The 121,896-nt window shown below is 36.8% G+C and overlaps 5 protein-coding genes across 7 annotated transcripts; all 5 read left to right on the top strand.

Annotated features, from left to right (window-relative positions):
- The first annotated feature begins 1,456 nt into the window (after window positions 1-1,456).
- LOC145715594 (NKG2-A/NKG2-B type II integral membrane protein-like) lies at window positions 1,457-10,872 on the top strand. The gene is made up of 6 exons (XM_081796025.1): window positions 1,457-1,680; window positions 1,953-2,084; window positions 2,537-2,590; window positions 3,101-3,225; window positions 10,392-10,495; window positions 10,752-10,872. Exons 1-6 carry the CDS (start codon window positions 1,494-1,496, stop codon window positions 10,870-10,872), a joined length of 723 nt encoding a protein of 240 aa, XP_081652151.1. The 5' UTR covers window positions 1,457-1,493.
- Window positions 10,873-12,071: 1,199 nt separating this feature from the next.
- LOC145715632 (NKG2-A/NKG2-B type II integral membrane protein-like) lies at window positions 12,072-40,458 on the top strand. The gene is made up of 9 exons (XM_081796292.1): window positions 12,072-12,144; window positions 17,387-17,534; window positions 17,991-18,073; window positions 22,987-23,181; window positions 23,571-23,648; window positions 24,138-24,191; window positions 24,713-24,864; window positions 39,611-39,714; window positions 39,971-40,458. The coding sequence occupies exons 1-9, from the start codon at window positions 12,072-12,074 to the stop codon at window positions 40,089-40,091; spliced, it is 1,008 nt and encodes a 335-aa protein (XP_081652418.1). The 3' UTR covers window positions 40,092-40,458.
- Window positions 40,459-49,431: 8,973 nt separating this feature from the next.
- Window positions 49,432-66,114, top strand: LOC145715593 (NKG2-A/NKG2-B type II integral membrane protein-like). Its single transcript, XM_081796024.1, has 7 exons — window positions 49,432-49,654; window positions 49,983-50,060; window positions 50,521-50,573; window position 50,972; window positions 51,078-51,229; window positions 65,608-65,711; window positions 65,968-66,114. The coding sequence occupies exons 1-7, from the start codon at window positions 49,468-49,470 to the stop codon at window positions 66,086-66,088; spliced, it is 696 nt and encodes a 231-aa protein (XP_081652150.1). The 5' UTR covers window positions 49,432-49,467; the 3' UTR covers window positions 66,089-66,114.
- Window positions 66,115-75,151: 9,037 nt separating this feature from the next.
- LOC144616995 (NKG2-F type II integral membrane protein-like) lies at window positions 75,152-93,157 on the top strand. The gene is given in 7 exon segments (XM_078450533.2): window positions 75,152-75,242; window positions 75,577-75,771; window positions 76,161-76,238; window positions 76,727-76,780; window positions 77,336-77,487; window positions 92,379-92,482; window positions 92,739-93,157. Coding segments are annotated over 7 exon segments (795 nt in total). The 3' UTR covers window positions 92,860-93,157.
- A 10,737-nt stretch (window positions 93,158-103,894) lies between these two features.
- LOC132674911 (NKG2-A/NKG2-B type II integral membrane protein-like) lies at window positions 103,895-114,243 on the top strand. Of its 3 annotated transcripts, XM_081796023.1 has the most exons (6): window positions 103,895-104,079; window positions 104,345-104,478; window positions 104,941-104,994; window positions 105,469-105,593; window positions 113,485-113,588; window positions 113,835-114,243. In XM_081796023.1, the coding sequence occupies exons 1-6, from the start codon at window positions 103,895-103,897 to the stop codon at window positions 113,953-113,955; spliced, it is 723 nt and encodes a 240-aa protein (XP_081652149.1). In that variant the 3' UTR covers window positions 113,956-114,243. The 3 variants fall into 3 exon arrangements, 1 of the variants encoding a protein (XP_081652149.1); XR_014137877.1 differs by lacking the exons at window positions 103,895-104,079; window positions 113,485-113,588; window positions 113,835-114,243 and having other exon boundaries at window positions 104,420-104,478; window positions 105,442-106,270; XR_014137878.1 differs by lacking the exons at window positions 103,895-104,079; window positions 104,345-104,478; window positions 104,941-104,994; window positions 105,469-105,593; window positions 113,835-114,243 and adding exons at window positions 111,482-111,954; window positions 112,043-112,139 and having other exon boundaries at window positions 113,485-113,570.
- The last annotated feature ends 7,653 nt before the right edge of the window (window positions 114,244-121,896 follow it).

Raw genomic sequence — 121,896 nt, 5'->3', positions numbered from 1 at the left:
TGACAGCAGAGAGCCTGGAGCCTGCTTCAGATTGTGTGTCTTACTCTCTCTAACCCTCCCCACTCACGGTCTGTCTTACTCTCTGTCTCTCTCTCTCAAAAGGAAACAAAACAATTTTTTAATAAAAATAATTAAATCACTAACACATTACTGAGAACTTAGACCACTCAGATTGAGTTTAAGTGCTTTATATGCGTTATAGTGTACGTCTTTTAATTCCTATTTTAGATTACTAAACCAGATAGCTAGACATGAAATAAAACTTTTTAATTTTAATTTTTTTTAAATTTTTCATGTTTATTTATTTTTGAGAGACAGAGAGAGACACAGAATGAGCAGGAGAGGGACAGAGAGAGGGAGACACAGAATCTGAAGAATGCTCCAGACTATGAGCAGTCAGCACAAGCCCCGCATGGGGTTCGAACCCACGAACCATGAGATCATGACCTGAGCGAAAGTTGGTCGCTCGAGCAACCGCTCAGTTGACTGAGCCACCCAGGTGCCCGACGAAATAATTTCTGAAGGTGATACTTTGTACTTGGAGACACAGGAATAATTCCAGAGATCACTGACTGCATCGCTCCTTGACTGAAGTCTGAAATTACATTTATGTGAGTTTTAGTATAACTATACAACTAGAGTTACCCTAACTGCCTTTGAAATCATAGACCTTTCTAGAAGTTTGTAACAACTGTGTTCTTCCATAAATGATCTACTCTATTATTTATCATTTTATGGTTTCATATCTTTGCCATTAAATCAGTTGTCACTCTGATTTTAAGTCCTCTTGTAAAAAATGCTTTGTTTCTTTTTGTTTTCGCTATTGTTCCTGCTCTGGGCAATTTTAGTGTGTCATGTAACATTTTGCAACATATGAATTATTTCTTCTTAAATTTAACAATTCTCAGAAATCCCCAGATGTTCAAAATAAAATATCACTTTGATAGCACTGCAGTCCTTTTTAGAAACACAATTTCAAACCACAAATAAAAGTCATTTGCAACAGGAAATTCCTATATGCGCTAAAAATTATATTCTCCCATCTTAGGGGACTTAATTTTTAACCAGTAATGGGTTTTAACATTGTCAAAATTGATACAACACTTTTTTCAAATACAGTATTTTAATTACTCTGGTTATTCTAATAGTGTTGAAATACGTCTGTGGAATCTGACCTTACTTTAATGAGGACACTATTATTCATGAATTCCTTTCTTCTTCACTAATTTAGTGCTTTACATGTTTTCCAATCAGTATTATGCTATTATTGTAAATAAAAAACATTTATTCTATCATGAAACACTTATTTCAATCTCTACACAAGTTAGTACCAGACTTTATATTGTTCAACTGCAAATGAGGAGTATCCCTCACCCTGCACGCCACCCGGTGTCACTGGACTAGCAATGTCGTCAGCACATGTCACACACTCTTGATCAAGACCTTCAGGGCAGTTTCATCCACATTGTAGCTGACACTACTCAGCTGCAGACATGAACAACCAAGGCGTGACTTATGCGGAACTCCATCATGCTAAGGGCTCACAAAGACAGCAAGTGCAACCTAAGGGCACGAAAAGTTCCATTTCAGTAACTGAGGAGGAGATAGCCTATGCAGAATTAAATCTTCAAAATGTTTCTCGGGACCTTCAAGGGAATGGCAAGAACTCTCCCTGCAAAGGTAAAACATTTAATACAAGCAGGTATGTCTGTTTTAGGATTTGAAGTTGGGGTGTAGGGGTGTAGGGAAAGAGTAGGAAGTGATCTCACATAGTTTTCATTTGTGAGGACCAGAGCTGGAGGTTGGAATATGGTATTGTAATTGAACGCATTGGTATATTCTGAGAGAAGATTCCAATGATAGTGATGGGTTTGAGGTGCAGGTTATTGTATGTGATTCCCTGTTCATTGTCGGTTCTCTAGCTTGTATATCTCCTAAATGACTGTTTCCAGGCATCCCTTCTCAGAGTTTGCATTTCTCTTCCTACTACTCACCTTCATGTCCAGAGAAGCTCATTGCCGGTATCTTGGGAATCCTCTGCCTAGTCTTGATGTCCACTGTGGTAACAATAGCTGTTATTCCCTGTAAGTACGTGTTTGAATGACTAAAAGGGAATTTTTCACCTTACTGATCATTAGTTCCTCAACATAGTGTGTAACACTTTGAATTTATTGTCTCATTTTTATGCATGTGTGCTCTAAGTGTGGAATGATTATTTAGAGGTTATCTAAAGTAGACATAAGAGAATAAATTTAGGGAGAATTAAACATATATTTGGATTTAATAACTCAAAGGCAAGTCATAGAAGAGACTTTATGGTGAAATACGCATTAATTCTTGAGATTGCTTAATCCAAATATTGTAAGAGACGGTGAGGTTTGGTTTTTTACTTTTGAATTATTTTCTCTCTCATGTTCCTTGCTGTATTAAATTTTTCTGGTAAAATAGCACACACAATTTTAAGCTAAGAAACTCAACTTATTATGATTCATTTCATTTAATATTATGTTTTTTGAGAATTGCTTTAATGTTATAGCTACTGAAGGACCAGAGCAGAACAAAACATCCGTGGAAACGACAATCCAGAAAGGTACAACATCCCTTGCAAAATTCTGTTATTAGTTTAGTGTCTATTTTAGCTCTATCTTCAAGTAGGCAAAGATGATAACAGATTCTTTGGGAAAAAGTGAATTCAAAAATCGCTTAATGAACTTTCAGAACTGATGGGGAAATACTCATTCAAAATCATCGTACATGCTGTTAAAATTGCCTCACATTTCCTCCTTTTATAACATGGTAAAAGGTAAATCATTTCATAAAGATGGTTTTCTTCACTGACTCTCGGGACATGTAGATGTGGACATTTTTGTGGTCACTTTATTTGGACACATAAATTAGGCGATGAAAGGCTAACTCTTCTCTGAGTGTGTGTGTGTTTTGTTATAACTTTATCAGCTTGTGAGGGTATTTGAATATGGTAGGTACACATACGTGTATCCATATACAGTATGTAAATTTTCATTTTGTAATATTCAAAGCTTTTTGGATAATATCTCGTATTATCTCTCTCCAGCATGTCTCTGTTGTCATTGTCTGAAAGAGTGGTTTACGTATTCCAACAATTGCTATTACATTAGCACTGAGAGAAAATCATGGAAGGAGAGTTTGACGTCCTGTACTTCTAAGAAATCTAACCTGCTCTACTATGATGATGAAGAGGACAAGGTAAGTTTTCAAATGTTTCCAGATTCTATTAAAAGCTTGTCATTAAATGGGGTTCCTGAGTGGCTCAGTGGATTAAGCCTCCAACTTCGGCTCAGGTCATGATCTCAAGGTTCCTGTGTTTGAGCCCCACATGGGGCTCTGGGCTGATAGCTCAGAGCCTGGAGTCTGCTTCAGGTTCTGTGTCTCCCTCTCTCTCTAATTCTCCCCTGCTCGTGCTCTCTCTCTGTGTCTCAAAAATAAATAAATGTTAAAAAAATTGAAAAGGAAAAGCTTGCAATTAATATTATGCTTGTAGAATTCATCCATAGTTTTATATGTATTTGTAGTTTATTTCTTTTAAAGTCTTTAATATTCCATGGTTTGACTCTATGACACATTATTTATATTTTTATACCTTGAATGTACATTTGATAATTTCCAGTTCTTGCTTTTCATAGGACCCTGTGCTTCTAGAAATGCTCTTTTGTCTGAAATTAACTTTACTATTTCATTTTACAACACATCAAGGAAACTAGGCATATGATTGTGCACACTGATTACAATGTACTTTGAATCACACAATTCTAAATTACATCATGAGACTGAAGTTTAGAGCCTTTATCAGGCCTGCCCATTTTCCTTTTATGAAATATCTTTGCTTATTTTGGGGCTGTATATCAATGGAATCATTCAGGGTACATTTTTTTGTGTGTCTCCCTTCTCTCCCAGGTGCTACTTGTAATCCATCTATATTAACACACTTGTCTACAGTTTGTGAATATTCACTGTTCTCATATGAATATGACATTTTAAAAACCATTCTCAGAAATTTAGTTCCTTTTTGTAAGTGGGTATTATGAATAATTATGTTAGGAAAAGTCTTTTCTATGTCTTCCTCCACATATCATATTGATAATCATTTATTACACATAGCGACATATTATATAATATATTTATGTAAAATAAATGTATGGTTTTCATAATAAAATAATAATGTATAATGTAACATAATTGTATTCATGTATAATCATGCTACATTTTTCTGTAAGCATTAGTATGGAATTGCACAGTCATAGATATGTGTATATTTCACTATACTAAATTATCCCTACATTTTTCTATTTTATGGTGCAAAATACATTGTACCAAATAGGCCTTTGATCCAAAACTCAGCAGTCTCAGGAAAATTAATTAAAGGCTCTGATGGGTAGAAACAGTACCATTTTCCTGGGTTGCAAATCTCAAGGCTATTCTCTTTTGTGAGAATGAGAAGTGCTGGGTTGTGTCTCTTGCCCATTTCTCCAGGACGGTGTTTTCTTTTCACTTCTCAGAAGTCTTTGTCATTTTTTAGACCTGAGCTCTTTTTTGAGCTTTTAAGATGCAAATACCTGCATCTGCATTTTTACTCTCCTATTGGAGTCTTTTAATGATCAGAATTTTAATGTTACCATGGTCGTACTTAGCGTTTTGTATGTTACAGTGAGTATTATTAGACCTATTTCAGAAGTTAGCCAAAGTTCATGAATAGAATTTCCTATATTATTTTCCTGTATTTACCTTTTTCTTTATTTCATTATATTTTAACTTTCCATTATGATTTATGATCCAATTAGAATTTATTTTTTGTGATGCTATATGTCTGAGGCTGTGAGATAAGAGTGAAAGTTGTATATTTCTACATCATTACCTCATTGACGGAGCATCATTTATAGTAAAGTAGGTCTTTTCTTCATCTGTAACTTTATATACATAAAGTTGTATATATATATATACACATGTGCTCTAATCTCCTTGATATAAGTAATATAGATATTATATATCTTTATATAGATGATTGTATATTCATAGATCACAGTCTACACAGTCTATCACAACCCACAGCAGGTCGAGTAAAATGTAGAGACTTACTTGCCTTTATGGTCCATTACCATTTATGGTAATGTATGTCCCATTTATATTATAAGTGTCCTAAATATTTCTCTGCTTACATGGAGAATCACATGCATGTTATAACTTTGCTTCAACTGACACTTGTGCTTCAAATATCAAACAATTTCGAAAACACAGGAGGTGAAGGAAAGTCCATTAGACCTGGTAAGAATTTTGTTCTTACGTTTGTCCTCTGTTTCTTCCGTATGATCCAAAATGCCTTCTTTTACCATGTATTCTCCATAGCAATCCTCTCATTGTGTTCAGGGCTAGTTTAATGTTAGAGAAGCAGCTCATAGCCCGAGGAGCAAGACTGTTCCTGTCAAGTTCATTTCTCAAAAAACAATCCACTCTGTATATCAGTATCAGGCGTAGGTTTGAACTGTATTTTTGAGTGTCTGTGCTTCATCTCAATTTATTTTCTGTACCTCTCCATTCACAAGGCATGTCTTGATGTATCAGAAAAGCCTAAGGGACGTTATTTTTTGTGTTTTGTGTTTTGAGGGTGGTGGTGAATTTTTGGAACAGGGATGCTCAGCAATTTTTTCATGTAAATTAATGCTATTTGCCTCCTCAATTTACACTATTTCAGCTTAGGCAAGTTTTCATAGGAACAACCTACTGTCAGAGAGAGTGGAAATCTGTACTTCTCACATTGCTGTACTGAAGCCAGCTCACACTGGTTTCTGAACACAAACTATGCATCTCTTTACCTTCTCTGCTTTCATGCTTTCACATTGGAAACCTGAAGGGAAACGTTCATGGAGACTTTGTACCACACACATTAACAAATACTAAAAATATAAGGTTTATAGTATAGATCCCTCCATGCAGTGTTATAATTATGGCTGCAAATTATCTTATCTTTTCAAGAAATTCAGAGGGGAAAATACACACGCAGATCTAAACATTTACCGACCTATTTATCATTTCTGGTGATCTCTAATTCTTCTTGCGAATATGCGTTACCATCTAGTGTCATTTTAATTGTAGCTTGAAGAACATAGTTGAAAAGCAGGTGTAGTAAGAATAAATTCTGTTCGTTTTTGTGTCTTATGTGGGGTCTTTATGCATCTTGTTTTCTAAAAAACTATTTTCTGAATGTATAATTCCTGTTTGACAGGTATTTTTGCTTTGTTTTGGTTGTTTGTTTATTTGATTTGTGTGTGTGTGTGTGTGTGTGTGTGTGTGTGGGTTTCTTTCTTTCTTTTTTTTTTTTTCACTATTTTTCCAGTGAGAGCTCATCTTTTAATCATATTGTTATTTACGTAAATATAATGAGTTGCTTTTCTCCTGCCCTTGTCAAGATCACCTTTTTTGTGGGTTTGACTTTGATTTTATTTTTTAAGCTGTTGCAGAAAATACCATGACCCCATAACATAGAATTTGACACATTACCCATGTTAAAAAAATAGCTTAGTGTCTTAGAGCAGTTTTAGGTTCATAACAAAACTCAGACATAACACCGGTATGTGCTGTATTCCCCTACTGTCTATGTGTCAATGCAGGAGCAGTTCATAGACTGTCTCATTTTCAAAAGCCCTCAGTGGGGTGGTTCACTTGCTACAACTGATACACCTGCAGTGACACATCATTATCAGCCAAAGACCATAGTTTACTTCAAAGCTTACTCTTGAGGTTGGGCATTTTATGCGTTTGGAAAAGTATATAGTGACATGTATCAAACATTATGGAGTTCTACAGAATAGTTTCCCGTCCTTCAAAATCCTCTGTGTGCACCCTATCCATCCTCCTACCCCCTAAACCCTGTTAACAACTGATCAGTTTACTGTCTCCATAATTTTGTTTTTTCCAGAGTGTCATATAGCGGGAATCCTATACTCTCGCACATCTTACATTGCATTTAACTAGATCATCCATCGTAACCAGTTGAAGCACCCAGTTTAAGTTAGGAGTGCTAACTATCACATTGTTGCAAAGGATATCTAGAGCTCTCCCCTTGTAAAACTGGAACTCAACTGCACCATAATTCTCCTGCAACACTTTCCCTTCAACCTGAGCAACCACTATTCTACTTGTTTCTATCACTTTTACTACTTTGGATACTTTCTATAAGTGGAATCAAAGAGTTTTGTGTTTTTTTTTTTCATGTGTATGAGTGGCTTATTCACTTAGCATAATGTCATGGAATTTCATGCATATTGTAGCAGGTGATAGGATTTCCTTCCATTTACAATTGAATAATATTACACTGGTAGGTGTATGCCACACTTTCTTTCTCCATTCATCCATCAGTGGACATTTGGGTGGCTTCTGCCCTGTGGCTCTAATGAATAATGCTGCAGTGAGCATGGGTGTATATATATCTTTGAGATCTTGCTTTCAATTCTTTTAGATAGTTTCCTACATGTGGGATGGCTGATTCATGTGATAATTGTATTTTCAATTTCTTGAAGAAGCTCCATTCCCTTCTTCATAACGGTGACCGATTTACATGCCCAACAACAGTGTGTAGTCTCCTCCTGGTCGACCTCCTCACTGACCCTTTTTTTAAAAATGTTATTTATTTGTTTTGAGAGAGAGAGAAAGAGAGAGAGCAAGCAGGGGAGGTGGAGAGGGAGGGAAAGGGAGAGCATCTGAAGCTGGCTCTGCATTGTCAACACAGAGCCTGATGCGGGGCTCAAACCCACAAATGTGAGATCATGACCTGAGTCCAAACCAAGAGTTGGAAACTTAACCAACTAAGCCACCCAGGCACCTCGAGATTTTTTTTATACCATCCATCCTAATGAGTATGAGGTGATAATTCATTGTGATTTTGATTTGCATTTCTCTGATCATTAGCATCTTTCCATATGATTTTTCACAATTTATATTGTCTTTGGAAATATGCTTTTTTAATTTCTTTGCCCATTTTTTAAATTGTGTTTTGGTGTTTGCTGTTGTTGGTACTAACTTGTAGATTAATTTTATATTTTAGATGTGATTCCTTGTTTGATGTATGATTTGCAAGTGTTTTTTCCACTCTGTCTTTTCATCGTTGATCATGGCCTGTGTTGCACAGAAATGTTTAGGTTGATATCACACATTTATCTACAATGGACTTTTCCTTTGTGGTCTGGTTTTGGTGGCAGAGCCAAGAAATCATTGCCACATACAGTGTTGTTTATTTTGCCCCCAATTTTTCTTTGAGGAACTTCTACACCTTACATTTATGTCTTTAGTCCACTTTGAGTTAATTTTAGTATACGGTGTAAATGGAAACATCCAGCTTCAATCTTCTGCATGTGGGAGGGAAGTCAGTTTCCCAACACCCTTTGTGAAAGATTCTGTCTTTCCCTACTGAATGGTCCTGGCACCTTTATCAAAGCTGGCTAGACCGATTATACCTCGGTTTGTGTCTGGATATTTTTAAGGGATTGTTTCCATGGGGGATTTAGAGTCTGTGTCTTTCTGTTCCTTCATCTTGCTGCTTGTATCCCATTCCATTCGGAACTAGTGTGCAGGGCAGGGATATGGATTCTGTCTAGATAATGTGGCGTAAGGCTGATGGAGGTGGAAGACGTATCACCCATCCCTGATTTTCACACTAAGTCACTTCACAATCCACTCTGTTCCCTCAAGAGTATTTCTTTGTCTGTATTTGCCAGTGTTCTTTGGTCATTTCATTATGATGTCATGAGACGTGGATTTGTACGTGCTCATTCTGTTAGCAATTTGCTAAGTCTCTGGTGTCTATAAATATTATAAATGATATTAGTAAGTTGTTCATTTGTTGTGCCTTAAGATTGTTGTCCTGTTTTGTTTTTTTTTTTTTTTTTTTTTCTGCCTCTGTTGTTCTTCTCATATTCTACTTAGAACTAAGCCGGCTTTCCTGATACTGTTTTGAAAGTCTCTGAATTCTGTAAATTGTTCTCTTTCTTCTCTCTCATCCTAAGGTATAAATAAATTTGTTACTCCTTCAAATTCATCAGTTTTTTTCTACTTGATTGGATTTTACATTTCCGGTATGGATTTATGCACTGAGATTCTCTGTGGTTTCTTCATATAGTTTTATTTCTCTATTGATATTTCCTACTTGCTAAATTGCTGCCATCACATGTTCATGCAATTATTTCAACTAAGGTTTCTTTATAGTTTTCATATATTTATAAATATGACTTCTAAATACTTTTGTTCTAATATGTGCAACAACTTATCCCTGCACATGTTTCTATTGACCTATGCTTTCCTTTCGTCGGAAGACATTTTTAAATTTCTCTTCATATTTTTTTACTTTTTAGGTAGACACTTTTTAAAAATATAATTCAGAAACATGCATTGTATGTCATTTTTCCTAGATTTACTATTTTTTTTGCCAAACATTTATGGCAGAATCTTCTCCACTAAATCTGTCTGCTGATAGTTTTGTTCAATTGTTTCCAAATTCTTATTGCTTATTTTTATGACCTTGTGACTTTTACCTTTGATGTTAATTACTATTTTTTTTAGAAAGAATATGTTCAAATATTGCAAGTCAGTATGGACTCACCTTCCGCAGTGTGACATCTGTGCCTGTGTCTGTGATTGTGACAGGGACTGTTCATAATGTTGCTAAGAGTTCTCAGGTCTCCTGTATTCTTACTTTCTCCTGGCTTCCTCTTGGTCTCCTCTCCATGTGTGTCTATTTTTTCCATAAGCTAAGAGTGTTGAGAGCTAATGTCAACTCTTCCGTTATATTCTCACATCCAGTATGTTTCCATTATATTTATGGGGGTCACAGTGCTTGACACAAACACCACAACCTCTGACCAGATCAGGTTTGGGTTTTCTTCATCATTACGGAGTAAAATCAGCACTTGGAGCTGAAACATCAATGGGTACCCATCCCCATCCCCAGTGCTGATCAGGTCTCCCCCTGTGGCACCAACACCGTTGCTCTTTGCAGCTTCTCCCAACTGTAAAAGCTACAATCTTCTGGATCACTGAGCCAGTGGTGGGCAGGTGGGGAGGCTCGGGAACATCCTAGGTGAGAAGATTACACGTGTGTTTTTGACTTGAATTTCCACAGACCATATTTCATAAGTTATTAAGCTTGGATCCATTTTCTAAACTCTGAAATTGTTTTTGCAGTCAGTTTGTCCTTTTCACTTAGTCCTACTAAGATAATTTTATACTTAGTGTCCAGTGTGTAACATTATATTATAATTTGAAAGTTTCTATAAAGTTAGAAGGAAAGAACTTTTATTTGTTACTACAGAATTCGAAAGAGTGTAAGAGCTAGTATTTGACTTCCAATAAAATTTATTTTCTCACAGTTTTTGTTGAATTTACTCTCTGCTACTACATGGATTAGAGGCTCCCAGAGAAGAAATCATAGTTCATCTGTGCAGCCAAAAGCCTTAACATTTTCTTCCGAAGTGTAAGTTTCCTGACAACTTTTTATTTTATGCCTCACAAGAATTGTTCTTAGAAACAAAAAGAGCAATGTGTGAACAATCGGATAAACACAGTAGTTGAAGTTTTTCCAGAGAAAAATGGTATGAGAAATATTGAGATTGAGATATTTAAGTATGAGTCAAAATGGATGGTTCATTCCTCAAAATACTATGGTCCCTAGTAAGAGATATAAGCAATCTTATGGCAAGATTAATGAGGTATAATTCTCTGTATTTCAGGTTGTCAGCATCTTCAGAGAGTGACAAGAAGTGTCCATATTTCAATTTTCCAGTAAAAAAAATGTATTATGCACCCTGCTCAGTAATAAGACCATATATTTGTAAGCACCAGGCATTCTAGTTATTTCACTTTGGTATAATGTTATTTCACCATTTATAAAGAATACATCTCTCATTATTTCAAAACCCATGTGATTATTTATTCTGCATATTTTTAAAATAATGTTTTTAGTGTAATTTTAGGCTCACAACAAAATTAAGAAGAAGCTTCTGAGATTTCCCGTATTGTCCCTGTCTGCACATGCGCATGGCCTCTCCCATTATCTACATCACTCACTAGAATGTTTCATTTCTAACCAAGGATGAATCCGCATCAATGCATATATATCACCCAAAGTCCAAAGAGTATTTGAGGTTTCATCTTGGTCTAATGGAACTGTTCTCAAATTTAATTATATTAGTGTAAAAAATATACTCTGTATATAGTATTTATTTCTTATGTTTTGCTATTTAGTAAAATAATTATATATAAATTTCAAATCATAATATTAGTGTAATATTCTCAATACAGTGAATAATTCCATTTCGTTTCCAAATTAGCTGATTTGTTCTAGTCCTTTAAGGGCCTCAGATGAGGATTGAACACCCCAGGGTGACAAGGGTATGAGTCAGAATTGAGTCAGGAGACAGAAACAAGGAAGGAAGTTGAGGTAAACAGTTATTATATACTTGTAAGGGAAAGCTTACTAAGAGGAAGGCTACTAAGTTCAATAAAATTACAAAGAATATCTTAGAATTAAAGGAGGGATCACTGGGAAGCCAGGTCTGCTCTCTGAAGATGGGATTTAGATGTCATTGAGGACAATGTGGGTGCACACAGCTTCATGGCAGACATGCTCACTGGATTGTTCTGGGGCAGGGCACCTCCACACTCCACGAGCTGAACTTGGTGAGGAAGGATCTCAGACTGTGACTAGCACACCGGAGCTACTCTCTGTCAGAGCATCAGGAGGAAAGACCAGATGACAGGAAACTGACAGATTGCCTACAAGAACCTGCTGGAGGACGAATACCCGTGACTTCCTGCAAGACTGCAACTGGCAACCAAGCCATGGCGGCCAAAGGAGACAACACCATGACGCCAGGAAGAAGAGCCCTTTCTGCTGCACTGTGTCTCCATTGTCTTTTACTGACAAAAGTCAACTTCATGTGAGATGACCAGAGAGAAAATGGATAGGATCTTCCACCTTATCTGAGAACAAGGCACTGAGGGTGGATTTGGAGCTGAGAGTACTAAATGAACGGCCCCTTGGGGTTATCATGGAACAACAACAGGGTCGATGTATAAAGCCATTCAGATCGGCCCCACTTCCTCCGAAAATGGAACCAAAGTGTACTCTTTCAATCTGTCTTAGTGCAGCACTATCAAAGATTAGATTTATTTCAAGGTAGAGATTGGTTTCTAATCGCTAATAACCAGTGTCCTTTGATACCTTTTCTTATATGTTGTTTTCCTCAACTGGGTTCATATATTTTGGATGAAATTTAATTTTTTCCATTTTTATGTACCCACTTCTGTCAGTCTTTACAGCCATGCTAAAAAACACTGTGTTGTCTTTCTCTGTGTGACTTATTTCACCTAGCTTCCAATTTGACAATAAATTTCATTTAAAAAAATAAAAATAAATTAAAAAATAAAAAAGCTCTTTGATGCAAAACATAAAATGTTACATAAGAAAACCAAAAATTAAAATGTACAGATATTTGTGGAGGTCAAATGGCTACTTCTTGCCAGAATTCAAGACAAATGTGAGTAATCAGATAATGATTCACAGATATTCCTACCCTAATTCAATTATAACAGGGAAAGAAATGAAACTCGGTTATTACTTGCAAAATAAATTCATATTTCATATGCATTTATATTTGTGAAGATAGACATATTCTTTGTATTGTCTCTACCTGTTCCCTACACTCTTGTAGAAAAATTATGTGAATATTCAAAAGGAATTGAATATAATTGTTTATGGTAGCTGTAAGTAATCGCTAAAGTTGTGTTTCATACAACCCAAGGTTGCAATGACGTTGAAAATTAAGCATCTAATTTTCATTCACCTGTTTGTGGTTTGGCTCTGTTAGGGTTGATCAAGTCTGGGCATTTATGGACTTGACTCCAGACTACATACAGATGCAGCTCAGATCCTGGTATATGATCTTGCATAACAGAGATAGCAACTAGCAGAAATGTGTTTCTTAGTGCCTGGTCTCTGAACTCATAACCTATCACATTCCAACACACATTATAGTGTGAAAACAAGTCACGTGGGCAAACTTATCATTTGTTATCTGTAGACTACACTCTTTTCACAGTGGTCAGAGGGAAGAAATGTAGATTCACTGAAAGTAACCTAATCTACCATTATAGCCATAGGATTTTTTTTTTTAATAATACTTCATGAGAGAATAATTTTGTAAAGGATATTGTTTGGAAATAAATTAAAAATTTATACTCTCTTAACTTCCCATTTGGTTTTTTTGTCTTCTGTGCCAAATATCCTTGTAAATCAGTTTTATATAGTGATAGACATGATACTATAGATATTTTCACGGTGGTCTTTGATCAAATAAGTTATAAGCAGAAAATTATAAAGTGAAAGGACATTGGCATTGAAACCGGTCACTTCATGGAATTTCTAAGTGCACACTCCTAGCCCTGGGACTCAGTTATATAACTGCTCTGGCTGTTTTCTCTGCGGAATATATGATGGAAATAGTATCTTATTCATATTTACTTGAAGAGTATTTGAACAGTACCTCTTGACACAAGTATTCACAAGATTTCAGTGGTTTTGGCTTAAGAAATTGATGCTTTTGTGTCATCATCTGTGACATGATGGTCTTAATTGTAGCAACTTCATAGGGCTGTTCTGAGGAATAAATAATAATAAATAATATAATGCCTATGGATCCTTAAAATAAAGCCCAAGCACATGAAGTAGTTGCTGTGATCTCTTCATATTTTGCTTTTCCCAATGTCCAATAAAGGCCATTTTTCATAAAACCAAAGCCCTATAACTGTATTCTTCCTTTCACCCAGTGAAACAGCCAGGCATCAGAAATGCTATCTGGCAACCATTTTGATCATATATCAAAGAAATTTGCATTTTAAAAAGTGGAGAAATTCAATGCGCATCATGTGTGGACACTAGAGTAATTTTTTCGGTGTCTGTGTTTCGTGTTTTTTTGAAATCAAGTTGCAATTACTGTCCTTTCCCTTATTGCTCAAGAACCCCAGTCTCCTCACAAAGTGTGTTATTTGGGCATCCGTATAGGCTGTGTCTTTTGGAATTGAAGAATACAAAGGGGATTGTCAATCTGTGACATAATAGCCTGTTTGAATCCTAGATTTGGGGATCCTACAGTGTGCAGGGAGAAGAAGGGACTGAAATGCCCTATCTTCCAATGTTGGAATATCCCATCTACACATATGCATCTGTTACCATAAAGAATGGAGAAAAGTGAGAGATGCCGCTAAATACATTCTGATGTAGAACACCTCCCATTTTCTCCCCAAGTATATTTTACATTTCTAAATACATACAAAAAGCAGTGTGAAAAAATACTATTATTACCTATACCCATAAGAAGGCATGTGTCACCACTGTCCTGTCTCTCTAGTGAGTGGAATGTTACAAATGCTGGTGGGATGCACCTGAGGCACAACTAATCAGCAATACCATGACAGAGAAATTGGTATCTTTAGTCCAACACCTCAGGGTAACAGAGCAGAATGAATATGCAATATATTAGAGATCTACAATATTCAAATTGTGGCCTGTGGAGGAGTAACTCAGAGCATATGCATATACATAATTGGGTTTGTACCATTTTTATTGACATCACATGGCATCATGACGAGGAATATTTCGTATGGATTTGTAATCAATTTAGAGTATATGTTATTTAATTTGCCCTGGCTTTAAAAATAGATGCTTAAAATAAATCCATTTTGTGTCATAAAGTCCAAACATAATTCCTCAAAAATTTACTTTGATAAATGAAAGCAGTTTGATTTTTCATAAAAGATAAGATGAGATGCCTTCTGTAAAATGCTAAATTAAGCTTATCTATAAATAATAAAAGACGTTTTATTAAATTGAACAAAACTTGTCCAAGAAAGATATTCAATACTGAAAAACACTCCTGGTTCGTGAATTATGTACCATGTCCTAAAGGACATGAGTCAGTAACGATAAATGGTTATTGTGTTAAAAAATAATTAAAATAACTACATGTTATTGAGACCTTGGAACAGTCATATTGAGTTTAAGTGTTTTATATGCATTATATTTTACCTATTTTAATTCCCATTTTAGATTAGCAACCAGATAGCTAGACAGGAATCAACTGTTTATAGTTTTAATATTTTATTTTAGTGTTTATTGCTTCCAGTAATTATTTATTTTATTTTATTTTATTTTATTTTATTTTATTTTATTTTATTTTATTTATTTTATTGTTTATAATCATTTTTTAAATTTAAATCCAAGTTAGTTAACATATAGTTAATAATGATTTCAGGAATAGAATTGAGGGATTCAACATTTATATATAGCACAAGTGGTCATCCCAACAAGTGCCCTCCTTAATGCCCATTGCCCATCCCCACACCCAACACCCCTGCAAAAACCATCAATTTGTGCTCTGCATTTAAGAGTCTCTTATGGTTTATGTCCCACCTGTTTTTTAGATTATTTTTGCTTCCCTTCCCTCTATGTTCATTTGTTTTCTTCCTTAAACTTCACATATGAGTGAAAGCCTGTGATATTTGTCTTTCTGTGACGGACTTATTTTGCTAAGCATAAGACACTCTACTTCCATCTACATTGTTGCCAATGGCAAGGTTTTATTCTTTGTGATCACCGAATAATATGAATATTCTACTGCATATATATATATATATATATATATATATATGTGTGTGTGTGTGTGTGTGTGTATACACATATATATATGGCACATCTTCATTCATCAGTCGATGGTCATTTGGGCTCTTTTCCATACTTTGGCTATTGAGGATTAACATTACGGCACGAGAGCCCCTAGGAATCAGCACTTCTGTATCCTTTGAATAAATACCTAGTAGTGCAATTGCTGGGTTATAGGGTAGTTCTATTTTTTTATTTTTTGGGTTACCTCCATATTGTTTTCCAGAGTGGCTGCACCAGTTTGCATTCCCACGAGCAGTGCAGAAGAGTTCCTGTTTCTCCACATCCTTGCCAACATCTTTTTTTGACTGTGGTGTGAATTTTAACCATTCTGATAGGTGTGAGGTGCTATCTCATTGTGGTTTTCATTAGTATTTCCCTGATGATGTGTGATGAGCATCATTGCACGTATCTGTTAGCCATCTGGATGTCTTCTTCAGAAAGGTGTCTCTTCATGTCTTTTGCCCATTTCTTCACTGGATTATTTGGGTTTTGGGTGTTGAGTTTGAGAAGTTCTTTATAGATTTTGGACACTAACCCTTTAAGCAATATGTCCTTTGCAAATATCCTCTCCCATTGTGTCAGTTGCCTTTCAGTTTTTCTGATTATGTCCTTTGCTGTACACAAGCTTTTTCTCTTGAGGAAGTCCCAGTGGTTCATTTGTGTTTTGTTTCCCTTGCTTCCCCAGACATGTCAAGTTAGAAGTTGCTGAGGCTCAGATCAAAGAGGATGTTGCCTGTTTTCTCCTCTAGGACTTTGGTTTTCTGTCTCACATTCACATCTTTCATTCATTTTGCGTTTATTTTTGTGTATGCTGTAAGAAAGTGGTCCACGTTCATTCTTATGCATATTTCTGCCCAATTTCCCAACACCATTTGCTAAAGAGACTGTCTTTTTTCCATTGGATAGTCTTTCCTGCTTTGTCAAAGATTAGTTGGCCATATATTTGTAGGTCCATTTCTGCGTGATCTAGTCTGTTCCATTGATATATATGTCTGTTTTGGTGCCAGTGCCATACTGTCTTGATGATTACAGCTTTGTAATACAGCTTGAAGTCTGGGATTGTGATGCCTCCTGCTTTGGTTTTCTTCTTCAGGATTGCTTTGCCTATTTGGGTCTTTTCTGATTCCATGCAAATTTTAGATTGCTTGTTCTACCTCTGTGAAGACTGCTGATGTTACTTTGCTAGGGGTTGCATCATATTTGGAGATTGCTTTGGCTACTATCAACATTTTAACAATATTTGTTTTTCCAATCCATGAGCATGGAATGTCTTTCCTTTTTGTGTGTGTTTTCTTCAATTTTTTTCATAAGCTTTCTATAGTTTTCCCTATATAGATTTTTCACCTCTTTTGTTAGGCTTATTGCTAGGTATGGTATGGTTTGAGGTGCAATTGTAAATGGGATCGACTCCTTTATTTCTCCTTCTGCTGCTTCATTATTGCTATATGGAAATGCAACTGATTTCTGTACATTGATTTTATATCCTGCCACTTTGCTGAATTCATGGATCAGTTCTAGCAGTTTGTTGGTGGGATTTTTTGAATTCTCACATAAAGGATCATTTCATCTGAGAAGAGTGAAAGTTTATCTTCCTCTTTGCCTATTTGGGTGATTTTTTCTCCTTTTGCTGTCTGATTGCTGAAGCTAGGACTTCCAACACTATAGTGAATGACAGTGGTGACCGTGGACATCGTTGTCGTGTTCCTGACCGTAGGGGGAAAGGTCTCAGTTTGTCCCCATTGACGACGATATTAGCTGTGGGTCTTTCACATATGCCCGTTATGATTTTCAGGTATGTCCCTTCTATCCCTATATTTTGAGGGCTTTTATCAAGAATGGGAGCTGCATTTTGTCAAAGGGTTTTTTCTGCATCTATTGGGAGAATCATGCAGTTCTTATCATTTCTTTTCTTAATGTGATGTAAAATATTGATTGACTTGCAGGTATTGAACTAGACCTGCACCCAGGAACCAATCCCAGTTGATCAGGGTAAATAATTCTTTTAATGTATTGTTGGATCCAATTTGCTAGTATTTCATTGAGAGTTTTTGCATCCATGTTCACTAGGGAAATTGGTGGGAATTCTTCATTTTGGAGGGGTCTTTGGTTTTGGCATCAAGGTAATGTTGTAGATGTGCGAGCATCCTAATAGAAGCTTGTAGAATGAGTTTGGAAGTTTCCCTTCCATTTCTATTTTTTGGAACAGATTCAAAAGAATAAGGGTTAACTCCTCTTTAATGTTTTGCAGAATTCCCCGGACAACAGCCAGTCCTGGAATCTTATTTGTTGGGAGATTTTTGATTACTGAATCAATTTCCTTCCTGCTTATGGGTGTGTTCAAATTTTTCCTTTCTTCCTGTTTCAGTTTTAGTAGTTTAAATATTTCTAGGCATTTGCCCATTTTTCTAGATTGTCCGAATTGTTTGCATATAATTGCTTATAATATTCTTTTATTATTGTTTGTATTTCTGTGGTGTTGGTGGTAATATCTCCTCTTCCATTTGTGAATTTATTTGGGTTCTTTCCGTGTTTCTTTTTGACAACTGTGGCTATGGGTTTATCAATTTTGTTAATTCTGTTCTTTTTATTTACTTCAATATCATGGATTTCTGCTCTAATCTTTTTATTTCCCCTCTTCCGATGCCTTTGGACTTTATTTGCTGTTCCTTATCCAGCCTTTTTAGGTGTAAGTTTAGGTTGTATATTTAAGACCTTTCTTCTTCCTTCAGGAAGGCCTGGATTGTTATGTACTTCCTTCTTATAACCATTGCGGCATCACAGAAGTTTTGGAATATCTTGTTTTCATTTTCATTGTCTTCCATGTACTTTCTAGTTTCCTCTTCAATTTCGTGGATTAAAATTAATCCATATTTTAGTAGGATGTTATTTAATCTCCAAGTATTTATGGTCTTTTCAAAAGTTTTCTTGTGATTAATTTCAAGTTTCATAGAGTTGTGGTCAGAAAATATGCACAGTATGGTCTCAATGCTTTTGTACTTGTTGAGGGCTGATTTGTGACCCGGTATGTGATCTATTCTGGAGAATATTCCATGTGCACTCGAGAAGAATGTGTGTTCTGCTACTTTAGGATGATGTGTTCTGAATGTATCTGTTAAGTCCATCTGGTCCAGCGTGTCATTCAAAGCCAGTGTTTCCTTGTTGATTTTCTGCTTACATGATTTGTTTATTACTGTAAGATGTGGGTGTTGAAGTCTTCTACTCTTATGGTATTATCGCCAATGAAATTTATGTTTGTAATTAATTGATATATATATTAGGATGCTCGCACATTGTAGGAATATGCATTTACAATTGTTAGATCTTCTTGGTGGATAGACCCCTTAATAATGGTTTAATGCCCTTCAACTCTTGTTACAGTCTTTATTTTTAAATCTAGTTTGTCTGATATAAGTCAGCTACTCCAGGCTTCTTTTGATGACCATTAGCATGATAGATGGTTCTCCATCCCCTTATTTTAATCTGTAGATGACTTTAGGTCTAAAATGAGTCTCTTGTAAGAAGCATATACCTTGTTTTCTTATCCATTCTGATACCCTATGTCTTGTCATTGGAGCATTTAGTCCTATTCCACTTAGAGTGAGTACTGAAAGATATGAATTTAGTCCCATTATGTTCCTTCTAGAGTTGATGTTGCTGGTGGTGTTCTCTGGTCCTTTCTAGTCTTTGCTGCTTTTGGTCTTTTTTGTTTTGTTTTGTCTTTTCTCCACTGAAAGAGTCCCGCTTAAAATTTCATGCAGGGTTCGTTTACTTGTCATGAATTCTTTTATTTTTTGTGTCTCTGGGAAACTCTTTATCACTCCTTCTATTCTGAATGACATTCTTGCTGGATAAAGAAGTCTTGACTGCATATTTTTCTGATTCAGCACGTTGAATATATCCTTCCAGGTCTGCAACGTTTATGTGGATATGTCAGCTGCAAACTTGATGTGTCTTCTCTTATAGAGTAAGGACTTTTTTCTCTTGCTGCTTTCACAATTCTTTCCTTGTCGGTGTTTTTGGTGAATTTTACTAAGATATGCCTTGGTGATGGTCAGTTTTTGTAGTATCTAATGGGAGGTCTCTGTGCTTCCTGGATTTTGACATCTGTGTCCTTCCCAGAGTAGGAAGTGTTCTGGTATTTTGCTCAACTAAACTTTCTGCCCTTTTCTCTATTTCTTCATCTTTTGGAACTCCTCTGTTTTGGATGTTATTCTTTTCTACTAAGTCACTGAGCTCTCCAAGTCTTGTATCCTGCTCATTGCCTTTGTTCTCTATTTTTTCTGCTTCATTATCCTCCATAATTTTATCTTCTATGTCACTGATTCACTTCACTGCCTTACGCAGCCTTGCCATCGTGGCATGCATTCATTTTGAATCGCGGTTGTAGCATTTTTACTAACAGCCTGACTAGGTTTTATTTCTATCTCTGCAGAAAGGATTCTCAGATGTCTTCTACGCTTTTACAACCCCAGCTAGTATTCATATTATCGTGGTTCTTAATTCTAGTTCAGACATCTTACTTTTGTGTGTGTTGACTAAGTCTGTGACTGTCATATCTTCCTGTTCTCGCTTTGGGGGTTAAGTTCTTTGTTTTGCCATTTTGAAGGAAGAAAAAAATTAAGAAAATAAAAAAGTAAAATTAAAAACTGAAAATAAAACAAAAAATCAAATAAAGGAAGCTAGATCCTAGAAGTGTTTTGATCCGCATGTTGAAAAAAATCTCGGTACAATAGAGAGGAAAAGGAAAGGAAAGCAGAAAAAGTAAGAAAAAAATTTAGAAATTAAAAATATATCTAATAAAGTAGAATAAAATAAAATACAAAAATGATCTAAAATAGGAACTTAAAAAATAAAAAAACAAGTTAAAAATAAAACTATTTATTTTCTGTATCCAATAAAAAGAAAGAAAATTAAGGGGGGGTGGGAATTTAAGATATAACAGAAGCAACGAAAATGAGCAAATAAGTGAACCAGCAAACAGAATGAAACCCGAATGAAGTGGCATCCAGTTTCCCCTAGAACTGAAATGATGAAGCCTCCTCTATTTCATGCACTAAGCAGGTGGAGTGACTTGTGCTGGTCTTCTGAGGGGTGTGCTTGGAGGGCACAGTTGGGCTGGGCTTGATGTAATGGCTCCATTCTCCACTAGGTGGCAGTGCTTAGGTTACTGGGGTGGATCAGTGTGGCACCCATGTGCATGTGTGGGAGTGGTGGAAATGGCTTCACCCAGTGTCCTAGTCTTTGGCACAGGGACTTGTGCTCTCACTGCCCCACTAGCAAGCACCCCTCCTTGGCTGCAGACCTCCGCCCACTCTACACCTCTACCCTGTCCATGTCTAAGCTGTCCACCTTCCAGGTGAAATCTCTCTCCAGAGTTTTATTTCAGACAGGGTTGTGTTTCAGAACCCCACGTTTCAGAGACCCCTTGCTTCAATCTTCACTGACTCTCGGTGTGTGTGTGGGGGGGGGTGTTGCTAAACAATGGCCAGGTGCCAGCTTGCCTCAGAAAATGTTCATGTGATTGCACAGCGGCAGAGGTTCAAAGATTATGGGAACTCACAACACACAGCTAGCTCCAGGTTTTTGTTGCACTCGGGCATCTTTGTCCCAGTACTAGCAAATGTAGCTGCTCTCATGGTCCGCTGGGACCTGTGCCCTCTGTGAAGCTATATAGCCAATACCAACTGCACTCCAAGCAGGGGAACAGCTTCTCTCTGTAGAGCACATAGACCGTTCAGACAGCACTGCCTGCTTCTGGGGATTCGCCCCACTTCCTCATCAGAGCACCACCAGGCTCTGAGCTCTGAAACGACAGACTCTGCTCTACTGTTTATAGAAACTTGGCAGTACTACCTCTCCTTTCCCCCTGTCAATGGTTTTGGGGGACAGATTTCTTGTTTAGTCCCCTACGAGTATTTTCACTCTTTCTGTCTCTTTTTTCCAGCTACTTTCGGGGGGAGTGCTTTTCTTGCAGGATCCCAATGCACCACATTCTCCCCCTTTCTTTCTCTCTGTCTTCCCTCCATGAAATGGCTCCTTACTCTCTTCATCTTTTCTCCCCTCAGTTCACCTCTCTGACCTGCATAACCGCCGACTTCTGTGCCTCAGGTTATGCAGGTTGTTGCTACACTCCTCAGATCAACTTCCTAGGTGTTCCAAATGGTCTGGTGCTTCTCTAGCTGCATTTCAGGGATGAGACAAAATTAGCGTCTCCATGCCATTCCAACACCTTAACTCCTCCCACCCATGAAGTAACTTTTAAAAGGTGATACTTGTCAATTTGAGAGCCAGGAGTAATTACAGAGTTGATGGACTGCAGACCTCATTGACTGAAGTATGAAATTTCATTTATGTGATTCATTACCATTCCTCTAGAACTAAAGCTACTCTCACTGCCTTTGAAATCATAGATCTTTCTAGAAATTTGCTCCAAGTGTGTTCTTCCATAAATGATTTACACTTTTATTTATCATTTTATACTTTCATATTTTGCCATGAAATCAATTGCCATTTTCAGATGTTAAATAACTGCTTTTTAAAATTATGGGTTTTGTTGTTGTTGTTGTTTGTTTGTTTTCACCATTGTTCATGCTTTGGATAAGTTTAGTGTGTCACATAATGTTTTGCAACATATAAATTAGTCCTTTTAAAATTCAACAAACCTCAGAATTCCACAATTTTCAAGATAAAATATCACTTGATAGCATTGTATTACCTTTTAGTAAAGAAATCTAAATCCCCAAAGAAGAGTCACTTATTACAGGAAATTCCTATATGTGCTAAAACTAGTATTTCCTAGTCTTACAGCACTCTATTTTTAACCAATAATGAATTTTCAATCGTCACAAAAAATGGTGCAACAGTATTTCTCTAATACAGCCTTTAATTTAATCTGGCTATTCTAATAGTGTTGCAAGGTGTCCCTGGAATCTGACTTTACAGTAATGAGGTCAGTATTATTCTTGAATTTTTTTCTTCTTCACTTATGTATTGTTTACACTTTCCCAACCATCACTACAGTGTCAAACATTGTGTCATTGTAAAACCCTGTTATTCTGTCACGAAATACTTATTTAAGCTCTAAGGGAAGTGGAGCGAGATTTTACATTGTTCCACTTCAAATGAGCAGTATCCCTCACCCTGCACCCCACCCGGTGTCACTGTACTAGCAATGCACATGACACACACTCTTGATCAAGACCTTCAGGGCAGGTCCATTCAGCACTGTGCCTGACACTACTCAGCTGCAGAGACGAATAACCCAAGACTAACCTGGGCAGAACTCAGTCAGGTTAAGGAGTCACAAAGACGGCGAGTGAAACCTGAGAACATTAATACATCTATTTCAATAACTGAGCAGGAAATGGCCCATGCGGAATTCAATCTTCAAGTTGCTTCTCAGGAGCTTCAAGGGATTGACAAGAACTGTCTCTGCAAAGGTAAAACATTTAATGCAGACAGGTATATCTGTTCCGGGATGTGAAGTTGGGGTGCAGGGTTGTAGGGAAAGAGTAGGAAATGATCTCACATAGTTTTCATTTGTGAGGATCAGAACTGGAAGTTGGAATATGGTAGTGTCCTTGAAGTCTGGGGACTCACTTTGTTCCGGTGTTACAATCCACACTGTTTGCCAACCTGTCATGGAGTAGTATGTTGACTGCCAATGCAATGGTATATTCTAAGTGAAGATTACAATGGTAGATATAGGTTTGGTGTCCAAGTTTGTACATTTGATTCCCTGAAGGTTGTTGCTTCTCTTGTTTGTAAATTTCCTAAATGATTATTTCCATGCATCTTTTGTCAGTGTTTTCATTTCTCTTGTGTCCAGGGAGGTACATCGCTGAGGTTCTGGGAATCATCTGCCTTGTCTTGATGTCCACTGTGGTAAAAATAAACGTTATTCCCTGTAAGTCACTGTTTGAATGACTAATAGGGAGTTTTTAACGTTAATATCATCAGTCCTTGAAATATTATATAACATATGGAATTTTATTATCTCATTTTAATGGACGCATGCTCTAAATGTGGAATAGTTATTCTAAATTTATCTAAAGTAAAACTACCACATGATGTTTAAGGGAGTATTAAACACTTTTCAGAATTTTTATAACTTCAAGGCAAGTTATTTGAGAGACTTTATTGATAGATACAAATGAATTCTTGAGATTGGTTAAACCAAATACTGTAAGAGATGGTGAAGTTTGGTTCATTAAGCTTTTGAATTATGTTCCTCCCTATTGTTCATTATTTTATTTAATTTTTACTGGTAAAATCAATTTTATTGCAGCATTTTCTAATTCTAAATAATATACCAAATTTCAAACTAAGAAACTCAAATTATTCTGATGCACTTAATTTAATGTTATGTTTCTTGAAGATTATTTTAATGTTCAAGCTACTGAAGGACCAGAGCACAACCAAACCTCCCTGGAAACAAAGATCCAGAAAGGTACAACATCCCTTGCAAAATTCTGTTATTAGTTTAGTGTCTATCTAGCTCTATCTCCAAGTAGGCAAAGATGATAACAGATTCTTTTGGAAAAAGTGAATTGGAAAATCGCTTAATGAACTTTCAGAATTAAGGATTCTAGGAGAGTATAACTTCTTAGGCAACAATATGAAGAAATACTCATTTAAAATCAGCTCACCCGTTGTTAACAATTGCCTCACATGTTCTCCTCCTATAACATGATAAAAGATAAATCATTCCATAAAGATGGTTGTGTTCAGTGATTCTCAGGACATGTAGAGTTGGACATTTTTGTGGTTCCTTTATATGGGCATATAAATTAGGCGATGAAAGCCTGACTCTTCTCTGAGAGTGTGTGTGTGTGTTTTGCTTTAATTTTACCAGCTCGTGAGGGTATATGAATATGTTATGTACACATATGTGTATCCATATACAGTCTGCAAATTTTCATTTTGTAATTCTCTAAGCTTTTTGGATAATATCTCATAATCTCTCTCCAGCGTGTCTCTGTTGTCATTGTCTGAAAGAGTGGTTTACGTATTCCAACAATTGCTATTACATTAGCACTGAGGGAAAATCATGGAAGGAGAGTTTGACGTCCTGTGCTTCTAAGAACTCTAACCTGCTCTACTATGATGATGAAGAGGACAAGGTAAGTTTTCAGATGTTTGCAGATCTATTAAAAGCTTGTGAGTGACTATTATGCTTGTAGAGTTCATCCATAGTGACATATGTATTTGTAGTTTATTTTAAAGTCTTTAGTACTCCACATGTTGACTCTATGACACATTATTTATATTCTTATACCTTGAATGTACATTTGATAATTTCCAATTCTTACTTTTCATAGACACCTGTGTCTCTAGAAATGCTCTTTTTCCTGAAACAAACTTTACATTTAATTTGACAACATATCAAGGAAATTAGGCATTTGTGCAAATTGATTACAAATGTGTATTTGTGTAGAATTACACAAATACCAATCACATCATGGGACAGAAGTTTAGAGCCTTTACCAGTCCTGCCCATTTTAATTTTATGAGATATTTCTGCCTATTTGGGGGCTTTATATCAATGGAATCATTCAGTTTGCATTTTTATGTGTGTCTGCTTTCTCTGTCAGATGCTATCTGTAATGCATCTATATTAACACATTTGTCTATAGTTTGAAATTTCACTACTCTCTTATATGGATATGACAGTTTCAAAACCATTCTCAGTAATTTAGTTCCTTTTTATTATGTGGGTATTATGAATAATTGTGTTATGAAAAGTCTTTCTTATATCCTCCTCCACGTATCATATTTATAATCCTTTATTATATATAACTACATCTTATAGAGCATATTTATGTAATATAAGTGTTATGGTTTTCATATTAAAATAGTAACCTATAAATACAACATAATTATATTTATGTTTAATTGTAATACACTTCCCTGTAAGAGTTAGTATGAAATTGCACAGTCATTGACATGTGGAAATTTCAATATATTAAATTTTCCCTACATTTTTTATTGTATTGTGTAAATATCCATTGTACCAACTAGTCTTTTGATCCAAATCTCAGTAGTCTCAGTAAAAGTAATTAATAAATTCTGATGGTTATACACAGTACCATTTTTCTGTGTTGTAAATCTTAAGGGCATTCTCTTTTGTGAGAAAGAGAAGTACTGGGCTGTGTCTCTTGCCCGTTTCTCCAGGATGGTGCCTTTTTTTCACATCTTAGAAGCCTTTGTCATATTGTAGATACGAGCACTTTCTCGAGTTTTTAAGATGAAAATATTTGTGACATGCATTTTTACTCTCATAATGGAGTCTTTTAATGACCAGAATTGTATTTATTTACTTTTTAATATAATTTATTGTCAAGTTGGCTAACATATATTGTATAGAGTTTGCCCTTGGTTTTGGGGGTAGATTCCCGCGATTGATTGCTTACATACAACCCCCCAGTGCTCATCCTCAATGTCCATCACCCATTTTCCTCTCTCCCCCACCCCGCTACCCACCCCTAGTTTGTTCTCTGGATTTAAGAGTCTCTTGTGGGGTGCCTCCCTCCCTCTCTGTTTGTAACTATTTTTCCCCCTTCCCTTCCACCTTGGTCTTCTCTTAAGTTTCTCAACATCCAAGTATGAGTGGAAACCTATGATATCTGTCCTTCTCTGACTATTTCACTCAGCATAATACCTTAAGCTGCATAGTTTCTTTGTCTGGTCAATCTTCTTTTCTTTTCTTTTTCCCTACCTCCTTCTTTATTTCCCTTTCTCTCCCTCTGGAATGATCAGAATTTTAATGTTACCATAGTCCTACTTAGCACTTGGTGTGTTACAATCATTACTATGGACCTATTTCAGAAGTTAGTGACAGTTCACGAGTATTATTTCCTATATTATTTTCCTGGACTCACCTTTTTCTTTATTTCTTTGTCTTTTAACTTTTCATTATGTTTATGATCCAGTTAGAATTTATTTTTTGTGATGCTATATTTCTGATGCTGTGAGATAAAAGTGAAGGTTATAGTTTTCTACATCATTACCTCTGTGATGGAGCATCATTTAGAGCAAAGTAGGTCTCATCTTCATAAATAACTTTATATACATGAAGTTCTATATGTACACATATGCTCTAATCTCCTTTATATACAAAATATGGATATTACATATCTTCATATAGATAATTACATATTCGCAGGTCACTGTCTATACAGTCTGTCACAACCCACAGCAGTTGGAGTAAAATGTAGAGACTTACTTGCCTTTATGGCCCCTTACCGTGTCCCAATTATACTGTGTCCTAATATTTCTCTACTTACTTTGAGAATCACATGGAATTTATAATTTTGCTCCAACTGATAGTTTTGCTTCAAATATCAAACAATTTAGAGAACACAGTGAAGGAAAGTCCATTTTACCTATGAGAGTTTTATTCTTTCTTTTTTTCTTTCTTCCTGATGATTCAAGATGCCTTCTTTTGCCATTTCTTCTCTTTAAGAGTTCTTTCAGAGTGGGTCTGGTGGTGATACATTTTCTCAATTTTCTTCATCGAAGAATGTCTTGATTTCCCCTGCATGCCTGTTGATTTTTTTTGGTGGATAGTCAATGGGTTTTATTATTTTTTATCAAAAAACAATGTTTTGTTTTTGTTTTTGTGTTTGTTTTGTTTTGTTTTGTTTTGTTTTTAGAATCAAGCAGTTAGTATCTACAACTTTTCTGTTTTCCTAGCAGCCATTTTTGTGTTATTTTGACTGGAGAGAAAAAACATTGTGGAGACTTGGGTGTGTACCTGTTGGTGTCTGTGGTTTGCTAGGCTCTCTGACACCAGTCTATGTGAGGTAGAGGGAAATTCCGTGGAGCTCATCACCATGTCATTCCTCGGTTCTCCAGGGCTCGGACATGTCAGCTTTCTCATTACCTTTCTGAATCTTGTGTCATCTTATGTATAATGCCCAGGGACTGTAGCTGCATTGGTGGGAGGAATAGGGAAAAGTCTAACCACTCTTTCTTTCCAGAACAGGAATCTTGTCTGTGGTGGTTTTATTTTGAATGCTCCTAAATTTAGTAGTGTTCAGCATCGTTTCCTGTACTCGCGTGCTATCTATACAGGGTGTTTGGTGAAGTATCTACTGAAAATTTTTGCTAATAATTTTACTTTTTTTCATTGTATTTTGAGCATCCTTTATGTACCCTGGCAGCAAGTCTTTTATTAGATGTTTGTTTTGTAAATGTTTCTTCACAAGTTTATGACTTTCTTATCTCTTCAAAGAGCAGATATTATCTTGATGAACTACATTTCATCAATTCTTCTTTTATGGATTATGCTTTTGACATTCTGTCTAAAAACTCTCTCACCAACTGTAGGTCATGCGTTTTTTATAAAACATTTGAACATTTTTATGTGTGATCAATTTTGAGCACTTTAATGTAGTATAAAGTATATAATCATTAATCATATTTGATAGCCCATTGTTTCCAGAACATTTGTTGAAGACACTCTACTTTCTCCACTGAATGACTTTGCATTTTTGTGGAATTGTGCATTTTGTATTGTGTGGGTACAAATGTTGCCTTTCTCATCTGTTTAATTAATGTCCTTACGTATTTTTATGTCTGTTTTGTACTTGAAAGATCATCTTTTTTACTTTAAATGTTTATTAATTTATTTTGAGAGAGTGAGAATGCAGGCAGAGGTGGGGCAGAGAGAGAAAGAGAGAGGCAGAGAATCCCAAGTAGGGTCCATGGTGTCAGCACAGAGCCTGACTTAGGGCTCCATCTCAGGAACCATGAGCAGTAATCAAGACTCAGAGGCATAAATGACTGATCTACCCAGGTGCCCGCAAAATTGTCCTTTTTAAACGGTGAATTTATTCAAGTTCATTTTCAGAGTTATGCTACCTATTCAGGATCGTTGCATGGATGTTTCCTTTTCATGTCTATCTTTCTAGACGTTTTATTTAATGTTTATTTATTTATTTATTTATTTTGTGTGAGAGAAAATGTGCATGGGAGAGGGTCAGAGAGAGAGAGAGAGAGATGGAGACAGAATAACTTCCCAGCAGGTTCTGCTCTGTCAGTGCAGAACCCAATGTGGAGCTCAAACTCACAAACCCTGACATCATGACCTGAGCCTGAATCAAGAGTTGGACACTCAACCAATGAACTGCCCAGGCACCCCGTTAGATAGGTTTTTGAAAAATAAAAATAAATATTAGTTTTATCATTTACCTTCTGTATCATGGAAATCACATGAATTGATCCTCTTTGCTAATGTGATAAATGAAGATTATTTATGGCATTTCAAATGTAAATACAAATGGCACTACTTCAATAAATCTACTTATCATTGTCCTGATATGTAATTTCCTTCTCTTTTTAGTATTCCCGTCAAAATGTATATGACACATATTTTATTAGCCTCCTTTTCTGACCTTACAATGATTTCTTTTTGCTTTTTAAACTGGCATTACATTCTTCTTTATTCATAAACATCTAAATACTTTCTAAATGAGTGTGAAAAGTTTTCTGAATTACAGACAAAATTGTATTAGAAATTTTATTAAAAAAATTTTTTTTAACATTTATTTATTTTTGAGACAGAGAGAGACAGAGCATGAACAGGGGAGGGGCAGAGAGAGAGGGAGACACAGAATTGGAAGCAGGTTCCAGGCTCTGAGCTGTCACACATCTCTTTGCTGTTCTGTTGTCCGATTGTCCTACGTTGTATTCGCCCGTTCTATTGCGGATGCTCTTGGATATTTGGGTGTTGGTCGTTTGGGGCTGCTTTGAGTTATTCTACTATACATCCTTCACAATCAGCTTTTAGCTAAATGTATGTGTGTCATTTCTTCCTTCTATAACCTTACCTGGCTCCTCTCTTATTGCTGCTTGAGAGGGAAGCAATTAGATCGTGCATTGATAACATTCTTCCTTTGTGTGTGATTGACAAAGGTACCCATTGTCTGTAAACACTACTTTAGCTTCATCCTAAAAGCTTTGATGTATTCTCAGTTTATTATCATCCAGTACAAGGTAATTTCTCTCATCCAGTACAAGATACTTTCCCAGATTTCATCTTTGAACTGTACATGTTTCAGAAGTCTTTCACTTTCCACATGTTAGGAAATTTCCCAGATTTGTTTCCATTGTTTCTTCTCATTTGTTTCCTTGTCTTCAGAGGAAATACTTTGAATATTTCCATGCTTCCGTCCTTAAACTTTTTGATCCCTATGGATGACCTAGAACACTTTCTATATATGTCAGTTATGTGAAGCTGGTTCCACTATTTTGACAGTCTTCCATAGTCTTCCTGCTTTTGTGACAAGCTGATCTTACTTACTGAAGGAAGAGATTTCAGTCTTCATCTATACTCATTGAATTGTTTATTTACCCTTCTAATTCTGTCAGTTTCTATTTCCTGTGTTTAAGGGTTCTGTTCTTAGGTAAATAATGTATGTTTATAATTGTTTGATCTTCCTCTTTTATTGACAGCCTTAACATTTGGAAATGTTTCTTGTACTTTCTATTACTATTTCTTGTTTTAACAGCTGCTTTGATATTAGAACAGCCATTTCTGCTCACATCTTTGCTTACTGTTAGTAGGGTCTACTTTTTGTTATCCCTTTATTTTCACCTATTTGTGTCTTTGAATCTACAGTGTGTCTGTTACAGACAGCGTATAGGTGGGTATTAGTCTTTTATACAGGATGACACTTTCTATCTTATAATTGGAGTATTTATTTAATTCACATGAGTATAATTACTGGGATATTTGAATTTGGGTATCCCATTTGCTCTTTATTCTATACTTATGTCTTATTTGCCTCTTCCACATTACCTCCCATCTTTTGTATTAAACACATGCTACATTAGTGTTGCATTTTACTTCCTCTATTGTTGTCTTTAGTACATTCTTAAGTTATTTCCGTAGCAATCGTTGTAGGTATTACAAATCTATCTTTTGTTTGTTTTTATGGAGATGGTATTGGCATCTCACATTGCATACATTTAATGTTGACAATATGTTCATTTGATAAATTTATGTTTTGCCATGTGATTACTATGGCCATGTTAGATAACACCTTTTCATGTCACATATTTATCATTTTTTGTATGTGTTGAGAGAAGCTAAGAATTCGTCTTAGCAACTTTGAAGTTTATAATACAACAATGATGTCTGAAATCACTATGTTATACATTACACCTCGAAAAATTATCTACTAGCTGTAAATAAGTATTCTTTTTTTTTTTAATTTCAATGTTTATTTTTTGAGAAAGGGGGAGAGAGACAGACATGATCGGTGGAGGAGCAGAGAGAGAGGGAGACACAGGACCTGAAGCAGGCTCTAGGCTCTAAGCTGTCAGCAGGGAACCTGACGTGGGGCTCAAACTCAGAAACCATGAGATCATGACCTGAACTGAAGTCGGACGCTTAACCGACTAAACCACCCAGGAATCCCATAAATTTGTGGTCTTAAACATCTTCACAAACCCCCAACCCACAGTCCCTGATAAACACATTCTAATCTTTGTTTTTACCAGTTCAGTCTATTAGATTTCATGCGAAAGACAATGCAATATTTATCTATTTCTGTGTGATTTTCGTCCCTTATCATAATGCCTTCAAGGTCCATCCATTTGTTATAAATGGCAAGATTTCTTTCTTTCTCCTGGTTAAATAATATTTCAGTGTGAGTATATGTGTGTGTCTGTGTGTTTGTATGTGTATATATATATCACACTTTCTACAACTTATGCTGGTTGCCAGATACTCAGGCTCCTTCCATTTCTTGGCTATTGCACATAATGTTGCAATGAGCATGGGTGTGTAGCTATACCTTTGAGATGCTGATCACTTACTTTGTTTATTTTGAAAAAAAATTTAATGTTCATTATTTTTGAGGTCGGGAGGGGTAGAGAGAGAGGGAGACACAGAATCTACAGGAAGCTATAGGCTCTGAGCTTTCAGCACGGAGCCTGATGTAGGGCTCATTCATATGAACAAGGAGATCATGACCTGAGCTGAAGATGAACACTCAACCGAAAGAGCCACCCAGGTGCCCCATTGATCACTCTCTGAAACACATATGTAAGAGTGACATGCTATTTTCCATTGTGGCAGGCCAATTTACATTTCCTCCAAAGGACTAGAGGAATTGCAATCGCAAAGGATTGCATTTCCATGATTCTTGATATTGAACACCTTTCATGTACTTATTGGCCATTTGTATGTCTTCAGAAAAATGTATACTGAGGCACTTAGCCCATTTTTTACATTGGATTTCTCTCTTTGTTTTTATTCTGTTGTATGACTTCTTTATATATATTGGATATTAGTCCCTTATCTGATATTGCTTTACAGATATTTTCTTCTCTTCTCTCCATGATCTCTCAACTATTTGATTCTTTCCTTTGCTGGGCAAAAGGTCTCTAGTTTAATGCAGTCCCTCTTTTCTTTTTTAGTTTCTTTTGCAGTGATTTTTATATCTTATCCCTGAAGTCATTGCCTACACCAAAGTGAAGGGTCTTTTTCCTTTGGTCTATATCAGTGATTTTATATTTGTTATATATTTTAATGTCACCAATTTTTGTCTTTTTGTTTCAATTTAATGAATTCCAATTAGCATTTCTGTAGGGCATGTCTAATGTCTTCTGACACATGGCTTTAACAACCACCACTGGAGTCATGCTGCTGCTTTACCCAGACTGCCATCTGTGGCAAGAGTTGAAGCTTTGATGCACCATCTTCTCGGATGCCGGGAAAGTCTATCTCTTCTTCATTTCTGAATGACAGCTTTGCTGAGTAAGGGATTCTTGGTTGATTTTTTTTCCCTTTGACCACTTTCAGAATGTCATCCCATTGTCTCCTGCTTTCTACAGGAAGAAGATCTTGTGAGATGATCCTTTTTGGGGTCTGGTATGGCAAGCTGACCTCAGAGCCTTCATAGCAGTATTGGATCTGTTGCCCAAGATCAGGCACAGATGGAACTACCAAAGCAACCGGCTTTTGGTGCATAGGTTCATTTGCTGTGGCTGTGGCACTGGGATCTTGGTTGGAGACATGTGTAGATATTCCATGCAAACTGTATCTGTGTCTCAGTGGCTCACCATTGCAACTCTGGCTAGCAGAAGATTGTAGAAAGTACAGAGGCCCTGGATGACAAAATTCATTGGTGACTGGGGCCATGGGCAGTGTGTGGTAGTAGCATATGCTGGGGATGGGGAGTCCAAGTTTCCACTCTGTCCCAAGTGGCAGTTCCAAGATAGCAGCAGCATGATCCAGTGGTGGCTCGTGAAAGCCATGTGTCAGGACCCAGGGATCTGGACACAGACCTCTAGATTCTTGGTCTCTAATGACAACTAAGGTTTTAGTGTGGAAGCTGAAAGTGTGTCTGGGAATGTAGCGGTATAGCAGCAGCAATGGGGATTCAGAGCCCTACAGTTGGACCGGAGAGAAGAGACTCAAGGCAGTGGTGACTTGGCCTACCAATGAAGGGTCAGAGCCTTGAGCTACCATAGGTGGAGAAAAGTCTTCAGGTGTTAGCCATGGCAGTTCAGAGTCTAAACCTGGGAGGTTTTGGGTTTCCAAATAGCAAGAGCACCCTTGGCAATGAAGACACAGGGTATTAAATGGAACATGGTGAGTGGGGCTCAAGGAAGCAAATATCTGCACCCGTAGTGGCAGTTAAGGCACACCTTAGGATCTGGGGTCAGGTCTCAGGAAACTGCCCCAGTAATGTGACACAATGCCCTAACCTGGGACCAAGAGTGGGCAAAATCAGACGTAGTTCTAGTCTTGTATACACGACGTGCTATGGCCACCAATCCCTAAGAGCAGAATTGGAGCCCTTGAAGGCAAGTCTCATCATAGCAACACCTCCAGCCTCTGGGAGGCGGTGTAGAGGGCACACTCTGGGCTGTTCCAACAACTGGGATTAGAACTGATGGGCCCCTTCTGTTGCAAAAGCCGCAGACATCCCCATAGTTGAAGCTTAGTGGGTTCTCCTGCTCCCCTTCTTTCCATGAGGTGACTCTCCATGAGGGGATTCCTCCAGGTGCCAAGTGGCTCTCAGCTGCAGGGTTGGTCATGCAGGCCAAATGCTTCCTTTTCTTTCCATGGGACCATCCTGGATTTTTGATCGGCACCAGATTTTTGGTGTTTCTTTCTTGTCTAGAGCTTTCCCTGAGCCGTTTTTAGTTTGAAGGTGTTTAGTTACTGTTCTGACTGATTTTGTGGGCAGATGAGCATTATGACCTCCTAGTCTCCATCTTGCTCATGGCACTCTTTACACGTATACAAGTAACTGATTGTCATCTACGCCCCATGAATCCTGACTACTTTCCACTAAAGTATATTAAATTAGCACTAACAAGCTCCTTTCCACCACCTATTATAGGTATGCCTCAACTTTCCAAAAATTTGGATTATCTCACTTTGCTTCTCTGAAAGCCCTACACCAATACCAGTTTTTGCTGAACAACAGAAATCTGAAGGAGATTTTTGTGTTTAGGACAAAAGGCGAAAAGTGAAAATTGTGTTCAGGGCTAGTTTTACTGTTTAGTGTCAGCTCACACCCCAAGCAGCAAGATTCGTCCTGTCAAGTTCATTTCTCAGAAACTATATACTCTGTGTATCAGTATCAAGCATAGGTTTGAACTGTATTTTTGAGTGTCTGTGCTTCATCTCAATTTATCTTTTGTATCCACTCACAAGGCGTGTCTTGAGGTGTCAGAGAGTCTAAGGAGGTTATATGTGTTATGGGTTTTGGGGGGGTGGTTGCTTTTTATATCAGGAAATGCTCAATCATTTTTCCATGTAAATCAATGTTGTTTGCTTTTTCACTTTACACCATTTCAGCTTCGGAATGTTTTCATAGGAACAATCTGCTTTCAGAGAGAACGGGAAATCTGTTCTTCTACCCACGTTGTAATGAGACCAGCTAGCACTGGTTACTGAACACCGTTATTCATCAACGTACCTTCTCTGCTTTCATGATTTCACATTAGAGACCTGAAATGAGGCATTCGTGGTGACTGCAACACAAATATTAGTAACTGCTAAAATATATAAGGCATATGGTATACATCCGACAATACAGTGTTATAATAATGGCCTTGATAATCTTCTTTCTCAACATAATTCAGAGAGAAAAATACACAGGTTTTGAAATTTACTGACACATCTATCGTTTCTGCTGATCTCTATTCCTCCTCGTGGGTATGCATTACCATCTACATCAGTTACTACTAGCTTGAAGATCATTTCTGAAAGGCAGGTGTACTAAGAAAAATTGTTAAGTTTTGTGTTTGATGTGGGGTCTTTATGCATCTTTTCTTTCTGAAAGACAGCTTTGCTGAATTATAATTCTCGTTTGACAGGTCTTTTTGCTTTGTTTTCTTTTGTTTTGGGTTTTTATGTGTGTGTGCGGGGAGTTGGGTTTTTTTTTGTTGTTGTTGTTTTGTTTTTTTTAAGTATTTTCCTGGTGAAACTTATCTATTAATCATATTGTTATTTTCCTAAATATACTGAGTTGTTTTTCTCTTTCTCTTGCTATGATCACCTATTTTTGTTGGTTTGCCTTTCACTTTATTCTTAAGCTGTTGCAAACAAAACAAAACACAACAAAACAACATTTACCACATTAGCCATGTTAAAAAAATAGAGTACTTTGTTAGAGAAGTTTTAGTCTTATAGCAAAACTCAGACATAGCACAGAGGTTTTCTGCATTCCCCTACTGTCTGTGTCAATGCAGAAGCAGTTCGTAGACTCCTCATTTTCAAAATCCCTCCGTGGGTGGTTCACTTGCTACAACTGATAAACCTGTACTGACACCTCTTTATCACCCAAAGTCCATAGTTGACTTTCAGGTACTCTTGATGTTGTGCATTTTAAAAGTTTGCAAAAATATATAAGGACACGTGTGGAGTTATACACAATAGTTTCCTGTCCTTCAAAATGCTCTGTGCTCCACTTATCCATCCTTCTTTCTCCCTAAACCCTGTCAACCACTGATCTCTTTACTGTATCCATAATTTTGTTTTTTTCCAGATGGTCATATAGTGGGAATCATACAGTCTCACATCTTACATTGCATTTCACTAGATCATGCATCTTAACCAACGTAAGCACACATGTTAGGAGTGTTAACTATCACATTGTTGCCCAAAAGATATCTAGAAATTTCACCTTGTAAAACTGGAACTGAACTCACTGAACAATAATTCCCCTTCTCCTCTTTCCCCTCAACCCTGAGCAATCACTCTTCTACTTGCTCTGTCTATCACTTTTACTACTTTGGATACTTCATATAAGTGGAAGCATACAGTTTTATTTTTTACTTCGTATGTATGACTGGCTTATTTCACTTAGCGTAATGTCCTGGAGTTTCATCCATATTGTAGTAGGTGGTAGGATTTCCTTCATTTTACAGCTGAATAATACTACAGTGTTATGTATATATGTATACTACGCTTTCTTTCTCCATTCATCCCTTAGTGGACATTTGGGTGGCTTCTACCCCATGGCTCTAATGAATAATGCTGCAGTGAGCATGGGTGTATATATATCTTTGAGATCTTGCTTTCAATTCTTTTAGATAGTTTCCTGCATGTGGGATTGCTGATTCATGTGGTAATTGTATTTTTAATTTCTTGAAGAAGCTCCATACACGTCTTCATAAGGGCTGACCAATTTACATTCTCAACAACCGTGTGTGTCTCCTCCTTTTCGACCTCCTCACTGACACACTTTTAAGAAATGTTTATTTATTTATTTTGAGAGAGAGATAGAGAGAGAGAGAGCAAGCAGGGGAGGTGCCGAAGGAGGGAGACAGAGAGCATCTGAAAGCAGATCCACGCCATCAACAAAAGCCCGATGCAGGGCTAAACCCACAAACTGTGAGATCATGACCTCAACCAAAACCAAGATTCGGACTTTACCAACTGAGCCACCCAGGTGCCCCGACACATTTGTGTGTGTGTGTGTGTGTGTGTATGTGTGTGTGTGTGTGTTGCATCCATCATAATGAGTATAAGGTGATAACTCATCGTGAATTTGATTTGCATTTCTCTGCTCATTAGCGATATTGAGCATCTTTTCATATGATTTTTCACCATTGGTATATATTCTTTAGAACTTTGTGTATTTCATTTCTTTGCCCATTTTTTCATTGTCTCTTTTGGTGTTTGCTGTAGTCATTACCGACTTGTAGATTCCTTATGTATTTTTGATATGATTCCCTTATTTGATATATGATTTACAAGTGTTTTTTTTTCCACTCTGTATTTTCATTGCTGATCATGCCGTTTAATGCACAGAAATGTTTCAGGTTGATATTGCCCACTTATCTACAATGGACTTTTCCTCTGTGATCTGTGGTTTTGGTGGCATAGCCAAGAAATCATTGCCAAATACAATGCTGTTTAATATCCCCCCTTCTTTCTTTGAGGAACTTTATAGTTTTATATCTTACATTTATGTCTTTAGTTCATTTGGAGTTAATTTTAGTATACAGTGTAAATGTAAACATCCAACTTCATTCTTCTGCATATGGGTAGTCAGTTTCCAAACACCCTTTGTAAAAGATCCATTGTTTCCCTATTGAATCGTTCTGGCATCCTTATCAAACCTGATTAGACTGATTATACCTGCGTTTGTGTCTGGATATTTTTAAGGGATTGTTTCCATGGGGCGTTTAGGGTATGTGTCTTTCTTTTCCTTCATCTTGCTGCTTGTATCCCGTTCCAGTCGAACCTAGTGTACAGGGCAGGGGTATGGATTCTGTGGTAGATAATGTGGCATAAGGCTGATGGAGGTGAAGACGTGTCACCCATTCCTGATTTTCACACTGACTTAAGTCACTTCACAATCCACTCTGTTCCCACAAGACTGTTTCTTGGTCTGTATTTGCCAGTGTTCTTTGGTCATTTCATTATGATGTCATGAGATGTGGATTTGTATGTGCTCATTCTCTTTTTTTTTTTTTTTTAATTTTTTTTTTTTTTTTTTTTTTTGGGACAGAGAGAGACAGAGCATGAACGAGACAGAGCATGAACGGGGGAGGGGCAGAGAGAGAGGGAGACACAGAATCGGAAACAGGCTCCAGGCTCCGAGCCATCAGCCCAGAGCCCGACGCGGGGCTCGAACTCACGGACCGCGAGATCGCGACCTGGCTGAAGTCGGACGCTTAACCGACTGCGCCACCCAGGCGCCCCCGTGCTCATTCTCTTAGCAGTTGCTACCTCTCTGGTGTCTATAAATATTTTAAATGATATTAGTAAGGTGTTCATTCGTCTTGCCTTAAGATTATGTCCTGTTTTTTCTTTTCTGCCTCTGTTCTTCTCATATTCTACTTAGGCCAAAACTGGCTTTCCTGGCACTGTTTTGAAAGTCTCTGAATTCTGTAAATTTTTCTCTTTTTTCTGTCTCATCCTAAGATACAAATAAATTTGGTTACTCCTCCAATTTCATCAGTTCTTTTCTATCGCATCCCAGATTTTCTGTAGAGAAAATTTTGTGAATTTTCCATTTCAGGTATATATTTGTTCACTCAGATTCTCTGTGATTTCTTCATATACTTTTATTTCTCTATTGATATTTCCTACTTGCTAAATTGCTGCCATCACATGCTCCTGTAATTATTTCAACTAAGTTTTCAGTATAGTTTACATATCATTATAAGTAGGACTTTCCAATGTTTTTTTCTAATATGTGCAACAATTACCCCATCAGAAGTTTCTATTGACATATGCTTTCCCTTCATTGGAAGACATTATCCAATTTCTCTCACATTTTTTAACTTTCTATTTAGACACTTTTTAAAAATAGTTTAGTAAATATGCATTCTGTTTCATTTTTCCTAGATTTACTATGTTTTTTTTGTTGTAAAAACTTTATGGCAGCATCTTCTCCACTGAAGTCTGTTTGCTGATAGTTTTCTTCAAATTTTCATTGTTCTTATTGCTTACTGTTATGACCTTGTGACTTTGAAGCCTTCATGTTAATTACTAGTGTTTTTTTGTTTTTTTTTTTTAAGAAAGGATGTGTTCAAACACTGCAGGTCACTACGGCTTCCGCGTTCTGCAGTGTGACCTCAGTGCCTGCGTGTGAATGCGGGAGGAGACTATTCAGACCTTTACTCTCAATTCCCAAGTCTCCTTGTGCTCTTACTTTCTCCTGGGTTCCTCTTGGTCTCCTCTCCATGTGTGTCTATTTTTTCCATAAGCTAAGAGTGTTGGAGAGCTAATGTCAACTCCTCCGTTATATTCTCACTTCCAGTGTCTTTCCATTATATTTATGGGGTTCACAGTGCTTGAAACAAACACTGCAAACTCCGACCAGGACAAGTATGGGTTTTCTTCATCATTTCCGAGCGAAATCAGCACATGGAGCTGAAACATGGATGTGAGCCCGTCCCCATCCCCAGTGCTGATCAGGTCTCCCCCTGTGGTGCCAGCACCCTTGCTCTTTGCAGTTTCTCCCAGTTGTAACAGCTTCAGTCTTCTTATCACTGAGCCAGGGGTGGGCAGGTGGGGAGACACGAGAGCATCCTAGGCAAGAAGATGACAAATGTGCTTCTGACTTGAATCTCCAGGATTTTTTCTAATGTACATATTTCATAAGTTATTAATCTGTGATCCATTTAGTAAACTCTGAAATTGTTTTCACGGTCAGTTTGTCCTCTTCACTTAGTCCTACTAAGATAATTTTATACTTTCGTGTCTACTGTGTAACATTATATAATTATAATGAATTGAATTATAATGAATTGAAATTATATATTTCAAATTATAATTTGAAAGTGTGTACAAAGGAAGAAAGGATGAACTTTTTGTGTTATTACAGAATTCAAATGAGTATAAGAGCTTGTATTTGACTCCCAATAAATTTTATTTTCTCATAGTTTTTGTTGAATTTACTCTCTATTACTACATGGATTAGAGGCTCCCAGAGAAGCCATCATAGTTCATCTGTGCAGCCAAAAGCCTTAACATTTTCTCCCGAAGTGTAAGTCCCATGACAACTTTTTATTTTATGCCTCACAAGAATTGTTCTTAGAAACAAAAACAACAATGTATGAACAATCGGATAAACACAGTAGTTGAAGGTTTTCCAGAGAAAAATGGTATGGGAAATCTTGAGATGGAGATATATAAGTATGAGACAAAATGGATGGTTAATTCATCAAAATACTGTGGTACATTGTAAGAGATATAAGTAAACTTATGGGAAGATTAATGAGATTTAATTCTCTGTATTTCAGGTTGTCAGTATCTTCAGAGATCCACAAGAATTGTCCATATATCAATTTTCGTACAAAAAAAATTTATTTTGCACCGTGCTCATTTAGAAGACGATATGTTTGTAAGCACCAGGCATTGTAGTTACCTCATTTTGGTAGAATGCAGTTTCACCATTGATAAGGAATCCATCACTCATTACTTCAACAGCCATACAATTGTTTTCGTTGCACATTTTGAAGATAATGTTTTTTAGTGTAATTTTCGATTCACAACAACTAAGAGGAACTTCCAGAGAACCCTCTATTGCCCCTGTCTGCACACGTGCATGGGGTCTTCCATTATCACCATCATTCACTAAAACGTTTCATTTTTTATCAAGGATGAATCCGTATCAATGCATATATATCACCCAAAGTCCAACGTGTACCTGAGGCTTCATTCTTTGTGGTATAGAACTGTTTCTCAAATTTAATTATATTAATGTAAAAAATATATACTGAGGTATATATTATTTGTTTCTTAAGCTTTTGCTATTTAGTAACATTAATTATATGTATATGTCTGTATATATATATATATATATATATATATATATATATATTACAAATCATGATATTATCATGAGCTATCACATTCCCACTCACATTACATTGTGAAAACAAGTGATCACATCCTTACATTATATTGTGAAAACAAGTCACATGGGCCAACTTCTCATGGTTGTCTGTCGAGTATACTCTTTTCAACGTTGTCAGAGGGAAGAAATGTAGATTCACTGAAAATAACCTAATCTACCACTATAGCCATAGGAATGTTTTTTTATTATATTGCTTAATTTAGATAAGTTTGTAAAAGAAAATATGGATAGTTTCTAAAAGGTATGTTTGCAAAAGTAAATGATTGGGAAATGGATTAAAAATTTAGTACTTTCTTAACTTCCCAACTGGGTCTTTTTCTTCTGTGCTGAAAATCCTCATAAAGCAGTTTTCTATAGTGACAGACATAATGGTATAGGAGTTTCACCACGGTCCTTGATCAACTGACAAATAAGGTATAAGCATAAAGGTGTAAAGTAAGGACATTGGCAGTGAACGCGGTCACTTCATGAAATTTCTAAGTGCACACTTGTAGTCCTGGGGCTCAGTTTTGTAACTGCTCTGGCTCAGTTTCCTCTGCTAGAAATTATGGAAGAGATAGTATCTTATTCATAGTTACTTGAAGAGTATTTGAACAGTACCTCTTGGCCCATGAGCGTTCACTAGATCTGAGTCGTTTTGGCTTAAGATCTTGATGCTTTTGTGCCATCACCTGTGACATGATGACCTTAATTGTAACAACTTATGTAGGAATAAATAAAAATAAACAATATGATGCCTATAGATCCTTGAAGTAAAGCCTAAGTCCATTCAGTTCTTCCTGTCTGTGATCTCTTCGTACTGTGCTTTTCCCAATGTTCAATAAAGGCCATTTTCCAATAAAACTGATGCTCTGTCTTCTTCCTTCCCCCCAGTGAAATAGCAGGATATCAGAAATGTAATCTGACAACCATTTTGACCATATACACCACAGAAATCTGCATCAAAAAACGTGAGAAATTCAAGACACATCATGTATGGACAGTAGAGTAATTTCTTCCATATCATATGTGTGTTTCATATTTTGAAATCAAGTCGCAATTACTGTTCTTTCCCTTATCGGCCAAGAACCCCAGTCTCCTCACAGAGTCTGTTATTTGGACATATTTAAAGACTGTCTCTTTTGGATTTGAAGAATTTGAAAGGGATTTTCAAGCTGTGACACGATAGCCTGTTTGATTAGTAGATTTGGGGATCCTACAGGGTCCAAGGTGAAGAAGGGATTGAAATGTCCTTTCCCTTCCAATGTTGGAGTATCCCATCCACACCTATGCATCTGTTACCATAAAGAATGGAGAAAAATAAGGGATGCTGCTAAATACATTCTGATGTAGAACCCCTCCCAGTTTTCTCCCAAAGCATTTTTTAGATTTCTACATACATGCCTAAAACAGTGCAAAAATTATTACTTATACCCATAAGAAGCCATGGAAATTATTTATGAGCTTGGGTTAGGGGGATCCACCAACACCACTGGAGATATATAAATATGGAACATTATTAGGGAGATGATCATTAAGAATAAATTGAGAATAGAAAGAATCACACAGAAGTCAGGGATATCAAGATCAAATTAGTAATTTTCTCTGTGTCTACCTTGTGAGATTATGCATAGGTATTGTACATATTGGGCTCATTACTTTGGCTCCCATAATGCAGAAAGGACTGAGCTGTGTATCCAGATTCTCTTGTCCCAAATTTACTAATATTAAAATTTTGTGTTCTGGTAATTAATGGGTGTAAATTTGGAGATAAATCTTTAGGGGCACCTGGGTGGCTCAGTCGGTTTAGTGTCTGACTCCTGCTTTTGGCTCAGTTCATTATCTCCTGGTTCATGACACTGAGCCTCACATCACATCAGGCTCCGCACTGACAGCATGGAGCCTGCTTGGGATTCTGTCTCTCCCTCTCTCTGCCTCTCCCTCTTTTCTCTCTCTCCCCCTCTCGCCCTCAAAATAAATGAAGTTATTTTAAAAAGAGTCCTTGAAAACTAATTCACCTTGCCATCATATTCCAGAGATATTTTCGTATCTAGTTCATCTGTCGTACCTAGGTCACTTGGTTTGCCATTATTAGAAATAGTTAGATACCTGATATCATAAAAAGTAAACTCTAATTACTCATATTATTTTGAGTCATTTTGCATGTGGTGTTTTTTATACTGCTAGGCATAGATTTCATTAAAGTTAAACACCAAAAATGGGAACCCATGTTTAAACGTGTAACAAAGGACAATATAAATTGTTTACTTTAAAACTTAAATGTGTATAAGTACAGGAATAATAGATGTAAGTACCTCCGACTTCAGAAGACATTAGTGAATTTTACATGATTTGGCATCATTGATGAATGCTTTGGATTAATCCTACCTATATATAGAAAGAAGCAGTCAAACAAAACGAGGAGATAGAGAAATATGTTCCAAATGAAAAAAAAAAAAAGATAAAATCCCAGAAAAAGATGGACATAACACGGAGATAAGCCTGATATTCAGTTCAAAGTAATGATCATCCACATGCTCACCAAACCCGAGAAGGGTAGATGAACACAGTGAGAACTTCAACAAAGAAATGGAAAATTTAACCAAAGAAACAATCAGACCTGAAGAGTACAATGATGGAAATTAAAGACTACATTAGAATGAATCAATAAGAGATTAGGTGATGCAGAAGGATCATCTACCTGGAGGACAATGTAGTAGAAATCATGCAAGCGGAACAACAGCAAGAAAACATTAGTTTTATTTTATTTTAATGTTATTTATTTTTATCTTGGGGAGAGAGAGAGAGCATTTGAAAAGGGAGAGGGACAGGAGAGATTGAGAAAGAGGATCTCAAGCTGGTTCCACACTCAGTGCAGAGCCGGACATGGGGCTCCTACCCTTGATCCTGGGATCATGACCTGAGGTGAAATCACGAGTTAGAGTCTCAACTGACTGAGCTACCCAGGTGTCTGAATTCTAAAAAATTTTTCAAGGGAGTTGACACCTCTGCATCTTAAATTAATCTCAAAACTGAAGACAATGGAAAGTTTCCAAATTCATTCCATATGGACAGCGTTACCCCGAAGCCAAAACCAAACAAGGAAATCAAACACACCCAGACACACACACACACACACACACACACACCCCACAGTATACGCCAATATCCCTGATCACATGCAACAATCCTCACTCAAGTATTAGCAAACTGAATTCCACAATACAAGGAAAGGTTCAAACACCATGATTGCATGGGTTTATTCCACTTATGCAAGGATGCTTCAAGACCTGCAAATCCATCTACCTGTCACGCCACATTAACTGACTGAAACATCAAAATCATGTGGTCGTCTCAATAGATGCACAGAAAACACTTGACAGAATTAAAAATCCATTTATGGTAAAAACTTCCCAGAGTGTGTAGAGAAGGAATTTCCCTTCATATAATAAAGTTCATATATTGCAAGCCCACAACTAACGTCATTCTCAACAGGGAAAAGCCAAAAGCTTTTCCTTTCAGATCAGGATCAAGACCAGGAAGTCCACACTTACCACTTTATTCAACACAGTACTGGAGGTCCTAGACACAGAGATCTGAAAAGAAAAATCAATCAAAGACATCCATGCTGGTAAAGAAATAGCAAAACAGTCACTATTGGCAGATGACTTAATTTTCTAGAAAAAAAAAATGAGACACTACACCAAAGTAACCTATTAGAATTAATAGGTGAAATCAGTCAAGTTGCAGGAAACAAAATTAATATATAGAAATCTTTTGGACTTTATACAGTAGTAATAATCTGTGAGAAAGAGAAATCACAACAATCCCATTTGTAATTGCAATTATAAAAATCAATTATTAAAGAATATTTTAACCAAGGAGATGAAATTCTTACACGCTTAAAATTTAAGCTAATGTTAGAAGAAATGTGAGGATGAAACAAATAAATAAATAGGAAGATATATACTGTGCTTATGGAATGGAAGATATAATATTGTGAAATTTCCCAGTTATGCAAAATGACCTATAGATTCAATGTAATCCTTAAGAAATACCAATAGCATTTTCACAGAACTAGAATAAATTACCTAAAAATTTGTACGGAACCACAAGAAACTCTGAATACCCAAAGCAATCATTAGAAAGAGGAACAAAACTGGAAGAAACATGCTCTTACATTTCAAAGTCTACTACAAAGCTTTAGCAATCCAAGCAGTATAGAACAAGAGACACATAGATCAAAGGAATGGAGTAAAAAGCCCAGGAATAAATGTGTGTCTATGTGATCAATTAAATGTGACAAGAAGGCAAGAAGGGACACAAGGGAAAAGAGAGTCTTCAGTAAATCGTGTTTGTAAAACTGGAAAAATATGTGTTAAAGAATCAAACTGGACTACTTGTTTATACCAAACCCAAAAGAAACCTAAAATGAATTAAAGCGATAGGGGTAAGGCCAGCAACAATAACTCCTAAAGAAAGCATAGGCAATAAACTCATGGAGATCGTCTCATCGGTATTCTTTTGGATCTGTTTTCATAGAGAATGGCAGCAAAATGAAAAATAAACAATATGACAAACCACAAGGCATTTCCCCAGCCAAGGAAACGGTCAATAAAAGAAAAAGGCTACCTACTGAATGGGAGATGATATTTGCAAATGATATATATCTGACAAGGGGTTAATATCCAAAATATGTGAAGAATTCCTCCATCTTAACACAAAAGGAATGCAAACACGTGATTCAAAAATGGAGCAAGGACCTGAATAGATATTTCCTGAAAGAAGATATGCAGATCGCCAACAGACCTGTAAAGGATGCTCAGTATCACTAATCATCAGGAAAACATAAATCAAAACCACAATGAGATATCACCTCCCACATGTCTGAATCCAAAAAACATGATATAACAAATATTGGTGTGCATGTGGAGAAAAGGAAATCTTATGCACTGTTGGTGACAATTTAAATTGCTGTCGTCAGAATGGGCAACAGGATGGAGGTTTCTCCAGACATTTTCCTCATTTTTGACACAGTTGATGGATCTAGAGGGTTTTATGCTAAATGAAATGAGTCAGACAGAGAAACCAAATACCATATGTTTACCTTATGATGTCAAAACAAAAAGAAACAAACAAATAAACAATAAACTCACATACAGAGAGACCAACTTTGTGATTTCTGTAGGGGAGTGGGGACGAGGGATGGCTGAAAGAAACGAAAGAAAGTAGGTGGAACAAACTTTCCGTTATAAAATAAATAATTCACAGGGATGTAAATTACAGCATGGAGAATAGAGTCCATACCATTGCATTAATTTTGTATGGTGATGGGTGATCACGATGATTTATCATGATGATCATAGCATAATGTGTATAAATGATGAATCATTATGTCTACACCTGAACTTAATGTGATGTCATATATCAGCTATACATCTGGGAAAATAAATACATGAAAATGAAAATAGTATTGTCAACCCATTTTGCCAAACACAAAACAAAACAGAACTACAGACCAAAGGAAACATGCACGTGAATATGCCAAAAATTATTACCAAATCAAATCCAACAATGAAAACAAAGGAAAAGAATTCCAGTGATGCAAAGTAGGTAATTGAGATATAAAGTTTTATTGCTTGGATGTTCATGTTATTTAATTGTGTTTTAAAAGTACTTTTAAAAGTAGGTTCTCTGCCCTACACCAATATTTTAAGTGAAATTGTTAAACACTCATTAATTTTCCCCTACAGGGTTAGACTTAGGCTTTTTGTTTGTTTGTTGATAACAAATATTCCTATTTAAATAGAGACACCTAGTTACCATTGGAGAATGAATAAGTAAATAGCATGAATAATTATTTAACATTCAAATCTCTGGAATGGTGCTATTGCTGAATATTATTCAATGTTTTTTCCCTCCCACAGGCATTTATTTTTTCCAGCAGAAACTTTAATAACCTATTTACAAATAATACAAATGGATTGTAGGTATATTAAAAATGAAGGTAGAATTTGAGAAGATCCATTCAGAAATTGATGTCTTTATGGCAGTCGCAAAAAATTGAAAATGTAGTCATTTTTCACTCTTAGTGTCAAATATAATTAAACACCTGTCGACGAGTTGCTGATTTTAGAATATTTTCAGTGAAATAGAAATGACATATCAAGGGCATAAGAAAAAGAAACACATAATATCTAGATGTAGCAAATTTGCCTAAAAGTAAAACATAAACCTCTAAGATATTTTACACAAGGCCTAAGTCCTCAGTGTTTGTCATTCAGATGGAAGTAAGTGAACAGCCTGGGTGGTTAAGTCTCTGACCCAGTATCTCGTGGAACATAAACTTTGTCAGAGGCATTTGCTGAAGGACAAACGAAATGCCACACTGCAAGCTCAAAGCCTCTACATTCTGGAGCTGTGTAAGGAGATAAAGTGTCTTCAAAATAGCCCAAGGGCAAGAATTTCCTGTTCAAATTTGAAGTGACACACTGATGAGAAATCTACTTTTTCCACTATTGCTTCACTCTCAGCTCTCACAGGGCCGGCAGGCTGTGAAGACCACAGATACTGTCTGCTTACGAGAGGAACCTGGTTCCCTCTGGACGTGCATGACTGTCTGGCCAACAGAAGGTATGTGTCACCACGGTCCTGCCTTTCTAGTAGTCACCCCAGTGAGTGGGAGATTATAAATGCTGGTGGGATGCATCTGAGGCACAGCTAATATACAATGAAACCACAGAGAACATTGGTATCTGCATTCCAACAATTCAGGGTAAGAAACAAGAATGACTATGAGATACATTAGAGATCTTACAATATTCAAATTCTTGCCTGTGGAGAAGTCATTAAGAACACATGCATATACCTATGCATAGGTTTGCAAATCAATATAATTTAAGGTGAGATCACAGAAGCATCAGGACAAAGAACACATGATTTGGATTTGTCATCAGTTGTCATCAAGAATATATTATATATATTCGACATTGGTCCAGTCTTTAAACATAAATCCCTAAAATGAATCCATTATACCCTAAAGGTGAAATGGAATTCCTGATACAGTTATTTCAATAAATGAAAGCAGTTTGATTCTTCATAAAACACAAGATGAGGTACCTTGGGCAAAAATGCTAATTTAAACTTAACTATAAACAATCCAAAGACTTTTTATAAAATTGAACAAAACTTGGCCAAGAAAGATATTCAATACTGAAAGACGCTCTTGTGTAATGAATTGTTCCATGGTCTAAATGCTATGAATGAGTAATGATAAATGGTTACTGTGTTAAAAATAATTAAAATTGGGGGTGTCAGGGTGGCTCAGTCGGTTGGGCGTCCAAAGTCTGCGGGGATCATGATCTCACAGTCTGTGAGTTCGAGCCCTACATCAGACTCCGTGCTAACAGCACGGAGCCTGGAGCCTGCTTCAGATTGTGTGTCTTACTCTCTCAAACCCTCCCACACTCACAGTCTGTCTTACTCTCTGTCTCTCTCTCTCAAAAGGAGACAAAAAAATTGTTTTAACAAAAATAATTAAAATCACTAATACATTATTGAGAACTTAGACCACTCAGATTGAGTTTAAGTGCTTTATATGCGTTATAGTGTACATATTTTAATTCCTATTTTAGATTACTAAACTACATAGTTAGACATGAAATAAATCTTTTTAATTTTTATTTTTTTTAATTTTTCATGTTTATTTATTTTTGAGAGACAGAGACACAGAATGAGCAGGAGAGGGACAGAGAGAGGGAGACACAGAATCTGAAGCATGCTCCAGACTATGAGCTGTCAGCACAGAGCCCCGCGTGGGGATTGAACCCACGAACCATGAGATCATGACCTGAGCAAAAGTTGGTCGCTCGACCAATCTCTCAGTTGACTGAGCCACCCAGGTGCCCCATGAAATAATTTCCGAAGCTGATACTTTGTACTTGGAGAGACAGGAGTAATTCCAGATTTCACTGACTGCACAGTTCCTTGGCTGACGTCTGAAATTACATTTATGTGTGTTTTAGTATAACTAAACAACTGGAGTTACCCTAACTGCCTTTGAAATCGTAGATCTTTCTAGAAGTTTGTAACAACTGTGTTCTTCCATCAATGATCTGCCCTTTTATTTATCATTTTATGGTTTCATATCTTTGCCATTAAGTCAGTTGTCACTTTCTGATGTTAAGTCCTCTTTTAAAAAATGCTTTGTTTCTTTCTGTTTTCACTCTTGTTCCTGCTTTGGATAATTTTAGTGTGTCTTGTAACATTTTGCAACATATGAAATATTTCTTCTAAAATTTAACAATTCTCAGAACTCCCCAGATGTTCAAAATAAAATATCACTTTGATAGCACTGCATTACTTTTTAGAAACACAATTTAAAACCACAAATAAAAGTCGTTTGCAACAGGAAATACCTATATGTGCTAAAAACAATATTCTCCAATCTTAGAGCACCTAATTTCTAACCAGTAATGGGTTTTAACATTGTCAAAATTGATACAACACTTTTCTTCTAATACAGCATTTTAATTAATCTGGTTATTCTAATAGTGTTGAAATATGTCTGTGGAATCTGACCTTACTTTAATGAGGACACTATTATTCATGAATTCCTTTCTTCTTCACTAATTTAGTGCTTTACATATTTTCCAATCAGTATTATTATGCTATTATTATAAATAAAAAACATTTATTCTATCATGAAACACTTATTTCAATCTCTACACAAGTTAGTACCAGACTTTATATTGTTCAACTGCAAATGAGTAGCATCCCTCACCCTGCACCCCACGCGGTGTCACTGGACTAGCAATGTTGTCAGCACATGACACACACTCTTGATCAAGACCTTCAGGGCAGTTTCATCCACATTGTAGCTGACACTACTCAGCTGCAGACATGAACAACCAAGGCGTGACTTATGCGGAACTCCATCATGCTAAGGGCTCACAAAGACAGCAAGTGCAACCTAAGGGCACGAAAAGTTCCATTTCAGTAACTGAGGAGGAGATAGCCTATGCAGAATTAAGTCTTCAAAATGCTTCTCGGGCCCTTCAAGGGAATGGCAAGAACTCTCCCTGCAAAGGTAAAAAACATTTAATACAGACAAGTATGTCTGTTTTAGGATTTGAAGTTGGGGTGTAGGGGTGTAGGGAAAGAGTAGGAAGTGATCTCACATAGTTTTCATTTGTGAGGACCAGAGCTGGAGGTTGGAATATGGTATTGTAATTGAAAGCATTGGTATATTCTGAGAGAAGATTCCAATGATAGTGATGGGTTTGAGGTGCAGGTTATTGTATGTGATTCCCTGCGCATTGTGGGTTCTCTTGTTTGCAAATCTCCTAAATGATTGCTTCCGGGCATCCTTTCTCAGTGTTTGCCTTTCTCTTCCTACTACTCACCTTCATGTCCAGAGAAGCTCATTGCCGGTATCTTGGGAATCCTCTGCCTCGTCTTGATGTCCACTGTGGTAACAATAGCTGTTATTCCCTGTAAGTACGTGTTTGAATGACTAAAAGGGAATTTTCACCTTACTGATCATTAGTTCCTCGACATAGTGTGTAAACACTTTGAATTTATTATTTCATTTTAATGCATTTTTAATGCATGCTCTAAGTGTGGAATGATTATTTAGAGGTTATCTAAAGTAGAAATAACAGATTAAATTGAGGGAGAATTAAACACATATTTGGATTTAATAACTCAAAGGAAAGTCACACAAGAGACTTTATGGTGAAATGCACATTAATTCTTGAGATTGCTTCAAGGAAATATTGTAAGAGATGGTGAGGTTTCGTTCTTTAAGCTTTTGAATTGTTTTCCCCCTCATGTTCATTACTTTATTCAATTTTTCTGGTAAAATAGCACACCCAATTTTAAACTAGGAAACTCAAAGTATTATGATTTATTTCATTGAATATTATTTTTTTGAGAATTGCTTTAATGTTCTAGCTACTGAAGGACCAGCGCGGAACAAAACGTCCCTGGAAACAAGGATCCAAAAGGTACAACATCCCTTGCAAAATTCTGTTATTAGTTTCGTGTCTCTTTGAGCTCTGTCTTCAAGTTTGCAAAGATGATAACACATGCTTTGGGAAAAAGTGAATTCAAAAATCACTTAATGAACTTTCAGAACTGATGGAGAAATACTCATTCAAAATCACCGTACCTGCTGTTAACAATTGCCTCACATTTCCTCCTTCTACAACATGATAAAAGGTAAATCATTCCATAAAGATGGTTGTGTTCCCTGACTCTCAGGACATGTATACATGGACATTTTTGTGGTTGCTTCATATGGGCACATATATTAGGGGACGAAAGCCTGACTCTTCTCTGAGTGTGTGTGCGTGTGTGTGTGTGTGTGTGTGTGTGTTTTGTTTTAATTTTACCAGCTTGTGAGGGTCTACGAATGTTATGTACACATATGTGTATCCATATACACTATGTAAAGTTTCATTTTGTAATATTCAAAGCGCTTTGGATAATATCTCATAATCTCTCCTCAGCCTGTCTCTGTTGTCATTGTCTGAAAGAGTGGTTTACATATTCCAACAATTGCTATTACATTAGCACTGAGGGAAAATCATGGAACGAGAGTTTGGCATCCTGTGCTTCTAACAACTCTAACCTGCTCTACTATGATGATGATGAGGACAAGGTAAGTTTTCAGATGTTTCCAGATTCTATTAAAAGCTTGTCATTAAATGGGGCTCCTGAGTGGCTCAGTGGATTAAGCCTCTGACTTCGGCTCAGGTCATGATCTCAAGTTTTGTGAGTTTGAGCCCCACAGTGGGCTCTGTGCTGACAGCTCAGAGCCTGGAGTCTGCTTCAGATTCTTGTCTCCCTCTCTCTCTAATTCTCCCCTGCTCATGTTCTCTCTCTGCGTCTCAAAAATAAATAAATGTTAAAAAATAAAAAGAAAAATCTTGCAATTAATATTATGCTTGTAGAATTCATCCACAGTTTTATATGTAGTTGTAGTTTATTTTTTAAAGTCTTTAATATTCCATGGTTTGACTCTCTGACACATTATTTATAGTTTTATACCTTGAATGTACATTTGATAATTTCCAGTTCTTGCTTTTCATAGGATCCTGTGCTTCTAGAAATGCTCTTTTGTCTGAAATTAACTTTACTATTTCATTTTACAACACATCAAGGAAACTAGGCATATGATTGTGCACACTGATTACAATAGAGTTAGAATCACACAATTCTAAATTACATCATGAGTCAGAAGTGTAGAGCCTTTATCAGGCCTGCCCATTTTCCTTTTATGAAATATCTCTGCTTATTTTGGGGCTGTATATCAATGGAATCATTCAGGGTGCATTTTTATGTGTGTCTCCCTTCTCTCCCAGGTGCTACTAGTAATCCATCTATATTAACACACTTGTCTATAGTTTGTGAATTTTCACTGCTCTCATATGAATATGACATTTTAAAAACCATTCTCAGAAATTTAGTTCCTTTTTCGTATGTGGGTATTATGAATAATTATGTTAGGAAAAGTATTTTCTATGTCTTCCTCCACATATCATATTTATAATCATTTATTACACATAGCGACATATTATATATTTATGTAACATACATGTATGGTTTTCATAATAAAATAATAATGTATAATGTAACATAATTGTATTCATGTATAATTATGCTACATTTCTCTGTAGGCATTAGTATGCAATTGCATAGTCATAGATATGTGTATATTTCAATATAAAAATTTATGCCTACATTTTTTTTATTTTATTGTGTAAAATACATTATACCAAATAGGCCTTTGATCTAAAAGTCGTTTGATCAGTAGTCTCAGAAAAATTAATTAATAAGTTCTGATGGTTATTCAGTGACTGTTTTCCTGGGCTGTAAATCTCAAGGCTCTTCTCTTTTGTGAGAATGAGAAGTGCTGGGTTATGTCTCTTGCCCATTTCTCCAGGACGGTGTCTTTTTTTCACTTCTCAGACGTCTTTCTCGTATTTTAGACCTGAGCTCTTTTTTGAGCTTTTAAGATGTAAATACCTGCATCTGCATTTTTACTCTCATATTGGAGTCTTTTAAAGATCAGAATTTTAATGTTACCATGGTCCTACTTAACGTTTTGTATGTTACAATGAGTATTATGGACCTATTTCAGAAGTTAGCCAAAGTTCATGAATAGAATTTCCTATATTATTTTCCTGTATTTACCTTTTTCTTTCTTTATTTTTTAACTTTTCATTATGATGTATGATCCAATTAGAATTTATCTTTTGTGATGCTATATGTCTGAGGCTGTGAGTGAAAGTTGTATATATCTACATCATTACCTTATTGATGGAGCATCATTTATAGCAAAGTAGGTCCTTATTTCATCAGTAACTTTATATACATAAAGTTATATATATGTACACATGTGTTCTAATCTCCTTGATATAAGTAATATAGATATTATGTATCTTTATATAGATGATTGGATATTCATAGATCACAGTCTACACAGTCTATCACAACCCACAGCAGTTCGAGTAAAATGTAGAGACTTACTTGCCTTTACGGTCCATTACCGTGTCCCATTTATACTACAAGTGGCCTAAATATTTCTCTGCTTACATGGAGAATCACGTGCATGTTATAACTTTGCTTCAACTGATACTTTTGCTTCAAATATCAAACAATTTCGAAAACGCAGGAGGTGAAGGAAAGTCCATTAGACCTGGTAAGAATTTTATTCTTACGTTTGTCCTCTCTTCCTTCCTTAGGATCCAAAATGCCTTCTTTTACCATGTATTCTCTCTAGCAGTTCTTTCAGAGTGGGTCTGGTGGTCATACATTTTCTTAGTGTTCCTTGATCGGAGAATGTCTTCTTTCTCTTGCATGTGTGTTGATTCTTTTGGTGGGTAGTCCATGGTTTTTTATTAGAATCACCCAGTTAGTGTCTAAAACTTTTCTGCTTATCTAGCATGCCTGTTTTCCTGTTAGTTTGACTGGAGAGAAGAAACATTGTGGAGACTTGGGTGTGTAGGTGTTGGTGTCTGTGGTTTGCTAGGCTCTCTGACACCAGTCTATGTGAGGTAGAGGGAAATTTTGGGGAGCTCACCACCATGTCATTCCTTGGGTCTCCAGGACTGGGATCTGTTGGCTTTCTCATTATCTTTCTGACTTTTCTGTCGTCTTATGAATTACGCCCAGAGATTGTATCTGTATTGGTGGGAGGACTAGGGAAAAGGCTATCCAGTCTATCTTTCCAGAACAGGAAGTGTGGTCTGGGGTGGTTTTAATTTGAATACTCCTAAGGTAATGATGTTGAGCATCAGCTCCTATACTCATTTGCCATATACACATGGTGCTTGGTGAAGTACCTATTGAACTGTTTTGCTAACAATTTTACTTTGTTTCATTGTATTTTGAGAATTCTTTGTTGTACCCTGGCGGCAAGTCTTCTAGCAGATGCATGATTTGAAAATTTTTTTTAACTGGCTTATGACCTCTGTTTCTCTTCGAAGAGCAGAGATTATCTTGATGAACTACACTTCATCAATTTCTTCTTTTAAGGATCATGGTTTTGGTGTTCTGTCTAAAATCTCTGTCCCACTGTAGGTTGTGCATTTGTTATAACATCTCTTAAAAGGTTTTGTTTTCAATTATGTGTGATCTATTTTGAGCATTTTTAGATATGGTATAAAGTATATGATTATTAATAAGATTTGATACGTCATTGTTTCCCCAACATTTGTTGAAAAGACTATGGTTTTTCCACCGAATGACTGCATTTTTGTGGAACTCTGCATTTCATATGGTGTGGGTACAAATTTTGCACATTCTCATCTGTTTAACTAATGTCTTCATGTATTTTTTGTTAGTTTCATGCTTGAAAGATCTTCCTTTTGCTTTAAATGTTTATTTATTTACTTTGAGCAACTGACAAGTCAAGCGGCAGAGGGGCAGTGAGAGAGAGGTCCATGGTGTCAGCACAGATCTTGACATGGGGCTCCCTCTCAGGAGCCATGAGATCAAGACCCGAGCAGTAATCAAGAGTCAGAAGCACAACTGACTGATCTTACCAGGTGTCCCCCAATTGCCCTTTTTTAAACAGTGAGTTGATATAAGTTCAATTTCAGACTTAACATATCTATTCAGAGTCCTTGCATGGATTTACCATTCATTTCTATCTTTCTAAAAGTTATTATTTTTTTAAATCTTTTAATGTCTATTTATTTTTGAGGGAGAGAGAGAGAGAGAGAGACAGGAGCATGAGGGGGGTAGGGTCAGAGGGAGAGGGAGACACAGAATCCAAAGCAGGCTCCAGGCTCCAGGCCTTCAGCACAGAGCCTGACACGGGGCTTGAACCCACAGACTGCGAGATCATGACCGGAGCCAAAGTCGGCTGCTTAACCGACCAAGCCACTCAGGCGCCCCCTAAAAGTTATTTTTTATGTTATATTTATTTATTTATTTTGTGTGAGAGAGAAAGTGCACAAGGGAGGGACAGAGAGGGAGAGAGAGAGAGAGAGAGAGAGAGAAAATTCCAAGCATGCTCCACGCTGTCAGTGCAGAGCCCAATGTGGGGTTCAAATTCATAAACCTTGAGATCGTGACCTGAGCCAAAATCAAGAGTTGGACGCTCCATCAATGGAACCACCCAGGCACTCCTTTCTAAAGGCTTTTCAAAAGTAAGAATAAATATTTTTTTTTCAGGTGCCTTGTGAATCAGAGAAATCACATCAATTGATCTTCATTGCCAATGTGACAGATTATGATTATGGCATTTCAAAAGTAAATACAACATGGTGCTACTTGAATAACTCTACTTGTATCAGAGTCCATTATTTTTATATATTGTCAGACCTATTTATGAATGCCCTGACATGTAATTTTGGTTTTTTTATCGTATTCCCATCAAAATGTATATGACACTTATTTTATTATCCTCCTTTTTTGACCCTACAATGATTTCTTTTAACTGGTATTTCAATTTTCTCTATTCATAAACATCTAAATACTCTGTAACAGAGTGTGAAAAGTTTTCTGAATCACAGATAAAATTATATTAGAGGCTGTAAGACACTTCTGATATTCCTATTTCTTTTTCTTTTGGTTTTCACAAGTTATGTTTAGTAGGTTTTTTTTGAACGTTATGTCTAATTGCAAATGTATCTGAATTACTTCATAATATTCTAGATAATTTTATTGTGGTACAATTAACAACACACAGATGTATCATATGCTATAAATGTCAACAGACAGCTGATTTTCAGAGTCACCATTGCATGGAATGAGAAAATTAATATTACCAGGACTGCACTATGCCCCTGTCAAGGTCTTTTCTGCATTTCAAGAACAGTTTTATACATGGAATCATATGGTATGCATATTGTATTTTGGCATTTTCAGGTGAAGGTACACTTGTCTGATTCATCCTCATAGCTGCATGAAGTTATAAATTGTCCACATCCCTTTGCTGGTCTGTTGTCGGATTCCCCTACAATGTGCACACCAGTTCTATTGCGGAAGCTCTTGGATATTTGGGTATTGGTCCATTTGGGGCTACTTTGAGTTATTCTACGATCCATCCTTCATGATCAACTTTTAGCTAAACGTATGTGTCTCATATTTGAACTACTGGCTCTTCTCTTCTTGCTTCTTGAGAGGGAAGCAACTTAGATCATGCGTTGATAACATTCTTCCTTTTCAGCATAATTGACAAAGGTACAAATTGGCTCTAAACACCACTTTAGTTTCATCCTAAAAACTTTGATGTATGCTCAGTTTATTATCATCCAGTACAAAGGAATTTCTGTCATCCAGTACAAGATATTTTCAAAGATTTTATCTCTCAACTGTAAAGTTTCAGAAGTGTATCACTTTCCACATGTTTGGAAATTTTCCGGATTCCTTTCCATTGCTTCTTCTCATTTTTTTTTTTTTTAGTCTTGAGAGAAAATACTTTGAATATTTCCATCCTTAAAATTTTTGATCCTAAATTTATGATGTAGAACACTTTCTATATATGTCAGTTATGTCAAGCTGGTTCTTAGAGTTTTGACAGTCTTCCATAGTCCTCCTGATGTTGCGACAAGCTGTTCTTACTTACTGAAGGCAGACATTTCGATCTTCAAGTATACTCATTAATTTATTAATCCTAAGTCTGTCAGTTTCTATTTCATGTGTTTCAGGGTTCTGTTGTTAGGTGAATAATGATGTTTATAATTGTGTTATCTTCCTCCTCTTTTGACAGCCTTAACATTTGGATATGTTTCTTTTAATTTCTACTACTATTTCTTGTTTTAACAGCTACTTTGATATTACAACAGCCATTTCCACTCACTTCTTTGGTTGCTGTTTGTAGGGTCTATCTTTTGCTCTCCTTTTATTTTCACCTATTTGTGCCTTTGAATCTACAGTGTGTCTGTTATGGAGAGCATATAGATGGATATTGAGCGTTTATTCGGGATGGCGCTTTATCTTATAATTGTAATATGTTTACTTCACATGAGTGTAATTACTGAGATAAGTGAATTTACATATACAATTTGCTATTTATTCTCTATGTATGTCTTGTTTTCTTCTTCCACTTTACCTCAAATCTTTTGTATTAAACATATATTCTATCAGTGTTCCATTTTAATGCCTCTATTGATGTGTTAGCTATATTCTGAAGTTATTTCCTTAGGAGTTGTAGGTATTACAAACCTATCTTTTGTTTGTTTTCATGGAGATAAAAATATCTAACATTGTTAGACATCTAACATTGCATACATTTAAGGCCAATAGTGTGTTCATTTGATAAATTTACATATTGCCTTATGATCACTATGGCCATGTTAGATAACACCCTTGTTATGTCACATATTTGTCATTCTTTGTGTGGTTGAGGACAGCTAAGAATTAGTCCTAGAAACTTTGAAGTTTATAACACAGTAATGTTGTCATTAATTACTATGCTGCACATTAGACCTCCAAAATTATCTATTGGTTGTAAATTTGTCTTCTTTTTTAAAATTTTTTTAATGTTTATTTATTTTTTGAGGGACAGAGAGAGAGTGAGACACAGAATCTGAAGCAAGCTCCAGGCTTTGAGCTGTCAGCACAGAACCTGAGGCGGGGCTCAAACTCACGAACTGTGAGATCTTGACCTGAGCCAAAGTCGGATGCTAAATGCACTAAGCCATCCAGGAGCCCCGTAAATTTCTATTCTTAAACATCTTACCAAACCCTCAAACTACATTCCTGAAAAACATATTCTACTCTTTCTTTCTGCCTGTTCAGTTTTTAAAATTTCATATGTAAGTAAGACAATACAATATTTGTCTCTCTCTGTCTGACTTTTGTCAGTTAACATAATTCCTTCAAGGTCCATCGTTTTGTTACAAATGGCAAGATTTCCTTCTTTCACCTGTTAAATAATATTGCAGTGTATGTGTGGATGTATGTGTATATATGTACGTACGTGTATACATATCACACCTTCTTTATGTCGGTTGGCAGATACTTAGGTTCCTTCCATTTCTCAGCTATTGATAATAATACTGCAATGAGCATGGGGTGTAGATAGACCTTTGAGATATTGATCAGTTCCTTCATTTATTTTAAAAAATGTTTTAATGTTTATTGATTTTTGAGAGGGGGCAGTGGCAGAGAAAGGGGGAGACACAGATTCTAAGCTCTAAGCTTGCAGTTTTCAGCACAGAGCCCGATACAGGGCTTGAACCCACGAAGGGGGAGATCATGACCAGAGCCAAAGTCCAACACAACCAAATGAGCCAGCGACTGCCCCAATGATGAGTTGTATTAAATACGTATGTAAGAGTGACATTACTGAAAACCAGCCATACTAGTTTCCACTGTGGCAGCACCAATTTTCATTTCCTCCAAAGGATTCCATTTTCTTCACATCCTCACCATATCAATTCTCTCTTACTTTTCAGAAAAAGCCTCTAACAGGTGTGAAGTGACATTTCATTGTGGACTTCATTTGCATTCCCTGATGAGCAATTTTGAGCACCTTTCATGTACTTATTCGCCATTCGTATGTCTTCACCAAAATGTATACTGAGGCCCTTGGCCCATTTTTTAAATTAGATTTCTCTCTTTGTTTTGATTCTGTCGTTTGAGTTCTTTATATATATTGGATATTAGTCCCTTCTCTGATACTGGTTTACAAAGATTTTCTTCTCTTCTGTCCATGATCTCTCAACGTTTTGATTCTTCCCTTTGCTGGACATAAGGCCTTTAGTTTACAGCAGTCCTGCTTTTTTATTTTAGTTTTTGTTTCCTGTGGTTGATGACTTATCCCTGAGCTCATTACATACACCAAAGTCTAGGATCTTTTTCTTTTTGTCTCTACCAGTGATTTTATATATTTTATATGTTTTTATGTTACCAATTTTGTCTTTTTGTTTCAGCTGAATGAATACCCTTTAGCATTTCCATGGGGCAGGTCTAATTTCTTCTGACACCTGGCTTCAGCAACCACCACTGGAATCATGCTGCTGCTTTCACCTGACTGCCATCTTGGATGAGAATTGATATGTTGACACACCATTTTCTAGGGTGCTAGGAGAGTCTTTATCTCGTCTTCATTTCTGAATGACAGCCTTGCTATGTAAGGTATTCTTGGTTGACAGTTTTTTTCCCTTTGACCACTTTCAAAATGTCATCCTACTTTCTGTCATTCTATGGGACGAAGACCTTTTGAGATGTTCCTTTTTGGTGTCTGGTATGGCATGCTGACCTCAGAGCCCTCAAAGCACTATTGAAGCTGTTGTCCAAGATCAGGCACACATGGAACTATCATAGCAACTGGGTCTTGGTGCATAGGTTCACTTGTGGCTGTGGCACTAGGGAGGAGACGTGTGTAGATATTCCAGGGAAACCGGACCTGGTTCTCAGGGGCTCACCATTGTGACTATGGCTACCAGGGGATTGTAGCGGTCCCACAGGCCATGGATGAGAAGGTTTACTGGTGGCTTGGGGGCCAGTGGGCAGTAGGTGTTAATAGCATATACTGGAGATGGTGAGTCAAAGTTGCAACTCTGTCCCAAGTGGCAGTCCCTAGATAGCAGCAGCATGATCCATTCATGGATTGTGAAAACCATGTGTCAGGATACAGGGATCTGGACACAGACCCCTATCCACAGAGCCCCGAAGGAGAGCTTAAGCTGCGATGTGGAAGCTGAAAGTATGTCTTGGGATGCAACAGTATGGTACCAGAAATAAGGCTCAGAGCCCTAAAATGGAACCAAAGAGATGGGACTCCAGGCAGTGGTGACTTGGCCTACCCATGCAGGGTCAGAGCCTTGAGCTGCCATGGGTGGAAGAAAGTCTTCAGGTGTTAGTGATGGCACTTCAGAGTCCAGGCCTGGGAGGTGTTGGGTTCTGAATAGCAGGAGGATCCTTTACAATGAAGACTCGGGGTCATGAAATGGAACATGGTGAGTGGGGATCAAGCAAAAGTATGCACCAACAGTGGCAGTTAAGGCACATCCTAGGGTCTGGGAACAGGAATCAGGAACCAGCTCCAGTGATGTGAGACAAAGCCCCAACCAAGGACAGGAGTAGGCAGGCATCAGAGGCAGCTCTAGTCTTGTATAGGTGAGGTGCTGTGGCAAACAATTTCTAAGAGAAGATCTGGAGTCCCTCAAGGCAAGCCTTACCATAGCAACAGCTCTAGCCTTTGAGAATAGATATAGAGGGGGCCCTCTGGGCAGCTCCATCAAGTGGGATCAGCCTAGATGGGGCACCTCTGTTGCAAAAGCTGTAGCCATCCATGGAGTGGAAGCTTGCTGGGTTCTCCTGCTCCCCTTCTCTCCATGAAGTGACTTCCCCTGAGGGGATTCCTCCAGGAGCCAAGTGGCTCTCAGCTGGAGGGTTGAGTGATGCAGGCAAAACACTTCCTTTTTCTTCCATGGGAACATCCTGGACTTTTGATCAGCACCCGATTTGTGGTGTTTCTTTGTTGTCAAGAGCTTTCCCTGGGCCGTGTTTAGCTTGAAGTTGTTGAGTTATGGTTCGGACTGATTCTGTGGGCAGGTGAGCATTATGACCTCCTCGGTCTCCATCTTGCTAATGGCACTCTTTACACATGTATCATTAACTGATTGCCATCTATGTCACATGAATCCTGACTGATTTCTGATACAATATATTAAATGAGCACCAACATAGCTCCTTTGCCACCACCTATCACAGGTATGCCTCAACCTTGCAAAAATTTCCATCATGTCACTTTGCTTTTGGGAAAAACTTACACTAGTACCAGATTTTGCTGAAGAACAGAAATCTGAAGGGGATTTTCCCTTTCAGGAGAAAAGGTGAAAAGTGAAAATTGTGTTCAGGGCTAGTTGTACTGCTAGAGAAGCAGCTCACACCCCAAGCAGCAAGACTGTTCCTGTCGAGTTTATTTCTCAAAAAACAATCAACTCTGTATATCAGTATCAGGCGTAGGTTTGAACTGTATTTTGGAGTGTCTGTGCTTCATCTCAATTTACTTTCTGTACCTCTCCATTCACAAGGCTTGTCTTGAGGTATCAGAAAAGCCTAAGGGAGTTTTTTTTTGTTTTGTGTTTTGGGGGTGGTGGTGAATTTTTGGCACAGGGATGCTCAGCAATATTTTCGTGTAAATTAACACTATTTCAATTTACACTATTTCAACTTAGTAAAGTTTTCACAGGAACAATCTACTGTCAGAGAGAGGGGAAATCTGTACTTCTGACAGTGCTGTACTGAAGCCAACTTGCACTGATTTCTGAACACAAACTATGCATCTCTTTACCTTCTCTGCTTTCGTGCTTTCACATTGGAAACCTGAAGGGAAGCATTCGTGGAGACTTTGTACCACACACATTAACAAATGCTAAAAATAAAAGGTTTATAGTATAGATCCCACCATGCAGTGTTATAATTATGGCTGCAAATTATCTTATCTTTTCAAGAAATTCAGAGAGGAAAATTCATACGCAGATCTAAACATTTACCGACATATTTATCATTTCTGTTGATCTCTATCCCTTCTTGTGGATATGCGTTACTGTCTAGTGTCATTTTACTTGTAGCTTGAAAAACATTGTTGAAAGGCAGGTGTAGTAAAAATAAATTCTGTTCATTTTTGTGTTTGATGTGGGATCTTTATGCATCTTGTTTTCTGAAAAGCTATTTTCTGAATGTATAATTCCTGTTTGACAGGTATTTTTGCTTTGTTTTGGTTGTTTGTTTGTTTGTTGTGTGTGTGTGTGTGTGTGTGTGCTCACAAGTAGTGGGTTTCTTTCTTTCTTTTTTTTTCACTATTTTTCCAGTGAGAGCTCATCTTTTAATCATATTGTTATTTACGTAAATATAATGAGTTGCTTTTCTCCTGCCCTTGTCAAGATCACCTTTTTTGTGGGTTTGACTTTGATTTTATTTTTTAAGCTGTTGCAGAATATACCATAACCGCATAACATAGAATTTAACACATTACCCATGTTAAAAAAATAGCCTAGTGTCTTAGAGCAGTTTTAGGTTCATAGCAAAACTCAGACATAGCACCGATATATGCTGTATTCCCCTACTGTCTATGTGTCAATGCAGGAGCAGTTCATAGACTGTCTCATTTTCAAAAGCCCTCGGTGGGGTGGTTCACTTGCTACAACTGATACACCTGTAGTGACACATCTTTATCAGCCAAAGACCATAGTTTACTTCAAAGCTTACTCTTGAGGTTGGGCATTTTATGCGTTTGGAAAAGTAGATAGTGACATGTATCAAACATTATGGAGTTCTACAGAATAGTTTCCCGTCCTTCAAAATCCTCTGTGCACCCCCATCCATCCTTCCTTCCCCCTAAACCCTGCAACCACTGATCACTTTAGTGTCTCCATGATTTTGTTTTTTCCAGAGTGTCATATAGGGGGAATCCTATACTCTCGCACTTCTTACATTGCATTTAACTAGATCATCCATCGTAACCAGTTGAAGCACCCAGTTTAAGTTAGGAGTGCTAACTATCACATTGTTGCAAAGGATATCTAGAGCTCTCCCCTTGTAAAACTGGAACTCAACTCACTGCACAATAATTCTCCTTCAACACTTTCCCCTCAACCTGAGCAACCACTATTCTACTTGTTTCTATCACTTTTACTACTTTGGATACTTTCTATAAGTGGAATCAAACAGGTTTTTTTTTTTTTTTTCATGTGTATGACTGGCTTATTTCACTTAGCATAATGTCCTGGAATTTCATGCATGTTGTAGCAGGTGATAGATTTCCTTCCATTTACAACTGAATAATACTACAGTGTTATGTGTATACCACGCTTTGTTTCTCCATTCATCCATCAGTGGACATTTGGGTGGCTTCTGCCTGTGGCTCTAATGAATAATGCTGCAGCGAGCATGGGTGTATATATATCTTTGAGATCTTACTTTCAATTCTTTTAGATAGTTTCCTACCTGTGGGATTGCTGATTCATGTGGTAATTGTATTTTCAATTTCTTGAAGAAGCTCCATTCTCTTCTTCATAACGGTGACTGATTTACATTCCCAACAACAGTGTGTAGTCTCCTCCTTGTCGACCTCCTCACTGACCCTTTTTTAAAAAATGTTATTTATTTGTTGTGAGAGAGAGAGAAAGAGAGAGAGCAAGCAGGGCAGGTGGAGACGGAGGGAAGGGAGAGCATCTGAAGCTGGCTCTGCATCGTCAACACAGAGCCTCATGTGGGGCTCAAGCCCACAAATGTGAGATCATGACCTGAGTCAAAACCAAGAGTTGTAAACTTAACCAACTAAGCCACCCAGGCACCTGAGCTTTTTTTTTTTTATATATAAAATCGATCCTCATGAGTATGAGGTAATAACTCATCATGATTTTGATTTGCATTTCTCTGATCATTAGCATCTTTCCATATGATTTTTCACAATATATATTGCTTTGGAAATATGTTTTTTAAATTTCTCTGTCCACATTTTAACTGTGTTTTGGTGTTTGATGTTGGTACTAAATTGTAGACTAATCATATATTTTAGATGTGATTCCCTGTTTGATATATGATTTGCAAGTGTTTTTTCCACTCTGTCTTTTCATCGTTGATCATGCCCTTTAGTGCCCAGAAATGTTTAGGTTGATATAGCCCATTTGTCTACAATGAACTTTTCCTTTGTGGTCTGGTTTTGGTGGAGTTAATTTTAGTATACGGTGTAAATGGAAACATCCAGCTTCATTCTTCTGCATGTGGGAAGTCAGTTTCCCAACACCTTTTGTAAAAGACTCTGTCTCTCCCTATTGAATGGTTCTGGCACCTTTATCAAAACTGATTAGACTGCATACACATGGGTTTGTGTCTGGATATTTTTAAGGGATTGTTTCTTTGGGGGATTTAGGGTTTGTGTCTTTCTGTTCCTTCATCTTGCTGCTTGTATCCCGTTCCAGTTGGACTAGTGTGCAGGGCAGGGAAATGGATTCTGTCCTAGATAATGTGGAGTAAGGCTGATGGAGGTGGAAGATGTGTCACCCATCCCTGATTTTCACACTGACTTAAGTACTTCACAATCCACTCTCTTCCCTCAAGAGTATTTCTTTGTATTTGCCAGTGTTCTTTGGTCATTTCATTATGGTGTCATGAGACATGGGTTTGTACGTGCTCATTCTGTTAGCAGTTTGCTAAGTCTGGTGTCTATAAATATTTTCAATGATATTAATAACCTGTTCAGTCGTCGTGCCTTAAGATTGTTGTCCTGTTTTTTTCTGCCTCTGTCGTTCTTCTCATATTCTACTTAGACTTACACTGGCTTTCCTGATAGTGTTTTGAAAGTCTCTGAATTGTGTAAATTCTTCTCTTTTTTCTCTCTCATCCTAAGGTATAAATAAATTTTGTTCCTCCTTCAAATTCATCAGTTTTTTTCTACTTGAGTGGATTTTCCATTTCCGGTATGGATTTATGCACTGAGATCCTCTGTGGTTTCTTCATATAGTTTTATTTCTCTATTGATATTTCCTACTTGCTAAATTGCTGCCATCACATGTTCATGCAATTATTTCAACTAAGTTTTCTTTATAGTTTTCATATATTTATAAATATGATTTTTATTTTTATTATTTAAAAAAAATTGAATGCTTTTATTTATTTTTGAGAGAGAGAGAGAGAGACAGAGCATGAGCAGGTGAGGTGCAGAGAGAGAGGGAGACACAGACTGGGAAGCAGGCTCCAGGCTCTGAGCTGTCAGCACAGAGCCAGATGCGGGGCTCAAACTCACGGCCTGTGAGATCATGACCTGAGCTGATGTCAGACGCCCAACCGACTGAGCCAACCAGGTGCCCTTAAATATTACTTTTAATTACTTTTGTTCTAATACGTGGAACAACTTATCCCAGCAGACGTTTCTATTGACCTATGCTTTCCTTTCATTGGAAGACATTTTTAAATTTCTCTATATTTTTTTTACTTTTTAGGTAGACACTTTTTAAACATATACTTCAGTAAACATGCATTGCATGTCATTTTTCCTAGATTTACTATTTTTTGTTGCCAAACATTTATGGCAGAATCTTCTCCGCTGAAGTCTGTCTACGGATAGTTTTGTTCAATGTTTTCCAAATTCTTATTGCTTATTTTTATGACGTTGTGACTTTTACCTTTGATGTTAATTACTGCTGATCAAGTCTCCACCTATGGCACCAGCACCCTTGCTCTTTGCAGCTTCTCCCAGTTGTAACATTTCAGTCTTCTTGATCGCTGAGCCAGGGGTGGGCAGGTGGGGAGACACTGAGCATCCTAGGCGAGAAGATGACGGATGTGCTTCCTCCTTGAATCTCCAGGATTTTTTCCAATGTACCTATTTCATAAGTTATTAACCTGTGATCCATTTTCTCAACTCTGAAATTGTCTTCACGGTCAGTTTGTCCTCTTCACTTAGTCCTACTAAGACAATTTTATACTTTTGTGTCCACCGTGTAACATTATATTATAATTTGAAAGTGTCTAGAAAGGAAGAAAGGATGAACTTTTATGTGTTATTACAGAATTCAAGTGAGTATAAGAGCTTGTATTTGACTCCCAATAAATTTTATTTTCTCATAGTTTTTGTTGAATTTACTCTCTGCTACTACATGGGTTAGAGGCTCCCAGAGAAGAAATCATAGTTCATCTGTGCAGCCAAAAGCCTTAACATTTTCTTCTGAACTGTAAGTCTCCTGACAACTTTTTATTTTATGCCTCACAAGAATAGTTCTTAGAAAGAAAAACAGCAATGTGTGAACAATCAGATAAACACAGTAGTTGAAGTGTTTCCAGAGAAAAATGGTATGAGAAATATTGAGATTGAGATATTTAAGTATGAGTCAAAATGGATGGTTTATTCATTAAAATACTATGGTACCTAGTAAGAGATATAAGCAACCTTATGGTAAGATTAATGAGATATAATTCTCTGTATTTCAGGTTGTCAGCATCTTCAGAGAGTGACAAGAATTGTCCATATTTCGATTTTCATGCAAAAAAACCTTATTTTGCACCCTGCTCAGTAATAAGACCATATGTTTGTAAGCACCAGGCATTTTAGTTACCTCATTTTGGTATAATGCTATTTCACCATTTATAAAGAATACATCTCTCATTATTTCAAAACCCATATGATTATTTTCTTTGCACATTTTTAAGATAATATTTTGAGTGTAATTTTAGGCTCACAACAAAATTAAGAAGAAGCTCCTGAGACTTCCTGGATTGTCCCTGTCTGCACATGTGCATGGCCTCTCCCATTACCAACATCACTCACTAGAATGTTTCATTTCTTACCAAGGATGAATCCGCATCAATGCATATATATCACCCAAAGCCCAAAGAGTACTTGAGGCTTCATTCTTGGTGTTATGGAACTGTTCTCAAATTTCATTATATTAGTGTAAAAAAATATACTCGGTATATGTTATTTATTTCTTATGCTTTGCTATTTAGTAGAATAAAATATATATTAATTACAAATCATAACATTAGTGTAAAATTCTCACTACAGTGAATAATTCCATTTATATTTCCAAATTAGCTGATTTATTCTAGCCCTTTAAGGGCCCCAAATGAGGCTTGAACACTCCAGGGTGACAAGGGTATCAGTCAGAATTGAGTCAGGAGACAGAAACAAGGAAGGAAGTTGAGGTAAACAATTATTATCTACTTGTAAAGGAAAGCTTACTAAGAGGAAAGACTACTAAGTTCAATAAAATTACAAAGAATATCTTAGAATTAAAGGAGGGATCACTGGGAAGCCAGATCTGCTCTCTGAAGATGGGATTTAGATGTCATCAAGGACAATGTGGGTGCACACAGCTTCATGGCAGACATGCTCACTGGATTATCCTGGGGCAGGGCAGATCCACACTCCTCGGGCTGAACTTGGTGAGGTTGGATCTCAGGCTGTGACTGGCAAACAGGAAGAACTCCCTGTCAGAACATCAGGAGGAAAGACCAGAAGACAAGAAACTGACTGACTGCCTACAGAAAGTTGCTGGAGGACCAGTACACAGGACTTCTTGTAGGACTGCAACTGGCAACCAGGCTATGGCAGAAAAGGAGACACAACACCATGAAGCCAGGAAGAAGAGCTCTTTCTGCTGCACTGTCTCTCCATTGTCTCTTACCGACAAAAGTCAACTTCATGTGAGATGACAAGAGAGAGAATGGATGGGATCTTACACCGTTGTCTGAGAACAGGGCACTGAGGGTGGACTTGGAGCTGAGAGTACTAAATGAACGGCCCCTCGGGGTTATCATGGAACAACCACAGGTTCGCTGTATAAGAGCCATTCAGATCGGCCCCACTTCCTCCAAGAATGGAACCAAAGTATACTCTCTGAATCTCTCTTGGTGCCACACAATCAAAGGTTACACTCATTTCGAGGTAGAGATTGGTTTCTAATTGGATAATAACCAGTGCCCTTTGATACCTTTTCTTATATGTTGTTTTCCTTACTGGGTTCATGTATTTTGGATGACATTTAGTTTTTTTCCATTTTTTATGTACCCACTTCTGTCAGTCTTTACAGCCATGCTAAAAACACTTTGTTGTCTTTCTCTGTGTGACTTATTTCACCTAGCTTCCAATTAGACAATAAATTTCACATTAAAAAAATAAAAATAAATAAAAAAATTAAAAAAACACTTTGATGCAAAACATAAAATGTTACATAAGAAAACCAAAAATTAAAATCTACAGATATTTGTGTAGGTCAAATGGCTAGTTATTGCCAGATTTCAAGACAAACGTGAGTAATCAGATAATGATTCACAGATATTCCTACCCTAATTCAATTATAACAGGGAAAGAAATTAAACTCGGTTATTACTTGCAAAATAAATTCATATTTCATATGCATTTATATCTGTGAAGATAGACATATTCTTTGTATTCTCTCTACGTATTCCCTACACTCTTCTAGAAAAAATATGTGAATATTCAAAAGGAAATGAATATAATTGTTTATGGTAGCTGTAACTAATCGCTAAAGTTGTGTTTCATACAACCCAAGATTGCAATGACATTGAAAATTCAGGATCTAATTTTCATTCACCTGTTTGTGGTTTGGCTCTGTTAGGCTTGATCAATTCTGGGCATTTACGGACTTGACTCCAGACTACATACAGATGCAGCTCAGGTCCTGGTATATGATCTTGCATAGCAGAGATAGCAACTGGCAGAAATGTGTTTCTCAGTGCCTGGTCTCTGAACTCATAACCTATCACATTCCCACACACGTTATATTGTGAAACAAGTCACGGGGGCAAACTTATCGTTTGTTGTCTGTAGACTACACTCTTTCACAGTGGTCAGAGGGAAGAAATGTAGATTCACTGAAAGTAACCTAATCTACCATTATAGCCATAGGAATTTTTTTTTTAATAATACTTCATGAGATAGATAAGTTTGTAAAGGAAATTGTTTGGAAATAGATTAAAAATTGAGTACTCTCTTAAGTTACCATTTGTTGTTTTCTGTCTTCTGTGCCAAATATCCTTGTAAATCGGTTTTATACAGTGACAGACATGATAGTATAGATGTTTTCAACATGGTCTTTGGGGAAATAAGTTATAAGCAGAAAATTATAAAGTGAAAGGACATTGGCATTGAAACCGGTCACTTCATGGAATTTCTAAGTGCCCACTCCTAGCCCTGGGACTCAGTTACATAACTGCTCTGGCTGTTTTCTCTGCTGGAATATATGATGGAAATAGTATCTTATTCATATTTACTTGAAGAGTATTTGAACAGTACCTCTTGACACAAGTAGTCACTAGATTTCAGTGGTTTTGGCTTAAGAAATTGATGCTTTTGCATCATCACCTGTGACATGATGGTCTTAATTGTAGCAACTTCATAGGGCTGTTCTGAGGAATAAATAATAATAAATGATATAAAGCCTACAGATCCTTAAAGTAAACCCCAAGCACATGACATTATTGCTGTCTGTGATCTCTTCATATTTTGCTTTTGCCAATGTCCAATAAAGGCCATTTTCCATAAAACCAAAGCCCTATAACTGTCTTCTTCCTTTCACCCAGTGAAATAGTCAGGCATTAGAAATGCTACCTGGCAACCATTTTGATCATATATCAAAGAAATTTGCATTTAAAAAAGGGGAGAAATTCAACGCACATCATGTGTGGACACTAGAGTAATTTTTTCTGTGTCTGTGTTTCGTGTTTTGAATTCAAGGTGCAATTACTGTGCCTTCCCTTAATGCTCAAGAACCCCAGTCTCCTCACAAAGTGTGCTATTAGGGCATCTGTATAGGCTGTGTCTTTTGGAATTGAAGAATACACAGGGGACTGTCGAGCTGTGACAAGATAGCCTGTTTGAATTCTAGATTTGGGGATCCTACAGGGTCCAGGGTGAAGAAGGGACTGAAATGCCCTACCTCTTCCAATGTTGGAATATCCCATCTACACATATGCATCTGTTACCATAAAGAATGGAGAAAAGTGAGAGATGCTGCTAAATGCATTCTGATGTAGAACACCTACCATTTCTCCCCGAGTATATTTTACGTTTCTAAATACATACAAAAAACAGTGCAAAAATCATTACCTATACCCATAAGAAGGCATGTGTCACCACTGTCCTGTCTCTCTAGTGAGTGGGAGATTATACATGCTGGTGGGATGCACCTGAGGCACAAATAATCAGCAATCCCATCACAGAGACTTTGGTATCTTTATTCCAACAACTCAGGGTAACAAAGCAGAATGAATATGCAATATATTAGAGATCCATTGATTTGATATCCTGGCACTTTGCTGAATTCATGTATCAGTTCTAGCAGTTTTTGGGTGGGATTTTTTGGATTTCTCACAGAAAGTATCATTTCAGCTGAGAAGAGTGAAAGTCTAACTTCCTCTTTGCCTATTTGGATGATTTTACTTCTTTTTGCTGTCTGACTGCTGAAGCTAGGACTTCCAACACTATAGTGAATGACAATGGTGACCGTGGAGATCGTTGTCGTTCTCTCTGACCTTAGGGGAAAAGGTCTCAGTTTTTCCCACATTGACAACATTGTTAGCTGTGGGTCTTTCGAATATGGCCTTTACAATTTTCAGGTATGTTCCTTCTATCCCTATATTTTTGAGGGCTTATATCAAGAATGGGAGCTGCATTTTGTCAAAGGGTTTTTTCTGCATCTATTGGGAGAATCATGCAGTTCTTATCATTTCTTTTCTTAATGTGATGTAAAATATTGATTGACTTGCAGTATTGAACTAGACCTGCATCCAGGAATCAATCCCAGTTGATCAGGGTGAATAATTCTTTTAACGTATTGCTGGATCCAATTTGCTAGTATTTCTTTGAGAGTTTTTGCATCCATGTTCACTAAGGAAATTGGTTGGGATTTCTTCGTTTTAGAGGGGTCTTTGGTTTTGGAATCAAAGTAATGTTGGCCTTGTAGAATGAGTTTGGAAGTTTCCCTTCCATTTCTATTTTTTGGAACAGATTCAAAAGAATAAGGGTTAACTCTTCTTTAATGTTTTTCAGAATTCCCCTGGACAAGGAGCCAGTCCTGGAACCTTGTTTGTGGGAGATTTTTGATTACTGAAGCAATACTTTCCTGCTTATGGGTCTGTTCAAAATTTTCTTTTCTTCCTGTTTCAGTTTTAGTAGTTTAACTATTTCTAGGACATTTGTCCATTTCTTCTAGATTGTCCAATTTGTTTGCATATAATTGCTCATAATATTCTCTTATTATTGTTTGTATTTCTGTGGTGTTGGTGGTAATATCTCCTCTTACAGTTGTGATTTTATTTGGGTTCTTTCCGTGTTTCTTTTTGACCAGTCTGGCTACGGGGTTATCAATTTTGGTAATCCTTCAAGAACAATTTCCTGCTTTCCTTGATCTGTTCTTTTTTTTAATGTAAGTATCATGGATTTCTGCTCTAATCTTTTTTATTTCCCCTCTCCCACTGCTTTTGGACTTTATTTGCTGTTCTTTATCCAGCCTTTTTAGGTGTAACTTTAGGTTGTGTATTTAAGACCTTTCTTCCTCCTTCAGGAAGGCCTGGATTGTTATGTACTTCCTTCTTATAACCATTGCTGCATCGCAGAGGTTTTAGAATATCTTGTTTTCATTTTCATTGTCTTCCATGTACTTTTTTGTTTCCTCTTTAATTTCGTGGAGAACCCATCCATATTTTAGTAGGATGTTCTTTAATCTCCAAGTATGTATGGTCTTGTCAAAGTTTTTCTTATGATCGATTTCAAGTTTCCTAGTGTTGTGGTCTGAAAATATGCACAGTATGGTCTCAATGTTTTTGTACTTGTTAAGGGCTGACTTGTGACCCAGGCTGTGATCTATTCTGGAGAATGTTCCATGTGTACTCGAGAAGAATGTGTGTTCTGCTACTTTAGGATGAAATGTTCTGAATGTATCTGTTAAGTCCATCTGGTCCAGCGTGTCATTCAAAGCCAGTGTTTCCTTGTTGATTTTCTGCTTACGTGATTTGTTTATTACTGTAAGATGTATGTGTTGAAGTCCCCTACTCTTATGGTATTATCGTCAATGAAATTTATGTTTGTAATTAATTGATTTATATATTTGGGTGCTACCACATTGGGGGAATATGCATTTACAATTGTTAGATCTTCTTGGTGGATAGACCCCTTTAATAATGGTTTAATGCCCTTCAACTCTTGTTACAGACTTTATTTTTAAATCTAGTTTGTCTGATGTAAGTCAGCTACTCCTGGCTTCTTTTGATGACCATTAGCGTGATAGATGCTTCTCCAGCCCCTTATTTTAATCTGTAGATGACTTTAGGTCTAAAATGAGTCTCTTGTAAGAAGCATATTCCTTGTTTTCTTATCCATTCTGATACCCTATGTCTTGTGATTGGAGCATTTAGTCCTTATCCACTTAGAGTGAGTACTGAAAGATATGAATTTAGTACCATTGTGTTACTTCTAGAGTTGATGGTGCTGGTGATGTTCTCTGGTCCTTTCTAGTCTTTGTTGCTTTTGGTCTTTTTTGTTTTGTTTTGTCTTTTCTCCAAAGAGTCCCGCTTAAAATTTCATGCAGGGTTGGTTTAGTTGTCATGAACTTTTTTATTTTTTGTGTCTCTGGGAAACTCTTTATCACTCCTTCTATTTTGAATGACAGTCTTGCTGGATAAAGAAGTCTTGACTGCATATTTTTCTGATTCACCACGTTAAACACATCCCATCAGTCCTTCTGGGTCTGCAGACTTTATGTGGATACGTCAGCTGCAAACTTGATATGTCTTCCCTGATAGGGTAAGGACTTTTTTCCCTTGCTGCTTTCACAATTCTTTCCTTGTCAGTGTATTTCGTGAAATTTACTAAGATATGCCTTGGTGATGTTCAGTTTTTGTGGAATCTAATGGGAGGTCTCTGTGCTTCCTGGATTTTGACAACTGTGTCCTTCCCAGATTAGCAAAGTGTTCTGGTATGTTGCTCATCTAAACTTTCTGCCCCTTTCTCTCTCTCTTCATGTTTTGGGACTCTTCTGTTTTGGATGTTATTCCTTTTTACTAAGTCACTGAGCTCTCCAAGTCTTGTATCCTGCTCATTGCCTTTGTTCTCTCTTTCTTCTGCTTCCTTATCCTCCATAATATTATCTTCTATGACACTGATTCGCTTCACTGCCTTATGCAGCCTTGCCATCGTGGCATGCATTCATTTTGAATCGCGGTTGTAGCATTTTTACTATCAGCCTGACTAGGATTTATTTCTATCTCTGCAGAAAGGATTCTCAGATGTCTTCTATGCTTTTTCAACCCCAACTAGTATTCACATTCGTGGTTCTTAATTCTAGTTCAGACATCTTACTTTTGTGTGTGTTGACTAAGTCTGTGGCTGTCATATCTTCCTTTTGGGGTTAAGTACTTTGTTTTGTCACTTTGAAGGAAGAAAAAAATTAAGAAAATAAAAATTTAAAATTAAAATTTTAAAAGAAAACAAAAAGCCAAAGAAGGAAGCTAGATCCTAGGTGTGTTTTGATTTGCGTGTTGAAAAACGTCTCGGTAGAATAGAGAGGAAAGGGAAAGGAAAGGAGAAAAAGTAAGAAAAATTTTTAGAAATTAAAAACAATATATAATAAAGTAGAATAAAATAAAATACAAAAACGATATAAAATAGGAACTTAAAAAATAAAAAAAAACAAATTTAAAATAGAACTATTTTTTTTCTGTATCCAAGAAAAAGAAAGAAAATAAAAGGGAAACAAATTTAAGCTATAACAGAAGCAACGAAAATGAGCAAATAAGTGAACCAGCAAACACAATGAAACCCAAATGAAGTGACATTCAGTTTCCCTTAGAACTGAAACGATGAAGCCTCCTCTATTTCATGCACTAAGCAGGTGGAGTGACTTGTGCTGGTCTTCTGGGGGGTGTGCTTGGAGGGCACAGTTGGGCAGGGTTGCTGTAATGGCTCCATTCTCCACTAGGTGGCAGTGCTTAGGTTACCGTGGTGGATCAGTGTATCACCCATGTGCATGTGTGGGAAAGGTGGAAATGGGTTCACCCAGTGTCATTCTTTGGCACAGGGATTTGTTCTCTCACTGCCCCACTAGCAAGCACCCCTCCTTGGCTGCAGACCTCCGCCCCCTCTACACCTCTACCCTGTCCATGTCTAGCTGTCCACCTTCCAGGTGAAACCTCTCTCCAGAGTTTTATCTAAGACAGGGTTGTGTTTCAGAACCCCACGTTTCAGAGACCCCTTGCTTCAATCTGCACTGACTCTCTGGGGGAGGGTGTTGCTGAGCAATAGCCGGGTGCCGGCTTGCCTCAGAAAAAGTTCATGTGATTGCATAGCGGCAGAGGTTCAAAGATTATGGGAAATCATAACACACAGCTAGCTCCAGATTTTTGTTGCACTCTGGCATCTTTGTCCCATTACCAGCAAATGTAGCTCTTCTCTGAGGTCCTCTGGGACCTTTGCCCCCAGTGAAGCTATATGGCCCCTACCAACTGCACTCCAAGCAGGGGAACAGCTTCTCTCTGTAGAGCACATAGACCGTTTAGACAGCACTGCCTGCTCCTGGGGATTCGCCCCACTTCCTCACCAGAGCACCACCAGGCTCTGAGCTCTGAAACGACAGACTCCGCTTTACTGTTTATAGAAACCTGGCAGTACTGACTACCTCTCCTTTCCCCCTGTCAGTGGCTTTGGGGGACAGATTTCTTGTTCAGTCCCCTACGCGTATTTTCACTCTTTCTGTCTCTTTTTTCCAGCTACTTTCAGGGGGGAGTGCTTTTCTTTCAGGATCCCAATGCACCACATTCTCCCCCTTTCTTTCTCTCTGTCTTCTCTCCATGAAAATGGCTCCCTACTCTCTTCATCTTTTCTCCCCTCAGTTCACCTCTCTGCCCTGCATAACCGCCGACTTCTGTGCCTTAGGTTATGCAGATTGTTGCATTAAGATCAATTTCCTAGGCGTTCTAAATGATCTGGTGCTTCTCTAGCTGCATTTTAGGGATGAGACAAACTCAGTCTCCATGCCATTCCAACACCTTAACTCCTCCCACCCATGAAGTAACTTTTAAAAGGTGATACTTTGTAAGTTTGAGAGCCAGGAGTAATTACAGAGCTGATGGACTGCAGACCTCATTGACTGAAGTATGAAATTACATTTATGTGATTCCTTACCACTCCTCTAGAACTAAAGCTACTCTCACTGCCTTTGATATCATAGATCTTTCTAGAAGTTTGCACCAAGTGTGTCCTTCCATAAATGATCTACACTTTTATTTATCATTTCATACTTTCATATTTTTGCCATGAAATCAACATCCTTTTTCAGGTGCTAAATAAGTGCTTTTTAAAAATACTGGTTTTGTTGTTGTTGTTGTTGTTGTTTTGTTTGTTTGTTTTCACCATTGTTCATGCTTTGGATAAGTTAATGTGTCACATAATGTTTTGCAATGTATAAAATAGTCCTTTTAAAATTCAATGAATCTCAGAATTCCACAATTTTCAACATAAAATATCACTTGATAGCATTATGTTACCCTTTAGTAAAGAAATCTAAATCCCCTAAGAAAAGTCACTTGTTACAGGAAATTCCTATATGTGCTAAAACTAGTATTTCCTAATCTTACAGCACTCTATTTTTAACCAATAATGGATTTTCAATCGTCACAAAAAATGGTGCAACAGTATTTCTCTAATACAGCCTTTAATTTTAATCTGGCTATTCTAATAGTGTTCCAAGGTATCCCTGGAATCTGACCTTACATTAATGAGGTCAGTATTATCCTTGAATTATTTTCTTCTTCACTTATGTATTGTTTACACTTTCCCAACCATTACTACAGTGTCAAACATTGTGTCACTGTAAAACCCTGTTATTCTGTCACGAAATACTTATTTAAGCTCTAAGGGAAGTGGAGCGAGATTTTACATTGTTCCACTTCAAATGAGCAGTATCCCTCACCCTGCACCCCACCTGGTGTCACTGTACTAGCAATGTCGTCAGCACATGACACACACTCTTGATCAAGACCTTCAGGGCAGGTCCATTCAGCACTGTGCCTGACACTACTCAGCTGCAGAGACGAACAACCCAAGACTAACCTGGGCAGAACTCAGTCAGGTTAAGGAGTCACAAAGACGACGAGTGAAACCTAAGAGCATTAATAGATCCATTTCAGTAACTGAGCAGGAAACGGCCCATGCGGAATTCAATCTTCAAGTTGCTTCTCAGGAGCTTCAAGGGACTGACAAGAACTATCTCTGCAAAGGTAAAACATTTAATACAGACAGGTATATCTGTTTCGGGATGTGAAGTTGGGGTGCACAGGTGTAGGGAAAGAGTAGGAAATGATCTCACGTAGTTTTCATTTGTGAGGATTAGAACTGGAAGTTGGAATATGGTAGTGTCCTTGAAGTCTGGGGACTCACTTTGTTCTGGTGTTACAATCCACACTGTTTGCCAACCTGTCATGGAGTAGTATGTTGACTGTCAATGCAATGGTATATTCTAAGTGAAGATTACAATGGTAGATATAGGTTTGGTGTCCGAGTTTGTACATTTGATTCTCTGCAGGTTCTTGCTTCTCTTGTTTGTAAATTTCCTAAATGATTATTTCCATGCATCTTTTGTCAGTGTTTTCATTTCTCTTTTGCCCAGGGAGGTACATTGCTGAGGTTCTGGGAATCATCTGCTGATGATTGATGTTCACTGTGGTAAAAATAAACGTTATTCCCTGTAAGTCAGTGTTTGAATGACTATTAGGGAGTTTTTCACGTTAATATCATCAGTTCTTTGAAATATTATATAACATATGGAATTGTATTATCCAATTTTAATGTACGCATTTCTAAATGTGGAATAGTTATTCTGAATTTATCTAAAGTAAAAATACCACACGATGTTTAAGGGAGTATTAAACACTTTTCAGAATTTTTATAACTTCAAGGCAAGTTATTTGAGAGACTTTATTGATAGATACAAATGAACCCTTGAGTTTGGTTAAACCAAATACTGTAAGAGATGGTGAAGTTTGGTTCATTAAGCTTTTGAATTATTTCCCCCCCTCATGTTCACTACTTTATTAAATTTTTACTGGTAAAATCAATTTTATTGCAGCATTTTCTAATTCTAAATAATATACCAAATTTCAAACTAAGAAACTCAACTTATTGTGATCACTTAATTTCATGTTATATTTCTTGAGGATTATTTTAATGTTCAAGCTACTGAAGGACCAGAGCAGAACAAAACGTCCCTGGAAACAAAGATCCAGAAAGGTACAACATCCCTTGAAAATTCTGTTATTAGTTTAGTGTCTATCTAGCTCTATCTCCAAGTAGGCAAAGATGATAACAGATTCTTTTGGAAAAAGTGAATTAGAAAATTGTTTAATGAACTTTCAGAAATAATGATTCTAGGAGAGTATAACTTCTTAGGCAACAATATGAAGAAATACTCATTTAAAATCAGCTCACCCGTTGTTAACAATTGCCTCACATGTTCTCCTCCTATAACATGATAAAAGATAAGTCATTCCATAAAGATGTTCGTGTTCAGTGATTCTCAGGACATGTAGAGTTGGACATTGTTGTGGTTCCTTTATATGGGCATATAAATTAGGGGATGAAAGTCTGTCTCTTCTCTCAGTGTGTGTGTGTATGTGTGTGTGTGTGTGTGTGTGTGTGTGTGTGTGTGTGTGTTTTGCTTTAATTTTACCAGCTTGTGAGGGTATATGAATATGTTACGTACATTTATGTGTATCCATATACAGTACGTAAATTTTCATTTTTTAATAGTGAAAGCTTTTTGGATATCTCATAATCTCTCTCCAGCATGTCTCTGTTGTCATTGTCTGAAAGAGTGGTTTACATATTCCAACAATTGCTATTACATTAGCACTGAGAGAAAATCATGGAAGGAGAGTTTGACGTCCTGTGCTTCTAAGAACTCTAACCTGCTCTACTATGATGATGAAGAGGACAAAGTAAGTTTTCAGATGTTTCCAGATTCTATTAAAAGCTTGTGAGTGACTATTACGCTGTAGAGTTCATCCATAGTGACATATGTATTTGTAGTTTATTTATTTTAAAGTCTTTAATATTCCACATGTTGACTGTATGACACATTATTTATATTCTTATACCTTGAATGTACATTTGATAATTTCCAGTTCTTACTTTTCATAGAACCCTGTGTCTCTAGAAATTCTCTTTTTCCTGAAACAAACTTTACATTTAATTTGACAACATATCAAGGAAATTAGGCATTTGTGCAAATTGATTACAAAATATGTAGAATTACACAAATACCAATCACATCATGGGACAGAAGTTTACAGCCTTTACCAGTCCTGCCCATTTTAATTTTATGAGATATTTCTGCCTATTTGGGGGCTTTATACCAATGGAATCATTCAGTGTGCATTTTTACATGTGTCTCCTTTCTCTGTCAGATGGTATTTGTATTCCATGTATATTAACACATTTGTCTATAGTTTGTGAAATTTCAACCCTCTTATATGAATATGACATTTTCAAAACCATTCTCAGTAATTTAGTTACTTTTTATTATGTGGGTATTATGAATAATTGTGTTATGAAAAGTCTTTCCTATATTTTCCTCCACATATCATATTTATAATCCTTTATTATATATAACTACATCTTACAGAGCAGATTTATGTAATATAAATGTTATGGTTTTCATAATAAAATAATAACCTATAAATACAACATAATTATATTTATGTATAATTGTAATACACTTTCCTGTAAGCATTAGTCTGAAATTGTACAGTCATTGACATGTGGAAATTTCAATATATTAAATTTTCCAAACATCTTTTATTGTATTGTGTAAATATCCATTGTACCAACTAGTCTTTTGATCCAAATCTCAGTAGTCTCAGTAAAAGTAATTAATAATTTCTGATGGTTATACACAGTACCATTTTTCTGTGTTGTAAATATTAAGGCCATTCTCTTTTGTGAGAAAGAGAAGTACTGGGCTGTGTCTCTTGCCCGTTTCTCCAGGATGGTGCCTTTTTTCACCTATAAAAGCCTTTGTCATATTTTAGATATGAGCTCTTTCTCGAGTTTTTAAGATGAAAATATTTGTGACATGCATTTTTACTCTCATAATGGAGTCTTTTAATGATCAGGATTGTATTTATTTACTTTTTGATATAATTTATTGTCAAGTTGGCTAACATACATTGTATAGAGTGTGCACTTGGTCTTGGGGGTAGATTCCCATGATTGATTGCTTACATACAACCCCCCAGTGCTCATCCTAGCAAGTGCCTTCCTCAATGCCCATCACCCATTTTTCTCTCTCCCCCACCGCGATACCCACCCCTAGTTTGTTCTCTGGATTTAAGAGTCTCTTGTGAGTTGCCTCCCTCTCTCTCTGTTTGTAACTATTTTTCCCCCTTCCCTTCCACCTTGGTCTTCTGTTAAGTTTCTCAACATCCAAGTATGAGTGGAAACATATGATATCTGTCCTTCTCTGACTATTTCACTCAGCATAATACCTTAAGCCGCATAGTTTCTTTGGTCAATCTTCTTTTCTTTTCTATTTCCCCACTTCCTTCTTTATGTCCCTTTCTCTCCCTCTAGAATGATCAGAATTTTAATGTTACCATAGTCCTACTTAGCACTTGGTGTGTTACAATCATTACTATGGACCTATTTCAGAAGTTACTGATAGTTCATGAGTATTATTTCCTATATTATTTTCCTGGACTCACCTTTTTCTTTATTTCTTTGTCTTTTAACTTTTCATTATGTTTATGATCCAGTTAGAATTTATTTTTTGTGATGCTATATTTCTGATGCTGTGAGATAAAAGTGAAGGTTATAGTTTTCTACATCATTACCTCTGTGACGGAGCATCATTCAGAGCAAAGTAGGTCTCATCTTCATAAATAACTTTATATACATGAAGTTCTGTATGTACACATATGCTCTAATCTCCTTTATATAAAAAATATGGATATTATATATCTTCATATAGATAATTACATATTCACAGGTCACTGTCTATACAGTCTGTCACAACCCTCAGCAGTTGGAGTAAAATGTAGAGACTTACTTGCCTTTATGGCCCCTTACCGTGTCCCAATTATAATGTGTCCTAATATTTCTCTACTTACTTTGAGAATCACATGGAATTTATAATTTTGCTCCAACTGATATTTTGCTTCAAATATCAAACAATTTAGAGAACACAGTGAAGGAAAGTCCATTATACCTATGAGAGTTTTATTCTTTCTTTTGTTCTCTCTTTCTTCCCGATGATTCAAGATGCCTTCTTTTGCCATTTCTTCTCTTTAGGAGTTCCTTCAGAGTGGGTCTGGTGGTGATACATTTTCTCAGTTTTTCTTTATCGAAGAATGTCTTGATTTCCCCTGCATGCCTGTTGATTTTTCTGGTGGATAGTCAATGGGTTTTATTATTTTTTTTTTATCAAAAAACAATGTTTTCTTTTTGTTTTTGTTTTGTTTTGTTTTGTTTTTAGAATCACGCAGTTAGTGTCTACAACTTTTCTGTCTTCCTAGCAGCCATTTTTGTGTTATTTTGACTGGAGAGAAAAAACATTGTGGAGACTTGAGTGTGTACCTGTTGGTGTCTGTGGTTTGCTAGGCTCTCTGACACCAGTCTATGTGAGGTAGAGGGAAATTCCGGGGAGCTCACCACCATGCCATTCCTCGGGTCTCCGGTGCTGGGATCTGTCAGCTTTCTCATTACCTTTCTAAATCTTATGTCATCTTATGTATAATGCTCAGAGATTGTAGCTGTATTGGTGGGAGGACTAGGGAAAAGTCTATCCACTCTTTCTTTCCAGAACAGGAATCTTGTCTGTGGTGGTTTTATTTTGAACGCTCCTAAAGTTAATAGTGTTCAGCATCGTTTCCTGTACTCACTTGCCATCTATACATGGTGTTTGGTGAAGTATCTACTGGAAATTTTTGCTAATAATTTTACCTTTTTTCATTGTATTTTGAGCATTCTTTATGTACCCTGGCGGCAAGTCTTTTATTAGATGTTTGCTTTGTAAATGTTTCTTCACAAGTTTATGACTTTCTTATCTCTTCAAAGAGCAGATATTATCTTGATGAACTACATTTCATCAATTCTTCTTTTATAGATTATGCTTTTGACATTCTGTCTAAAAAATCTCTCACCAACTGTAGGTCATGCGTTTTTTATAAAACATTTGAACGTTTTTATGTGTGATCAATTTTGAGCACTTTAATGTAGTAAAAAGTATATAATCATTAATCATATTTGATAGTCCATTGTTTCCAGAACATGTGTTGAAAAGACTCTACTTTCTCAACTGAATGGCTTTGCATTTTGGTGGAATTGTGCATTTCGTATTGTGTGGGTACAAATGTTGCCTTTCTCATCTGTTTAATTAATGTCCTTATGTATTTTTATGTCTGTTTTGTACTTGAAAGATCATCTTTTTTACTTTAAATGTTTATTAATTTATTTTGAGAGAGTGAGAACGCAAGCAGAGGGTGGGGCAGAAAGAGAGGGAGAGAGAGGCAGAGAATCCCAAGTAGGGTCCATGGTGTCAGCACAGAGCCTGACTTAGGGCTCCATCTCAGGAACCATGAGCAGTAATCAAGACTCAGAGGCATAAATGACTGATCTAGCCAGGTGCCCGCAAAATTGTCCTTTTTTAAACGGTGAATTTATTCAAGTTCACTTTCAGAACTATGGTACCTATTCAGGATCGTTGCATGGATGTTTCCTATTCATTTCTATCTTTCTAAACGTTTTATTTAATGTTTATTATTTATTTATTTATTTTGTGTGAGAGAGAAAGTGCATGGGAGAGGGTCAGAGAGAGAGAGAGAGAGAGAGAGAGAGATGGAGACAGAATAACTTCCCAGCAGGTTCTGCTCTGTCAGTGCGGAACCCAATGCGGAGCTCAAACTCTAAACCCTGAATCATGACCTGAGCCCAAATCAAGAGTTGGACACTCAACCAATGAACTGCCCAGGCACCCCTTTAGAAAGGTTTTTTAAAAATAAAAATAAATATTAGTTTTATCATTTACCTTCTGTATCACGGAAATCGCATCAATTGATCTTCTTTGCTAATGTGATAAATGAAGATTCTTTATGGCTTTTCAAATGTAATTACAAATGGCACTACTTCAATAAATCTGCTTATCATTGTCCTGATATGTAATTTCCTTCTCTTTTTAGTATTCCCATCAAAATCTATATGACACATATTTTATTAGCCTCCTTTTCTGACCTTACAATGATTTCTTTTTGCTTTTTAAACTGGCATTACATTTTTCTTTATTCATAAACATTTAAATACTTTCTAAGTGAGTGTGAAAAGTTTTCTGAATTACAGACAAAATTGTATTAGAAATTTTATTAAAAAATTTTTTTTGAACATTTATTTATTTTTGAGACAGAGAGAGACAGAGCGTGAACAGGGAAGGGGCAGAGAGAGAGGGAGATACAGTATTGGAAGCAGGTTCCAGGCTCTGAGATGTCAGCACAGAGCCCGATTGGGGGGCTGGCGGCGGGGGGGTCTCGAACTCTCTCACGGCGAGATCGCGACCTGAGCCCAAGTTGAACGCTTAACAGACTGAGCCACCCAGGCGCCCCCTGTATTAGAAATTTTAAGACACTTCTGATATTTTTTTGTAGTTCTTTTGGTTCACACTGTGTATTTGGTAGGACTTTTTCCAATGTTCCCTCTAGTTTTAAATATATTTGCATTTCTTCATAATATTCTCCTTTGATACTTTTACTGTGGTACAAGGCACATACAGATGGGTCACATGGTACACGTGCCAACAGAGGGCCGAGTTTTCAGTGTCACACTACATGGAATGAGAAAATGAATATTACCAACACTGCGAAATGCCCCTATCAACTTCTTGTCTGGCTTTTAAAAACACTTTATAGAAATGGAATCATAGAGTGTGCATATTTTATTTTTAGCATTTTCAGGTGAAGCCAAACTTGTGTGGTTCATCCGTATGTAGCTGCATGAAGTTGTCAGTGGTCCACATCTCTTTGCTGTTCTGTTGTCTGATTGTCCTACGTTGCATTCGCCCATTCTATTGCGGATGCTCTTGGATATTTGGGTATTGGTCATTTGGGGCTGCTTTGAGTTATTCTACTATACATCCTTCACAATCAGCTTTTAGCTAAATGTATGTGTGTCATTTCTTCCTTCTATAACCTTACCTGGCTCCTCTCTTATTGCTGCTTGAGAGGGAAGCAATCGAGATCGTGCATTGATAACATTCTTCCTTTTTGTGTGATTGACAAAGGTACCCATTGTCTGTAAACACTACTTTAGCTTCATCCTAAAAGCTTTGATGTATTCTCAGTTTATTATCATCCAGTACAAGGTAATTTCTCTCATCCAGGACAAGATACTTTCCAAGGTTTCATCTTTGAACTGTACATGTTTCAGAAGTCTCTCACTTCCCATATGTTAGGAAATTTCCCAGATTTCTTTCCATTGTTTCTTCTCATTTATTTCCTTGTCTTCAGAGGAAATACTTTGAATATTTCCATGCTTCTGTCCTTAAACTTTTTGATCCCTATGGATGACCTAGAATACTTTCTATATATGTCGGTTAAGTCAAGCTGGTTCCACTGTTTTGACAGTCTTCCACAGTCGTCCTGCTTTTGTGACAACCTGGTCTTACTGAAGGAAGAGATTTCAGTCTTCAGCTATACTCATTGAATTGTTTGTTTACCTTTCTAATTCTGTCAGTTTCTATTTCCTGTGTTTAAGGGTTCTGTTCTTAGGTAAATAATATATGTTTTTAATTGTTTGATCTTCCTCTTATATTGACAGGCTTTACATTTGGAAATGTTTCTTGTACTTTCTATTACTATTTCTTGTTTTAACAGCTGCTTTGATATTAGAACAGCCATTTCTGCTCACATCTTTGCTTACTGTTAGTAGGGTCTACTTTTTGTTATCCCTTTATTTTCACCTATTTGTGTCTTTGAATGTACAGTGTGTCTGTTACAGACAGCGTATAGGTGGGTATTAGTCTTTTATTCAGGATGACACTTTCTATCTTATAATTGGAATATTTATTTAATTCACATGAGTATAATTACTGGGAAATTTGGATTTAAGTATCCCATTTCCTCTTTATTCTATACTTATCTCTTGTTTGCCTCTTCCACATTACCTCATATCTTTTGTATTAAACACATGCTACATTAGTGTTGCATTTTACTTCCTCTATTGTTGTCTTTAGTATATTCTTAAGTTATTTCCTTAGCAATCGTTGTAGGTATTACAAATCTATCTTTTGTTTGTTTTTGTGGAGATGATATTGGCATCTAACATTGCATACATTTAATGCTGACAATATGTTCATTTGATAAATTTATGTTTTGCCATATGATTACTATGGCCATGTTAGATAACACCTTTTCATGTCACATATTTATCATTTTTTGTATGTGTTGAGAGAAGCTAAGAATTCGTCTTAGCAACTTTGAAGTTTATAATACAGCAATGATGTCTGTAATCACTATGTTGTACATTACACCTCCAAAAATTATCTACTAGCTGTAAATTTGTATTCTTTTTTTTTAAATTTCAATGTTTATTTTTTGAGAAAGGGGGAGAGAGACAGACATGATTGGTGGAGGAGCAGAGAGAGAGGGAGACACAAGACCTGAATCAGGCTCTAGGCTCTAAGCTGTCAACACAGACCCCGATGTGGGGCTCAAACTCAGAAACCATGAGATCATGACCTGAACTGAAGTCAGACGCTTAACCGACTAAACCACCCAGGAGTCCCGTAAATTTGTGGTCTTAAACATCTTCACAAACCCCCAACCCACAGTCCCTGATAAACACATTCTAATCTTTGTTTTTACCAGTTCAGTCTATTAGATTTCATGCGAAAGACAATGCAGTATTTGTCTATTTCTGTGTGATTTTCGTCCCTTACCATAATGCCTTCAAGGTCCATCCATTTGTTACAAATGGCAAGATTTCTTTCTTTCTCCTGGTTAAATAATATTTCAGTGTGAGGATATGTGTGTGTCTGTGTGTTTGTACTTGTATATATATCACAATTTCTACAACTTATGCTGGTTCCCAGATACTCAGGCTCCTTCCATTTCTTGGCTATTGCAAATAATGTTGCAATGAGCATGGGTGTGTAGCTATACCTTTGAGATGCTGATCACTTACTTTGTTTATTTTGAAAAAAATTTTAATGTTTATTATTTTTGAGGTCTGGAGGGGCAGAGAGAGAGGGAGACACAGAATCTACAGGAAGCTATAGGCTCTGAGCTTTCAGCACAGAGCCTGATGTAGGGCTCATTCATATGAACAAGGAGATCGTGACCTGAGCTGAAGTTGAACACTCAACCGAATGAGCCACCCAGGTGCCCCACTGATCACTCTCTGAAACACATACGTAAGAGTGACATGCTATTTTCCATTGTGGCAGAACCAATTTACATTTCCTCCAAAGGACTGGAGGAATTGCAATCCCAAAGAATTGCATTTCCCTGATTCTTGATATTGAACACCTTTCATGTACTTATTGGCCATTTGTATGCCTTCAGAAAAATGTATACTGAGGCACTTAGCCCATTTTTGACATTGGATTTCTCTCTTTGTTTTTATTCTGTTGTATGAGTTCTTTATATATATTGGATATTAGTCCCTTATCTGATATTGCTTTACAGATATTTTCTTCTCTTCTCTCCGTGATCCTTCAACTATTTGATTATTTTCTTTGCTGGGCACAAGGTCTCTAGTTTAATGCAGTCCCTCTTTTATTTTTTAGTTTCTTTTGCTGTGATTTTTATATCTTATCCCTGAAATCATTGCCTACGCCAAAGTCAAGGGTCTTTTTCCTTTGGTCTATACCAGTGATTTTATATTTGTTATATATTTTAATGTCATCAATTTTTGTCTTTTTGTTTCAATTTAATGAAATCCAATTAACATTTCTGTAGGGCATGTCTAATGTCTTCTGACACATGGCTTTAACAACCACCACTGGAGTCATGCTGCTGCTTTCCCCAGACTGCCATCTGTGGCGAAAGTTTGATGCACCATCTTCTCGGATGCCGGGAGATCTATCTCTTCTTCATTTCTGAATGACAGCTTTGCTGAGTAAGGGATTCTTGGTTGATTTTTTTCCCCTTTGACCACTTTCAGAATGTCATCCCTTTGTCTCCTGCTTTCTACAGGAAGAAGATCTTGTGAGATGATCCTTTTTGGGGTCTGGTATGGCAAGCTGACCTCTGAGCCTTCACAGCAGTATTGGATCTGTTGCCCAAGATCAGGCACAGATGGAACTACCAAAGCAATTGGCTTTTGGTGCATAGGTTCATTTGTTGTGGCTGTGGTGCTGGGGTCTCAGTTGTAGACATGTGTAGATATTCCACGCAAAATGTACCTGTGTCTCAGTGGCTCACCATTGCGACTCTGGCTAGCAGAGGATTGTAGCAAGTACAGAGGCCCTGGATGACAAGGTTCATTGGTGACTGGGGCCATGGGCAGTGTGTGGTAGTAGCATATGCTGGGGATGGGGAGTCCAAGTTTCCACTCTGTCCCAAGTGGCAAGTCCAAGATAGCAGCAGCATGATCCAGTGGTGGCTTGTGAAAGCCATGTGTCAGGACCCAGGGATCTGGACACAGACCTCTAGATTCTTGGTCTCCAATGACAGCTAAGGCTTTCAATGGACGCTGAAAGTGTGTCTGGGGATGTAGCGGTATAGCAGCAGCAATGATGATTCAGAGCCCTACATTTGGACCGGAGAGAAGAGACTCAAGGCAGTGGTGACTTGGCCTACCAATGAAAGGTCAGAGCCTTGAGCTACCATAGGTGGAGAAAAGTCTTCAGGTGTTAGCCATGGCAGTTCAGTGTCTAGGCCTGGGAGGTTTTGGGTTTCCAAACAGCAAGAGCATCCTTGGCAATGAAGACACAGGGTATTAAATGGAACATGGTGAGTGGGGCTCAAGGCAGCAAATATCTGCACCCATAGTGGCAGTTAAGGCACACCTTAGGATCTGGGGTCAGGTTTCAGGAAATAGCCCCAGTAATGTGACACAATGCCCTAAGCTGGGACCAAGAGTGGGCAAAAATCAGACGCAGTTCTAGTCTTGTATACATGACGTGCTATGGCCACCAATCCCTAAGAGCAGAATTGGAGCCCTTGAAGGCAAGTCTCATCATAGCAACACCTCCATCCTCTGGGAGGAGGTGTAGAGGGCACACTCTGGGCTGCTCAAACAACTGGGATTAGAATGGACAGGCCCCTTCTGTTGCAAAAGCTGCAGACATCCCCATAGTTGAAGCTTAGTGGGTTCTCCTGCTCCCCTTCTTTCCATGAGGTGACTCTCCATGAGGGGATTCCTCCAGGTGCCAAGTGGCTCTCAGCTGCGGGGTTGGGTGATGCAGGCCAAATGCTTCCTTTGCTTTCCTTGGGACCATCCTGTATTTTTGATCGGCACCAGATTTTTGGTGTTTCTTTGTTGTTTAGAGCTTTCCCTGAGCCATTTTTAGTTTGGAGTTGTTTAGTTACTGTTCTGACTGATTTTGTGGGCAGATGAGCATTATGACCTCCTAGTCTCCATCTTGCTCATGGCACTCTTTACACATATACAATTAACTGATTGTCATCTACGCCCCATGAATCCTGACTAATTTCCAATAAAATACATTAAATTACCACTAACAAGCTCCTTTCCACCATCTATTATAGGTATGCCTCAACTTTCCAAAAATTTGGATTACCTCACTTTTCTTCTCTGAAAGCCCTACACCAATACCAGTTTTTGCTGAACAACAGAAATCTGAAGGGGATTTTTGTGTTTAGGACAAAAGGCAAAAAGTGAAAATTGTGTTCAGGGCTAGTTTTACTGTTTAGTGCCAGCTCACACCCCAAGCAGCAAGATTCGTCCTGTCAAGTTCATTTATCAGAAACTATATAATCTGTATATCAGTATCAAGCATAGGTTTGAACTGTATTTTTGAGTGACTGTGCTTCATCTCAATTTATCTTTTGTATCCACTCACAAGGCGTGTCTTGAGGTGTCAGAAAAGCCTAAGGAGGTTATATGTGTTATGGGTTTTGGGGGGGTGGTTGCTTTTTATATCAGGAAATGCTCAATCATTTTTCCATGTAAATCAATGTTATTTGCTTTTTCACTTTACACCATTTCAGCTTCGGAAAGTTTTCATAGGAACAATCTGCTTTCAGAGAGAACGGGAAATCCATCCTTCTACCCACGTTGTAATGAGGCCAGCTAGCACTGGTTACTGAACACCAGTTATTCATCAACGTACCTTCTCTGCTTTCATGATTTCACATTAGAGACCTGAGATGAGGCATTCGTGGTGACTTTGCAACACAAACATTTATAACTGCTAAAAAATATAAGGTATATCGTATACACCCGACCATACAGTGTTATAAGAATGGCCTTGATAATCTTCTTTCTCAACATAATTCAGAGAGAAAAATACACAGGTTTTGAAATTTACTGACACATCTATCGTTTCTGCTGATCTCTATTCCTCCTCGTGGGTATGCATTACCATCTACATCAGTTACTTTTAGCTTGAAGAACATTTCTGAAAGGCAGGGGTACTAAGAAAAATTGTTAAGTTTTGTGTTTGATGTGGGGTCTTTATGCATCTTTTCTTTCTGAAAGACAGCTTTGCTGAATTATAATTCTTGTTTGACAGGTCTTTTTGCTTTGTTTTCTTTTGTTTTGGGTTTTTATGTGTGTGTGCAGGGAGTTGGTTTTGTTGTTGTTGTTTTGTTTTTTTAAGTATTTTCTTGGTGAAACTTATCTATTAATCATATTGTTATTTTCCTAAATATACTGAGTTGTTTTTCTCTTTCTCTTGCTATGATCACCTATTTTTGTTGGCTTCCCTTTCATTTTATTCTTAAGCTGTTGCAAACAAAACACAACAAAACAACATTTACCACATTACCCATGTTAAAAAAATAGACTACTTTGTTAGAGAAGTTTTAGTTTCATAGCAAAACTCAGACATAGCACAGAGGTTTTCTGCATTCCCCTACTGTCTGTGTGTTAATGCACAAGCATTTCGTAGACTCTCTCTTTTTCAAAATCCCTCCATGGGCGGTTCACTTGCTACAACTGATAAACCTGTACTGACACCTCTTTATCACCCAAAGTCCATTGTTTACTCTCAGGTTTACTTGTGATGTTGTGCCTTTTAAAAGTTTGCAAAAATATATAACGACACGTATGGAGTTATACAGAATAGTTTCCCGTCCTTCAAAATGCTCTGTGCTCCACTTATCCATCCTTCCTTCCCCTAAACCCTGTCAACCACTGATCTCTTTACTGTCTCCATAATTTTGTTTTTTCCAGATGGTCATATAGTGGGAATCATACAGTCTCACATCTTACATTGCATTTCACTAGATCATGCATCTTAACCAACGTAAGCACACATGTTAGGAGTGTTAACTATCACATTGTTGCCCAAAAGATATATAGAAACTTCACCTTGTAAAACGGGAACTCAACTCACTGAACAATAATTCCCCTTCTCCTCTTTCCCCTCAACCCTGAGCAATCACTATTCTACTTGCTCTGTCTATCACTTTTACTACTTTGGATACTTCATATAAGTGGAATCATGCAGTTTTATTTTTTACTTCGTATGTATGACTGGCTTATTTCACTTAGCATAATGTCCTGGAGTTTCATCCATACTGTAGTAGGTGATAGGATTTCCCTCATTTTTACAGCTGAATAATACTATAGTGTTATGTGTATACCAAGCTTTCTTTTTCCATTCATCCCTTAGTGGATATTTGGGTGGCTTCTACCCCGTGGCTCTAATGAATAATGCTGCAGTGAACATGGGTGTATATATATCTTTGAATTCTTGCTTTCAGTTCTTTTAGATAGTTTCCTACATGTGGGATTGCTGATTCATGTGGTAATTGTATTTTTAATTCCTTGAAGAAGCTCCCTACACGTCTTCATAGGGGCTGACCAATTTACATTCCCAACAACCATGTGTAAGTCTCCTCCTTTTCGACCTCCTCACTGACACATTTTTAAGAAATGTTTATTTATTTATTTTGAAAGAGAGATAGGGAGAGCAAGCAGGGGAGGTGCCGAAGGAGGGAGAGAGAGAGCATCTGAAAGCAGATCCACACCATCAACAAAAGCCTGATGCAGGGCTAAACCCACAAACTGTGAGATCATGACCTCAACCAAAACCAAGATTCGGACTTTACCAACTGAGCCACCCAGGTGCCCCGACACATTTGTGTGTGTGTATGTGTGTGTGTGTGTGTGTGTGTGTGTGTGTGTGTGTGCATGTTGCATCCATCACAATGAGTGTAAGGTGATAACTCATCGTGAATTTGATTTGCACTTCTCTACTCATTAGGTATATTGAGCATCTTTTCATATGATTTTTACCACTTGTAGATATTCTTTGGAACTTTGTGTATTTCATTTCTTTACCCATTTTTTAATTGTGTTTCTGGTGTTTGCTCTAGTCATTACCGACTTGTAGATTCCTTATGTATTTTAGATGTGATTCCCTTGTTTGATATATGATTTGTAAGTGTTTTTTTTCCACTCTGTATTTTCATTGCTGATCATACCGTTTAATGCACAGAAATGTTTCAGGTTGATATTGCCCACTTATCTACAATGGACTTTTCCTCTGTGTTCTGTGGTTTTGGTGGCAGAGCCAAGAAATCATTGCCAAATACAATGCTGTTTAATATCCCCCCTTCTTTCTTTGAGGAACTTTATAGTTTTACATCTTACATTTATGTCTTTAGTTCATTTGGAGTTAATTTTAGTACACAGTGTAAATGTAAACATCCAACTTCATTCTTCTGCATGTGGATAGTCAGTTTCCAAACACCCTTTGAAAAGGTCCATTGTTTCCCTATTGAATCGTTCTGGCATCCTTATCAAACCTGATTAGACCGATTATATGTGGGTTTGTATCTGGATATTTTTAAGGGATTTTTTCCATGGGGGATTAAAGATCTGTGTCTTTCTTTTCCTTCATCTTGCTGCTTGTATCCTGTTCCAGTCGGAACTATTGTGCAGGGCAGGGGTATGGATTCTGTGGTAGATAATGTGGCGTAAGGCTGATGGAGGTGGAAGACGTGTCACCCAATCCCGATTTTCACACTGAGTTAAGTCACTTCACAATCCACTCTGTTCCCTCAAGACTATTTCTTTGTCCGTATTTGCCAGTGTTCTTTGGTCATTTCATTATGATGTCATGAGACGTGGATTTGTACGTGCTCATTCTGTTAGCAGTTGCTACGTCTCTGGTGCCTATAAATATTTTAAATGATATTAGTAAGCTGTTCATTCGTCGTACCTTAAGATTGTTGTCCTGTTTTTTTTTTTCTGCCTCTTTTCTTCTCACGTTCTACTTAGCCTGAAAGTGGCTTTCCTGACACTGTTTTGAAAGTCTCTGAATTCTGTAAATTCTTCTCTTTTTTCTGTCTCAACCCAAGATATAAATAAATTTTGTTACCCCTCCAATTTCATCAGTTCTTTTTATTGCATCCCAGATTTTCTGTAGAGAAAATTTAGTGAATTTTCCATTTTAGATATTTGTTCACTCAGATTCTCTGTGGTTTCTTCATATACTTTTATTTGTCTATTGATATTTCCTACTTGCTAAATTACTGCCATCACATGCTCCTGTAATTATTTCAACTAAGTTTTCTTATTAGTTTACATATCTTTATAAGTAGGACTTTTCAATGCTTTTTTCTAATATGTGCAACAATTACCCCATTAGAAGTTTCTATGACATATGCTTTCCCTTTGTTGGAAGGTATTTTCCAATTTCTCTTCACATGTTTTAACTTTTTATGTAGACACTTTTTAAAATACAGCTTAGTATATATGCATTCTGTTTCATTTCTACTAGATTTACTATGTTTTTTTGTTGTAAAAACTTTATGGCAGCATTGCTTACCTTTATGACCTTGTGACTTTGAAGCCTTGATGTTAATTACTAGTTTTTTGTTTGTTTGTTTGTTTGTTTGTTTAAGAAAGGATGTGTTCAAACACTGCAGGTCAGTACAGCTTCCACGTTCTGCAGTGTGACATCAGTGCCTGTGTGTGAATGCGGGAGGGGACTGTTCAGACCTTTACTCTCAGTTCCCAAGTGTCCTTGTGCTCTTACTTTCTCCTGGGTTCCTCTTGGTCTCCTCTCCATGTGTGTCTATTTTTTCCATAAGCTAAGAGTGTTAGAAAGCCAATGTCAACTCTTCCATTATATTCTCACATCCAGTATCTTTCCATTACATTTATGGGGGTCACAGTGTTTGACACAAACATAGCAACCTCCGACCAGGACAAGTATGGGTTTTCTTCATCATTACCGAGCGAAATCAGCACATGGAGCTGAAATTCAATGGGTACCCGTCCCATCCCCAGTGCTGATCAGGTCTCCCCCTGTGGCGCCAGCACCCTTGCTCTTTGCAGTTTCTCCCAGTTGTAACAGCTTCAGTCTTCTTATCACCGAGCCAGGGGTGGGCAGGTGGGGAGACACAGGAGCATCCTAGGCGAGAAGATGACAAATGTGCTTCTGACTTGAATCTCCACTGTCCATATTTCATAAGTTACTAACCTTTGATCCATTTTCTAAACTCTAATTGTTTTCACGGTCAGTTTGTCCTCTTCACTTAGTCCTACTAAGATAATTTTATACTTTCGTGTCCACTGTGTAACATTATATTATAATTTGAAAGTGTCTACAAAGGAAGAAAGGATGAACTTTTTGTGTTAGTACAGAATTCAAATGAGTCTAAGAGCTTGTATTTGACTCCCAATAAATTTTATTTTCTCATAGTTTTTGTTGAATTTACTCTCTACTACTACATGGATTAGAGGCTCCCAGAGAAGCAATCATAGTTCACCTGTGCAGCCAAAAGCCTTAACGTTTTCTTCCGAAGTATAAGTCCCATGACAACTTTTTATTTTATGCCTCACAAGAATTGTTCTTAGAAACAAAAACAACAATGTGTGAACAATCGGATAAACACAGTAGTTGAAGGTTTTCCAGAGAAAAATGGTATGGGAAATCTTGAGTTGGAGATATATAAGTATGAGTCAAAATGGATGGTTAATTCATCAAAATACTGTGGTACATTGTAAGAAATATAAGTAATCTTATGGTAAGATTAATGAGATTTAATTCTCTGTATTTCAGGTTGTCAGTATCTTCAGAGATCGACAAGAATTGTCCATATATCGATTTTCGTACAGAAAAAATTAATTTTGCACCATGCTCAGTAAGAAGACGATATGTTTGTAAGCACCAGGCATTGTAGTTACCTCATTTTGGTAGAATGCAGTTTCACCATTGATAAGGAATCCATCACTCATTACTTCAACAGCCATACAATTGTTTTCGTTGCACATTTTGAAGATAATGTTTTTTAGTGTAATTTTCGATTCACAACAAAACTAAGAGGAACTTCCAGAGAACCCTCTATTGCCCCTGTCTGCACACGTGCATGGGGTCTTCCATTATCACCATCATTCACTAGAACGTTTCATTTTTTATCAAGGATGAATCCGTATCAATGCATATATATCACCCAAAGTCCAACGTGTACCTGAGGCTTCATTTTTGTGGTATAGAACTGTTTCTCAAATTTAATTATATTAATGTAAAAAATATATACTGAGGTATATATTATTTGTTTCTTATGCTTTTGCTATTTAGTAACATTAATTATATGTATATGTCTGTATATATATATATATATATATATATATATATATATTACAAATCATGATATTATTGTAAAAATTCTCAACAAAGTGAATAATTCCATTTGTATTTCCAAATTAATTAATTTGTCCTAACCCTTAAAGGACCTCAAATGAGGATTGAACCACCCAGGGTGATGAGGTTATCAGTCTGAAATGAGTCAGGAGACAGAAACAAGGGGACACTTGAAGTAAACATTTATCCACTTAAGAGAAAGTTTACTAAAAGTAAAGGATACTAGTTAAAGAAAATTACAAAGAATATCCTAGAATTAAAGGACAGATCACTGAAGCCAGATCTACTCTCTGAAGATGGGATTCAGATGTCATTGAAGACGATGTGGCTACACACAGCTTCACGGCTGACAGACTCACTGGATTGGCATGGGACAGATCAGCTCCACATTCCACGGGCTGAACTTGATTAGGAAGGACTCAGGCTGTGACTGGCACACAGGAAGAGCTCCCTGTCAGAGCGCCAGGAGGAAAGACCAGAAGCAGGAAACTGACAGATTGCCTACAAGAACTTGCTGGAGGACGAATACACGTGACTTCCTGCAAGACTGCCACTGGCAACCAAGCCATGGCGGCCAAATGAGAGACAACACCATGAAGCCAGGAAGAAGAGCCCTTTCTGCTGCACTGGCTCTCCATTGTCTTTTACTGACAAAAGTCAACTTCATGTGAAATGACAAGAGAGAAAATGGATAGGATCTTCCACTGTTATCTGAGAACAGGGCACAGAGGGTGGATTTGGAGCTGAGAGTACTAAAAGAACGGCCTCTTGAGGTTATCATAGAACAACCACAGGGATGCTGTATAAGAGCCATTCAGATCGGCCGACTTCCTCCGATGATGGACCAAAGTGTACTCTCCAAATCTCTCTTGGTACCACACTATCAAAGGTTAAACTCATTTTGAGGTAGAGATGGCTTTCTAGTTGGATAATAACTGGTGTCTTATTTGTTGTTTTCCTCACATGGATTCATATATTTTGGAAAAGATTTATTTTTTAATGTTTTCATGCACACACCTCTGTCAGTCTTTACGACCGTGCAAAAAAATACTTTGAGGCAAATAAATAAAATGTTCAGTAATAGAGAAAACAAAAAATTAAAATGTACAAAAATTAATGTGGGTCAAATGTTTAGTTATTGCCAGAATTCAAGACAAACTTGAGTAATTTGTTGACGATTCAGAGATATTTCTACCCTTATTCAATTATAAGAGGGAAAGAGATTAACCTTGATTATTATTTGTAAACCAAATTCATATTTCACACATATTTATATCTGTGAAGTGAGACATATTCTTTATATTCTCTGTACATAATCCTTATAGTCTTCTAGAAAAATTATATCAATATTCCAAATGAATTGAATAGTTGTTAATGGGAACTGTAACTAATTACTAAAGTGTGTTTCATAGTACCCAAGTTTGCAATGACATTGAAAATTGCACATTAATTTTTCATTTACCTGTTTGTGGTTTGGTTATGTTCTAACTGATCAAGGCTGGACTTGACTCCAGACTACTTGTTATAGCTGATCAAGGCTGGACCTTACTCTGGACTGCATACACGTTCAGCTCAGATCCCTGTATAGATTTCATTTTGAGAAGATTGGGCTGCCTGGTCTATGATTTTATAGCAGAGATAACAGCTAGCAGAAATGTGTTTCTTAGTGCCTGGTCTCTGAAGTCATGAGCTATCACATTCCCACTCACATTACATTGTGAAAACAAGTGATCACATCCTTACATTATATTGTGAAAACAAGTCACAAGGGCCAACTTCTCGTGGTTGTCTGTAGAATATACTCTTTTCAACGTTGTCAGAGGGAAGAAATGTAGATTCACTGAAAATAACCTAATCTACCACTATAGCCATAGGAATGTTTTTTTATTATATTGCTTGATTTAGATAAGTTTGTAAAAGAAAATATGGATAGTTTCTAAAAGATATGTTTGCAAAAGGAAATGATTGGGAAATGGATTAAAAATTTAGTACTTTCTTAACTTCCCAACTGGGTCTTTTTCTTCTGTGCTGAAAATCCTCAAAAGCAGTTTTCTACAGTGACAGACATAATGGTATAGGTGCTTTCACCACGGTCCTTGATCAACTTACAAATAAGGTATAAGCATAAAAGTGTAAAGTAAGGACATTGGCAGTGAATGCGGTCACTTCATGAAATTTCTAAGTGCACACTTGTAGTCCTGGGGCTCAGTTTTGTAACTGCTCTGGCTCAGTTTCCTCTGCTAGAAATTATGGAAGAAATAGTATCTTATTCATAGTTCCTTGAAGAGTATTTGAACAGTACCTCTTGGCCCATGAGCGTTCACTAGATCTGAGTCGTTTTGGCTTAAGATCTTGATGCTTTTGTGCCATCACCTGTGACATGATGACCTTAATTGTAACAACTTATGTAGGAATAAATAAAAATAAACAATATGATGCCGATAGATCCTTGAAATAAAGCCTAAGTCCATTAAGTTCTTCCTGTCTGTGATCTCTTCGTACTGTGCTTTTCTCAATGTTCAATAAAGGCCATTTTCCAATAAAACTGATGCTCTGTCTTCTTCCTTCCCCCCAGTGAAATAGTAGGATATCAGAAATGTAATCTGACTAGCATTTTGACCTTATACACCACAGAAATCTGCCTCAAAAAAGGTGAGAAATTCAAGACACATCATGTATGGACAGTAGAGTAATTTCTTCCATATGTGTGTTTCATATTTTGAAATCAAGTCGCAATAACTGTTCTTTCCCTTATCGGCCAACCCCAGTCTCCTCACAGAGTCTGTTATTTGGACATATATAAAGACTGTCTCTTTTGGATTTGAAGAATTTGAAAGAGATTTTCAAGCTGTGACACGATAGCCTGTTTGATTAGTAGATTTGGGGATCCTACAGGGTCCAAGGTGAAGAAGGGATTGAAATGTCCTTTCCCTTCCAATGTTGGAGTATCCCATCCACACCTGTGCATCTGTTACCATAAAGAATGGAGAAAAATAAGGGATGCTGCTAAATACATTCTGATGTAGAACCCCTCCCAGTTTTCTCCCAAAGCTTTTTTTACATTTCTACATACATGCCTAAAAGAGTGCAAAAATTATTACTGATACCCATAAGAACCCATGGAAATTATTTATGAGCTTGGGTTAGGGGATCCACCAACACCACTGGAGATATATAAATATGGAACATTATTAGGGAGATGATCGTTAAGAATAAATTGAGAATAGAAAGAATCACACAGAAATCAGGGATATCAAGATCAAATTGGTAATTTTCTCTGTGTCTACCTTGTGAGATTATGCATAGGTATTGTACATATTGGGCTCATTACTTTGGCTACAATAATGCAGAAAGGACTGAGCTGTGTATCCAGAATCTCTTGTCCCAAATTTACTAATATTAAAATTTTGTGTTCTGGTAATTAATGGGCGTAAAGTTGGAGGTAAATCTCTGGGGCACCTGGGTGGCTCAGTCGGTTGAGTGTCTGACTCCTGATTTTGGCTCAGTTCATTATCTCATGGTTCATGACACTGAGGCTCACATCACATCAGGCTCTGCACTGACAGCTTGGAGCCTGCTTGGGATTCTGTCTCTCCCTCTCTCTGCCTCTCCCTCTTTTCTCTCTCTCCCTCTATCATCCTCAAAATACATGAAGTTATTTTAAAAAGAGTCCTTGAAAACTAATTCACCTTGCCATCATATTCCAAAGATATTTTCATATCTAGTTCATCTGTCGTACCTAGGTCACTTGGTTTGCCATTATTAGAAACATTACATATTTGATATCATAAAAGGTAAACTCTAATTACCCATATTATTTTGAGTAATTTTGAGTGTGGTGTTTTTTATACTGCTAGGCATAGATTTCATTAAAGTTAAACACCAAAAATGGGAACCCATGTGTCTACGTGTCACAAAGCACAATATAAATTGTTTACTTTAAAACTTAAATGTGTATAAATACAGGAATAATAGATGTAAGTACCTCCAACTTCAGAAGACATTAGTGAATTTTACATGATTTGGCATCATTGATGAATGCTTTGGATTAATCCTACCGATATATAGAAAGAAGCAGTCAAACAAAACGAGGAGATAGAGAAATACGTTCCAAATGAAAAAAAAAGATAAAATCTCAGAAAAAGATGGCCATAAAAAGGAGATAAGCCATCTACCTGATAACCAGTTCAAAGTAATGATCATCCACATGCTCAGCAAACCCAAGAGAAGGGTAGATGAACACAGTGAGAACCTCAACAAAGAAATGGAAAATTCAACAAATGAAACAATCAGATCTGAAGAGTACAATGATGCAAATTAAAGACCACATTAGAATGAATCAATAACAGATTAGGTGATGCAGAAGGATCATCTATTTGGAAGACAATGTAGTAGAAATCATGCAAACAGAACAACAGCAAGAAAACATTAGTTTTATTTTATTTTATTGTTATTTATTTTTATCTTGGGGAGAGTGAGAGCATTTGAAAAGGGAGAGGGACAGGAGAGAGAGAAAGAGGATCTCAAGCAGGTTCCACACTCAGTGCAGAGCCAGACATGGGGCTCCTACCCTTGATCCTGTGATCAAGACCTGAGCTGAGATCACGAGTTAGAGTCTCAACTGATTGAACTACCCAGGCATCCTAATTCTACAAAATTTTTCAAGGGAGTAGACACCTCTGCATCTTAAATTAGTCTCAAAACTGAAGACAATGGAAAGTTTCCAAATTCATTCCATATGGATAGCGTTACCCCGAAACCAAAACCAAACAAGGAAATCAAACACACCCAGACACATACACACACACACACACACACACACACACCCCACAGTATACGCCAATATCCCTGATCACATGCAACAATCCTCACTCAAGTATTAGCAAACTGAATTCCACAATACAAGAAAAGGTTCAAACACCATGATTGCATGGGTTTATTCCACTTATGCAAGGATGCTTCAAGACCTGCAAATCCATCAACCTGTCACACCACGTTAACTGACTGAAACATCAAAATCATGTGGTCTCAATGGATGCACAGAAAGCACTTGACAGAATTAAACATCCATTTATAGAAAAAACTTCCCAGAGTGTGTAAAGAAGGAATTTCCCTCCATATAATAAAGTTCATATATTGCAAGCCCACAACTAACGGCATTCTCAACAGGGAAAAGCCAAAATCTTTCCTTTCAGATCAGGATCAAGACCAGGAAGTCCACACTTACCACTTTATTCAACACAGTACTGGAGGTCCTAGACACAGAGATCTGAAAAGACAAATCAATCAAAGACATCCATGCTGATAAAGAAAATGCAAAACAGTCACTATTGGCAGATGACTTAATTTTCTAGAAAAAAAAAATGAGACACTACACCAAAGTAACCTATTATAATTAATAGGTGAAATCAGTCAAGTTGCAGGAAACAAAATCAATATATAGAAATCTTTTGGACGTTATACAGTGGTATTAATCTGTGAGAAGGAGAAATCAAAATAATCCCATTTATAATTGCAATTATAAGAATCAATTATCAAAGAATATTTTAACCAAGGAGGTGAAATTCTTACACACTGAAAGTTTAAGCTAATGTTAGAAGAAATATGAGGATGACACAAATAAATAAATAGGAAGATATATACTGTGCTTATGGAATGGAAGATATAATATTCTGAAAATATCCCAGTTATGTAAAATGACCTATAGATTCAATATAATCCTTAAGAAATACCAATAGCATTTTCACAGAACTAGAATAAATTACCTGAAAATTTGTATGGAACCACAAGAAACTCTGAATACCCAAAGCAATCATTAGAAAGAGGAACAAAACTGGAAGAAACATGCTCTTACATTTCAAAGTCTACTACAAAGCTTCAGCAATCAAAGCAGTAAAGAACAAGAGACACATAGATCAAAGGAATGGAGGAAAAAGCCCAGAAATAAATGTGTGTCTGTGTGATCAATTAAATGTGACAAGAAGGCAAGATGGGACACAAGGGAAAAGAGAGTCTTCAGTAAATCGTGTTTATAAAACTGGAAAAATATGTGTTAAAGAATCAAACTGGACTACTTGTTTATACCAAACCCAAAAGAAACCTAAAATGAATTAAAGCGATAGGGGTAAGGCCAGCAACAATAACTCCTAAAGAAAGCATAGGCAATAAACTTATGGAGATCGTTCTCCTCGGTATTCTTTTGTATCTGTTTTCATACAGAATGGCAGCAAAATGAAAAATAAACAATATGACAAACCACAAGGCATTTCCCCAGCCAAGGAAACGGTCAATAAAAGAAAAAGGCTACCTACTGAATGGGAGATGATATTTGCAAATGATATATATCTAACAAGGGGTTAATATCCAAAATATATGAAGAATTCCTCCATCTTAACGCAAAAGGAATGCAAACACGTGATTCAAAAATGGAGCAAGGACCTGAATAGATATTTCCTGAAAGAAGATATGCAGATCGCCAACAGACATGTGAAAAGAGGCTCAGTATCACTAATCATCAGGAAAACATAAATCAAAACCACAATGAGATATCACCTCCCACATGTCTGAATCCAAAAAACATGATATAACAAATATTGGTGTGCATGTGGAGAAAAGGAAATCTTATGCACTGTTGGTGACAATTTAAATTGGTGTCGTCACAATGAGCAACAGGACGGAGGTTTCTCCAAATATTTTCCTCATTTTTGACACAGTTGATGGATCTAGAGGGTTTTATGCTAAATGAAATGAGTCAGACAGAGAAAGGCAAATACCATATGTTTACCTTATGATGTCAAAACAAAAAGAAACAAACAAATAAACAATAAACTCACATACAGAGAGACCAACTTTGTGATTTCTGTAGGGGAGTGGGGACGAGGGATGGCTGAAAGAAGCGAAAGAAAGTAGGTGGTACAAACTTTCCGTTATAAAATAAATAATTCACAGGGATGTAAATTACAGCATGGAGAATAGAGTCCATACCATTGTATTAATTTTGTATGGTGATGGGTGATCACGATGAGTTATCATGATGATCATAGCATAATGTGTATAAATGATGAATCATTATGTCTATCCCTGAACTTAATGTGATGTCACATGTCAGCTATACATCTGGGAAAATAAATACATGAAAATGAAAATAGTATTGTCAACCCATTTTGCCAAACACAAAACAAAACAGAACTACAGACCAAAGGAAACATGCACGTGAATATGCCCAAAATTATTACCAATTCAAATCCAACAATGAAAACAAAGGAAAGAATTCCAGTGAGGCAAAGTAGGTAATTTAGATATAAAGTTTTATTGCTTGGATGTTCATGTTATTTAATTGTGTTTTGAAAGTACTTTTAAAAGTAGTTTCTCTGCCCTACACCAATATTTTGAGTTAAGTGAAATTGTTAAACACTCATTAATTTTCCCCTACAGAGTTAGACTTAGGCTTTTTGTTTGTTTGTTGATAACAAATATTCCTATTTAAATACAGACACCTAGTTACCATTGGAGAATGAATAAGTAAATAGCATGAAAACTATTTAACATTCAAGTCTCTGGAAAGGTGCTATTGCTCAATATTATTCAATGTTTTTTCCCTCCCACAGGCATTTATTGTTTCCAGCAGAAACTTTAATAACCTATTTACAAATAATACAAATGGAATGTAGGTATGTTAAAAATGAAGGTAGAATTTGAGAAGATCCATTCAGAAATTGATGTCTTTATGGCAGTGGCAAAAAAATTGAAAACATAGTCATTTTTCACTCTTAGTGTCAAATATAATTAAACACCCGTCTACGGGTTGCTGATTTTAGAATATTTTCAGTGAAAAAGAAATGACATATCAAGGGCATAAGAAAAAGAAACACATATATCTAGATGTAGCAAATTTGCCTAAAAGTAAAACATAAGCCTCTAAGATATTTTACACAAGGCCTAAGTCCTCAGTGTTTGTCATTCAGATGGAAGTAAGTGAACAGCCTGGGTGGTTAAGTCTCTGACCCCAGCATCTCGTGGAACATAAAATTTGTCAGAGGCATTTGCTGAAGGACAAACGAAATGCCACACTGCAAGCTCAAAGCCTCTACATTCTGGAGGTGTGTGAGGAGATAAAGTGTCTTCAAAATAGCCCAAGGGTAAGAATTTCCTGTTCAAATTTGAAGTGACACATTGATGAGAAATCTACTTTTACCACTATTGCTTCACTCTCAGCTCTCACAGGGCCAGCAGGCTGTGAAGACCACAAACACTGTCTGGTCACGAGAGGAACCTGGTTCCCTCTGGACGGTGCATGACTGTCTGGCCAACAGAAGGTATGTGTCACCACGGTCCTGCCTTTCTAGTAGTCACCCCAGTGAGTGGGAGATTATAAATGCTGGTGGGATGCACCTGAGGCACAGCTGATATACAATGAAATCACAGAGAACATTGGTATCTGCATTCCAACAATTCAGGGTAAGAAACAAGAATGAGTATGAGATACATTAGAGATCTTACAATATTCAAATTCTTGCCTGTGGAGAAGTCATTAAGAACATATGCATATACCTATGCATAGGTTTGCAAATCAATATAATTTAAGGTGGGATTACAGAAGCATCAGGACAAAGAACACATGATTTGGATTTGTCATCAGTTGTCATCAAGAGTATATTATATATATTCGACATTGGTCCAGTCTTTAAAAATAAATCCCGAAAATGAGTCCATTATAGCATAAAGGTCAAATGGAAATCCTCATATATTTATTTCAATGAATGAAAGCAGTTTGATTCTTCATAAAACGCGAGGTACCTTGCGCAAAAATGCTAATTTAAACTTAACTATATACAATCCAAAGACTTTTTATAAAACTGAACAAAACTTGGCCAAGAAAGATATTCAATACTGAAAGACGCTCTTGTGCAATGAATTGTTACATGGTCTAAAGTGATATGAATAAGTAATGATAAATGGTTACTGTGTTAAAAATAATTAAAATTGGGGCTCCTGGGTGGCTCAGTCGGTTGGGCGTCCAAATTCGGCGGGGGTCATGATCTCACTGTCTGTGAGTTCGAGCCCTACATCAGACTCTGTGCTGACAGCACGGAGCCTGGAGCCTGCTTCAGATTGTGTGTCTTACTCTCTCTAACCCTGCCCACTCACGGTCTGTCTTACTCTCTGTCTCTCTCTCTCAAAAGGAAACAAAACAATTTTTTAATAAAAATAATTAAATCACTAACACATTATTGAGAACTTAGACCACTCAGATTGAGTTTAAGTGCTTTATATGCGTTATAGTGTAAGTCTTTTAATTCCTATTTTAGATTACTAAACTAGATAGCTAGACATGAAATAAATCTTTTTAATTTTTATTTTTTTTAAATTTTTCATGTTTATTTATTTTTGAGAGACAGAGACAGACACAGAATGAGCAGGAGAGGGACAGAGAGCGGGAGACACAGAATCTGAAGCATGCTCCAGACTATGAGCTGTCAGCACAAGCCCCGTGTGGGGTTCGAACCCACGAACCATGAGATCATGACCTGAGCGAAAGTTGGTCGCTCGACCAACCGCTCAACTGACTGAGCCACCCAGGTGCCCAACGAAATAATTTCTGAAGGTGATACTTTGTACTTGGAGAGACAGGAATAATTCCAGAGATCACTGACTGCATCGCTCCTTGACTGAAGTCTGAAATTACATTTATGTGAGTTTTAGTATAACTATACAACTAGAGTTACCCTAACTGCCTTTGAAGTCATAAATCTTTCTAGACGTTTGTAACAACTGTGTTCTTCCATAAATGATCTACTCTATTATTTATCATTTTATGGTTTCATATCTTTGCCATTAAATCAGTTGTCACTCTGATGTTAAGTCCTCTTGTAAAAAACGTTTTGTTTCTTTTTCTTTTCACTATTGTTCCTGCTCTGGGCAATTTTAGTGTGTCATGTAACATTTGCAACATATGAAACATTTCTTCTTAAATTTAACAATTCTCAGAACTCTGCAGATGTTCAAAATAAAATATCACTTTGATAGCACTGCAGTCCTTTTTAGAAACACAATTTCAAACCACAAATAAAAGTCATTTGCAACAGGAAATTCCTATATGTGCTAAAAATTATATTCTCCCATCTTAGGGGACTTAATTTTTAACCATAATGGGTTTTAACATTGTCAAAATTGATACAACACTTTTTTCAAATACAGTATTTTAATTACTCTGGTTATTCTAATAGTGTTGAAATATGTCTGTGGAATCTGACCTTACTTTAATGAGGACACTATTATTCATGAATTCCTTTCTTCTTCACTAATTTAGTGCTTTACATGTTTTCCAATCAGTATTATTATGCTATTATTGTAAATAAAAAACATTTATTCTATCATGAAACACTTATTTCAATCTCTACACAAGTTAGTACCAGACTTTATATTGTTCAAGTGAAAATGAGTAGCATCCCTCACCCTGCACCCCACCCGGTGTCACTGTACTAGCAATGTCGTCAGCACATGACACACACTCTTGATCAAGACCTTCAGGGCAGTTTCATCCACATTGTAGCTGACACTACTCAGCTGCAGACATGAACAACCAAGGCGTGACTTATGTGGAACTCCATCATGCTAAGGGCTCACAAAGACAGCAAGTGCAACCTAAGGGCACGAAAAGTTCCATTTCAGTAACTGAGGAGGAGATAGCCTATGCAGAATTAAGTCTTCAAAATGCTTCTCGGACCCTTCAAAGGAATGGCAAGAACTCTCCCTGCAAAGGTAAAACATTTAATACAAGCAGGTATATCTGTTTTAGGATGTGAAGGTAGGGTGCAGGTGTGGGGAAAGAGTAGGATTTCACATAGTTTTCATTTGTGAGGACCAGAGATGCAGGCTGGAATATGGTATTGTAATTGAATGCATTGGTATATTCTGAGAGAAGATTCCAATGATAGTGATGGGTTTGAGGTGCAGGTTATTGTATGTGATTCCCTGCGCATTGTGGGTTCTCTTGTTTGCAAATCTCCTAAATGATTGCTTCCGGGCATCCTTTCTCAGTGTTTGCCTTTCTCTTCCTACTATTCACCTTCATGTCCAGAGAAGCTCATTGCTGGTATCTTGGGAACCCTCTGCCTCGTCTTGATGTCCACTGTGGTAACAATAGCTGTTATTCCCTGTAAGTACGTGTTTGAATGACTAAAAGGGAATTTTCACCTTACTGATCATTAGTTCCTCGACATAGTGTGTACACACTTTGAATTTATTATCTCATTTTAATGCATTTTTAATGCATGCTCTAAGTGTGGAATGATTATTTAGAGGTTATCTAAAGTAGAAATAACAGAATACATTTAGGGAGAATTAAACATATATTTGGATTTAATAACTCAAAGGCAAGTCATAGAAGAGACTTTATGGTGAAATACTCATTAATTCTTGAGATTGCTTAAACCAAATATTGTAAGAGATGGAGAGATTTGGTTTTTTAAGCTTTTGAATTATTTTCTCTCTCATGTTCCTTACTGTATTAAATTTTTCTGGTAAAATAGCACACCTAATTTTAAACTAAGAAATTCAACATATTATGATTCATTTCATTTAATATTATGTTTTTTTTGAGAATTGCTTTATGTTCTAGCTACTGAAGGACCAGCGCAGAACGAAACATCCCTGGAAACGACAATCCAGAAAGGTACAACATCCCTTGCAAAATTCTGTTATTAGTTTAGTGTCTATTTTAGCTCTATCTTCAAGTAGGCAAAGAAGATAACAGATTCTTTTGGAAAAGTGAATTCAAAAATTGCTTAATGATCACCATACCTGTTGTTAACAATTGCCCCACATTTTCTCCTTCTATAACATGATAAAACATAAATCATTCCATAAAGATGGTTTTGTTCACTGACTCTCAGGACATGTAAGATGGACATTTTTGTGGTTGCTTTATTTGGGCACTTAAATTAGGAGATGAAAGCCTAAGTCTTCTCTGAGAGTGTGTGTGTTTTGTTTTAACTTTATCAGCTTGTGAAGGTATATGAATATGGTAGGTACACATATGTGTATCCATATACAGTATGTAAATTTTCATTTTGTAATATTCAAAGCTTTTTGGATAATATCTCGTATTATCTCTCTCCAGCGTGTCTCTGTTGTCATTGTCTGAAAGAGTGGTTTACGTATTCCAACAATTGCTATTACATTAGCACTGAGGGAAAATCATGGAACGAGAGTTTGGCATCCTGTGCTTCTAACAACTCTAACCTGCTCTACTATGATGATGAAGAGGACAAGGTAAGTTTTCAAATGTTTCCAGATTCTATTAAAAGCTTGTCATTAAATGGGGCTCCTGAGTGGCTCAGTGGATTAAGCCTCCGACTTTGGCTCAAGTCATGATGTCAAGTTTTGTGAGTTTGAGCCCCACAGCGGGCTCTGTGCTGACAGCCCAGAGCCTGGAGTCTGCTTCAGATTCTGTGTCTCCTTCTCTCTCCGCTTCTCCCCTGCTCGTGCTCTCTCTCTGTGTCTCAAAAATAAATAAATGTTAAAAAAAGAAAAAGAAAAAGGTTGCAATTAATATTATGCTTGTAGAATTCATCCATAATTTTATATGTATTTGTAGTTTATTTCTTTTAAAGTGTTTAATATTCCATCTTTTGACTCTATGACACATTATTTATAGTTTTATACCTTGAATGTACATTTGATAATTTCCAGTTCTTGCTTTTCATAGGATCCTGTGCTTCTAGAAATGCTCTTTTGTCTGAAATTAACTTTAGTATTTCATTTTACAACACATCAAGGAAACTAGACATATGATTGTACACATTGATTACAATAGACTTAGAATCACACAATTCTAAAATACATCAAGAGACAGAAGTTTAGAGCCTTTATCAGGCCTGTCCATTTTCCTTTTATGAAATATCTCTGCTTCTTTTGGGGCTGTATATCAATGGAATCATTCAGGGTGCATTTTTATGTGTGTCTCCCTTCTCTCCCAGGTGCTACTTGTAATCCATCTTAGTAACACACTTGTCTACAGTTTGTGAATATTCACTGCTCTCATATGAATATGAGATTTTAAAAACCATTCTCAGAAATTTAGTTCCTTTTTCGTATGTGGGTATTATGAATAATTATGTTAGGAAAAGTCTTTTCTATGTCTTCCTCCACATATCATATTGATAATCATTTATTGCACATAGCGACATATTATATATTTATGTAAAATAAATGTATGGTTTTTGTAATAAAATAATAATGTGTAAATGTAACATAATTGTATTCATGTATAATTATACTACACTTCTCTGTAAGCATTAGTAGGAAATTGCACAGTGATAGATATGTGTATATTTCACTATACTAAATTATCCCTACATTTTTCTGTTTTATTGTGTAAAATACATTGTACCAAATAGGCCTTTGATCCGAAACTCAGCAGTCTCAGGAAAATTAATTAAATGTTCTGATGGTTAGAAACACTACCATTTTCCTGGGTTGTAAATCTCAAGGCTATTCTCTTTTGTGAGAATGAGAAGTGCTGGGTTGTGTCTCTTGCCCATTTCTCCAGGATGGTGTCTTCTTTTCACTTCTCAGAAGTCTTTGTCATATTTTAGACCTGAGCTCTTTTTTGAGCTTTTAAGATGCAAATACCTGCATCTGCATTTTCACTCTCCTATTGGAGTCTTTTAATGATCAGAATTTTAATGTTACCATGGTCCTACTTAGCGTTTTGTACATTACAATGAGTATTATTGGACCTATTTCAGAAGTTAGCCAAAGTTCATGAATAGAATTTCCTGTATTATTTTCCTATATTTACGTTTTTCTTTATTTCTTTATTTTTTAACTTTTCATTATGATTTATGATCCAATTAGAATTTATTTTTTGTGATGCTTTATGTCTGAGGCTGTGAGATAAGAGTGAAAGTTGTATATCTCTACATCATTACCTCATTGACGGAGCATCATTTATAGCAAAGTAGGTCTTTTCTTCATCAGTAACTTTATATACATAAAGGTATATATATATATATATATATATATATATTTATATACATAAAGGTATATATATATATTTATATACATAAAGGTATATATATATATATTTATATACATAAAGGTATATATATATATATATATATATGTGTGTGTGTGTGTGCTCTAATCTCCTTGATATAAGTAATATAGATATTATATATCTTTATATAGATGATTGTATATTCATAGATCACAGTCTACACAGTCTATCACAGCCCACAGCAGTTCGAGTAAAATGTAGAGACTCACTTGCCTTTACGGTCCATTACCGTGTTCCATTTATACTACAAGTGGCCTAAATATTTCTCTGCTTACATGGAGAATCACTGCATGTTATAACTTTGCTTCAACTGATACTTTTGCTTCAAATATCAAACGATTTCGAAAACACAGGAGGTGAAGGAAAGTCCATTAGACCTGGTAAGAATTTTATTCTTATGTTTGTGCTCTCTTTCTTCCTTATGATCCAAAATGCCTTCTTTTACCATGTATTCTCTCTAGCAATTCTTTCAGAGTGGGTCTGGTGGTCATACATTTTCTTAGTGTTCCTTGATCGGAGAATGTCTTGATTTCTCTTGCATGTGTGTTGATTCTTTTGGTGGGTAGTCCATGGTTTTTTAATAGAATCACCCAGTTAGTGTCTAAAACTTTTCTGTTTATCAAGCATGCCTTTTTTTTTTCTGTTATTTTGACCAGAGAGAAAAAATATTTAGGAGACTTGGGTGTGTACCTGTTGATGTCTGTGGTTTGCTAGGCTCTCTTACACCAGTCTACGTGAGTTAGAGGGAAATTCCGGGGTGCTCACCTCCATGTCATTCCTCGGGTCTCCAGGGCTGGGATCTGTCAGCTTTCTCATTAGCATTCTGAATCTTATGTCACCTTCTGCATAATGCCCAGGGATTGTAGCTGCATTGGTGGGAGGAACAGGGAAAAGTCTATCCACTCTATCTTTCCAGAACAGAAAGTCTGGTCTGGGGTGGCTTTCATTTGAATGCTCCTAAGATTAATAGTGTTGGACCTATTTTTCTGTACTCACTTGCCATCTATGCATGGTGTTTGGTGACATATCTATTGAAATATTTTGCTAATAGTTTTACTTTCTTTTTCATTGTATTTTGAGCATTCTTTATTTACCCTGGCGGCAAGTCTTTTATTAGACGTATGGTTTGTAAATGTTTCTTCACAAGTTTATGACTGTCTTTTTTCTTCCAAGAGCAGATATTGTCTGGATGAACTACACTTCATCAATTTCTTCTTCTATGGATTGTGCTTTTGTACTCTATCAAATCTCTGGCCAACTGTAGGTCATGCATTTTTTTATAAAATATTTGAACGTTTTTGTGTGTGATCAATTTTGAGCACTTTAATGTAGTATAAAGCATATAATCATTAATCATATTTGATAGTCCATTGTTTGCAGAAAATTTGTTGAAAAGACTGTACTTTCTCCACTGAATGACTTTGCATTTTTGTGCAATTCTGCATTTCATATTGTGTGGGTACAGATTTTGCCCTTTCTCATCTGTTTAATTAATGTCCTTATGTATTTTTATGTCTGTTTTGTACTTGAAAGATCGTCTTTTTTATTTTAAAAGTTTATTAATTTATTTAGAGAGAGTGAGAATGCAAGCAGAGGGAGGGGCAGAGAGAGAGAGAGAGAGAGAGAGAGAGGCAGAGAATCCCACGTAGGGTCCATGGTTTCAGCACAGAGCCTGACCTGGGGCTCCTTCTCAGGAACCATGAGCAGTAATCAAGAGTCAGAAGCATAAATGACTGATCTACCCAGGTGCCCACAAAATTGTCCTTTTTTAAATGGTCAATTCATTCAAGTTCATTTTGAAAGTTATGCTACCTATTCAGGATCTTTGCATGGATGTTTCCTATTCATTTCTATCTTTCTGAAGGCTTCATTCAATGTTTATTTTTTAATTATTTATTTTGTGTGAGAGAGAAAGTGCATGGGAGAGGGACAGAGAGAGAGAGAGAGAGAGAGAGAGAGAGAGAAAGAGAGAGATGGAGATAGAAAAACTTCCAAGCAGATTCCTCCCTGTCAGTGCAGAACCCAATGCGGAGCTCAAACTCACAGACCCTGACATCATGACCTGAGCCCAAATCAAGAGTTGGTCACTCAACCAAAGGAACCTCCCAGTCACCCCTTTATAAACGTTTTTTAAAAATAAAAATAAAAATAAATATTTTTTTATCATTTACTTTCTTTATCACAGAAATCACATCAATTGATCTTCTTTGCTAATGTGATAAATGTGATAATGTGGGAATGTGATAAATCCCTCAGTGGGTGGTTCACTTGCTACAACTGATAAACCTGTACTGACACCTCTTTATCACCCAAAGTCCATTGTTTACTCTCAGGTTTACTCGTGATGTTGTGCATTTTAAAAGTTTGCAAAAATATATAACGACACGTATGGAGTTATACAGAATAGTTTCCCATCCTTCAAAATCCTCTGTCCTTCACCTGTCCATGCTTTTTCCCCCCTAAACCCTATCAACCACTGATCTCTTTACTGTCTCCATAATTTTGTTTTTTCCAGATGGTCATATAGTGGGAATCATACAGTCTCACATCTTACATTGCATTTCACTAGATCATGCATCTTAACCAACGTAAGCACACATGTTAGGAGTGTTAACTATCACATCGTTGCCCAAAAGATATCTAGAAATTTCACCTTGTAAAACTGGAACTCAACTCACTGAACAATAATTCCCCTTCTCCTCTTTCCCCTCAACCCTGAGCAATCACTCTTCTACTTGCTCTGTCTATCACTTTTACTACTTTGGATACTTCATATAAGTGGAAGCATACAGTTTTATTTTTTACTTCGTATGTATGACTGGCTTATTTCACTTAGCATAATGTCCTGGAGCTTCAACCATATTGTAGTAGGTGATAAGATTTCCTTCCTTTTTACAGCTGAACAATATTACAGTGTTATGTGTATATTACACTTTCTTTTCCATTCATCCATCAGTGGACATTTGGGCTGCTTCTATCACATGGCTTTTATGAATAATGCTGCAGTGAGCATGGATATATATATATATATATATATATATATATATATCTTTGAGATCTTGCTTTCAATGCTTTTAGATAGTTTCTTATATGTGGGATTGCTGATTCATGTGGTAATTGTATTTTCGATTTCTTGAGGAAGCTCCACACATGACTTCATAACGGCTGACCGATTTATATTCCCAGCAACCGTGTGTGGGTCTCCTCCTTTTCGACCTCCTCACTGACACATTTTTAAGAAATGTTTATTTACTTATTTTGAGAGAAAGAGAGAGAGAGAGAGAGCAAGCAGGGAAGGTGTCGAAGGACGGAGAGAGAGAGCATCTGAAACCAGATCTACGCCATCAACACAAAACCTGATGTGGGGCTAAACCCACAAACTGTGACATCATGACCTCAACCAAAACCAAGATTCGGATGTTAACCAACTGAGCCACCCAGGCACCCCGACACGTGTGTGTGTGTGTGTGTGTGTGTGTGTGTGTTGCATCCATCGTAATGAGTATAAGGTGATAACTCATCGTGAATTTGATTTGCATTTCTCTGCTCATTAGTGGTATTGAGCATCTTTTCATACGGTTTCACCATCTGTATATATTCTTTGCAAATTTGTGTATTTCATTTCTTTGCCCATTTTTTCATTGTCTCTTTTGGTATTTGCTGTAGTCGTCACTGACTTGCAGATTCCTTGTATATTTTAGATATGATTCCCTTGTTTGATATATGATTTGCAAATGTTTTTCCCACTCTGTATTGTCTTTGCTGAACATGCCTTTTAATGCACAGAATTGTTTCAGGTTGACATTGCCCAGTTGTCTACAATGGACTTTTCCTTTGTGCTCTGTGGTTTTAGTGGCCTAGCCAAGAAATCATTGCCAAATACAATGCTGTTTAATATCCCCCCCTTCTTTCTTTGAGGAACTTTATAGTTTTACATCTTACATTTATGTCTTTAGTTCATTTGGAGTTAATTTTAGTATAAGGTGTAAATGTAAACATCCAACTTCATTCTTCTGCATGTGGGAAGTCAGTTTCCAAACACCATTTGTAAAAGATCCATTGTTTCCCTATTGAATCGTTCTGGCATCCTTATCAAACCTGATTAGACTGATTACACCTGCATTTGTGTCTGGATATTTTTAAGGTATTTTTTCCATGGGGGATTTAGGGTCTGTGTCTTTCTGTTCCTTCATCTTGCTGCTTGTATCCTGTTCCAGTTGGAACTAGTGTGCAGGGCAGGGATATGGATTCTGTCCTAGATAATGTTGCGTAAGGCTGATGGAGGTGGAAGACGTGTCACCCATCCCTGATTTTCACACTGATTTGAGTCACTTCACAATCCACTCTCTTCCCTCAAGAGTATTTCTTTGTATTTGCCACTGTTCTTTGGTCTTTTCATTATGATGTCATGAGACGTGGATGTGTATGTGCTCATTCTGTTAGCAGTTTGCTATGTCTCTGGTGTCTAAAATATTTTAAATGATGTTAGTAAGCTGTTCATTCGTCGTGCCTTAAGATTGTTGTTCTATTTTATTTTCTGCCTCTGTTGTACTTCTCATATTCTACTTAGACGTAAGTTGGCTTTCTGGATACTGTTTTGAAAGTCTCTGAATTCTGTAAATTCATATATAAAATTCTCTTTTTTCTGTTTCACCCTAAGATATGAATAGATTTTGTTACTCCTCCAATTTCATCAGTTCTTTTCTACCGCATCCCAAATTTTCTGCAGAGAAAATTTAGTGAATTTTCCATTTCAGGTATGTATTTGTTCACTCAGATTCTCTGTGATTTCTTCATATAGTTTTATTTCTCTATTGATATTGCCTACTTGCTAAATTACTGCCATCACATGCTCCTGTAACTATTTCAACTAAGATTTCTGTATAGTTTACATATCTTTATAAGTAGGACTTTTCAATGTTTTTTTTAATATGTGCAACAATTACCCCATTAGAAGGTCTATTGACATATGCTTTCCTTTTGTTGGAAGATATTTTCCAATTTCTCTTCACATTTTTTAACTTTTTATGGAGACATTTTTATAAATACAGTTTATTAAATATGGATTCTCTTTCATTTCTCCTAGATTTACTATGTTTTTTTGTTGTAAAACTTTATGGAAGTATCTTCTCCACTGAAGTCTCTTTGCTGATAGTTTTCTTCAATTTTTCCATGTTCTTATTGCTTACTTTTATGACCTTGTGACTTTGAAGCCTTGATGTTAATTACTAGCTTTTTTTTTTTTGTTTTTGTTGTTTGTTTTTTTTTTGTTGTTTTTTAAGAAAAGATGTGTTCAAACACTGCAGGTCACTACCGCTTCCACGTTCTGCAGTGTGACCTCAGTGCCTGTGTGTGAATGCGGGAGGGGACTCTTCAGACCTTTACTCTCAGTTCCCAAGTGTCCTTGTGCTCTTACTTTCTCCTGGGTTCCTCTTGGTCTCCTCTCCATGTGTGTCTATTTTTTCCATAAGCTAAGAGTGTTAGAGAGCCAATGTCAACTTTCTGTTTCTTTCTCCCATCCAGTATCTTTCCATTATATTTATGGGGGTCACAGTGGTTGACACAAACACCACAATCTCTGACCAGCACCACAAGTATGGGTTTTCTTCATCATCACCGAGCGATATCAGCACTTGGAGCTGAAATTCAATGGGTACCCGTCCCATCCCCAGCGCTGATCAGGTCTCCCCCTGTGGCGCCAGCACCCTTGCTCTTTGCAGCTTCTCCCAGTTATAACAGCTTCAGTCTTCTTATCACTGAGCCAGGGGTGGGCAGGTGGGGAGACACGGGACCATCCTAGGCAAGAAGATGACAAATGTGCTTCTGACTTGAATCTCCAGGATTTTTTCCAATGTACGTATTTCATAAGTTATTAACCTGTGATCCATTTTCTAAACTGTGAAATTGTTTTCACGGTCAGTTTGTCCTCTTCACTTAGTCCTACTAAGATAATTTTATACTTTCATGTCCACTGTGTGAAATTATATTATAATTTGAAAGTGTCTACAAAGGAAGAAAGGATGAACTTTTATGTGTTATGACAGAATTCAAATGAGTATAAGAGCTTGTATTTGACTCCCAATAAATTTTATTTTCTCATAGTTTTTGCTGAATTTACTCCGTGCTACTACATGGATTAGAGGCTCCCAGAGAAGCCATCATAGTTCATCTGTGCAGCCAAAAGCCTTAACATTTTCTTCCAAAGTGTAAGTCCCATGACAACTTTTGATTTTATGCCTCACAAGAATTGTTCTTAGAAACAAAAACAACAATGTGTGAACAATCGGATAAACACAGTAGTTGAAGGTTTTCCAGAGAAAAATGGTATGGGAAATCTTGAGATGGAGATATATGAGTCAAAATGGATGGTTTATTCATCAAAATACTGTGGTACATAGTAAGAGATATAAGTAATCTTATGTATTAATGAGATTTAATTCTCTGTATTTCAGGTTGTCAGTATCTTCAGAGATCCACAAGTATTGTCCATATATCGATTCTCGTACAAAAAAAATTTATTTTGCACCGTGCTCATTTAGAAGACGATATGTTTGTAAGCACCAGGCATTTTAGTTACCTCATTTTGGTAGAATGCTGTTTCACCATTGATAAGGAATCCATCACTCATTACTTCAACAGCCATACAATTGTTTTCTTTTCACATTAGAAGATAATGTTTTTTAGTGTAATTTTAGATTCACAACAAAACTAAGAGGAAGTTCCAGAGAACCTTCTATTGAACCTGTCTGCACACGTGCATGGGGTCTTCCATTATCACCATCATGCGCTAGAATGTTTCATTTTTTATCAAGGATGAACCCATATCAATGCATCTATATCACCCAAAGTCCAACGTGTACCTGAGGCTTCATCTTTTGTGGTATAGAACTGTTTCTCAAATTTAATTATATTAATATAAAAAATATATACTGAGGTATATATTATTTGTTTCTTAAGCTTTTGCTATTTGGTAACATTAATTATATATATATATATATATATATATATATATATGTATATATATATATATAATACAAGTCATAATATTATTGTAAAAATTCTCAACAAAGTGAATAATTCCATTGTATTTCCAAGTAATTAATTTGTCGTAACCCTTAAAGGACCTCAAATGAGGATTGAACCACCCAGGGTGATGAGGTTATCAGTCAGATATGAGTCAGGAGACAGAAACAAGGGGACACTTGAAGTAAACATTTATCTACTTATAAGAGAAAGCTTACTAAAAGGAAAGGATACTAGTTAAAGAAAATTACAAAGAATATCCTACAATTAAAGGACAGATCACTGAAGCCAGATCTACTCTCTGAAGATGGGATTCAGATGTCATTGAAGACGATGTGGCTACACACAGCTTCACAGCTGACAGACTCACTGGATTGGCCTGGGACAGATCAGCTCCACATTCCACAGGCTGAACTTGATGAGGAAGGATCTCAGGCTGTGACTGGCAAACAGGAAGACCTCCCTGTCAGAGCGCCAGGAGGAAAGACCAGAAGACAGGAAACTGACAGATTGCCTACAAGAACTTGCTGGAGGACGAATACACGTGACTTCCTGCAAGACTACAACTGGCAAACAAGCCATGGCGGCCAAAGGAGAGACAACACCATGAAGCCAGGAAGAAGAGCCCTTTCTGCTGCACTGGCTCTCCATTGTCTTTTACTGACAAGGGTCAACTTCATGTGAGATGACAAGAGAGAAAATGGATGGGATCTTCCACCGTTATCTGAGAACAGGGCACTGAGGGTGGATTTGGAGCTGAGAGTACTAAATGAACGGCCCCTTGAGGTTATCATAGAACAACCACAGGGGTGCTGTATAAGAGCCATTCAGATCGGCCCACTTCCTCCAATGATGGAACCAAAGTGTACTCTCCAAATCTCTCTTGGTACCACACATCAAAGGTTACACTCATTTTGAGGTAGAGATGGCTTTCTAGTTGGATAATAACCGGTGTCTTATTTGTTGTTTTCCTTACATGGATTCAAATATTTTGGAAAAGATTTACTTTTTTATGTTTTCATGCACACACCTCTGTCAGTCTTTATGACCGTGCTAAAAAATACTTTGAGGCAAAAAAATAAAATGTTCAATAATACAAAAAACAAAAAAATTAAAATGTACAGAAATTAGTGTGGGTCAAATGTTTAGTTATTGCCAGAATTCAAGACAAACTTGAGTAATTGGACGATGATTCAGAGATATTTCTACCCTTATTCAATTATAAGAGGGAAAGAGATTTACCTTGATTATTATTTGTAAACCAAATTCATATTTCACATATATTTATATCTGTGAAGTGAGACATACTCTTTATATTCTCTGTACATAATCCTTATAGTCTTCTAGAAAAAAATTATATGAATATTCAAAATGAATTGAATATAGTTGTTAATGGAAACTGTAACTAATTACTAAAGTTGTGTTTCATAGTACCCAAGTTTGCAATGACATTGAAAATTACACATTATTCTTTCATTTAACTGTTGTGGTTTGACTGTGTTATAACTGATCAAGGCTGGACTTGACTCCAGACTACTTGTTATAGCAGATCAAGGCTGGACCTTACTCCGGACTGCATACACGTTCAGCTCAGATCCCTGTATAGATTTCATTTTGAGAAGACCCGGCTGCCTGGTCTATGATCTTTTATAGGAGAGATAGCTAGCAGATGTGTTTCTTAGTGCCTGGTCTCTGAAGTCATGAGATATCACATTCCCACTCACATTCCCACTCATGTAATGTACATTGTGAAAACAAGTGATCACATCCTTACATTATATTATGAAAACAAGTCACATGGGCCAACTTCTCGTGGTTGTCTGTAGAGTATACTCTTTTCAACGTTGTCAGAGGGAAGAAATGTAGATTCACTGAAAATAATCTAATCTACCACTATAGCCATAGGAATGTTTTTTTATTATATTGCTTGATTTAGATAAGTTTGTAAAAGAAAATATGGATAGTTTCTAAAAGATATGTTTGCAAAAGGAAATGATTGGGAAATGGATTAAAAATTTAGTACTTTCTTAACTTCCCAACTGGGTCTTTTTCTTCTGTGCTGAAAATCCTCATAAAGCAGTTTTCTACAGTGACAGACATAATGGTATAGGTGCTTTCACCACGGTCCTTGAACAACTTACAAATAAGGTATAAGCATAAAAGTGTAAAGTAAGGACATTGGCAGTGAACGCGGTCACTTCATGAAATTTCTAAGTGCACACTTGTAGTCCTGGGGCTCAGTTATGTAACTGCTCTGGCTCAGTTTCCTCTGTTAGAAATTATGGAAGAAATCATATCTTATTCATAGTTACTTGAAGAGTATTTGAACAGAACCTCTGGGCCCATCAGTGTTCACTAGATCTGAGTCATTTTGGCTTAAGAGCTTGATGCTTTTGTGCCATCACCTGTGACATGATGACCTTAATTGTAACAACTTATGTAGGAATAAATAAAAATAAACAATATGATGCCTATAGATCCTTGAAGTAAAGCCTAAGTCCATTAAGTTCTTCCTGTCTGTGATCTCTTCGTACTGTGCTTTTCCCAACATTCAATAAAGGCCAATTTCCAATAAAATGCTCTGTCTTCTTCCTTCCCCCCAGTGAAATAGCAGGATATCAGAAATGTAATCTGACAACCATTTTGACCATATACACCAAAGAAATCTGCCTCAAAAAAGGTGAGAAATTCAATACACATCATGTATGGACACTAGAGTAATTTCTTCCATATATGTGTTTCATATTTTGAAATCAAGTCGCAATAACTATTCTTTCCCCTTATTGCCAAGAACCCCAGTCTCCTCACAAAGTGTGTTATTTGGACATAAGTAAAGACTGTCTCTTTTGGAATTGAAGAATTTGAAGGGGATTTTCAAGCTGGACACGATAGCCTGTTTGATTAGTAGATTTGGGGATCCTACAGGGTCCAACATGAAGAAGGGATTGAAATGTCCTTTCCCTTCCAATGTTGGAGTATCCCATCCACACCTATGCATCTGTTACCATAAAGAATGGAGAAAAATAAGGGACGCTGCTAAATACATTCTGATGTAGAACCCCTCCCAGTTTTCTCCCAAAGCATTTTTTACATTTCTACATACATGCATAAAACAGTGCAAAAATTATAACTTATACCCATAAGAAGCCATGGAAATTATTTATGAGCTTGGGTTAGGGGATCCACCAACACCACTGGAGATATATAAATATGGAACATTATTAGGGAGATGATCATTAAGAATAAATTGAGAGTAGAAAGAATCACACAGAAGTCAGGGATATCAAGATCAAATTGGTAAGTTTCTCTGTGTCTACCTTGTGAGATTATGCATAGGTATTGTACATATTGGGCTCATTACTTTGGCTGCCATAATGCAGAAAGGACTGAGCTGTGTATCCAGATTCTCTTGTCCCAAATTTACTAATATTAAAATTTTGTGTTCTGGTAATTAATGGGTGTAAAGTTGGAGGTAAATCTTTAGGGGCACCTGGGTGGCTCAGTCGGTTTATGTCTGACTCCTGATTTTGACTCAGTTCATTGTCCCTGGTTCATGACACTGAGTCTCACATCAGACTCTGCACTGACAGCTTGGAGCCTGCTTGGGATTCTGTCTCTCCCTCTCTCTGCCTCTCCCTCTTTTCTCTGTCTCTCTCTCTCTCTCACCCTCAAAATAAATGAAGTTATTTTAAAAAGAGTCCTTGAAAACTAATTCACCTTGCCATCATATTCCAAAGATATTTTCATATCTAGTTCATCCATCGTGCCTAGGTCACCTGGTTTGCCATTATTAGAAATAGTTAGATACTTGATATCATAAAAAGTAAACTCTAATTACCCATATTATTTTGAGTCATTTTGCGTGTGGTGTTTTTTATACATCTAGGCATAGATTTCATTAAAGTTAAACACCAAAAATGGGAACCCATGTTTAAACGTGTAACAAAGGACAATATAAATTGTTTAATTTAAAACTTAAATGTGTATAAGTACAGGAATAATAGATGTAAGTACCTCCAACTTCAGAAGACATTAGTGAAATTTACATGATTTGGCATCATTGATGAATGCTTTGGATTAATCCTACCTATATATAGAAAGAAGCAGTCAAACAAAACGAGGAGATAGAGAAATACGTTCCAAATGAAAAAAAAAAAGATAAAATCTCAGAAAAAGATGGACATAACACGGAGATAAGCCATCTACCTGATAAACAGTTCAAAGTAATGATCATTCACATGCTCACCAAACCCAAGAGAAGGGTAGATGAACACAGAACTTCAACAAAGAAATGGAAAATGTAACCAAAGAAACAATCAGGCCTGAAGAGTACAATGATGGAAATTAAAGACTACATTAGAATGAATCAATAACAGATTAGGTGATGCAGAAGGATCATCTACCTGGAGGACAATGTAGTAGAAATCATGCAAGCAGAACAACAACAGGAAAACATTAGTTTTATTTTATTTTATTGTTATTTATTTTTATATTAGGGAGAGAGAGAGAGAGTTTGAAAAGGGAGAGGGACAGGGGAGATTGAGAAAGAAGATCTCAAGCTGGTTCCACACTCAGTGCAGAGCCGGACGTGGGGCTCCTACCCTTGATCCTGGGATCATGACCTGAGTGGAAATCACGAGTTAGAGTCTCAACTGACTGAGCTACCCAGGCGTCCTAATTCTACAAAATTTTTCAAGGGAGTTGACACCTCTGCATCCTAAATTAGTCTCAAAACTGAAGACAATGGAAAGTTTCCAAATTCATTCTATATGGACAGCGTTACCCCAAAACCAAAACCAAACAAGGAAACCAAACAAACACACCCAGACACACACACACACACACACACACACACCCCACAGTATACGCCAATATCCCTGATCACATGCAACAATCCTCACTCAAGTATTAGCAAACTGAATTCCACAATACAAGAAAAAGTTCAAACACCATGATTGCATGGGTTTATTCCACTTATGCAGGATGCTTCAAGACCTGCAAATCCATCAACCTGTCACACCACATTAACTGACTGAAACATCAAAATCATGTGGTCGTCTCAAGAGATGCAGAGAAAGTAGTTGACAGAATTAAACATCCATTTATAGAAAAAACTTCCCAGAGTGTGTAGAGAATGAATTTCCCTCCATATAATAAAGTTCATATATTACAAGCCCGCAACTAACATCATTCTCAACAGGGAAAAGCCAAAAGCTTTTCCTTTCAGATCAGGATCAAGACCAGGAAATTCACACTTACCACTTTATTCAACACGGTCCTGGAGGTCCTAGACACAGAAATCTGAAAAGAAAAATCAGTCAAAGACATCCATGCTAATAAAGAAAATGCAAAGCAGTCACTATTGGCAGATGACTTAATTTCTAGAAAAAAAATGAGACACTACGCCAAAGTAACATATTAGAACGAATACTTGAAATCAGTCAAGTTTCAGGAAACAAAATTAATATATAGAAATCTTTTGGACTTTATACAGTAGTAATAGTCTGTGAGAAAGAGAAATTAAACAATCCCATTTATAATTCCATTTATAAGAATCAATTAACAAAGAATATTTTAACCACGGAGGAGAAATTCTTACACGCTGAAAATTTAAGCTATTGTTAGAAGAAATAGGAGGATGACACAAATAAATATATATGAAGATATATACTGTGCTTATGGAATGGAAGATATAATATTGTGAAAGTATCCCAATTATGTAAAATGACCTATAGATTCAATGTAATCATTATAAAAATACTAATAGCATTTTCACAGAACTAGAATAAATTACCTGAAAGTTGGTATGGAACTACAAGAAACTCTGAATATCCAAACAATCATTAGAAAGAGGAACAAAACTGGAAGAAACATACTCTTACATTTCAAAGACTACTATAAAGCTCTAGCAATCCAAGCAGTATGGGACAACAATAGACACATAGATCAAAGGAATGGAGTAAAAAGCCCAGAAATAAATGTGTGTCTATGTGAACAATTAAATGTGACAAGAAGGCAAGAAGGGACAAAAAGGAAATGAGAGTCTTCAGTAAATGGTGTTTATAAACTGGAAAACTATATGCTAAAGAATAATACTGGACTACATGTTTACGCCAAACCCAAAAGAAACCTAAAATGAATTAAAGAGGTACGGGTAAGGCCAGCAACAATAACTCCTAAAGAAAGCATAGTCAATGAACTCATGGAGATAGTTCTCCTCAGTATTCTTTTGGATCTATTTTCGTAGAGAATGGCAGCAAAATGAAAAATAAACAATATGACAAACCACAAGGCATTTCCCCAGCCAAGGAAACCATCAACAAAACAAAAAGTCTACCTACTGAATGGGAAATGATATTTGCAAATGATATATCCGGCAAGGGGTTAATACCCAAAATATATGAAGAATTCCTGCATCTAACACAAAAAGAATGCAAACGCATGATTAAAAAATGGACCTAAGACCTGAATAGGTATTTCCTGAAAGAAGATATGCAGATCGCCAACAGACATGTGAAAAGATGCTCAGTATCACTAATCATCAGGAAAACATAAATCAAAATCACAATGAGATAGCACCTCCCACATGTCTGAATCCAAAAACCATGAAATAACAAATATTGGTGTGCATGTGGAGGAAAGGAAATCTTATGCACTGTCGGTGAGAATCTGAATTGGTGTCATCACAATGGGCAATACGATGGAGGTTTCTCCAAACATCTTCCTGATTTTTGACACAGTTGATGGATCTAGAGGGTTTTACGCTAAATGAAACGAGTCAGACAGAGAAAGGCAAATATCATATGATTTACCTAATGATGTCAAAACAAAAACAAACCAACAGATGAACAAACCAATAGACTCACATGCAGAGAGACCAACTATGTGGTTTCTGTAAGGGAGTGGGACGATGGTGGCTGAAAGAAACAAAAGAAAGTAGGTGGTACAAACTTTCTGTTATAAAATAAATAATTCACAGGGATGTAAATTACAGCATGGAGAATAGAGTCCATACCATTGTATGAATTTTGTAGGGTGATGGGTGATCACGATGAGTTATCATGATGATCATAGCATAATGTGTGTAAATGATGAATCATTATGTCTACACCTGAACTTAATGTGATGTCATATGGCAGCTATACATCTGGGAAAATAAATACATGAAAATGAAAATAGTATTGTCAACCCATTTTGCCAAACACCAAACAAAACTATAGACCAAAGAAAACATGCACGTGAATATGCCCAAAATTATTACCAAATCAAATCCAACAATGAACACAAAGGAAAAGAATTCCAGTGATGCAAAGTAAGTAATTTAGATATAAAGTTTTATTGCTTGGATGTTCATGTTATTTAATTGTCTTTTAAAAGTACTTTCTCTGCCCTACACCAATATTTTGAGTTAAGTGAGATTGTTAAACACTCATTGATTTTCCCCTACAAAGTTAGACTTAGGCTTTTTGTTTGTTTGTTTGTTGATAACAA

The sequence above is a fragment of the Panthera onca genome, chromosome B4 (genome assembly GCF_046562875.1).
Source record: "Panthera onca isolate mPanOnc1 chromosome B4, mPanOnc1 haplotype 2, whole genome shotgun sequence".
NCBI lineage: Eukaryota > Metazoa > Chordata > Mammalia > Carnivora > Felidae > Panthera > Panthera onca.
This window is presented reverse-complemented; position numbering and strand designations above follow the sequence as displayed.

Excerpts from the sequence above, each read along its gene's own strand:
- LOC145715594 (XM_081796025.1), top strand. The coding sequence starts at position 1,494 with ATGAACAACCAAGGCGTGACTTATGCGGAACTCCATCATGCTAAGGGC. Across the intron at positions 3,226-10,391 it reads ATGATGATGAAGAGGACAAG|TTTTTGTTGAATTTACTCTC; the intron begins GTAAGTTTTCAA and ends ATTTTCTCACAG. Across the intron at positions 10,496-10,751 it reads TTAACATTTTCTTCCGAAGT|GTTGTCAGCATCTTCAGAGA; the intron begins GTAAGTTTCCTG and ends TCTGTATTTCAG.
- LOC145715632 (XM_081796292.1), top strand. The coding sequence starts at position 12,072 with ATGGAACAACAACAGGGTCGATGTATAAAGCCATTCAGATCGGCCCCA. Across the intron at positions 23,649-24,137 it reads AAAAATAAACGTTATTCCCT|CTACTGAAGGACCAGAGCAC; the intron begins GTAAGTCACTGT and ends TTAATGTTCAAG. Across the intron at positions 24,192-24,712 it reads GGAAACAAAGATCCAGAAAG|CGTGTCTCTGTTGTCATTGT; the intron begins GTACAACATCCC and ends ATCTCTCTCCAG.
- LOC145715593 (XM_081796024.1), top strand. The coding sequence starts at position 49,468 with ATGAACAACCAAGGCGTGACTTATGCGGAACTCCATCATGCTAAGGGC. Across the intron at positions 49,655-49,982 it reads CAAGAACTCTCCCTGCAAAG|AGAAGCTCATTGCCGGTATC; the intron begins GTAAAAAACATT and ends CTTCATGTCCAG. Across the intron at positions 65,712-65,967 it reads TTAACATTTTCTTCTGAACT|GTTGTCAGCATCTTCAGAGA; the intron begins GTAAGTCTCCTG and ends TCTGTATTTCAG.
- LOC132674911 (XM_081796023.1), top strand. The coding sequence starts at position 103,895 with ATGAACAACCAAGGCGTGACTTATGTGGAACTCCATCATGCTAAGGGC. Across the intron at positions 105,594-113,484 it reads ATGATGATGAAGAGGACAAG|TTTTTGCTGAATTTACTCCG; the intron begins GTAAGTTTTCAA and ends ATTTTCTCATAG. Across the intron at positions 113,589-113,834 it reads TTAACATTTTCTTCCAAAGT|GTTGTCAGTATCTTCAGAGA; the intron begins GTAAGTCCCATG and ends TCTGTATTTCAG.